This window comes from Zootoca vivipara, chromosome 12, assembly GCF_965207765.1.
Source record: "Zootoca vivipara chromosome 12, rZooViv2.hap1.1, whole genome shotgun sequence".
NCBI lineage: Eukaryota > Metazoa > Chordata > Lepidosauria > Squamata > Lacertidae > Zootoca > Zootoca vivipara.
Window position 1 is genome coordinate 48873844 of NC_142595.1, and position 113509 is coordinate 48987352.

Sequence of the window (113509 nt, forward strand, 5' to 3'; positions counted from 1 at the left end):
GATCATTCAGGAACTGTTGGGCTTTTGCGGCTGGCCGTTGTGAGAACAGTCTTCTGATATTATTTCTGAGGCTACACACATTTTATCAGCTGCATTCGATATGCGTTTGTGGTGTGCGTGAGAGGGGTGCAGCTGCAGGAACGGGGAACATTCCTGGGATACCCCCGCCCCCAATTCTGCTGACATCGGTAGCGACTCACAGCAACAATTCACCTTTTTTATTTCATCAGTTCCTCATGCCAATAAATTAAAAGGGGGTCAGTGGGTGTGTGTGTGTGTGGAGGAATAGTGGGGGGTGACAGGGTGTGTGTGCGTGTGTCGAGCAGGGTCTCCTGCAAAACCCATCAGGTCAGGATGGTGCCCACATTGGGCAGCAAGGCGGCAAGCTCCGACTGGACGCTGGGGATTTGGCAGAGAGGGTTGCCTTGCAGGTTGAGGTGGGCGAGCTTGGGGAAGGAGGCGAGGGCGCGGAGCCCAGAAGGCTGCTGGATGCCTGAGGGAGGGGGCAGCGGAGTCAAGGAGAATTGTGGCTAGAGAGAGGGAGTGGGGAGAGGGGTTCCCCTTTCCCAAAGAGAGAGCATCCCTTCCCCACCCCGAGTGAACCCCACCAGCCCCAGAACCCGCACAGCGCCAAGGATACGGTTGTTGCAGAGGGAGAGTTCCTCCAGGAGAGGGAGCGGGGGCAGGCCTTCGAGGGTCTCGATCTGGTTGCCGTCGGCCTCCAGCACCTGAGGCAAAACAGAGGAGGAGCGTCAAGAGGAGCAAGGGAACAGGGAACCCCATCCACGCCCCCCCCACAAGTCAGCCCGCAACCCACAGCCCCAACTTTGAAATGTGGCCGTGGAAATTCAGGGGCCCATAAATAATACCCAAGGCCCACTTGGCCTGGTGTTAAGAGCGGAAGAAGGGCCCTGAAGTGGCGGTGGACCCCGGTCGGTGGGTGGGTGGGTGGGTGGGGGGTTCCTCAAATTTCAGCGCTGCCATGCGCAACACCAAAATCGGTCCCCTTCCATTCGATGTAACAGTTGTGGCTTCCCCGAGGTTCCACGCCCGGTGTGCCCTCTGCCTGAAGGCGTTATTGAGCCAAGGGGGTGGTGGGGGAGACAGGGCTTCTAAGGAAGGCCGGGGGTCTTAAGAGACGGGCACCCGTCGCTGGGCACTTGGGGGGGGGGTGAAGCCTCACCTCAAGGCAGCGCATCATGGCCAGTGTGGGCGGCAAGCAGTGGAGGAGGTTGTCCGAGATGTTCATGTGAGTGACCAGAAGTAGGTGCTCCAGGTGGCACAGAATGGTGAGGCCCTGGGGAGACGAAAATAAAACAGGGGTGGTGGTGGTGAAAGGAACATTTATGGGGAGTCCTCACACATCTGAGCTAATTCTCCCACCCACCCCCTGCCCAGCAGACACTCCTCTCGCGCCTTTCAGGGCCATCAAGCTCAGTCAAGTAAAGCACGATACTCTTAATCTTGGGGTCGTGGGTTCGAGCCCCACGTCGGGCAAGAAGGTGCCTGTGTTGCAAGGGGTTGGGCTAGATGACCCTCGGGGTCCCAACTATGATCTCTTGCCACTTAGAGAAGAGGAGCTCTGCTGAACTCTGTTTCCAACATCCTGTGTGTCCCCCCCCCCCCCCCGTGGCCAAACAGATGCCTGCCGGACCTTAATCCGTCCCACTGGCCGACTGACTCCAAGTCTTGGAGGAACCAACAGGCCAGCTCAAGGCGTGTCAGAAGCCAGCCAGCCGTAAATCACCACTCGCTGTAAGTGGAGTTAACTCTTTATTTGTAAAAAACAGGCCTAGTGAGCACTGCCATTCCTCTCCAGCAGGTCTTGCCCCCATGAAGTAGTTGCTGAGACTGAAGGTCCCTGCCTCCCCCTCCTCTCCAGGGTTTCCCCCAAGCAATCTGAGACTGTGCCTGCCTGCAGCCAACCTCTCCTCTGCCCTTTTCATGCCTCTTCTGGTCCTGGGAGACCAGGCGAGAGAGGAGACACCTGTGACTCTTCACCAGCCGGGCCCTCCTCTGCCTCCCTCCTCTCTCCTGCTTCATCTTCTGCCTCCGATTCTGGACTTCTCTCTGCCACAGACTCTCCCCGCTCACTAAACCCTGTTGCCTCCCCAGCTTTCAACATCACCTCCTCCCAGTCTTCTTCCTCTCTCTGCTCATTGTCGTCCCACCATCGATCCCCGGGCTCTGAGCGTTCTTCCCCTGGGGGTTCCCCGGCTGGTTCCTTCCACCATTCCTCCGCATCCAACTAGTCCCCGACAATGGGATGTAGCAGGACCTTGCCCCAAATCTCCCCGTTATTCCCTGGCACTCTCCCCTCCTCAGAATCCGCTCCCCTCCTCAGGCTCCTTCCTTCTCTGCTTTCCATCTGTCAGCCCCCACCCTCCCAGGCCTCCTACCCTCTGGGACAAGTCCACGACGCGGGCCTCGGCGTATTCCATCTTGAGGATGCTGTTTTCAATCAGGAATTTGCTGCGGAGGTCATCCAGGTAGGCCGAGCGCGTGGGGTCAGCTGCCTGGGGAGGGAAAGTGAGTAAAGCAGAACGGAAGCAGAGGTCAGCGGGCATTCTCAAACGATAGGCTTACAGGGCCTCCTAAGCCACCTGCCTTGTCTGCCCTGTGTGTGTGTGTGTGTGTGTCAAATTAGAATCGTAGAGTTGGAAGAGACCACAAGGGCCATCCAGTCCAACCCCCTGCCAAGCAGGAAACACCATCAAAGCATTCTTGACATATGCCTGTCAAGCCTCTGCTTAAAGACCTCCAAAGAAGGAGACTCCACCACACTCCTTGGTAGCAAATTCCACTGCCGAACAGCTCTTACTGTCAGGAAGTTCTTTCTAATGTTTAGGTGGAATCTTCTTTCTTGAAGTTTGAATCCATTGCTCCGTGTCCGCTTCTCTGGAGCAGCAGAAAACAATCTTTCTCCCTCCTCTATATGACATCCTTTTATATATTTGAACATGGCTATCATATCACCCCTTAACCTTCTCTTCTCCAGGCTAAACATACCCAGCTCCCTAAGCCGTTCCTCATAAGGCATTTAAATTAGGGGAGGACTGCTGAGGAACAAAGGACACTTCTACACAAGCTCAGAGACACCATTGTCACCAGATAACCTTCAACCAGGAGGTGGGAGGCAGTAAATGTGGAGAAGTGGGGCCAGCAACAAAATGATGCAGTGTGGTTCTGTGGGGTGTGCCTGTTCAGGGTTCCAGCCAGCCATGCCCTCTGTAAGGACACTCCATTCCGGCCCCATCTTCCGCCCCGCCCCCCACTCCAAATAAGTCTGTGAGAATGTGGGGCGTTTTCCCCCCTAAATGTTATTTTTTAATCACTTCTGCAAACCGACTCTGCTGATACAGAAGGGGTACAGGATATCTGGGGTGCAGCTGAATTAATTCCACTCTGCTCTCCCCCCCCCCCGGCTCACCTTCAGAGTCGTAAAGTAGCTGAGGGTCTCGTGCTCATAAACCAAGGGGTCTAAGGCCCTCATGAGGAGGATGATGGTCAAGAGGCACCCTAGAGAGTGAGAGAGTGCACAAAAAAGAAAAATTGGAACTGGTTCCCCGCCTTAACTGAAGAGAAGAATTCTGCACAGAGGCAAAGCTGAATTCTGCGACCTGCGTTCACTTTCGTTTATTTATTTATTTATTTATTCTGCATAATTCATTAAATTTCCACCTCGCCCCTTCTCCCAATGGAACTGAGGATGGCAAACAAAAACAATACACGTTAGGGGACAAAAACGGTAAGTTAATTTTTAAAAAAGCCCATCGCTAACTGGCTTAATATAATACCTACAGCTGTTTAAAATAAGAAAGGGATACGTTAGAGAGTAAATAATGGAAAAAGATATAGAAACTAAAAAGAACGAGCGGAAGAAAGAGAAGAAAATAGAAAACCAACTGTTAAAGAAGGAGGAAGCTGAAGTTGACAGAATTTATAGAAAATGGAGATAAAGTGTAATAATAGATAAAGGGTGGAGAGGGGTAAGAGGGGTTGTATTGGGCGGATATATATATTGTAATACTGTATGCAGAACAAATAACGCTGTACGAAGTTGTATAAATATTTTGATTTGATTATTATTTTTCTTTACATACCTGAAAACTCAATAAAAATTATATGGATTTTTTTTTAAAAAAACCCATTTAAAGAACTACCATGCTTTTGCTAATCATAGGATGATTTCCACCCCTCTATACCTGACTGGTTCCCAAATTCAGCTGCTGGGGTTTCAGCTACCTCCTGCCGCGGCCGGCATTGCTGCTGCGCCTATCACTATGTCTGATTTTCGAGGTATGGCTTATATTCCTTGAATGCTTAAAAACCTGCTATGGCTTATTTTATGGGTATGTCTTAAAATATGAGAAACAGGGTAGGTGTTGCCCGACACTTCCAAGTGTTAAGGACTAGCAACGTGGTGGTGGTTGTTGTTGTTTTTTAAAAGCTCATAACGTCGCTGAGGCATAGAATGCTGAATTCTGTTCCAGTTCTGCATGCATTCAGTGTGATCGCAGAATATAGACACAGCGCTGGGACAGCTGCCCAAGGACATCCGTCTCGAAATCCTGGTTCTCAACCCCCCCCCCGCCAGAGCTGGGGATAAAAAAAACCCCATTGAATTATGGGCTGGTTTAGCGTGACACAAATAAGGGACACAAACATGCATGAGAGACTTACACTTGTTCTCTGGCTCCAAGGCCTGCAATTCCTTGCAGGATTCAAGTTCGGACTGCAGTACTGTGGATTTCTCAATGGACAGCTCACACCTGGGTCGGGAGAAGGAAAGTGAGGAGCTGGGAGGTCAGGGCCAACTCTTGAAAGGTGTGTGTGTGTGAGAGAGGGGTGTGTGTGTCCCCTCAGCCCCCATCTTTGAACGAAGGCCCATAAGACATGGCAGGGGAGTTGAACGAGATGATTCTTTGCGTCCCCTTCCAACTCTACAGTTCTACGACTAAGACAGAAGTCCCTGCCAGTAGGAAAACCAAAAATTACCAATACTACTTGCAGTTCCTGGCACGACTAACGCTGCTCATTCCCCTGCCTCTGATCCTAGTTCTCAGAAAGAGGAAAGGAGGTCGCCTCTGGGACAGAATCGTAGAATCGCAAGGGTTCCCGGGGGGGGGGGGGGTGTCATCTAGTGCAGCCCCCAGCAATGCAGGAATTGAAACGAAAGCATCCAGGACAGATCACCTCCCAACTGCTGCTTAAAAAGGAAAGAGAGTCCCAAGAGACAATGGAGTGTGCCTTTGGGGGTGAAGTCAAACCATTGTTTTTGCAACCCCAAAGAGATCTCCCCGGGGCACAAGCCTGGGCAGTGTGTCTGGAGGTCCTGGGCTGCCTGGAGAAGACCCCCCTCTTGGCCTCGATGGTGGAGTCCAAAGGAAAGCAGAGCAAGCTGTTTGGCACCAGCTTGGCTGCGGGAGTTGCCGAAAGGAGGCATACAAGGAACCATCCAACCGCCTTAGGGACTCCACTCCAGATTTGTGTAGGGTTTGCTCCTGAGCCTTCTCTTCTCCCAAAGATGTCCCACAAGGCAGCAGAGGTTTAGGATCAGAGCTTTCCTTCTCCTGGACAGACTCCCTTCCCAGGTGGACGAGCCCCACCTGCCCCTCACTTTCCTCTAAATGCAGACACCGCCATCTTAACTATTGGACCCACTCTTGGTCTCGCCCGCTCCATCTGCCACAAACTGCCGTCACATGCACAGGAATCCTTAACTGCCTGAAGGTTTGAGACCCATCGGCTCCCCACACCTGGCTTTGCTGTCGCATCCTGACAGCTTCTAGGAGCCACAGGTGAGAGCTAAGTGGGGGTGCGGGGTGGACGACCAAAGGTGGACAAAGCACCCCAGAAGGAGCAGGACGTGTGTCCCCACCACCCGAGGTACCACCCCTCACCTAACATTTATGTGTCCAGGGCAGCTGCCTACCAGCTCCATCTGGTACGCAGGCTGAGACCCTACTTGCCTGCAGACTGTCTCGCCAGAGTGGTGCATGCTCTGGTTATCTCCCGCTTGGACTACTGCAATGCGCTCTACGTGGGGCTACCTTTGAAGGTGACCCAGAAACTACAACTAATCCAGAATGCAGCAGCTAGACTGGTGACAGAGTGGCCGCCGAGACCATATAACACCGGTCCCGAAAGACCTACATTGGCTCCCAGTACGTTTCCGAGCACAATTCAAAGTGTTGGTGCTGACCTTTAAAGCCCTAAGTGGCCTCGGTCCAGTATACCTGAAGGAGCGTCTCCACCTCCATCATTCTGCCCGGACACTGAGGTCCAGTACCGAGGGCCTTCTGGCGGTTTCCTCGTTGCGAGAAGCCAAATTGCAGGGAACCAGGCAGAGGGCCTTCTCGGTGGTGGCGCCCGCCCTGTGGAACGCCCTCCCATCAGATGTCAAAGAGAGAAACAGCTACCAGATTTTTAGAAGACATCTGAAGGCAGCCCTGTTTAGGGAGGCTTTTAATGTTTAATAGATCATTTTATTTCATTTTTCTGTTGGAAGCTGCCCAGAGTGGCTGGGGAAACCCAGCCAGATGGGCGGGGTATAAATAAATTAATAATAATAATAATAATAATAATAATAATAATAATAATAATAACAACAACAACAACAATTATGTATAAAGGAAGATGTATGGCATGGGTGGGGAAAGCTTTTGCACCCCGTGGGCTCCACTTCCTTCTGTGGAATGCCCTCCTGTCAGATGTCGAGGAAATTAACATCTACAGTGGTACCTTGCTTCTCAAACTTAAAGCCGTTCCGGAGGTCCGTTCCAAAACCAAAGCGTTCCAAAACCAAGGCGCGCTTTTCCCATAGAAAGTAATGCAAAACGGATTAATCCGTTCCAGACTTTTAAAAACAACCCCTAAAACAGAAATTTAACATGAATTTTACTATCTAACGAGACCACGGATCCATAAAGTGAAAGCAATAAACCATGTACTGCAATCACACCATCAATCAATCAATCAGTAGCTGAACTGGGTTCCACACAGTCACAAAAACAAAACAAAACAGAACCGCAGAAGCAAAAACGCGAAATAAATAGCCGAAACAGACACTCAGCGTAACACTCAAATGGAAGTGCGGCAGTCAAATTGGAAGCGTAACACTCAAAACAGAGCACATTTGACTTCCGAAAAATGTTCGCAAACCGGAACACTTACTTCCGGGTTTGCAGTGTTTGGATTCCAAGTTGTTTGAGTACCAAGGCGTTTGAGAACCAAGGTGCTACTGTACCTGACTTTTTGAAGACATCTGAAGGCAGCCCTGTTTGGGGAAGTTTGTAATGCTTGACGTTTGACTGTGGTTTTATAACCTGTCGGTAGCTGCCCAAAACGGCTGGAGAAACCCTTGGGATGCAATGCAGGAACCATGAGTTTTGGGAAGGGGTTGTGGCCTGGTGACAGTTTTAAGGGCCAGGTAAAGAGGGACGCGGGTGGCGCTGTGGGTCAAACCACAGAGCCTAGGGCTTGCCGATCCGAAGGTTGGCGGTTCGAATCCCTGCGACGGGGTGAGCTCCCGTTGCTCGGTCCCAGCTCCTGCCAACCTAGCAGTTCGAAAGCACGTCAAAGTGCAAGTAGATAAATAGGTACCATTCTGGCGGGAAGGTAAACGGCATTTCCGTGCGCTGCTCTGGTTCGCCAGAAGCGGCTTAGTCATGCTGGCCACATGACCTGGAAGCTGTACGCTGGCTCCCTCGGCCAGTAAAGCGAGATGAGCGCCGCAACCCTAGAGTCGTCCGCGGCTGGACCTAAAGGTCAGGGGTCCCTTTACCTTTACCTAAAGAGGTATAGGGAGTTGCGCTTATTCTCCAGGCTCAACCATCCCTGCTATGTGGTATCAGGTGCTCAGATCCCCCTTTCTTGAACCCTCAGGGAGGGCACAACAACCTCCGTGGCGTGGGGTGACGAAACCGCAGTCTGAAAAGGGTGTCACACGAAGGGTTGTTTTCAGCAACCACATGTGACAGCCCCGTTAACCCCAGAGCTGTGTCTCCCTTTCACTTGGGTGAGTCAACGGAAACACACCACTTCCTGGAGTCGCGCTTATGAAACATCCTTCCCCCATCTGACCGACCGGCCCTGTTTTGAAGGACTCTTCCAAACCACTTCCCCTCTCAGCAACCTATCCCTCACTTCAGTTGAAAAGGGCATTGCTGGGTCAACCCCAGCTGCACGAGGCGATTGCTGGTTTGCCAGAGAAGGGTGTCTTATAACAGACTCCCGGACGCGCTTACTCAGAAGTAAGTCCCACGCGCAGCCTTAAGGCATGCAACTTCTTCTTCCTGCCACGGCATTTGATCTATGCAACGGATATCTGCGCAGCCAGCAATTACAAAATGCCCCCCCCCATAAGCTAAAAGCAGGCCAGCTAGCAGGATCTGCACCCCGGAGCCATAATCTACACGGTTTGGCAGAATTAGGAGCTGGGCTATGATTAATAATAACCACCGTTTATGTCAAGCGCTCCTGATTTGCAAAGTGCTTTGTAATTTACCGTATTTTTTCGCTCCATAGGACTCACCTGACCATAGGACGCACCTCATTTTTTAGAGGCAGAAAACAAGGCAGGAAGTGCGTCGACGCAACTTCCGGTGCGCTCTGCCCATCTATGGGCACAAAAAATGGCCGCCGCCGACACCGGAAGTCGCGTCTATGCACTTCCGGACATGCGTGGATGCGACTTTCGAAGCCGGTGGTTGCCATTTTTGGTGCCCATAGAAGGGCAAATCGGAAAGAAAAAAATGGCTGCTGGCAGGAGAAAATAACGGAGAAAAACGGGAGACGAAGTGATACGGGGGACCACCGGGAAAAGGTAAGTAAAAACGGGGGTTTCCCGGGGAAAACGGGGTACTTGGCAGCTATGGTACTCAGTAACTAGCAACAGTATCAAACTTCCCCTAGCTACCCAATCCGTGAACAGCACTCTCAATCCTTCATTTGCATGTGGTGGACCTGAGTGAGAACTGCAGCCACAGTGGGCAGGGTAAGAACTGCAGCCACGGTGGCCAGGAGTACTGCAGTTAACTTATTACATAACACCCATTGTGGACCTGAGTGAGAACTACAGCCACGGTGGCCAGAAGGAGTACTGCAGTTAACTGAATACATAACAGGCAGGGCACCATTTTGTCCAGTAGCCTCCAATCTTTTCAGGCCCAGGACTCACCTTGAACCCAGGAATGCATTCGGGGACCCATTTCTTAATATTTTAGCATATATTTGTGTGGTGACATTGCTCCAGCTGCGGCACACCTGGGATCAGGCCTCGGGCCCAGTAGTAGGTCCTGACCCACCAACTGAGGATGAGCGATGGAGGCTGTTTGTAATGTTCCCCTTCAGATGTTGCTGGGACTCCAAAACCCATCAGCCCCGGCTACCCTCGCCAACACTCAGGAATGATGGGAGCTGGAGTCCAGAAACTTCTAGAGGACGGCCATAGTTGGCTACCTTAATGGGACATAAATATAAAAATGAAAGAGGAGTACCCTGCGGCTCATCTCCACAAATTTCCCCTCAATATGGAGGGTTTGTCCCAAGCTATTGCAGCAAGAAGCCATTTTAAGGCCTGTCCTGCCCGCTGTGATTGTGTTCTTATTTTCAAAAAAAGGAACTGGCCATCGTCAAGATGGGGCTCGTCCGCCTGGCAAGGCAGCTTTGCAGAATAACTTCAGGGGAAGCAAATCCTGCACAAATCCAGAGCAGGGTCTCTAATAAGTCAGTTTGATGGCTCCTTGTGTGCATCCTTCCGGCAACCCCTGCAGCCAAGCTGCCACCAGGGTGGATAGAAATCAATGATATTTTTTTAAAAAAATTAAATCAGATTTTAAAAATAAAATGCCTTTGGAGGAAAAATATTTCTAAAGATAGTTTTCTATTTAAGTTACATTATAGTCCATCAGGAAATAAGGGTTTGTTTTAAGTTTTTCATGTGTGCTAAAACTCAGTCTATGTTTTTAGAAAACAAAAATAAAAACGTTTTACCACATCAGTTAACAAACATGGATATGTATGCTACAATGTTATTGCTTTAGTTAAATAAATTGTTTAAACTGTTATTAAGGAAATGATTATTTTTCTCCTTCCAATAAAGTACAGCAGAAATGTTGTCCACATATAAACAGTTAACTACAGTAATCAAACCTCACAATAATTTCATAATTATCTGTCTATGTATTTCTAATTGTACAACCAAATTTCTGATATTATTATTCCAAAAACGAAACCTTCCTCTGGTTGTAAATAATAAGATGATACCAGCAAGAATGAGTCTTTCTGTATATATAAAAAAATGATTTAAATCAAGTCTTACTGACTAGTGATTTAAATCATGATTTATATCAATTTAAATCAAATCCACCCCGGCTGGCGCCAAACGTCTTGCTCTGATTTCCGTTGGACCACATCAGCGAGACCGAGATGGGGGTCTTGTTGCCTAGGGAGGCAGCCCAAGACCTCCATATAAACCACCCAGGCTTGTGCCCCAGGGAGGTCACTTTGGTGCTGCTAAGACAGCGGGTTCGACTTCACCCCTGGAGGCACACTCCGTTGTCTCTCGAGACGGACAGATGCCAACAGTGAGGTGCTCATTGCCACATATGATGGATCTTGGAAGAATGTTCTTTCAAGGTTCCTGTCTGTAGGAGCCAGCCATTTACCCCCATGGCTTCAGCCCTCTCCCCCTGGCTACTTACCTGAAAATTTGCTCCTCAGTGATTGAATCTTGGCTCCAGCAATCCCTGTGTCCTGTGGGGGGCAGAGAGGGGAAAGCGGTTAAATCGAGGAGGTGAGTAAGTGGGGGGGGGAACCACTGGGGAAAGGAAGCGAGTGGGGTCGCTGGCAGGAAGCCCCCCACCTGAGAAGGGGGGGAGTCTCTGGGGAGAGCGCTCCAGTTGGAGAACAGCCTTTACCAAAGATGTCACGGCCTTTGAAGACACTCAAACTCAGGACGCAAGGGAGAAACGCGCTAAGAGGAAGGCACGCTTGGCAAATCCACACCGCGATCAACTCCCGCCCGGAAACCAATGTCCCCACTGTGGAAGGACGTGTGGATCCAGAATTGGCCTCCACAGTCACTTACAGTCTCATTGTTAAAACCGTGTTTATGGAAGGCAATCTTACTCGGCTACAAGTGATCACCAAAGAAGAAAAAGAGGACAAAAGGTGGGGGGACCCTCTCAGCCCCTCTGGGACTCCCAGGAAGGGCGAAAGCTCAGTGGTAGAGCCCCTCCTTTGCAAACAGAAGGTCCCGTGTTCAATTCCTGGCATCTCCAGGTAGGGTTGGGAGAAATTCCTGCCTCAAATCCTGGACAGCCATTGCTGCCAGTCAGTGAAGAAAATTATCTCAACAGTCCGATTCGGCAGAAAGTCAACTTCCCATGTTCCTCTTGGCGCTTAAAGCCCTGAACCGTTCTTGCCCCCCAAACACCTCTTGCCCACCTCTATTCCTGTTGATCTTCTCCGGGGTTAAGAATGGGGTAATAGTTCTGCCACTTACAGCAGCCCCGGATTCTCTGTGTCGGCCCCTAAATTGGGAAATCCTCTCTCCCCATACAGGTGCATCTGCCATCTTCAAACTACACATTTCACCGAAACTGCATCTCTTTAATCAGTCAGTTAAAAATACCCCCCCCTCCTAAATCTGGATCTCTAATTGTGGGTTGTTTCCCAGTGTTAGTCCTATTCAAACCCATGGATATGAATGAATATTTGTTTTTTAAAAAAAACCTCTTAAGGCAGGGCGGTCCAACCTCTCAGACCAAGTGGGCCGCAAGAGCATTTCTGACACAGAACCCGAGGGACACACACACACACACTGAATTAAACTTCCCCATCTCAAACTAAATATACACAATACATTTGATTAAATATATAAAATACACAGTTATTAAATGTAATGTATTTAATAATTAAAGAAATTTAATACACAAACCGATGTATGCGCTTTCAAAAGCAACGGACGCATGACACAAAAAATAAAATTTTAAGGCTTTAAGGTGTTGTTTTCCTTGGTTGCTGCAGAGGGCTGCCAAAAAAGGACTCGTGAGCCGAAAGGTTAGACCGCCCTGCTCTAAAGTGTATCAGTTAGTCTAATACAGGCATCCCCAAACTTCGGCCCTCCAGATGTTTTGGACTACAATTCCCATCATCCCTGACCACTGGTCCTGTTAGGTAGGGATCATGGGAGTTGTAGGCCAAAATATCTGGAGGGCCGCAGTTTGGGGATGCCTGGTCTAATACATGTTAGTGCTGTCACAGAATCATCGAATAGTAGAGTTGGAAGGGGCCCTCCAGGGTCACCTAGTCCAACCCCCAACCACAGCTAAATGTCAATTATGCTGAGTAGCTCCAGTGGGTCTACTCTCAAGTCTTTTATTCAATCAATCAATCAATCAATCAATCAATCAATCTGTATACTGCCCTTCATCCGCTGACCTCAGGGTGGTTCACAAAAGCATTGGATACAACCCATAATGCTTTGTGGTTGTAAACAGCCCTGGGAACTTACGGTGCAGAGTGCAAAAGACGTCTATTGAGTAAATACATACATACCTTTAAAAAGGACACACTCCTTCTGGGACTGGCCCTCTGCCCATAAGACCCGGAAAGTGTGCTGCGGCCAGTGGTCATTCAGGGCAGAAGCTGGCAAGTCGCAGAGCTGGGAGACGTCATGATTTAAGGAAAACCGAAACCACTGGCAGAGAAACTGCTTTCCCCTCACCCCACAGATCAAGAGCTCCTAGCCTAGCCCCTTCCCTCAAATTTAGCCAATGGATTATTCATAGAATCATAGAGTTGGAAGAGACCACAAGGGTCATCCAGTCCAACCCCCTGCCAAGCAGGAAACACCATCAAAGCATTCTTGACATATGCCTGTCAAGCCTCTGCTTAAAGCCCTCCAAAGAAGGAGACTCCACCACACTCCTTGGTAGCAAATTCCACTGCCGAACAGCTCTTACTGTCAGGAAGTTCTTCCTAATGTTTAGGTGGAATCTTCTTTCTTGTAGTTTGAATCCATTGCTCCGTGTCCGCTTCTCTGGAGCAGCAGAAAACAATCTTTCTCCCTCCTCCATATGACATCCTTTCATATATTTGAACATATACTCCACTGCCTCCATCACATCAAAACAGCCCTGGCTCTCACCCTCCTCAGACTTCAGAACCTGCTTTTAACTACTAAGGTTCATCGCCAAATAGCGAACACGTACAGAGTGCTTTGACCTTGACACCAAGCAGGGCCCTATCTGCACTGAAAGCAGCAACACACCACTTTTTAAACTGTCAAATTTTGGAAGACCAAAATTTTAATAAGGAATGGGGTAAATTTATTAACTTCTCTTTAAAAACCATCGCAAACAGCTAAAATCCTTAGTAGGATTGGAATATCCTTGTAGTTTAATGGCAAATTTTGGACATGGCGGAGAGGTAAAAGATTTGGATTATCGTAAAAGATGCAGGAGGAAATGATTAGCAATGGGACCCACAAAGCGGAGGAGATTCCTTGGAATCTTGTTTTTATGTTGTAAGCTGGATATGTGACTGTAAAACTTAATTTGAAAAACCAAATAAATAAAATTCACGCGCAAACACAAATAAATAAAAATATAAAAACTGCCATGGCTTCCCCCAAAGAATTCTGGGAACTGTGGCTTGTTAAGGGAGCCGACCCGGGTCAAATAAAACTCATTTTCAAATTCTAGTTACAGGTAGGTAGCTGTGTTGGTCTGAGCCGAAGCAAAATTAAAAAATTCCTTCAGTAGCACCTTAAAGACCAACTAAGTTTTTATTTTGGTATGAGCTTTCGTGTGCATGCACACTTCATCACCCCCACCCTCTGAATATACATAAGGGTCTGGTGGCTTCTGTTTCAGTGTATCTGATGAAGTGTGCATGCACACGAAAGCTCATACCAAAATAAAAACTTAGTTGGTCTTTAAGGTGCTACTGAAGGAATTTTTTCATTTTCAAATCTCCACATTTGCCTGTTCCCCCCAAAGTGGAGGATGTTTCTGGTCCCCGACTCTTGCTGCCGAGCCCACGTACAGGGAGGCTGTAGGATACCCACATAAACCCAGGCCTGTTCCTCCTATCAGGGGTGTGCCAGCGTACGACAAGGGGCGATTCGTCTCCAAACACAATCAGGTCGTGAGATGCTGGTGCTACCTAAAAAACGAGAGAGAGAGAGAGAGAGAGAGAGAGAGAGAGAGAGAGAGAGAGAGAGAGAGAGATTGAGGAAGACCCTTGGCTCTCAAGGATGCTAGGCGGGCGGCACCGGGGCCCCAATTTCCTCCCATCCTTCCGAAACTTACTGCCACAGGGTGGGAGAAGGTGACTGCTAAGGAGGTGTCCTCTCGGCTGACGTAGACACAGCGAATTGTCGGTTCTGGGTCAGCTGTGGGGGCGACAGGAGAGACATCCAATTGGCAAGAACGACTGGGAGACTTAGAGGAGACTCAGGGCAGAAGGTGAATAAAGAATGGATAGTGTTTAAAAGATATTTGAAAAATTACTATGAGAGCAAAAATCTCCTGGCAGACCTTGAATGATTCTTGTAATGTATAGACAACAAACTAAAAGAATTTTTTTTCCTGAAAGGGGAAAACAAAGTACAATATTATGACACTGTGTAAAAAATAACAAATGAGATTCAGTTTCGCCATTTCTGCACATTCCAGAAGTTTTTTGTTTTTTTTGTATCCGTTCTTCCTTTGCTGGGACTTCTGCTTCTTCCCACTTTGGGGCAAGTAGCATTCTTGCCGCTGTAGTGGCACACATAAATAAATTTCTATACAATTTAGGTAGTTCTGTCCCTATAATTCCCAAAAGAAAAGCTTCCAACTGCAAACAAAGCAGTTTCACGACACTTTAAACCGTCACGGCTTCCCCCAAAGCATTCTGGGAAGTGTCGTCTATTGGGGTTGTCTCTCAGCTTCACTTGTCTACACGCAGTCTAATAGCAATGTCCATGGAGCTAATAATAATAATAATAATAATAATAATAATAATAATAATAATAATAATTTATTTCTCTTCCCCCCCCCCCCACCCTGCCCATCTGACTGGGTTGGCCCAGCCACTCTGGGAGGATTCCGCAAAAATACAGAGGGAAAGACAAATAAATAAACCAAGCATTAAAAGCTTCCTGAAAGAGGGCTGGTTTCAGATGTCTACAAAGAGTTATATAGCTGTTTAACTCTTTGACATCTGACGGGAGGGTGTTCCAAAGGGCAGGTGCCACCACCGAGAAGGCCCTCTGCCTGCTTCCCTGAAACCTCACTTCTCGCAGAGAGGGAACCGCCAGAAGGCCCTCGGAGCTGGACCTCAGTGTCTAGGCAGAACGATGGGAGTGGAGACGCTCCTTCAGGTATACAGGACCGAGGCCGTTTAGGGCTTTAAAAGCCAGCACCAACACTTTGAATTGTGCCCGGAAACGTACTGGGAGCCAATGTAGGTCTTTCAGGTGTTATGTGATCTCGGCGGCCGCTCCCAGTCCCCAGTCTAGCTGCCGCATTCTGGATTAATTGTAGTTTCTGAGTCACCTTACTAAAGCTAAGCAAAGATGGTTCCAGGCGAGGCTCCCCGGTCCCCTGTTCTTTCACTTCTTGTAGTGGGGCAGCTCTGCAAAGGGGAAGAGGGACAAGGGAAGGCGCATCTATTTCGTACCTCTGCCCAGGAGCCAGCGATGATAGAACCAGGCGCTCTGGTCATTCGGATCGGTGAAGAAGGCATTCTGCACCAGCTCCAGCTCTGGGAAGGAGAAAGAAAAGTCAGGAGAAAAGAAACAGTAGGGGAAGCAAGGGCCCTGGTGAACAAATGGGCCTCCACTGAAGAAGTAGCAATATTTCAATATGGTACATTCAGGTCGGTGTATGTCAACTTGATGGCCTTTGGCCAGTTTAGAAGACATTCCATCTTTTCAGGGAATTCTGGTACCAATTTTTTTGGGGTGGAGAGAGATTAGATTAAGGATCTCCTTCTGTCAACGCCCAACATCTTACTCAAACTACAGTGGTTAAAGAGTGCTGGATTTGAGAGGCGCGGGTTCAAATACTGTGCAGAATAGCTCAGTCGGTAGAGCACGATGCTCTCAGTCTCAGGGTGGTGGGTTCGAGGCCCACGTTGGGCAAGCAGGTTCCTGGATTGCAGGGGGGTTGGACTAGATGACCCGCATGGTCCCTTCCAACTCTACAATTCTCTATCCTTGCTCGGCCACAGACTTTGGGCTGGTCTCAGTCTCTTGGCCTAACTTACCTCAGAGGGGGATAAAGGAAATGGAGACAGATATTAAGATATAGAGAGAGAGAGACTCTGAATCTGTCAGGCTGGAGGGGTTTAGGATTTGGTACATCTGCCCCCAACAACACCTTCAAATCCTGCTCAGGATCCAACCCCCCTCCAAGCTGCTATACTGTCAAGGAGGCTTTGAATAGCGCCATTTTTTAAGCCTGCGGCTGCTAAAGATTTAAGAAGCTTCATGGTTTTGATTTCTCTGCTTGAGACTCATGGTATTATGACGAGCTCCCTGCTAATTCTGTAGGCAGTTAGGCTACCCTATGGCTTCCTAATTACTGTCCTTATTTGGATAAGGAATTAAGAACTAAAAAGGATTTCACGGTCTTGACTTTGGATAAATTTTACATCTACTCGACTTACGAGTTTTTATACTGAAGCTGACAACCTTACAAAGGTTTGGCCTCTAAGGCGGACCTCATGTTGAAATGTGTCTGGGTATAAATAATAAAATAAAATGTATTATTATTATTATTTACGGGGTGATTACTTTCGGTGGAAATTTGTTCTCTGAGGAGAATACAGGAGAGCATTCTCCACATTTGTCTGCAGCCTACATTTCATCTTAGGGAATATTCAAAGGTTATTTTTGTGTTTGTGTAACCTACGATGGAGTTGTTTTACCTTAACTCGGTCTTTTTGAAGTTGTATTTTGAGTAGAATGGAGCTTATTTCTATTTTTATATAGTGGACGCCACAGCACTATCTCCAAATTGGGGTCCAGGTTCAAGGTTCTAGTATTGGTTTACAATGCCCTTAACAATTTGGGTCCAGGGACACGGGTGGCGTTGTGGTCTAAACCAGTGGTCCTCAACCTTGGGCCTCCAGATGTTTTTGGCCTACAACTCCCATGATCCCTAGCTAGCAGGATCAGTGGTCAGGGATGATGGGAATTGTAGTCTCAAAACATCTGGAGGCCCAAGGTTGAGGACCACTGGTCTAAACCACTGAGCCTCTTGGGCTTGCCAATCGGAAAGTTGGCGGTTTGAATCCCTGCGACGGGGTGAGCTCCCGTTGCTCTGTCCCAGATCCTGCCAACCTAGCAGTTCGAAAGCACACCAGCGCAAGTAGATAATAGGTACCGCTGCGGCGGGAAGGTAAACGGCGTTTCCGTGCGCTCTGGTTTCTGTCACGGTGTCCCGTTGCGCCGGAAGTCCTGCTGGCCACATGACCTGGAAAGCTGTCTGTGGACAAACGCTGGCTCCCTCAGCCTGAAAGCGAGATGAGCGCCGCAACCCCATAGTTGCCTTAACCGTACAGGGGTCCTTCACCTTTTTTTACCCAAGGACCACATGAAGCCCGTTCATGAAGATGAACAGCGAGTGAAGTCCGTCCCTGGAGGGGATTTGCAAGGATTATTTACCCTCAATCACCCTTGTTTTTCCCCCGCCATACATCTTCTGCTGTCGTGGGAGCTGCCTCCATTAAGGCAGAGCGCAACCAGAAGCCTGGGGGAGCCACTTTTTGTGGTCCTATGACTTGGCTGCATGGATTCCTGTCGAACCTACAGAATACATTTTTTTATATATTCCAGCAAGCATTTCTCAACCTAAGTTTTACAGCCTTAGTTTTACAGTTTAGCCTGCGTTTACCTTTTCTATATTGCATTTCTTGTACACGAGCTGCATATAAATAGTTTGATCTATTTAAAAGCCCCCGGTGGAGACAGCGCTGGCTCCATGCTTGTTCGACAAAAGTTATTACTCACGTTCCAGGTATGCCGGGGACTAATCCTGGGATTAATTCTCCAACACAGAACAGGAGGGAACACTCAAGAGTAGCTTGAGAAACAACAACACGAAACCTATTTACTGGAAAATTTGGTGTATTAAAAGAAAATGAAGAAAATCTTCTCTGACAGGAGATGAGAAAGGACTGCCATGCATGAGGACAGTCCTTATCTCTCTCTCTCTTTTTTTTAAAAAAGGTTGTGTACACAGCATGCATTTAAAGCACCCACCCAAGGAATCCTGAGAACTGTAGTTTGTTAAGACTGCTGGGAATTGCAGCTCTGTTGGGTGTGTGTGTGTGTGAAAACTACACTTCCCAGAATTCTTTGTGGCGGAAGACATGTGCTTTAAATACAAGGTGTGACTGGAAAGTTCGGTAAACAGTCACAGAAATCGGACAGCGAGAAATATTCGAAGATACAATCGGCATCGGAAACCCACGAAATGCTCACAATTGTGCACGGAGATGAAGCTGTAACTCGAAAGACAGTGTATGAGTGGTTTAAGTGTTTCCGTCAAGGGCGGCAAATGTCGACAGAGTTTGTGACTTATTGATGCGGGATTGGTGTTTGTGCGCCCGAACGATGGCGGAAGAATGGCATATTCCGCGTGAAATCGTTCCCGAGGTTCCTGAGTTCTCCCACCCTCCATATTCTCCTGATCTGGCCCCACAGGATTTCTTTCTTTTCCCAAAACTGAAATCTGCACCGAAAGGGCAGAGATTTCCCAACATATTCACACACCCAAGCAGCTGTGATGAGGGAACTGAAAGCACTACGAAAAGAGGACTTCTCCAGAAGTTTCCACCAGTTCTACGAACGTTGTCAATGGTGCATTGTATCAGAGGGGGCTACTTTGAAGACCTATAAGGCATGTATGTTCGAATATTTCTCGTTGTCAGGTTTTAGTGACCATTCACCAAACTTTCCGGTCACACCTTGTATATGGTGGCTAACAACCTTGAAAGCCAATAAAGGTAAAGGGACCCCTGACCATTAGGTCCAGTCGTGACCGACTCTGGGGTTGCAGCGCTCATCTCGTGTTATTGGCCGAGGGAGCCAGCATACAGCTTCCAGGTCATGTGGCCAGCATTACTAAGCCGCTTCTGGCGAACCAGAGCAGCGCACGGAAACGCCGTTTACCTTCCCGCTGTAGCGGTACCTATTTATTAAAAAAAACCTCATAAACATGCTTGAGACGCAGCTGACTTTTCCATTGACTTTTCACCTTACGGTATTGGGGTTGGAAGTTCGTGTTGGCCTCCTCGCCCCCCCCCCCCAGTCCTGCCCCACACCAAAAGAGCCCGATTATTTGCCTTCCCTCATAAACCGAAACTTCCAAGTTGTAGAAACCACCCAGAAGTTTCTGGCTGGCTCATGACAAAGTGGAAACCGCAAAGACGCAGCGGTTTGGCTATTGTTCATCTCTTGATCCTTTCTTTAAGCTCCGAAGCCGAAAAGAGAAGACGGTGGAGAAGGAGGGGCGGAATCAAGAGAAGATTGCATGGGAAAGCGACCAGCCTCTCTGCACGGGATTGTATTTTAATCTTGCCCTGACTCAAAAGCAGCTCGGGGCTATAGGTGGGGTTCTCCCCCCCTTCCTTGCTTCAACCTCACAATAACCCTGCAAGGTTGAAAGTGAGGTACCCAGCGAGCTTTGAACGTGGGTCTTTCCATTCCTAGTTTGATACTCTTAACCACTACACTGGGTTTTGGATAACTTCCACCTATGGGGCCAGATCGTCCCCTGCCCTGTCCTGCCACATACCCAAGCAATTTTTTTCTGGCCTCTCCAAGACTCCACAGATTTTGGTGGAGGCTCCCCAATTTTATGATTATTAAATTAAAAGCAGGCTGCAGTTGGTTTTCACTTGGCGCACCAGGTGCTGGCGGCAAAGGTTTCATTCGCGATAAATGGCAGGTGATTTAAAAAATAAATAAATCCCAATGCTGATCGAGGAGATTCTACACTGACAAAGCCTTACAGAAAGTTGTACGGTACAACCTAATGAAGATATATGATTGTATGGCTTCTTGCTTATTACGTCTTTTTAAAATACGAATTCTTTCTTGCGAAGGTTTTTTTTTCTCTTTCTTATGATGGCTGTGGATCCATGTAATTCATCTGCTCACAATTTTGGTTTGCACAGCTTTGAAACATTTCTACATCAACTACGTCCGAGGAAAAAATGATGGGAAAACCCAAAATAACTGTAGCTCAACATACTATACTCTCTTTTAGCTGAATTCTCACTTTATTTTCTCGCATACAGAAGGGAGTGGAAATTGTTCATTTGTTACAAAAGCTTTGCAAACGGGAGAGAATTTCATTTGAAATATTTAATCGTACCCTAAATGTCTGTGCATTTGTCTGCCTGCCTTCTGAATCACTTAGTTTTATCGCTTTTTTATTTTTTTTATCGCTTTATTATTATTAATATTCTGTTGGGAACCACCCAGAGTGGCTGGGGAAACCCAGTCAGATGAATGGGTATTTTATTATTATTATTAGCTGGCCTTTAAACCAGTCCTGGGTGATTTACTGATGCATTGCCATGAAAGGCAAGAAGAGGAGAGGATAGGAGAAAACCACTTAGCACAGAGATCGGCATCTGTCCAGGTGGCCCCTTGTTCGTGACCGCTCCGTTTCCAAATCCTTCCTTGCGAGCCGCAGGGAGTTACCCACCCTCGTCTCTCTTGGCTGAGCTGGCTCCAGGCAAGGCTCCCACGCCCCAGCCCTGTCTCTCAGGCCAAACAAAAGCACCTGCGGGAGACTGAAGGCCGTGAGTGGCAAAGAGGGGCCACGCCTCCATCTGATCCGCTTGGAATTTCACCTGCCCAGGTGAGGGCCGGGCCTCCGGGGAGCCGAGAGAAGAATCCCTGTGTACACTTTTTACTCATGCCGAAGTCATCGCCGTGCACCCAGGACTGCGCCCAGGACTGTCGAGAGGGGACGGCCGCCGTGATTCACTGACTCGCACTCACCGCCGGCGCTTGGGGAGGGGGGGGGGAAGAGTTCTGGAGCCCTTGGTGAAAGGGCTGCACCTGCTTTCAAAGCCTCCTCTTCCAAAACTGGGAACAGAGCCCAAGAGTCTTGGGTGCCCTGGCTCCTAAAGCAGGTTTTGCTCAAGCTGGCGGGCTCATGGGCGTTGTAGGACTACAACTCCCACCAGCCCCAGAGAGAAATCTCAGCCCGAGAGCTGCCAGCTGTCATAAGAAGAGGCTTGCTGGATGAGGCCTGCCAGGAAACCAGGAAGCAGGAGCGCTTTGCAGTGGACGAGGCAGGCTGATGTTTTGAGCAGAGGATGTAGCTCAGTGACAGAGGGACTGTTCTGCATGCAGGTCTTAATTTCAATAGCCAGTTAAAAACATTGGAGGCAGCAGAAAAGGCCTAGAATCATAGAGTTGGAAGAGACCACGAGGGCCATCCAGTCCAACCCCCTGCCAAGCAGGAAACACCATCAAAGCATTCTTGACATATGTCTGTCAAGCCTCTGCTTAAAGACCTCCAAAGAAGGAGACTCCACCACACTCCTTGGCAGCAAATTCCACTGTCGAACAGCTCTTACTGTCAGGAAGTTCTTCCTAATGTTTAGGTGGAATCTTCTTTCTTTTAGTTTGAATCCATTGCTCCGTGTCCACTTCTCTGGAGCAGCAGAAAACAACCTTTCTCCCTCCTCTAGATGACATCCTTTTATATATTTGAACATGGCTATCATATCACCCCTTAACCTTCTCTTCTCCAGGCTAAACATACCCAGCTCCCTAAGCCGTTCCTCATAAGGCATCGTTTCCAGGCCTTTGACCATTTTGGTTGCCCTCTTCTGGACACGTTCCAGCTTGTCAGTATCCTTCTTGAACTGTGGTGCCCAGAACTGGACACAGTACTCCAGGTGAGGTCTGACCAGAGCAGAATACAGTGGTACTATTACTTCCCTAGATCTAGATGCTATACTCCTATTCATGCAGCCCAGAATTGCATTGGCTTTTTTAGCTGCTGCATCACACTGCTGACTCATGTCAAGTGCCTATTTCAGACTGCAAGCGTCTCGGAACGGGGCCTTGCCTCCTGTCCTTTGTGAAGTGCCACACACACTGACTGCACCAGTAAATTGGTAAGAAATTGGTATTTTAGGGTGGCAGCACTCACACTTCGGAACTCCCTGCCTATTGACATCAGGCGGGTGCCTTCGCTGTAGGCTTTTTGGAGCCTATTTTTGTTTAGCCAAGCCTATCCAGTCTAAAACAAAACAAAACAGGTAAAGGCAAAGGCAAAGGACCCCTGGATGGATAAACTTGACAATGGGCTATGATGCCCATCTTCGCTTTCAGGCAGAGGGATCCGGCGTTTGTCCACAGACAGCTTTCTGGGTCGTGTGACCAGCAGGACTAAACCGCTTCTGGCGCAATGGGACACCGTGATGGAAACTAGAACAAGAAACACCATTTACCTTCCCGCCGCAGTGGTACCTATTTATCTGCTTGCGCTGGCATGCTTTCGAACTGCTGGGTTGGCAGGAGCTGGGAGAGAGCAACCGGAATAGAACGCTGATGTGTGCTTTTACGCTGTTGCTTTTTAGAAGGTTTTAAATCGTTGCTTCCAAGTGTTGTTGTTTTTTAACTGATTATTTCATTTTTATATCATTGGTGTAAACTGCTTTGAGTTTGCTTTTGCTTTACAGTCAAGTGGTATATAATTTTAATGAACTAAATAAATGAAATAAAACAACACCACCATTCAGAGCCTCTCAATACCTCTCTCTCAATTTCCAAAGATCCCAGGAGCACTGTAATCCACACTTTCATTCAATCATAGAATTGTAGAGTTGGAAAGGGCCGTGAGGGACATCTAGTCCAACCCCCAGCAAAGCTGGAATCTTTTGCCCAAAGTGGGGCTCGAACCCATGACCCTGAGATTTAACAGCCTCATGCTCTACCGACTGAGCTATCCCAGCTATCATCCAATGTGGCACAGCAGTTTAGGAGCCCATGATCAATAATCGACAAGATCTCTAGTCGGTGGGAACCAGTGCCCAAGCTTGCTTGCTTTCCTCCTCCCTCCCAGTTCCTTTTTCCTCTTGTGTGGTGTCTCTTAAGATTGCAAACAGGACTTACCACCAATATTGTGCAAGACACCCTGGGAGCCTTTCCCCCCCAGCTGGAGAGCGGGATAAAAATGCTTTTCAAACCAACAACAGCATGCCTCCCTAGGGGGACCCCTCCCATCGACTCCTGCCATGCCAACCCAACAATAGGAGGTACACCGAATCATTTCCATGTAGCCCGGTTAAGGAGCTCGGGATTTCCTTCCATGCCCACAGAATCCGCACCGTCCACCCTTCCCCAGGATGTCAACCTTTCAGCAGGATGTCCTCCGTGATCCGGCCTTGCTGTTGGGCATCGGGGTAAAGCTGCGGGAGGAGGTGGCTGCGATAGTGCCAAGAGGAGTAGTTGGAGAAGTTCCGGGTGATGAGGCTGTCGCTGAACGCCAACTCGTCCTGGGGGGCGACCTGAGACTGCCGCACCACGAAGCGCCGGTAGTCCCAGCAGTGAACTGCAGGGGGCAGGAAAGAGAAATAGGGAAGAGTGGCGGGGAGGTCAGAGGTCAGCCTGCCCAATTACCCTCCTCCCCAAAGCATACCTGCCAAGTTCCTCTCTGAAAAATAAGGGACCGGACCGAAAGTAGCATACCGGAAGTCGCGCTGCAGCCATTTTGGAACTGGGCAGAGCAGCATCAAAAGTCGCTTCTGAGCATGCTCCGCCCAGTTCCAAAATGGCCGCCGCGCCAGAATAAACCGGGAAAAAACAAAAAAACCTGTTTTTTCGGCTGGGGACAGCTGGAAAAACGGGGGTTTCCCGGGGAAAACGGGAGACTTGGCAGCTATGCCCCAAAGGCACTTTGGCTTGGGAAACCCAGCCGGATGGGTGGGGTATAAATAATAAAAAGTTAAATATTATTGTTATCATTATTATTGGCTGGTTTTCTGATCACACAGACCCTGGGACTCTTAAGAGCACGAGAAGAGCCTGCTGAATATACGTCCCAAGGAGATTTAGAGACATAACCTTCGAGACAGCTACGGTTTTTGGAAAAACGAGAGCACCCAAACAAGAGTGAAGAGCAACACAAAAGGAACACTTAAGAGCAGAGGCGCTTTTCTCTGGCTTAAAATGTATTCAGTTGCTCCAGAAAGCAGAGAGCAGGCGCTTGTCATGTTTGGACTGTTCTACTGTGGAGCGAGCGTCTGACATTGGGGCGACTTTTAAAGGAGGGAAAATCTCCTGCGGAACAATGTGACCGGCTGGGTATATGAAGGATTATGAGGCTGTCTCTTGGGCAACCTTGTTCTCAGCTGTACAAGCATCTTAAGGGGGCAGGTGATCAGCATTAAAGGATTTGACACCTCTCTCCCATCCTGCCATGGCGATTGTTGGCTGGATGGAAGACAGTGCTAGAAACTGAGATACGGCATATAGCTATGAATGATAAATCAACACGTGCCATTAAGGTAAGATGGGGAATATGCAGGAGAAATGATTTTGAGGAGGTATGGAGGGTGCTTGTAGAATTTGCACCGTTGAAATGGAAAGGGGCCAAACCATTGCAAGAGGCGCTGGAATTTTGGGAGGCTGGATTAGTTACAATGGAATGGTCTCGGTGGTGGAGTGCACATTTTTATTCTTATTCATGGTTATTACTTTGTCAAAACAAAACAAAAACAATTTAAAAAGAGAACCAAAAAAGAAGAAATAATGAAAGAAAAGGGGGGTGGAGGACTGGGGGGTGAAAGCTAGGAGCCAAATGGGGAATGGCGGGTGAATTGTGGCTTCGTTTGGGGGACAAAAAGTATTCAGAGTTACTCAGAGGCAATCTTACAGGGCTGCGGAAAGTCAGGGGCAGGGATGAGCAATCATGGGATGGTAAGAGTTGAGAGGTACCCCCAGGGACCATCTAGTCTGACCCCCCCTTCGATGCGGGAATCTCAACTAAAGCACCCATGGCAGATATATGGCGTTAGGAACGGAATGAGGCGAGGAGGAAGGAAAAGGCCTACAGTTGCGTTCGTCGCTCTCCAGGAACTTGCTGCACAGCTCCAGCTCACGGGCCCAATCCGGCTCCGGGGTGTGCTCCATCACCCAGCAGCGATGGTGCCACGTCCCATAGGATTTGGGGTTGACCCGCAGGCAGGACTCCAGGAAGGGCAGCTCTGCCTTGCAGAGGGCTTGCATCTCCTCCGGGGTCCTGGCACGGAGGAGATAATAATAATAATATAATAATAATTTATTACTTATACCCCGCCCATCTGGCCGAGCCTCCCCAGCCACTCTGGCGGCTCCCAACAGAATATTAAAAACACGATAAAATATCAAACATTTAATACTTCCCTAAACAAGGCTGCCTTCAGATGTCTTCTAAAACTCTGGTGGGAGAGCGTTCTACAGGGCGGGCGCCACCACCGAGAAGGCCCTCTGCCTGGTTCCCTTTAACCCCGCTTGTTGCAGGGAGGGAACCGCCAGAAGACCCTCGGAGCTGGACCTCAGTGTCCGGGAGGGACAATGGGGGAGGAGACGCTCCTTCAGGTATACTGCGCCGAGGCTGTTTAGGGCTTTCAAGGTCAGCACCAACACTTTGAACTGTGCTCAGAAACGTCCTGGGAGCCAATGTAGGTCTTTTTGGACCAGTGTTATGTGGTCTTGACGGCCGCTCCCAGTCACCAGTCTACCTGTTGCATTCTGGGTTAATGAGGAGTATGTAGTCACACCTTGATTACAAAGCACCTGCCGCCCTATTTTACCCCCTCCTCTCACTCTCCCCCCTCCTACTCCCGACTCCACTCACTCCTCCTGCAGGTGAAGGAAGATCTCTCGGCGGAAGTTCCAGAGGGTGGCAAAGTCTGGGTTGGCGCCCAAGATCTGGCTGGTCAGCTCCAAGGCTTCCTTGTCCAGCTGCCCCAATTTCCTCTGAAGGAGAAGAAAGAACACACACGTCTGCTTTTCAAAGTTGGAGTCTAACAACGGAAAAAGGAGTCTTTATTTAGTGTCATTTGCCCAAATGCAGCAGGTGTCTTCTATGCCAACTTTTAAACGCCGGATGAAAACTTTTCTATTCTGCCTGGCCTATGCAGGCAATTAAGAGCATCATCCTTCGATTTGGGGCTTTTTCCTATGGTGTTTCTCTCTCTCTCTCTCTCTCTCTCTCTCTCTCTCTGTTTTATTCAATCAATCAAATCTTTATTACGGTCACCGACCAGCACAGTAAATTATTGCATTACATCATTAAAATTGATTTTTTAAAAAAATATCTAGGACTCCTGTTGGGTTACGACGGGCGCTTCGTTCCCTGGCTGATTATTGTCAAGAGAACCATCTTATTATCAACTACCAAAAGACTAACGCAGGCACGTCCAACAGGTAGATCGTGATCTACTGGTAGATCACTGGATGTCTGCAGTAGATCACTGGTAGATCACTGGTTCCCCCCAAAGAAGCTGAACAACTGTGACTCCCCTAAAAAAAGTTCAATATTTTAGCTCCTCCCTGAAAAACTCAACAACTTTGACCTGAACCCCAAAAAGGGGGTAGATCACTGCCAGTTTTTAACTCTGTGAGTAGATTGCAGTCTCTTGGGAGTTGGTCACCCCTGGACTAAAGTAATGTCCTTTGCTAAATGTCCCAAAATTCGAACGTGGAGTATATGGTCGAAGAACTGAACAAGTGCATAGTTTTAAGTACTGTACTTAGGAATAGTTTTCCACGATAAAGGGCTAAAGGAAGCCCATATAACCGAAGTTCATAAGACCTCTGCTGCAATTCTAAGCTTCTTAAGAACAAAAGGCGCTCACTATATACCGGCGGCACTAAATATGAGGCGAAGGCACAGGCTCAACTGCTCTATGGGGCTCAACTCTGTGCCCCTCCCCCTAATCTAAGTCTACTAGAAACAGTCCAGACTAGGTTAATCAGAGCAGCTCTCCAGACACCTCCTTGCTTGTCAAATTCAGCTCTGCGGTTAGAAACAGGAGTGATACGCGTGGAAGCCAGACTCTGGATACAAGCCTGTCATCTACGGCTGAAATTACACCTTAACCCTCAGGGCCTGGCCCTGCTGATACTGAAAGAAAAGTACCGATCTTCTTGGAGCGGAGCCATTGAAAATAAGTTGTTAAACACAGGCCTCCAGCCAACTTACCTCATTTCCTGTGGCTATAATACAGCTAAGGAATATAGACAAACAGAGGATAATTGATATTGAGAGGCAAAACGACCTAAATAAGGTCCCCCTTTTTCTGACTCCGGAAGAATGAAGATAACTTGTCGCTTCCAGCTGAATATCTAACTCAAGTAGAAATACCATCTCATAGAAGGGCGTTCACTCTGGCCAGGCATCACATTCTGCCTTCAGCTGTTTTATACGGGAAGTTCAGACGGGTCCTCTTAGAAGACAGACTCTGCCCGTGCAATTCTGGAGAAGTTGAGACCATTGACCATGTGTTCTTCCGTTGCTTTCTTTATAGAGACTGTTTTATTTGTTTTATTGAGATTAGCTTCTTTTATCTTACTCCTGCAGCTGGTTGCAAGGCGCACCTTGGTTTTCGAATGGTTTCGGGAGTCAAACGGACTCCCGGAACGGATTAAGTTCGAGAACCAAGGTACCACCTGTATTCCACAAGGGTGAATGGAGTTTGTTTATAGCCCCCTGCAATGCAGGAATCCCAACTAAAGCATCCATTCTGCTTAAAAACCTCCACCTGAAGGTCCACCACCTTCCACTGTTCAACAACTCTTACCCTCAGAAAGTTTCCCTGACGTTTAGTCGGAATCTCCTCTCTTGTCATTTTAAACCATTGGTTCAGGTCTTACCCTCCAGAGCAGGAGAAGACAAGCTTGCTCCATCCTTCCAGGTGATAGCCCCTGAGATGGCTACCATATCTCCTCCCAGTCCTCCTCTTTTCCAGGCTGAACATACCCAACTCCCTCGACCGTTCCTCATCAGGCTTGGGTTCTTAGACCCTCGATCACCCTGGTTGCCCTCCTGCTTGGTGGTGGCACCCTGGGAGGTTGCCTTTGTGGAACTGATCCACGACAGGGTGAAAGCTGCCTTTGTTTGAGAAGGACGGAGAATGGAGAGAAGGTCCTTACACCTTCTATGCCCCCTACAACTCTGCCCAGCCCTTTTACCTTCTCAAAGATGGCTTTTGTGGCCGTCACATATTGGCGCAGCTTCTTCTCCCGCTCAATGCGCTTGGCTTCGGCCTGCTCCTCTGTCGTTTTAACCTTCAACCTGCCGTGCTGTTGAGAAAACAGGAGCCAATCTTTAAGTGAGGCAGTTCCTACATTGGGCAACTCCCTGGCCATTAACATTTAAGTACTGTGGTACCTCTACTTACGAATGACTCGACTTACGAATGTGTCTACATACGAATGGAGCTCCGTCCGCCATCTTGGATGCTGTTTAGATAGGATTTTTTCTACTTACGGATTTTTAGATAGGGTTGCTTCGACTTGCGAATTTTTTCTCCCAATGCATTCCTATGGGATTCGACTTGCAATTTTTTTCGACTTACGAATGTGTGTTCGGAACGCATTAAATTCATAAGTAGAGGGACCACTGTAGGTGCCTCCCCTTTTTGGAGCCTGCTAAATTTTTTCTTCTTTAGGCAAGTCTACTCAGTTGACATGTAGTTTTCAGTTCTATTATGTATTTTGGATCTCTTGATTTTGTTCATATTTTGATTTATTTATTTTTGAAGAAAAAAATCCTTGCTTTTAACTTTGGACTTTTCTCGACAAATTTCTGCTCTTTGTGAACAGAAACTCTTATTTACACTTAGGCAACCTCCAAATTCTGTTCAATAAATAAGCACAGCAAATAATAAAATAAAATAACGACACAGACTATAGAAAATGCCCGGGAGAGACCACAGAAAGAACAACACTCGCCAACCTCTGGCGGCTACTCACCATATTCACTGCACAGCAAAAATGACTCCCAGAGGCAAAATGAGGAATTAATTATGTATTCTGGGGGGAAACAAATGAAGATGAGTAAGATATGGACCCCACCTTCAGATGCTATTTCTTTCCCCCTTTATTACAATTTGAAGCCCCACTCTTCTTCCAATGAGCTTAAAGCATGCATGATTCTCAATGCCACCCCATCTCTTTCCACCCTCACAACAACCCTGTGAGGTAGGTTAGGCTAAGAGCGACTGGTGGCCCAAGGGTGCCCTGTAAGCTTCGTAGCTGACCAGGAATTTAAACCTGGCCCTTCCCAGTCCTAGACCACGCCCCCTTCCTAACCACTGCACCACCACTTTTAATCTCGGGACTCGCTCCTGCCCTTTTTTTTTTTTTAAAGAGATTTTTATTAATTTTTCAAACAAGAAATACACAAACAAGACATATAATATAACACTGTCCCTTCATTTTCCCTCCACCCACCGGTCCACTTCTGCCACCAGTAGGGCCCGTGTGCTTTAGGAAACAAAGGGGTCCAATTGTGAGTTGAGTTCTGCTTCCCCCCTCCCTCCTCCCTCCATATCCCCCCCCTGCCACTGAGAGAACAGGGAGGAAGGAGTTATGGGGATCTGCATCCCCCAACTCTTTCATAATCATATTAATAAACCTAGAAAAAAAGAGAAAGAAAGAAAGGAAAGAAGGGAAGAAAAAAAACCAAAAAGAAAAAGAAAATTGGGAAGAGTTCAAACTTCCCAGTTCTTATTATTTTGACATCTTAATTGCGACTCCCTCGGTTGTCTTCCTCATGGTTTTCCTTGCAAATTCTAATTACTTGTGGCGAATTTTCCAACTCAGCTTCAAATCTTAATCTTATAATATTAACTCAATCCTCCTCCTTTTTCATGCTGCCCTCCCACAGGTCCCCTCCTGCCACAAGAGGTGCCTGCAGGGTACAGTACTTCCAAGGTTCCATTTCCTCCTCACCCCTCTGGGCACCCCCTGCCACTGAGTGCCTCAGAGTAAGGAGAGGGGGGCAGGCAGCTTTCTGCCTAAACACCTCACTTAACCTGCAATAATTTACAGTAACTTAAAACTTCTTTCCAAGCCATTCTTATACTCCCTTAAGGAAACATAACACTTTTTTCCCTTTCTTTTTTACATTCCATCTCCTCTCCCTAAGTCTTTTTTCCCCCAATTGGTTCAGCATTTCCATTGTCATGCCAAGATTTCGAAGACCGTCTTTCAGAAACCAAAACAATACCTTTTAACTAAAGTTTTTACCCCACACCCATTCTTTCCCAAGTCCATCTCCAGGCCTTTGCCCCCCCCTGCCCCTGTCCTTCCCATCCCTCAAACACCCCACTCCACATTTTAACCCCTCCAGGATCTTCAAATCCATTAAACTTTAAGTCCCTTAGTCTCTCATCTTCTTGTTCTGGTTGTTTTTCTTCCTTTTGGAAGTCATATTTTGCTTCATCCCAAACAAAATTGTCACAGTCCAAGTCCTCTTCCGATTGTTTCTCCTCACACACAGTCTCAGAATCAGCAGTCTCCAAATTTAAATTTAAATTATCCTCTAAGTCCTGGACTTGGACTTCAATCTCAACTGGTGGTAAGTTGGGATGATGCCATTCCTTGTAGAAATCTTCCCATGACAGCAAGTAGTTCAGTACAGTCTCCTGGAAGGCTCGAGACAGCTTTGTTTTCATACCTCTCGTAACCGCAGATAAACAGGGGGTAGGGAACAATGGGTACTGGAAAATTCCTCTCTCAGACGATCGACTCCATTTTGGCTGTTCTTTTTCTTGATTCTTAACTCAGTCCCAAATCCATTCTTACTTCCAATTTAAATAGTTCTTTCACTTTTACCAACAATTTTTCCTGTTCACAGCAATACAATCAATCCACCCGGTCTTTTGACAGTTTGACAGCTTTTGACAGCTGTCAAAACACTCTTCCCCTTAATGCCGCTGTACCTCAAGGGGTGCCGGACTCGGGGGCTGAGATGGTTCCAAAAAGTCTTTTTTCCCTCTCGGGACCACAGTTTCAAATTCTTTCGTTATTCAGCTTTGGATTTTTTTTTCCAAACGCCTCCCAGTTTCCCATTAGGAAGAGACCGGCTTCCGTTTCTTTAAGTCTCTCCTATTTTCCAATCAGCAAATTTAGGATCCCGATCAAAGTTCCACTTACTTCTTTAGGAATCTTTAGTATCAAATTGGAAGAATCCGCCGCTTGCCGGGTCAGGACTCGGAGCTTCGCTTCCCGGAGGTAAGATGTGGCCCAAAATGGCTCCCGCGGTTCAACCCCACCGGCTCACGATCGCTCTATTGAGCTCTCGGGCGGCGGGGGATCCGCCAAACGGAGCAGCCGCTGGACGCCTAAGTCATCGGAACTCTCGATCCGATGCTTTTACGGGGAGTCCGCTCGCTCTGCGGACTTCCCCCCCCCCTCCGAGAAGCCAGGGACCTCGGCACGCGAAGTCCCTGCGTCCTTCTCACCGCCGCGACGAACCGGAAGAACCTGCCCTTTTAAGTGTGCAACCACACAATGGCACCTTGCGCTTTCCTTACAACAGGCCTGTGAGGGAAGAATAGCCAGGAATCACAGAACTGCAGAGTTGGAAGGGACCCTGAGGATCATTCTAGGCAAACCCCCTGCAATGCGATAATACGTAGCTGGGATTGACCCTGCAACCTTATCAGCATCGCGCTCTAACAAAACGAAGAAAGCAGTTTTCCAGTTATGGGAGGATCTGAGCATCCTTGTCGGCTGCGATTGAATGACGCACACATCGTTCGGAAGGGCAGTCCCCATGTAGAAACTTCTGGCCAACCTGTTGCCTTCCAGAGGTGTTGGACTACAAGCTCCCATCAGCCCCAGCCAGCAACACCTGGAAGGTACCAGGTGGGCAAAGGCTGCCTTGCAGTGTACCAAAGCCATCGCCGGCACCTAGCACCTGTGGGCAGCTTCTGCGGCCACAACTGCTGGTGCTCCCTGGCCCCATAAGTTTTTCTTTTTGTGCCGCTCCAAGCAGCGTCATGCAACGGGGGCTAGCTACTGTTCCAGTTGCCCACAATGCCCTGCCATCCCTCTGGGCATTATGGGAAATCAGAAGAGCTGGGTGGGCTCAGCCACCCAGCAGGTGGTAGGAGGCAGCGATGATGCTTCTGAATACGAGTTGCTGGAGACCGCAGCAGGAGGCGAGAGGGCTCTTGGGCTCAGGTCCGGCTTGCGGGTTTCCAGAGCCAGCAGCCCACCTAGTCCAGCATCCTGTTCTCACAGCGGCCAACCAGCCTTCTCCTCTGTGGATTTGTGCAATCCGCTTTAAGGCCATCCCGCTGCCTCCTGTGGCAGGCAGTTCCACAGGTTAACTCTGCAGGGCGCTAGCTAGACCCTTTGCCTGATTGGAAGCCCAGTGCCCAAGGCAAAATGGCATTATTTCAACAGCATGGCACCCCTTTGCCTAGGCCAAAAAAGCCAGCCCACGTGATGGCCACATGCAGCCACCCTCTCTGGCCTGCCCGTTTTAAATCGCAACATGGGAACGAGCAGGAGGGGTCGCCTGGGAAAGGCTTCTGTGCACCCGCCACCCCTTCAGCCTTCCCTCCTGGGTGTACAAATCATCCCTCTGCCTTCCTGAGCGATGCACTGAAAATGCAATTAAGGCAAGCAAAAAACGAAACAAAACCACCAGCACTTTTGCTCCTCCTGCTCCCCACCCCTTGGCAGGGGTGAAAATGGTCTCTTCCGAGGAAACCTGGCCAAGCTCCCAAGGGGCGAGACCATCCCGAAAAGGCCCGCGGGGGTGGGCAGGGTGGGTTTCAGGAAAAGGCGCCGCTGGGCTAATCCGAGAAGCCTCTAGGGGGCGATACCAACCCGCACGGAGGAGAGGGGTGGATATGGAAGCGTCCCGGGCCGCGTGGTCTCGTCCGCAGCGACACAGCAAAGCAAGGCTCGGCACCTGAGGGCGATTCCAACTGGGGCGGAGCGAGGAGGGCGGGGGTGTTGCGGTGTGTAAATAGAACGTACCATTGCCGCTCGAGGAGCATCGAGTTGAATCCTCCTGAGCGGAGGGAGCGCCTCTATTCTTAAAGGGGAAGCGCTCTCTCAGTCTCGCTCTTGCTCTTAAAGGGAAGGCAGTGGGAAAATCCCTTGCGCAGGCAATTAAGAGTATACATCACCCACGATGGTCTATTGATGTTTGTTTACAATTTCTTTTTGCTTTTAATTTCTTCTTTTACTTTTATGATGTTATTATTGGGTTCTGTGTTTTTATATTGTTGTAAGCCTCTATGATACATTTTAATGATGCAGCGGTATATAAATTTAAAAATAAATAATCATTTATAGGAATCAGAATTGTTTTATGTGGCTCCTAATAGCAGTTTGGGACCCAGGTGGCGCTGTGGTTAAACCACTGAGCCTAGGGCTTGCTGATCAGAAGGTCGGCGGTTCGAATCCCTGTGACGGGGTGAGCTCCCGTTGCTTGGTCCCAGCTCCTGCCAACCTAGCAGTTCGAAAGCACGTCAAAATGCAAGTAGATAAATAGGAACCGCTACAGCGGGAAGGTAAACGGCATTTCCATGTGCTGCTCTGGTTTGCTAGAAGCGGCTTTGTCATGCTGGCCACATGACCTGGAAGCTGTACGCCGGCTCCCTCGGCCAATAATGCGAGATGAGTGCGCAACCCCAGAGTCGGTCACGACTGGACCTAATGGTCAGGGGTCCCTTTACCTTACCTTTAATAGCAGTTTAGAGAAGGGAGTCTCTGCCCCAGGCTGGTTGCAAGCAGAGGAGTAGCACTGAGGTTTTCAAAAGAAACTACCGGTACTGTACTCTATTCCGAACTTTAAAAGGGGAAGCATAATGCTGGTGGTCAACAAAAGAGGTTTAAAGACTCAAGGCAAATCCCAAAAAATGCAGTATAAACACCGACAACTGGGAAACACTGGCCTGTGAGTGCTCCAGTTGGAGAACAGCCTTTACCAAAAGTGTCATGGTCTTTGAAGATGCTCAAACTGAGGTCAAAAGTGAGAAATGAGCCAAGAGGAAGGCACATTTGGCAAACCCTCACTGTTATGTACTGAGCTGAATCATAGAACAATAGGAACCAGAATCAGCAGTCTATGATTCTATGATTCAGCTCAGTACATACCACTCACCATGATCACCTCTTAACTGGAAACCTATGCCCCCACTATGGAAGGACGTGTGGATCCAGAATTGGCCTTTACAGTCACTTACAGACACACCAGACCATATGCAGGGCAGAGAATCTTCCTTGGCTACGATATCTCCGAAGAAAGAAGAAGGAACAGGAGAAGAAGGGAGAAACGGAACCAGGCAGAGGGCCTTCACAGCAGTGGCACCCTCCTTATGGAATGCCCTCCCATCAGATGTCAGGGAGATAAAGAATTACAGTACACAACTTTTAGAAATGAAGTTTGTTATTTTATTTATTTTTTATATTTTGCTGGAAACCACCCAGAGTGGCTGGAGAAACCCAGTCATTTGGGCTGGGTATTAACAATAAAATTATTATTATTAGGGAGAGTGTAGGGGCAGGGGTTCCTGGATTCTTTCCAGGGAAGTAGTACCACTGAATTTTTTCCAGGACATTCCAGGCTCCACAAGTCAGCCCTACCACTGAAATAAAGTTATTGGATCACATTCTGGTGAGGAAGGTTTAAATGCAACAGGATCCTACAGGTGTTTTCTGAAACCCAACAGTTCTCTGGAAAAGAATGAGTTTCTGTTGTCCCAGTTTTCACCCGAAATCCTCCCTCCCTGCTGTGACACAGCATGAGCGTGACATTGTCAAGGGTGAATAATTGTTCATAATTGCTGCTTTTGGTGGGTGGGTGCTGATGTCATGCTGACAGTAAAATTGTTGCAGCAACTAAAAGAGACTCTATTTTAGGCATATTTAAAAAAAGTTTCCCTTTCCTTGATCGCTTTAGAGAAGAAACCACAAGATATACCAAAATCCATGGCAAAACCTGCTTCACCCCTACTTATTTTCCGGCCTCTCCTTAGATCATCATTCCCCAGAGCTTAGCCTCAGAATAGCTTTTCAATGACAGAACGTGGTTTGGGAATATGTAATGTGCTGAAAAATGCAATGCCTCTGAGCATGCACGGAGTTAATTTTGACGGAGAATTACTATTACAGTACTTCAAATATTATACAGTATACCACTTCTAATCAGAAAAGATTACAAAGCGGTTTATCTATATATATATAAAAATGTAAAAATCGTGAAACTGCATTCTACACTTTTCTCCGTAACCGCTTGACCGATCGTCCTGAAATTTTGACACAATGATCCAGGCCACTCCCCGAGCGTTGTTGGGGGCAAAAATCCCTCAAATCACACACCTGGGCAGGTGTAGACCTGGTTTTACACTAAGTCAAACAGCGCCCTCAAGTGGCGTAGTACCCTCCTCCACCCCCTCCCTTCCTGTGAAATCTAAGCCACACCCACAAACCAAATGGCATCATCAACCAAGCAACTGAAACCACCAAGGCGGCCATTATCAGACAGACTAGGCCGCTTTCCAGACTAGGCCAAGTGGAGGTGGGGGGGGGGGCGAATAGAGGGCAGGGATAAGTAATGGGTCAGAACAGGGTGGGGGGAGACACAGGGATGAAACCTGCCCTCTCCACAGTATCTCACCTCGGCTTTGCAGACTAGGCCGCTTTCCAGACTAGGCCAAGTGGAGGTAGGGGCCTGCCGGGGGGGGGAGGGGTGTCCGAATAGAGGGCAGGGATACGTAATGGGTCAGAACAGGGGGGGGGGGACACAGAGATGAAACCTGCCCTCTCCACAGTATCTCACCTCAACTCAGGGGGACTCTGAGGCTCAGGGGTATCTGAAGGGGGGCTATTACCCTCCATTTCACAGACTAACGCACAGCAACGCGTGCAGGGCCAGCTAGTGAAGGAAATAAAATTAAATCCTGTATATAAAACAATTACAAACTAAATACAGGCTAAAACTGACAACCCAACCCAGTAAAGTGGACGTGTTACAAATAATAAAATTATCACCATCATCATTAAAAGATCAAAATCCACAAAATTACCTTAGATTCTGTTTATTCAGTATATTTCCAGTCTTTCAATAGCCACACAAATAACACATCCGTAAACTCATTCTTACCTGAGTCAGCCTACATCTTTAAACATTGGCCCAAGCTTACACTCTCAAACACGTTTTCAACAATTTGATTGTGCTGTGAATCTATTTGGCCAGACCTTGTTTGGCGACCGGATTTCCCACCCTGGGGAAATCTGGGTCAGAACTAGGTCAAGATAAGTGAAAACAAAAGAGTTGAACTAGGATGATGAGTTATTATATCCCTTAGACTGGGAACACCCAGGGGCTAAATCTGTCTGAGTCCTAGAGAATCCCGACACCCTGTAATTATAATTAATATGATTTCATCCGGGCCACAAAATTAATGGCTTCTTTTGGGAAGAGAATATGAGACACCTAGATCTGCTGTTTCTGAGCCTGGGAGGAACTACAAGGTGTACCTGTGTCCAGTGACATATCTAGGTCTCTGCCCCAGAGATTCGGTGCTGGATCCTGGTTGAAGGAAACAGGGAGCAAGCGGGGATACGACGCTGTATGGCTCTGTTTCAGATCCATAAATCACGTTTTCTCATACCTGCTATCATTCGCATGCCAGGATGAGGGTGGCCACAGCAACGCAGGAAAAGCTTAACCTTGCACACTAAAGGAACTGGCCCACAATTCAACAAGTTGCACAGGGGTACTAGAAAATGTGGCAGTGAGTCACAGCGAAAAACACAAGGAGTCCTGTGTAACCTTAAGGACTAACTGATTTGTGGCAGCCCTGGCTTTTGAAGACAAAGAACCCACCGCTTGCCTGAAGCATCATTCTCAACAGACTTTATAAAAAACAATGTTTTTTTATTTACTATGTTTTAAAGACTTTTTAAAACTATGTTTTTCTATTTACTACACAGTACTTTAAAGACTTTTAAAAACTATGTTTTACTATTTACTATGTTTTAAAGACTTAAAACCTATGTTTTTCTATTTACTATGTTTTAAAGACTTTACTATGTTTTAAAGACTTTTAAAAACCATGTTTTGCTATTTACGTCTTAAACGTTTTAAAACTATGTATTGCTATTTACCATACAGTATTTTAAATACTTTTAAAAACAATGTTTTGCTATTTACTATGCCCTAAATACTTTAAAAAACTGTTTTTCTATTTACTATTTCAAATAGTAAATAGTTAAGTTTGAAAGACTTTTTAAAACAATGTTTTGCTATTTACTCTACAGTATTTTAAATACCCCCTCTCCCTTTGTATTTATGCTGGCTCTAAGGTCCGTGTTGTTTATTTACTGCTATGAAGGTTGTTTTGAGTTACTTATACCGGGTATGAGGCGATAAGTTTTGACAGGTTCATTTCGCTTTGGGATTATGTCTGGTGGCGCGTGTGCTTGAGAAAATCCTTCTATTTGGTTGTTGTTTTTTGGGTTTGTTTGTTTTTAAACGTATTTTTTTATTAAAGATGTCTTGGTTTATTTTGTCACGTCAATCAACACAGGAGGGCGGGGAAAAGGAAAAGAAAGCGCCTGGGAATCCCTTCACGGGGTTAAAGAAACGACCAGCGGGGCATTCTGGGATGGGAGGCGCGCTCCCTCGCGCGGAGCATGCTGGGACGGAGCAGCCCTCCTTCCCTCCCTTCCGGCTTCTTGCCCGCGTTGCATTGTGGGGACGCGAGCTGGGGGCGGCCGGGGTGGGGCGGCGCGCGGTGCATGCTGGGAGGCAGCTGGCAGGCGCCATGCGTCGTTTTTTGCCAGGCTCCGGTGGCCTCCAAGGAAGGAGGGTCGGCGGCGGGTGCTTGTTCCCCGCCGAGCCGCTTCCCACCTTTGCTGCTTAAAAACCCGATTGCAGCAGCAGGAGAAGGCGAGTCCTTGATCCCTTGTTTTTCCAATTATATCAATGCTTAATTTTTATTTTTTATTAATTTTAATTTTTAAGTGATGGTTTTCTCCCTGAGTTTTCAGCTGCGTTGCAGTCAGAAGCTCAACAGGTGATGTTTATTGTGCTCCTAGGGTGGGATAGGGCGGTGGACTTCCGTGGAGGTTTCTTCTTCTTCTAAATCAGTTTTTATTAAGTTTCTTTATATATAAAAAATTACTTCCCAGGCAGTAACATTGGAGGTCTTTAAACAGAGGCTGGGTGGCCGCCTGTCATGTATGATCTAGTTGAGATTCCTGCATTGCGGGGGTGGGGTTGGACTGGATGACCCTCGGGGTCCCCTTCCAACTCTCCAGTTCTGTGATTCTGCGATAGTCGAGCCATATCCACACCAGGCATTTAACCCTGAAACACTCATGGCTTCACCTGCCCAAAGCATTCTGGGAGGTGTAGTTTGTCCAGGGAGCTGAAGGTGGTTAGGAGGCCACTCTGTTGCTACAGCTTTCAGCACCCTCAACAGACTGCAGCTCCCAGGATCCTTTGGGAGAAGCCATGGCTGCCTAAAGGGGTATCATAGTGCCTTAAATGTGTGATGCGAATGTGCCCCTAAAGGGACCCTGCGATGCAACAAGAGCACATGCCATTTTATTTCTTCTCTTCACCCTTACCAAATGTCTTTAGATCTGGTTTTTTAATTGAAACTTCTGAGATTTTAAAATCCGATGTTATCTTTGCCGTTACGCTACCTCTAAGAAACCCAAGAGCCGAATATGTGCTCTTTTTCTTCCTCCCACCCCATCTTCATGACAGCCCTGCGAGGTAGGATATAGGCTAAGGCGAGAGATGGCCACATAGCGAACGTTTTCATTTCCCCTAGCCTTGGGTCTGACAGTTCACCACTATGCCACACTTGCAATTCTGCTCTTTACCTTAACCGGCGTTTTTATTTGCACCTGATCTCCGAGCGTAGTAGATAAAACCTCCCCAGTTAAATAACTGTTGATTTCCTGACTGCAGACAGATTTGTGTGTTGAGGCGCCCCTGCCCACCTGCAGCTATGGGGGTCCCTCCCCAACCACAAAAAGGAGCCCAGAAGAAGGATGAGAGGAAACGAACCTTGTCTGCCTCCTCAACCCAGGAGGGGGAGCCCAAGGAAAACGAGAGTGAGCCTGCCTCCTCGACCCAGGAGGGGCAGCCCAAGGAAAACGAGAGAGAACCTGCCTCCTCGACCCAGGAGGGGCGGCCCAAGGAAAACAAGAGAGAGCCTGCCTCCTCGACCCAGGAGGGGCGGCCCAAGGAAAACAAGAGAGAGCCTGCCCCCTCGACCCAGGAGGGAGGGCCCAAGGAAAGCAAGAGGGAACCGCTGCCCAAACTGGAGCCTGCGGCAGCTGAGTATTTTCGTCGTGCTCACGAGACGTTGAAATCCGGGTTTGACTCTGATGAGGAGAAAGGTAAGATGTTTGGGGAGATGTGCGTTGGGTGTGATGATGGGGAAGCAGGTGGAGACACGGTTTGGGTGTACGTATACGAAAAGGTAAAAGTAAAAGGTAAAGGACCCCTGGATGGTCTAGTCCAGGCACGTCCAACAGGTAGATCGTGATCTACTGGTAGATCATGGGGTGTTCCTGGTAGATCTCTGGCCACTCAGTGATCTACTCCCCCCCCTCAAAAAAAGCTCTACAACTTTGGCTTTCCCAAGAAAACTCAAGAACGTTGCCTTTCCTAAAAAAGCTCTACAACTATGGCTTTCCTAAAAAAGCTCAGCAACTTTTGCTTCCTAGCAAAAAAGTGGGCCATCAGATTAAGTTCCACTATCAGACTGGGGATTCAGGACCCTCAACTGTGTTTTATATAATCAACTTTTGATTATGTTCTGTGTATATCACAATGCTCATTCAGTTCCATTCCTTCATATATTCAGTTCCATTCATTCATTTGCTTCCTAAAAAAAAGCTCAACCACCTTGGCTTCCCAATAAAAGCTCAACAACTTTGATCCATCCAACGACAATGGGTAGATCACTGCCAGTTTTTTTTACACTGTGGGTAGATCACAGTCTATTGGGAGTTGTACGTCCCTGGAGTCGAATTCGACTATGTGGTGTGGCACTCATCTCCGCTTTCAGGCCAAGGGAGCCGGCGTTTGCCTGCATACAGCTTTTCTGGGCCATGTGGCTAGTCTGACTGAACCGCTTCTGGTGTGCGTTAGGTCTTACAAAGAGGTAATAATAATAATAATAATAATAATAATAATAATAAAATTTTATTTATACCCCACCCTCCCCAGTCAAAACCGGGCTCAGGGCGGCTAACACCAATAAAATTACAATAAAACATAAAAAGCAATTAATTAGAATACAGATTAAAATACAATATTAAAATTTAAAATGCAGCCTCATTTTAAGTAGTCCATAAATCCAAACCGTGAGGGAGGAAAAACACAGGGGTCAGACTAAGTCCAGCCCAAAGGCCAGGCGGAACAGCTCTGTCTTGCAGGCCTTGTGGAAAGATGACAAATCCCGCAGGGCCCTGGTCTCCTGTGAAAGCGTTCCACCAAGTTGGGGCCAATACTGAAAAGGCCCTGGCCCTAGTAGAGTAGAGGCCAATCTAGCCACCTTATGGCTCGGGATCTCCAGAATATTGTTGTTTGTGGACCTTAAGATCCTCCGCGGGGCATACCAGGAGAGGCGGTCCCGTAGGTACAAGGGTCCCAAGCCGCATAGGGCTTTAAAGGTCAAAGCCAGCACCTTAAACCTGATCCTGTCCTCCACTGGGAGCCAGTGCAGCTGGTAAAGCACTGGATGAATGGGATCCTGCGGCCGGGACCCCATAAGGACCTGGGTGGGTGTTCCCAAAGCTGCAGGTGTTCATTGGGTTATGTGAGCTAAGAGCAGGAGGCGTTGGTGGGCAGCCATGCAAATAAGCCCACACAAGTTGCTAGTCCTCAATGTTTATTTTGCTAGCCTGCTAAAATTCTAGTATTCTTTCATTCTGCCTGCAGCAGGGGGGGGGGTTCCTTTCCTCTGTGGCTAGCATGGAAATCTTAGCCTCTTAGAAGTCTTGTTAAAAACACTACTATTATTATTGCCATTGATTCATTCATCACTACCTAAACTACCACCTCAAGACGGCTTATATATAAGATAACTAACAAATGAGAATAAAACCACTCGTGGGGAAGACCAAATTATCCACCTGAGCTGGGTTGAAATAATAATGAAGGCTGGGTTGAAATAGTTTTCTGAAGGTTGGAGTAGCAGAACAGACTCCTTTAGAAGTCTTGACGGAGGTTGGGCGGCCAGGCATTTAGGGTCTCAGCCTGCGTACCAGGGGGAGCTGGCAGACAGCTGCCCTGGACACAGAACTGACATAACGTTGTCTTGCTTTTCTTCCCACCCCAAGCCCTTTTTGTCAGCAACGTCCTAGTGGAGGCGGAAGCCGTGGCCCTCCCCCTGGCCCTGGACAAAGCCGGCTCTCTGCTCCTCCAGGCCCTCCTTCCTTCTGCCTCTGCGCCCAGCCTGAGCCGCCTCCTGCGGGCCTTCCTCCCCGCTCTGCGCCTGGCCGCCTGCCACCCCTGCGGGGCTCACATCCTGGAGGCGGCCCTGCTCAGAGCCCTGGTCCTGATTTCGGAGGGAGCAGAGGATGCTGAAGCACTGGAGGACCAGGTTCTGGAGCTGGCGAGGGCCGTGCAGGAAGAGCTGCCAACATTTGCCCTGGACATCCACGCCAGCTTCGTGGTGCGGACACTGCTGCAGGTGCTCGGAGGGGTCCGGGTCAGGTCGGACGTGATAAGGGGGCTCCCGGGGTCAGGTGAGTGCAGCTTGCTTTTTATTTTATTTTATCTGTTAAATTTATATCCCACCCTTCACCCGAAGGTTGCGGGGCGGTTTGCAACATAAAATATGCAAAATACGTAACGTAATAACAAAACAAAACAAACCCACCGAGGAACCAATGCCATTTTTAAAATTTTGTTTTATAATGTATATAAAATGGATAGAGAAATTAAAGCAACAGATGGAAATGAAAACTTTTTTAAAAAAAACCCTACTCTTTTGGCACATTTTTGTTTCAGCAAGCCTACCCAGTTGAAGTGAGCTTTTATCTGTTACTTATTATTGTTATTTTAGCTTTTCAAAAGTATTAAATTATTTTTTAAAATTTCATTGTTTTATCTTTCTTAAGACGACTGTGAGGTTGGTTGTTGGTTTCTTTCAATCAAGCGGTGTGTAAGTTTTATGAGATGAATAAAAATAACTAAAACTAGCATAGGCATATAAAACAAGTACAGTTACATACGGGGTAAATAGTAAATCATTAAATAATGAAAAAAGTGAAACTTGAAGAAAGAATATTAATATTATTTTATTGTCAAGCATGGTTCAAAGTTTGCCAGCCTTGTGACGCTGGTTGACTTAAAAATGATGGTTCAGATATATTTGTTATGCCAAATCATGTAAAATTATGTGTAATTTTTGACCATTATAGCTATATCCCAGGGTGAGTGGCGCCAAACACGCGGTGTAAGATTTTTGGGCTGTTTTCCGCTGAGTTGCAATAATTATTTGAGCTACCAAGAATGTGCGCAAGGCTGGTTCTTTTGACACTATATCAACATTTGTATCATCAAAAATATTCATTCATTCATTAGCATTTGATTTTGGACGGCAAACAGTCGTTTCTTTAGAGGCGTGCGTCATTTCTGTCAACATTAAATTCCCAAAAAAGTGCATTTCCACCATAAATGACAATATGTGCTAAGTTTATCACAATCCTTCTAACAATGATATAGGGGAGAACATTTTGCACATTTTGCACATTTGCAAAGGAGTGCTGTGAGGGTGTTTTAATATTCAGCTATCTTCCTTCCCCTGCCAGTTTTTTCTCTCTCTCATGAACATTTCTCTCTTTCTCTCTCATCCCTCCAGGGTCTTCTTTCTCCAGGGCCAAAAAGGCTAAACTGGAGAGCGATGGGCCTTCGGAATTTGAGGTCCCAGACACCTTCCATTCCCTCCTGGGCGAATTCAAAGGGAGCTTTCAGGAGCACATTCCAAGTGAGGCTGCGCCGCCTGCTGCGAATGCGAATCCAGCTCAACCTGGGGACTCCTGGAGGGAGGAGGGGCTGTTGGATCTGACGGACACTTCCACCAGCTTTAGGAAACGGGGGTGGGGGGGAGGGTCTTGGAGAGATGCAGTGGACTGTACCATGCTGTGGATGGGGGCTGTGTGCAATTCTCTCTTTTTCAAAAAAAAAATTATTATAGATTTTCTTGTGTTACGAAACAAATAAGTGAAGGAAAGTACAATTGGGGCAAATGAGAGGGGAGAGAGAGAGAGAGATGAGGGGCTGTCGTTCTTTCATTGCCTGTCGTCTAGAACCTGACCGTCAAGTTGGAAGGGACCCCCGAGGGTCATAAAGTCCAACCCCCTGCAATGCAGGAATCTTGGCTAGATCATACATGACAAGCGGCCACAAAACCCCCAGCCTGTGCCTTGTTTCTGTTTGTGGGATTGAAAATGCAAAGGGGCGTTCCAAAATGTGACCCCTCCCCCCCACCTTCTCGCCTCCTGTCCCCAACTTGCTTTGTGAATTCATTAAGTCTGTTCCACTGCTACGGGCATCTTTTTGCCTTATTATGGTCTGCATGCATAGACCAGAGTGCAAAACCTTAAGACAAGAGTCTTAAGGATGTCAGGTGTGGGTGACGGGTGGCGCCCCCACCTGCGGTATCTCCTTGCTAAAGTTTAGCAGCTAAACAGTCTCCCTTCAAAATCTTTTTTTCCTCCTTCCAGGTTTCATCACCAACAAGTATTTCAGCCTCTGCCTCCAGGTGGCGCTGGAGGTCTTGCACAGGAAGCTGCCAGAGGACTGCTCAGAGCTGTGCCACTCGATGATTGGCTATTTGAGCTCCCGCAATGTGTCTCCTGGGCAGAGGTAAGCGCTCTGATTTGCCGGGGGCAGTGGGGGCGGTGATGGTGGGAGGAGACTTGGAAGCTGCTGCTGCTGTTCCTGTTCCTTTTTAAAGAGATTGCTATTAGATTTTCATAACTTTAACCAATTAATTTCAAATCTGTTATACATTTCTCTTATAATTGGACTTCCCACCTTTCCATCCATGCTGCTTTTATATCCATCCCTTTGGTATACCATATAATATTCTACATTTCATCTAATATATGTTCCTCTATTTCATATATGTGACGCAGGTGGCTCTGTGGTCTAAACCACAGAGCCCAGGGCTTGCCGATCAGAAGGTCGGCGGCGGTTCGAATCCCTGCGACAGGGTGAGCTCCCATTGCTCAGTCCCAGTTCCTGCCAACTTAGCAGTTCAAAAGCACATCAAAGTGCAAGTAGATAAATAGGTACCGCTCCAGTGGGAAGGTAAACGGCGTTTCCGTGCACTGCTCTGGTTCGCCAGAAGCGGCTTAGTCATGACCTGGAAGCTGTACGCCGGCTCCCTCGGCCAGTAAAGCGAGATGAGCGCCACAACCCCAGAGTCGTCCGCGACTGGACCTAACGGTCAGGGGTACCTGTACCTTTACCTTTTATTTCATATATCTTCCCGTTGTTCAAATTTCAAATCCTGCCTGTGATTTCATTTGGAAGCTGCTGCTGCTGTTCTGGGTGGATTTAGAACACAGGATAATAGAATTACAGAATCGTAGACTTGGAAGGGGCGCAAGGGTCATCTATTCCAACGCCCCGCAATGCAGGCAGTGTGGTATAGTCGTTAGAGGACCTTGCCGAGGGCAAGGCGATGTATCGATATATCTTCCAAAACTGGTTTTGAAGTCCACATTGTGATAATGGTTTCATGATATTGGACCTGGCGATATATCGCCAATCACGATGTGTGTGTGCTATGCAAAGATCACGATGCGGGGAAAGGCAGCCAACGCTTCTGTCGGTTCCTGCAGCCCCTGTTAACTCTTCCGGCTCTGCTCTCCCCTGCCTCCTGCAGGGGACAGTGAACTACAAGAGCAGGCGCTGACAAAAGCAGCCAGCGAAGCAGCTGCCGAGAGCTCGCCTCGGACACCATGCAGTTCTTGCTTTAAGTACAGTGGTACCTTGGTTCTCAAGCTTAATCCGTTCCGGAAGTCCATTCCAAAACCAAAGCATTCCAAAACCAAGGCGCGCTTTCCCATAGAAAGTAATGCAAAACGGATTCATCCGTTCCAGACTTTTAAAAACCACCCCTAAAACAGCCATTTAACATGAATTTTACAATCTAACGAGACCATTGTTCCATAAAAGGAAAGCAATAAACAATGTGCTGCCGTCACACAATCAATCAATCAATCAATCAATCAGTAGCTGAACTGGGTTCCACACAGTCACACAAAAAAGAGAGCCACGAAAACGCAAAATAAATAGCAAAAACAGACAGACCTCAGCGTAACTCTTAAAACGGAAGCACGGCACTCAAAACGGAGCATGTTCGACTTCCGAAAAAGGTTCGCAAACCGGAACACTTCCTTCCGGGTTTGCAGTGTTTGGGCTCCAAGTTGTTTGAGAACCAAGACGTTTGAGAACCAAGGGACCACTGTATAGGATAGGCGACAATTTGGTAGGTGGTTGAGGGAGATGCCAGTTGATTTGGCTCCAGGCTTCTTGCTGGGGTTCCCATTCCCCCTTCCTTTCTCCCGTGAAAAAAATAAACGGGGGCTATCTGCTTCTGAGTTAAACAAAAACCCATGCCCTGTTGTTTAAGCCTCTTTCCTCCCTTCTCCCCTCTTGCACATGTGTGTCTTTGTCTCATTGTGTTGACGCTTTCCCCTTCTGCATTTTTTTTGTGTGTGCACATTTGGCTATGCATTGGTTTCTCTCCTTTCTGAGCATGTGTGGAATTGCCTCTCCCCCCCTGTTATGCTCCGTTTTCTCCTCCTTGCCAATCATCTCTCCTCAATTTTCCCCTCACCCCTTTGCTTTCTCACACATTTGTTCCCACAGTCTTATACAATGGTACCTTGCTTCTCAAAGTTGATCCATTCCGGAAGTCCGCTCCAAAACCAAGGCGCTCTTTCCCATAGAAAGTAACGCAAAGCGGATTCATCCGCTGCACACTTTGGAAAAAAGCACCTAAAACAGCCATTTAACATGAATTTTACTGTCTAACAAGATCATTGACCCATAAAATGAAAGCAATAAACCGTGTACTGCAGTCACACAACCAATCAGTAGCTGAACTGGGTTCCACACAGTCACAAAACAAATGAACTGGGAAAACCTCAAAAACAAAAACGCAAAATAAATAGCAAAAACAAAAGCGCCAAACTCAATCCATTGTGGAAGTCCATTTGACTTCCGAAATGTTCGCAAACCAAGGCGCCGCTTCTGATTGGTGCAGGAGCCCCGAAAACAATAGCCAAAGCCGCATCGGACATTTGGCTTCCGAAAAACGTTCAAAAACCGGAACATTTCTGGGTTTTCAGCGTTTGGGAACCAAGGCGTTTGAATACCAAAGTGTTTGAGAACCAAGGTACCAAAAGGGGGGGAAGTGCTCTTATTTTTATTTTCTGGTGGTTGTTACGTTGTTGGTTCCCCTTAAATAGCTTCCCCCCATATTAAAAGGGCAGGTTTTATCATTATTCTTATTTAAAGGAGGCTATATCTTGGCTTCCTTGCCCTCCCTCCTTCTTCCCCTTTGATAAAAAGGGAGAGATGGGTGGGGCGAGGGCTTTTGCGGGGGCCTTCTGGGTCACGAAAGGGAGAAATGGAGGGGGGGGGGAAAGAAGGTTAAACTGGCTGCCTTATGCTGAAATGGGAGAACGATATGGAAGGTGTTTGTCAGTAAGCAGTGGGAGCAAATGCATGTCTTCTCAGAAGCAAAATTCAATTACAGTGGTACATCTACTTACGAATTTAATGCGTTCCGAACACACATTTCTAAGTCGAAAAAAATTGTAAGTCGAATCCCATAGGAATGCAGTGGGAGAAAAAATTCGTAAGTCGAAGCAACCGTATCTAAAAATTCGTAAGTAGAAAAAATCCTATCTAAACCGCATCCAAGATGGCGGACAGAGCTCCATTCGTAAGTAGAGTTATTTGTAAGTAGAGGTACCACTAATGAATTTTAAATTCATGCTAAATTCAATGGCGCTTACTCCGGGGAAAGTAGAAGTAGACTTAGTTGAACTTAGTGGGACTTACTCACTTTGCCCTCGTGAGTGGGGAACAGGGTGGATTTGATTTAAACCAAATCAATTTAAATCACTCGTCAGTAAGACTTGATTTAAATCATTTTTTATTTTATTTTTACTGAAAGACTCATTCTTGCTGGTATCTTAATATTTACAACCAGAGATAGGAAGGTTTCATTTTTGGAATAATAAATTTTCAGAGTAGTTTTTACAGTCATATAAAAAAAATCACTGATCTGGTTATACTATCAGAAATACACAGACCGATAATTATGAGATTGTGAGGTTTGATAAGTTAGCTGTTTATATTTGGACAACTTTTCTGCTGTACTTTATTGGAAGGAGAAAAATAAATAGATAATCATTTCCTTAATAACAGTTTAAACCATTTACTTAACTAAAACAATAACGTTATAGCATGTGTATCCATGTTTGTTAACTGATGTGGTTAATCAGTGTTTTGTTTTTTGTTTTTGTTTTAAATTGGACTGATTTTTAGCACACGTGAAAAACTTTTTAAAATCCTTATTTCCTGATGAGTAGCCTTTGGACTATAATGTAACTTAAATAGAAAACTTATCTTTAGAAAGATTTTTCCTCAAAAAGCATTTTATTTTAAAAAATCCAATTTAAATTTTTAAAAAATCTGATTTAATTTTTTTTAAAATTGGTTTTTTTATATAAAAAAAATCATTGATTTTTATCCACCCTAGTGGGGAAGTAGCTGCAACTTGACACTAGCAAATGACTAATCGTTAATCATATGCAAGTTTAACATTTTTACTAAATCGACCACTTTCGTAAATTTTAAATTTGCCCCCCAAACCTCACAGAACATTAATATATTCTCCATAAATCTTCCATGGTGCTGTTGAAGGGTGCTATCGTTGAGTTAATTTTCATGGAGTGATGTGCGTCAAGTTTAGATTTTTTACATTTGTTCAATATTTTCCCAGATTAATTGCATTCACTATGAGTCATCGCCGCACTTTGGAACGCCCCGAATACCACCACCTGGTAGGCAAGCCCAAAACCAAAAGTCCCGTTTGGATGCATTTTGGCTTGCCTGCTGACGAAAGTGACTGCGTGGTGGTTGATAATATCGCCATTTGTAAAATATGTTTGCATTCCGTATCGGTGAAGGGCGGAAACACTACCAATCTCATGAGCCACCTCAAGCTTCACCACCCCCAGAAATTTAAGGAGCTGCCTTCTTCATCGGCCGGCATTTCCGGTTATTCATGTAACAGTGCAGACGACCCTCCGGCTGCAGCAACAGCGGTCAGTGCTGACGAGCCTGCCAGAACCGCCGTGGAAATTCCTAGGAAGCGGCAAAAAACGCTGCTGGATTTTCAGCCGCTCAATTTCGAGGCCCCGAGATCTTGTAGCCAGGCCATAACGGAGTACCTGGCCACGTGCATGCAGTCTTACAACATAGTAGACCACCCGAAATTTATCCAAATGGTCAACACCCTGAACCCACGGTACCAATTGCCCAGCAGGAAGTACTTTGCAACCAAAGGCGTTCCGACGCTGTACAACGACACGGTGGAGAAAATGAGGAGAGAGATAGGTCGGGTGAAGGAGAGCGAGCTGGTCATCACTACCGATTGCTGGACATCGGTAGGAGGCACCCCGTTTTTGGCCGTGACGGTACATTTCATTTCGGACGAGTGGAAGCTGATCGACGCTTTCTTGGGCTGCAAGCACTTTCTGAAGGACCACACCTCCGACAACCTCTGCGAGATGCTCGCCGACACGTTGTCGGAGTGGGACATAGACGTGAAGAACATATTTTGCAGCACGACGGACGATAACGGCGCCATTCTGAAGGCGGTCCGGCAGCTGGGCTTAGAGTACATCTCTTGCTTTGCCCAGAACATCAACATTGGTGTCGGCCGAGCTTTGAACCTGACGCCGCTGAGGAGGGCGATCGTCCGGCTGAAAAGCCTGCAGAACACCATTTGCCACAGTTGGAAGATGAGGCGAGACCTCGGCAAAGCCCAGGAGCTGCTTCAGATGGAGAAAGAGAGCTTGCCGAGCGCTTGCCCCACCAAATGGTGGAGCGTACTCAAGCTCTGCCGGAGGTTTCTCGAAAACCAGCTCCCGGTTTGCAAGATGCTGATGGATTACCCGTCGAAAAAGCACTTGATGTTGGAGGGGTGCGACGTCTCGGCTGTGCAAGACTTTGTCTCTGCGGCTACCCTGCTAGAGGACATCACCACGACTCTCAGCGGGAGCACTTGCGTCCCGGCCTCGTCCGTTCTGCCTCTCTATCGGCAAATTAAGAAGCGCCTCCAGCCCGAGGAGGGAGATAGCACGCTCTTGCAGGACATTAAACATGAAATTTTGGGTGCGCTGTCAGAAAAGTACGAAAACGGGCCTATGGTAACCACTCTGGGCCTAGCCTCCTTGTGCGACCCGAGGTTTCGCCTGCGTTTCTTGGAGGCTCCCGAGGCTGTCAGGCAGGAGGCCATACAAAAGATGGCCGACTTGCATGCTGGCGGCCTGTCTGCGGAGCCAGACGATCAGCCTGATACGCCAAAAAAGGAAGGGTTGGCCAAAATTTTCGATTTGGAGGAAGAAGAGGACCTTTCGGGGGATGGATTTGAACCGCTGTCTGTCTTGAAAGCAGAAAAAGAGCTCAAAGGCTACATGGCTATGCCCAGAGTGAACTATGATGATTCCCCACTGACGTGGTGGAAGACGAACGAGGCGTTCTTCCCAATGTTGAAGGTGCTCGCAAAGAGGTTTTTGGCCATCCCGGGAACGAGCGTGTCTTCCGAAAGTGTGTTCAGCACGGCTGGCAACGTTCTCCAGAAACAAAAAACATCCCTCTTGCCGGAGAACGCCGAAATGCAAATCTTCCTGGCCAAAAATATAAATTTCGTTTGACGGGGTTTTTTTGCTCGTGTTAAAGTTCATCCAGGTTTAACAAAGGAAAACGAACAAAACAGTCAAATAACTGGTGTTGTGGGCTGTATATGCACATTCAGCTAAAGCTATACTTGAAATACCTAAAAGTGTGACGCAGAATTGGCTCCCCCCCCCCCTGTTCAGCAATGTAATTGAATCGTTTGGGGGGGGCATTCTCTCACCTTGCCTTTGATATCTATGCTGCTAATTCTTTAATTTTTGAGAAAATGTGCCGATTAAGAAAATGATCAGTGCTGTGAAATAACTGTTGTAACAATATGCTAAGGGTAAGTAAAAATGTATGCATTTTAGACCCCTGAGTAGCAGCAGTTGCCAGAACGTTCCCCCCGTTTGCCTCGACAAAGCGCCACCCTTATTTCAGCCATCATGATATATTGGTATATTGCGATGTTTCGCTGGTGATATGTCACAGTGTTGAAAAGGAGATATTGCCCAGCCCAGCCTAGCAGCTCATCACTGTCCCTTAGCCTAACCCAGTGTTTCTCAACCAGTGTGCCTCCAGATGTTTTGGGACTACAACTCCCATCATCCCTAGCTAGCAAGACCAGTGGTCAGGAATGATGGGAGTTGTAGTCCCAAAACATCTGGAGGCACACTGGTTGAGAAACACTGGCCTAACCTACCTCATGCGATATTGTGATTATAACATGGGAGAAAGGGCGAAAGAAGCAGGTTGCAGCCCAGCAGAAATGGTTTGGTTTCTTTCGAGTGAAAATGACAGCTTCCTAACACACACACGCACACACACACACAGTGGCGCTCTATGCACCGACTGCAAAAAAATATATTCAGGAAAAGAGTTAGAAAAAAACTTTAAATTGTTTTGGAGGTTAATCTGAAATTAAGATGGATTTAAGCGGGTTGGGGTCTCTGAGATCTTCTCTCTTACATTGTGGATGTCAGCTTCCATATGCATGTTGTTGGTTATTAATGCTGTTGCTGCTGTTGTCACGGCCTTCTGCTAGAACAATGAACTTAAAAACTCAACGGTGTACCTTTTTCAGGGACTGCTAAAAGCGTGTCTTGTTCAGGCAACCCTGCCCAGATAATGTAGGATGCCGACACTGTGTTTCAATCTGGTTCTTCAGCTTGTGGTTGACTTCCAGTTACTTTTGAAAGTTTTGTAGCTCTTAAATTTCCTTGTGTCCCCCCCCCCCCCTGTAAACCACTATGAGTTTTGTTTGTTTGTTTTTTAAAAAAACAACCAAGCTGTATATATATATATATAGAATTTTATCAAATAAATAAATAAATACCAATGGGGAAGAAATAAAAACAAATAAATTGACCCCTTCTCCTGTCTGCTGCCTCTTTACTGGCTCTTGGGGGGGGGCCTTAAGGGTGGGCTTTGGGACTTTCCAAGATTGGGGGTGGGGTGGGGACGTGGTTAGGGAAGCAGCATGAATTGGCCTGGGACTTCTCTGACCGGGGGCCATCTTTCTCTCTCAGCCCCCTCCTGGTGTTTCTGAAGGACGCCACTTGCAGCCGGGTGCTGGACAAGGTCCTGGAAGTCTCTGACCGGAAAGCCTTGCTCTCCTTCTATAAGTCCCACATGAAAGGGCAGCTTCTCGTCCTGGCAGCCCACAAGGTGGCGAACTTCACCTTGCAGCGGCTCATCCAGGCAGCCTCCAGGAAATTGGTGAGTGACAGCCCTTGCGGCCACCATTGGGGGGGGGGTTGGGGGCGGCGGATCGAAACCGTTCCAGCCGTCAACATGCAAGATTTGCCCTTGTGTGTGTGTGTGTGTGTGTGTGTGTGTGTGTGTGTGTGGTTGGTGATATTTGCAACATCCTGTTGGGAGTTTTTCTAGGCAACCCAAAACCCTTCCAAGTACAGTGGTGCCTCGCTTAACGAATGCCCTGCTTAACGAAATTTCCGCTTAACGAAAGGTTTTTTCTAGCGGAGGTTGCCTCGCTAGACGAATTCGTTTTACGAAAAATTCGTCTAGCGAATCGCGTTTTCCCATAGGAATGCATTGAAATTCAATTAATGTGTTCCTATGGGCAAAATTTTTTTTTAAAAAATTCAATGCATTCCTATGGGATTCGCTAGACGAATTTTTCGTTATAAGAAAAGACTCGTGGAATGAATTAAATTCGTCTAGCGAGGCACCACTGTGGTACCTTGGTTCTCGAACGGCTCGGCTCCCGAACAAATCGGCTCCTGAACGCCACAACCCCGGAAGTGAGTGTTCTCATTTGCGAGCGTTTTCCAGGAAGCCGAACATCCGACGCAGCTTTCGATTGAGTGCAGGAAGCTCCTGCATGCAATCGGAAGCAGCGCCTTGGTTTTTGAACCGTTTTGGGAGTCAAACAGACTCCCGGACCGGAGTAATAGTACCACTGTATTCTGCTCTGGTCAGACCTCGCCTGGAGTACTGTGTCCAGTTCTGGGCACCACAGTTCAAGAAGGATACTGACAAGCTGGAACGTGTCCAGAGGAGGGCAACCAAAATGGTGAAAGGCCTGGAAACGATGCCTTATGAGGAACGGCTTAGGGAGCTGGGTATGTTTAGCCTGGAGAAGAGAAGGTTAAGGGGTGATATGATAGCCATGTTCAATTTATATAAAAGGATGTCATATGGAGGAGGGAGAAAGGTGGTTTTCTGCTGCTCCAGAGAAGCGGACACAGAGCAATGGATTCAAACTACAAGAAAGAAGATTCCACCTAAACATTAGGACAAATTTCCTGACAGTAAGAGCTGTTCGGCAGTGGAATTTGCTACCAAGGAGTGTGGTGAAGTCTCCTTCTTTGGAGGTCTTTCAGCAGAGGCTTGACAGGCATATGTCAAGAATGCTTTGATGGTGTTTCCTGCTTGGCAGGGGGTTGGAATGGATGGCCCTTACGGTCTCTTCCAACTCTATGATTCTAAGTTTGAGAACCAAAGGTACTACTGTACCAGGCCCCGGTGTAGCAAAGTAAACACACAGCTTCCAAGGGCTTAGGGGTTCCCAAGTCTAGCACAGAGTGTAAGAAACAAATTGCAGGAAACGTTTGAATACAGACAAGTATTTCCCCGTTCTTAAGCGTAGGTTACAAATTGAACATAAATCTATCCGGAGTCCTGATAAGAGGTTCAGCTCCAAAGCTTCGGGCCGGGCCCTAAAAGCTGCCAGACCCCCCCTCTCCATATCTTCGCAGTACGATAGCAGAGTTCAGACTAAACATCTCTCTCTCTGTCCAGTTTGGAAACGCTGCATGTTTAGAAAGCATTCTTCAGAGTGTCCTTGCACCTGTCGTAAGCAAACCAGCTTGACGCTGCTTCTGGAAACCTCACACAGTTTAATGTACACAGGCTGTCATTTCTGAGAATGAATGACTCATCCCAACATGTTTCCCACACAGAAAACCGCAAACGTGCAAGGTTACATTGGGGGCTTACTAGTTTAGGGCCGCAGTTTTCAACCTTTCTGAGTGCACGGCTCCCTTGACCACCGACCACATTGTTTCTGCGGCTCCCCTGCGGAAGCCATTTACGCTGGGGTCAAGTTACACGTAAGTGGAGTGTTTCCCTGTTCTGCCCCATCCCTTTTCGACTGGAACCCGAGCGATGCTGCTGCTGTGCGGGGCTGAGCCGACAAACTCCACATTTCAGTCTGCCTTTGCTGAAATTGGTGTGCACTTGGGGCAGGGGGCGGAGAGGGCAAAACAAGATTAAGAAGCAGAAATACATCTTGGGGGTAGAAGGCGAGAAACACAGAAGACTTCTCACTTTCAGGGTTATTTTTAAATCCCTCCTCCTAGAGCACACACACATCCATCAAGCTACTTTGCTATTGTCATGCAATTCTCAAGCCCTCTGTGTAACACTAAAGGTAAAGGGACCCCTGACCATTAGGTCCAGTCGTGATCGACTCTGGGGTTGCGCGCTCATCTCGCATTATTGGCCCAGGGAGCCGGCGTACAGCTTCCAGGTCATGTGGCCAGCATGACAAAGCCGCTTCTGGCAAACCAGAGCAGCACACGGAAACGCTGTTTACCTTCCCGCTGGAGCGGTACCTATTTATCTACTTGCACGTTGACGTGCTTTCGAACTGCTAGGTTGGCAGGAGCTGGGACCGAGCAACGGGAGCTCACCCCGTCACAGGGATTCGAACCGCCGACCTTCTGATCAGCAAGCCCTAAGCTCTGTGGTTTAACCCACAGTGCCACCTGCATCCCTGTGTAACACTAAGGAACTGTTAATAACTGAAGCTGGGGAGGATTTTTGGCGGTGGTGGGAAGATTTTAAGATGATGAACCAGTCACGCAAAAGTGTTTCCCCACTGTTTTTTTTGCCACTGTTAACGAAAGGACAGCCCCCCCCCCCGGGCTCCTTTGAATGTTCCTCAAGTCACCTCGGGGTGCCACAGCACACTGGTTGAAAACCAATGGTTTTGGGGAAATGTGAGAAAAAAGGCAACACAAGTAAGAGGACAAGCGACGGAATCTCCTCAATTTTGTGGGTACCACGTCCCCGGGGTGCTGCACGCATGGGAGGATCAGGCAAATCGGCAGAGAAGAAGGCTTAAACCATGGCTACTAATCAGGGTTTGAAATCTCCTGGGCGCATTTTGCTACTGGTGTGGGTCCAGTTGCGGCTACGTGGAGATTCTGGTTGGCGACGGACGTTTCCATCAGACCAGCCGACTGTTGTTGTTGTTTAGTCGTGTCCGACTCTTCGTGACCCCCTGGACCAGAGCACGCCAGGCACTCCTGTCTTGCACTGCCTCCCGCAGTTTGGTCAGACTCATGTTCGTAGCTTCGAGAACACTGTCCAACCATCTCGTCCTCTGTCGTCCCCTTCTCTTTGTGCCCGCAATCTTTCCCAACATCAGGGTCTTTCCCAAGGATTCTTCTCTTCTCATGAGGTGGCCAAAGTATTGGAGCCTCAGCTTCAGGATCTGTCCTTCCAGTGAGCACTCAGGGCTGATTTCCTGCAGAATGGATAGGTTTGATCTTCTTGCAGTCCGTGGGACTCTCAAGAGTCTCCTCCAGCACCATAATTCAAAAGCATCCATTCTTCGGCGATCAGCCTTCTTTATGGTCCAGCTCTCACTTCCATACATCACTACTGGGAAAACCATAGCTTTAACTATACGGACCTTTGTAGGCAAGGTGATGTCTCTGCTTTTTAAGATGCTGGGGCACAGCAAAAGACACGTGCCTTTTATTTCTGCGCAGTTGCACGAATCATGGGCCCCCTTGCAGGGCGCCTTAGTTTTTCACCATCACATTGAGGAAAGCAAGTGCGGGGCTGAGTACAGGGATATTTGACTTGTGTTTACAGCCTTTCCAGAACACACGGACCACACTTAAAAAACCTCTGCCTTCACACCAATCCCATTTCCACTGCGTGTGGTTTTCCTCCTCGCATACTGGGAAACAGGAAATGGTTGCAAGAGCAAGCTACAGTCAAGCAACGGAGGTCGTAGAAGTGTGGCGTTGGAAGGGGGACCCCGAGGGTCATCTAGACCAACCCCCTGGCACATAGGCATTCCGTTGTGCTCCTGCTCGCGGGCTTCCCCCGTGCATCTGGTTGGGCTTGTTGGGCCACTGGCCTGATCCAGCAGATTCCTCTTAGATGTGGTCCATTCCGCTGCAAACCACCTGTTTGGATTATGGACCCTGGTGCCCAGGAACTGAGCGATGCTGGCATTTCGTAAGATGGAGTCATTTAAAAAAGACATCCACGCTGTAGCCACTCCTGTGAAAATGCTTTGCTGCGTCTCTGTTGCCTTTGGACTCGCAGGGCGGCGGCTTCCACCCCAAGCAAAATCTTCCATATTAATCTAAGGCAGGCACCCCCAAACCTCGGCCCTCCAGATGTTTTGGACTACAATTCCCATCATCCCTGACCACTGGTCCTGATAGCTAGGGATCATGGGAGTTGTAGGCCAAAACATCTGGAGGGCCGCAGTTTGGGGATGCCTGATCTAAGGTCTGCTTGTGAATTTAGACCTGAGCTATCTAGCCTCTTTGGTGTGGCATACATCGCAGATACAGTCTTGGAAATCTTGATGAGGAATTGAGATTCCTTCCCAAGTGCTTTTGGTTTTGCCGGGAAGGGAGGTGGTCCGCACTCTTAATAATAATAATAATAAATAATTTTTATTATTTATACCCCTCCCATCTGGCTGGGTTTACCCACCCACTCTGGGCAGCTCCCAACAGAATATAAAAAACACACGACAAAACATGAAACATTAAAAACTTCCCTAAACAGAGCTGCCTTCAGATATCTTCAGATTTCCTTGACATCTCGATGTTCCATAGGGCATGCGCCACCACCGAGAAGGCCCTCTGCCTAGTTCTCTGTAACTTCGCTTCTCGCAGGGAGGGAACCGCCAGAAGGCCCCCGGAGCTGGACCTCAGTGTCCAGGCAGAACGATGGGGGTGGAGACGCTCCTTCAGGTATACTGGACCGAGGCCATTTAGGGCTTTCAAGGTCAGCACCAACACTTTGAATTGTGCTCAGAAACATACTGGGAGCCAATGTAGGTCTCTTAGGACCGGTGTTATGTGGTCTCGGCGGCCGCTCCCAGTCACCACTCTAGCTGCCGCCTTCTGGATTAGTTGTAGTTTCCAGGTCACCTTCAAAGGCAGCCCCACATAGAGCGCATTGCAGTAGCTTGCTTCAAATCCCTCTGACGTCGTCGAGAGGCATTGCTACGATGCTGAAACTGGATGAGAAATGAAGATTAAAAATTGGGAGATCGAGAGGGGAAGGGCGGTCAGCTTCTAAAATAAAAGTATGTCTTCCCTATGCAAAAGGGACGCGGGTGGTGCTGTGGGTTAAACCATTGTGCTGCTTGGGCTCGCCGATCGGAAGGTTGGTGGTTTGAATCCCCACGATGGGGTGAGCTCCTGTTGCTCTGTCCCAGCTTCTGCTAACCTAGCAGTTCGAAAGTACACAGTGCAAGTAGATAAATAAAAAAACCGCTCCGGCGGGAAGGTAAACGGCGTTTCCGTGCGCTGCTCTGGTTTCACCAGAAGTGGCTTAGTCATGCTGGCCACATGACCCGGAAAAACTTTCTGAGGACAAACTTGGCCTGTAAAGTGAGATGAGCACTGCAACCCCAGAGTCGTTTGCGACTGGACTTAACTGTCGGGTGCCTTTAACTTTACCTTATGCGAAAGGCGTTGGGGAGAATGCTGTCCACAACTGCCAGCCCTCCCTTCCCAATCTCCTTCATTGGACTCCCTTTCTTTGGAGGTTTTACAGCAGAGGTTGGATGGCTGCCCGTTAGGGATTCTTTAGCTGAAATTCCTGCATTGCAGGGGGTTGGACTAGATGACCCTTGGGGTTCCCTTCCAACACTACAATTCTGCGATTTCTGTGGGGAAAGCGCCCTTGTAGGTTGACCCTAACCCAGATTACTGGGCGGATTGCCCCAGTAAAACCTGCAGTTGAAGGCCTGTATCAGAAACGTGGCTGAACTCACTCCCGTTGGCTCTGCCAGGAATGATGGGAGTTTTAGTTGAACCCAACATCTGCAGGGCCAAAGGTTCCTTCCCTAGCCTAGATGGGGACGAGTGGAATGCAACACCAGAAGAGTCTGGCTCCTGGATCAGGCCAAAGGTCCATCTAGTTTAGCATCCTGTTCTCGCAGCGGCCAGCCAGATGCCCCCAAAGAGAAGCCCAGAGGGCAACAGCAATCTCCCCAGTTTCCATTCCCAGCAGGCGCACTGTCTCCATAGCTGTTGTGGCTACCAGCCACAGGTAGCCTTATTCCCCCATGAATTCCTCCGATCTTGTGGCCGTGAGTTCCACAGCCGGCAGCTATGCACCCTTCGAAGAAGCACTTGACATTCAGCTTCACAGGATGTTTGCGGCTCCCCACGTTATGAGAGATCAGGAAAAACCTCTTCAGTGGTACCTTGGTTCTCAAACTTAATCCGTTCCGGAAGTCCGTTCCCAAAACCAAAGCGTTGCAAAACCAAGGCGTGATTTCCCATAGAAAGTAATGCAAAACGGATTCATCCGTTCCAGACTTTTAAAAACAACCCCTAAAACAGCAATTTGACGTGAGTTTTACTATCTAGAGTAGGGGCCCCCAGACTACGGCCCGGGGGCCGGATGTAGCCCAATTAGCCCGCCAATCCGGCCCGCGACGACCCCCGCCACCCGCCACCCGCTCTTACGGCGCGCAGCGCGGCAGCGCTCTTCCGGGTTGGGAAAAAAGTGCCGAAAATCCTTTGTGCGCATGCGTATGGGCCTCTCCCGACCCGGAAGAAGTCATTTCTGGTGCACTTCCGGGTCGGGGGAGGCCCACGCGCATGCGCACAACGGATTTTCGGCGCTTTTCCCACCCTGGAAGCGCGCCGCCACGCCAGTAAGCGCCCGTGCGCATGCGCATGGGCGCGCACTCCCCCGCCCTCCGGCCCGCTGCGTGATCGGCGCGGTGGGAACCGGCCCAAACGCCGGTAAGTCTGGGGACCCCTGATCTAGAGGGACCCAGGCGGCGCTGTGGTTAAACCACTGAGCCTAGGGCTTGCTGATCAGAAGGTCGGCGGTTCGAATCCCTGTGACGGGGTGAGCTTCCGTTGCTTGGTCCCAGCTCCTGCCCACCTAGCAGTTTGAAAGCACCTCAAAATGCAAGTAGATAAATAGGAACCGCTACAGCGGGAAGGTAAACGGCGTTTCCGTGCGCTGCTCTGGTTCGCCAGAAGTGGCTTTTTCATGCTGGCCACATGACCTGGAAGCTGTACACCGGCTCCCTCGGCCAATAATGTGAGATGAGCGCCACAACCCCAGAGTCGGTCACGACTGGACCTAATGGTCACGGGTCCCTTTACCTTTACCTTTTACTATCTAACCAGACCACTGAGCCATAAAATGAAAGCAATAATCAATGTACTGTACTATAAAATAAATAAGACAGTATTGTAGATGATAAAAAAAATTTTTTCTTACCTGCACTGATGATAGTCCTTGTTTGGATGGGGGGCTTTTATCCATTTCCGCAGTCACACAATCAATCAGTAGCTGAACTGGGTTCCACACAGTCACAAAAACGAACCGAAAAAGCCTCAGAAACAAAAATGCAAAATAAATAGCAAAAACAATAGCGGCAAACTTAATCCATTCCAAGAGTCGGTTTGACTTCTGAAATGCTCGAAAACCAAGGCGCAGCTTCTGAATGTTCGAAAACTGGATCACTTAACTTCCGGGTTTTCGGCGTTTGGGAACCAAGGCGTTTGAGTACCAAGATACCACTGTATCAACTTCCTTGGCGCCATGCATAATTTTTATATGCTTTGATTTAGTCTCTTGTTTCTCGCCTTCCCTCTAAAGCCCCAAACTTTGCTACCGTTTCTTGGAAATGATTCTGCTGTCCCCGCCCTGAAGATGCCTGCCTCTCTCCCCCCCCCCCCGCCCCATCTCTCTTCCAGCTGGGAAAACTCATTGAGGAGCTGGGCCCCGGCGTGGAAAACATCTTGGCCTGTGAGCACTTGGGCTTGATCACAGCGCTACTGGGAGCCTGCAGAAAACACGGCTCTCACCAGCAGGAGGTGCTGCAACTTCTCATGGAGGTAAGAATCCCTCCTCCCCTCCATCCGAAACCCGCATCTATGCGGCTTGGGACCCTCGTACCTACGGGACCACCTCTCCTGGTATGCCCCACGGAGGAGCTTAAGATCCACAAATAACAATATTTTGGAGATCCCGAGCCATAAAGTGGCTAGATTGGCCTCAACTAGGGCCAGGGCCTTTTCAGTATTGGCCCCGACTTGGTGGAACACTCTGTCACAAGAGACCAGGGCCCTGCGGGATTTGGCATCTTTCCGCAGCGCCTGAAAGTCGGAGCTGTTCCGCCTGGCCTTTGGGCTGGACTCAGTCTGACCACTATGTTTTCCCTCCCTTATGGTTTTGATTTGGGCCAAAATATTTTTTAAAATCTGGATAGTATTTTAATCTGCATTTTAATTGATTGTTTTTCTTTCTTTTATGTTTTGTTGTGTTCTTGTTGATGTCAGCCACCCTGAGCCTGGCTCTCACTGGGGAGGGCGAAGTATAAATAAAAAATGATTATTATTACAGTGGTGCCTCGCAAGACGAATTTAATTGAATTTAATTGAATTTAATTGAATTTAATTGCATTGAAATTTCTTTTTTTTGCCCATAGGAACGCATTAATTAAATTTCAATGCATTCCTATGGGAAACTGCGATTCGCAAGATGAATTCTTTGCAAAATGAATTCGTCTTGCGAGTCACCATCAGATCGCAAGACGCATCCGTCTTGCGAAAAATTCATCTTGCAGGGCATTCGTCTTGTGAGGTGCCACTGTATTATTATTATTATTATTATTATTATTATTATTATTATTATTATTATTATTATCTTCTTGCTAAGTCTGATATGGCTGCTGTTTCCTCCTCTGCTCCTCTCAGGCCTTCCACTGCTGGGAGCCGCCGTCCCGCCAGCTGGCCTGCGTCCCTCTCATTGCTTCCGTCTTGGCCTACGAGGTGTATTACGGCGAGGAGGAGGACGTGGAGAACACCCCGCAGGAGGAGGAAGAGGATCCGTCTCAGCAACAGGTGGGGAATAGGAGATCTCAAACCGAGACCCACAAATCGTTAAGCTGTTCCTTGTAAGAACTGTTACATAATACGATGACTTCCCCGGGAGGCAATGGAGTGCGCTTTCGGGGGCGAAGTCAAACCGCTGGAGGATCACAGCGCCCGCTGTGGCTGTAGAGACCTGTCACTCGTAGCTGCTGCCTCCTGTGTTTTTTTTGCTGCACTAGCAGCACCAAATTGACCTCCCCGGGGCTCAAGGCTGGGCGGTGTGTCTGGAGGTCCTGGGCTGCCCAGATGACAAGACTCAGCCTGGCCGTGCTCCAAAGGAAAGCAGAGCAAGACGTTTGGCACTAGCTTGGCTGCAGGAGTTGCCGGGAGGAGGCGTACAGGGCACGATCCGGCTGCCCACTCCAGATCTGTGTAGGGTTTACACCTGAGCCTTTTCTTCTCCCAAAGATATCCCGCAAAGCAGCCTGAGGTTTAGGATCGGAGTGTTCCTTCTCCTTCCCAGATTGGGGCTCCCTTCCCAGATTGACAAATGCAGAATCTGCCTGTTTTCACAAGCAGGGGAACTCCCTGAGGGTTTGAGACCCACCGGCTCCCCTCACCTGGTTTAGCCGGCCAGTCAAAGACGCTGTCCCATGCTCAGTTTCCAGGAGCCACAGGTGAGAGCTGATTTCAGGGTGGGGACCAAAGGTGGACAAACTACCCCAGAAGGAGCAGGATATGTCCTTCATCAGAGGTACTACCCCTCCCTTAACACCCTACACACCCCAAGAACTGCTATAGAACTCTTTTAAGAACTGGTGTCGTGAGTTTTGCTTACCTCTTCCCTCCTCAGCCTTTTTTCCTTTTGTGTTGTGTCTCTCTAGACTGCAAGCCTAAAGAGGGCAAGGGCTAGCTTGCCTGGTGCACCTACCTTAGCCAGTCTCTCGTAAGACTAGAACTCCAGCGAAGCTGAATGCTGGAAGGGAACTCCCTTTTCAGGCAGCACACATAAGTTAGACTGCGGAACTCACTGCCACAAGGAGGCAGTGGCGGCCACCGACCTGGATGGCTTGAAAAAGAGGATTGGGCAGATTCCTGGAGGAGAGGACCATCGATGGTTATTAGCCCAAGGTGGCTCTGTTCCGCTTGCACAGAGAGAGGCAACGATGCTACCGAATGCCAGTGGCTGGAAACCACAGGAGGAGAGGGCGCTCTTGTGTTCGAATCCTGCTTGCAGGTTTTCCCGCAGGCACCTGGTTGGCCAGGATGCTGGACTAGGTGGGCCATTGGCCTGACCCAGCAGCCTCTTCTCATGTCCCTATAGGGGCTGACTCCTCTTTGCGGTGCCTCATCTTACTCTTCTCTTCCCTGCTAGGCTGGCCCACCCCGCCCCTTGACTTCCATCTCCTACCACGGCTCCCTGATGCTCCAGCACCTGCTCCACTTTGCCGACCCCTCTCCTATGCTGCGCAGCCTGGCTGCCATGACCCCCGAGGATCTGGTCATCCTGGCCTGCGACCCGGCAGGAAGCCACGTCTTCGACGCCCTCCTGGCCAGCCCCTCCGTCCCCGAGAAGAAGAGGCGCAAGGTGCTGCGTCGGCTCAAGGTGAGCGCTGGGTGGGCTGGTCCAAGGCAGGTTGTGTGTGTGTGTGTGTGTGTGTGTGAATCCTCTTTTGGTCTGAGGGCCGCATTCCTTGCTGAGCAACCTTCCGAGGTCCACATGGTGGTAGGTTGTTTTTTTCTTTTCTTTTCAGTTTTCCCTAATATAGTCGTAGCTTGGTTTTCGAACAACAACAAAGAAACAGAAAATAGAACTATACCAGTAAAGCAGTAAGGTAAAGATAAAAGGACCCCTGACCATTAGGTCCAGTCGTGACCGACTCTGGGGTTGCGCGCTCATCTTGCATTATTGGCCGAGGGAGCCAGTGTACAGCTTCCAGGTCATGTGGCCGGCATGACAAAGCCACTTGTGGCAAACCAGAGCAGCACATGGAAATGGCATTTACCTTCCCGCTGTAGCGGTTCCTATTTATCTACTTGCATTTTGACGTGCTTTCGAACTGCTAGGTTGGCAGGAGCTGGGACCAAACAATGGGAGCTCACCCCGTCGCGGGGATTTGAACCGCCGACCTTCTGATCAGCAAGCCCTAGGCTCAGTGGTTTAACCACAGCGCCACCTGAGTCCCTAGTAAAGCAGTAATTAGGGGTTATTTCATTAAACAAAATACCATATTGAAAAAGGAGAAAGAAAAAGAGAAGAAAATTATAGAGGAATTAGGAAAAAAGAAAAAGATTTGAATAAAAACCCAAAAGATGAAAACTTAAGGAAAGAGATTAATATGTTAAAAACAGAGGACAAAATTAAAATAGAACAAGAAATGGAGTGGAGGTTAAGAATATGGAGACAGAATAACTTTGAGTTTGCGAATAAACCAAGGAAATACCTAGCCTGGCAATTAAAGAAAAGAAAAAGTGAGAAAATGATAAATAGACTAAGGGAAGAAGGGAAAGTAATAGACAAGCCCCAGATGATAATGAAATTTTTTGTCAAATACTATGGAGAATTATATAAGAGAAAGGAGGAAAATAAAGAGGAAATAAAACAATACTTAGAGAAACACTGTCTGAAAATAAATATTGAAGAAATAGAGATAGAAACACCAATCACGATACAAGAGACAAGAAATGTAATGAGAAAAAGCAAGCCAGGTTTCCGAACAGCTTAGTTCTTGAACATTTTGGCTCCCGAACACCGCAAATCTGGAAGTGACTGTTCCGGTTTGCGAACTATTTTTGGAAGTCAAACATCCAATGGGGCTTCCTGCAGCCAATCGCAAGCTGCACTTTGGTTTTCGAACGTTTTAGAAGTCGAACGGATTCTGTTATATGCATTTCATTTCATTTTGACAAAGTAATAATCATAAGTAAGAATAAAAATATGCACCCCATCCCCGAAAACATTCCATTGTAACTATCCAACCTCCCAAAATTTCAACGCCCCTTGCGATGGTTTGACCCCTTTCCGTTTTAGTAGTACAAATTCTGCAAACACCTTCCATATCTTCTCAAAATCATTTCTCCTGCAGATTCCCCGTCTTACCTTAATGGCACATGTTAATCATTAATAGCTATTTCCCACACCTCTTTATACCATTCTTCCATTTTATATTCTGCTTGCCCCTTCCACTTCCAAGCTATCGTAATTTGTGCGGCTGCCAATAAATTTGTGAGCAAAGCCTGTGAACCTTCCACCCCATCGTACATCGATAACAATGCCACCTCTGGACTTTGGGTCAGCTTTAACCCAGTGATTTCTGTTATTTCCTTAAACGCCCTTTGCCAGAAAAATTGTACATATTTACAATGTGGTGGTAGTTTAATGGTAAAGGATGACCATTGTACAGGAGACTAGCTTCCCTCTCTTATCCTCGGCAAGGAAGAGGCAACCCCCGAGTTCAAGGCAAGGCAATTCCAGCCAGGCAAAGGCACTCAATGAGGATAGCTCAGTTGGTTAGAGCATGGTGCCAAAAACAACAACAAAACAACAACAACAACAACAACAGCAACAATAATTTATTTATACCCCGCCCATCTGGCTGGGTTTCCCCAGCCACTCTGGGCAGCTTCCAACAGAAAAATAAAACACAATAATCTATTAAACATTAAAAGCCTCCCTTCAGATGTCTTCTAAAAGTCTGGTAATTTTTTTCCTCTTTGACATCTGTTGGGAGGGGGTTCCACAGGGCAGGCGCCACCACCGAGAAGGCCCTCTGCCTAGTTCCCTGCAACTTGGCTTCTCACAACGAGGGAACTGCCAGAAGGCCCTCGGTGCTGGACCTCAGTGTCTGGGCAGAATGATGGAGGTGGAGACGCTCCTTCAGGTATACTGGACCGAGGACATTTAGGGCTTTAAAGGTCAGCACCAACACTTTGAATTGTGCTCGGAAACGTACTGGGAGCCAATGTAGATCTTTCAAGACCGGTGTTATGTGGTCTCAGCGGCCAATCCCAGTCACCAGTCTAGCTGCCGCATTCTGGATTAGTTGTAGTTTCCAAGTCACCTTCAATGGTAGCCCCACCTTTGCAATAGGTTGCAGGTTCAATCCCCGTAAGAGACAGCTGCTTCTCCCTGCATTGCAGGAAGTTGGACTAGATAATAATAATAATAATAATAATAATAATAATAATAATAATAATAATTTATTCATACCCCGCCCATCTGGCTGGGTTTCCCCAGCCACTCTGGGTGGCTCACAATAGAATATTAAAAACATGATAATACATCAAACATTAAAAACTTCCCTAAACAGGGCTGCCTTCAGATGTCTTCTAAAAGTCAGAGAGTTGTTTATTTCCTTGACATTTGATGGGAGGGCATTCCACAGGGCGGGCGCCACCACCGAGAAGGCCCTCTGCCTGGTTCCCTGCAACCTTACTTCTCGCAGAGAGGGAACCGCCAGAAGGCCCTCGGAGCTGGACCTCAGTGTTCGGACAGAACGATGAGGGTGGAGATGCTCCTTCAGGTATACCGGGCCGAGGCCGTTTAGGGCTTTCAAGGTCAGCACCAACACTTTGAATTGTGCTCGGAAACGTACATGTCCCACAATGCCACTCGCTTTCAGGCTGGGCAAGCCCTGCATCATCTTGAGCGCTATTCTTTGTGCAGGGCTGTGGCAGAAATGTATGGTGCTGGAAGAAAGGTCGCCATCAGCTGATGATTTTCAAGCTTCTAGTCCTCAAGATACAGAAGGGCAGGGCCTTGGTGACCTGGGACTAACCGGGGCAGTTGAAATTTGGCAGAATCTGCAAAAAAACACCCTCTCTCTCCTTCCTCTCTTACGTCGCCAGGGCTGCTATGTGTCTCTGGCTTGCAGCAAGCACGGGAGCCGAATCCTCGATGCCATTTGGAGCAAGGCCACCCTGCCAGCCAAGCGAGAGATGGCGCAGGAACTGGGTATGACTCTTTGTCTCCTCTCCCGCAAGAAAATGTGTGAAATGCAACAGCTTTATTCATGAGCGGCTCTGAATTTTGCAGTTTGCTCTGTGGGCGATTTTCCCCTTCTCTCTCCCCCCCCCCCAAGCTTTTGTTGTCTCTGGTGGAAATGTCCCTCGTTCTCCCCTGTTCCCTGCCTGCCCCACCCCTGAAAGGGCTGAATCCTGGCACAGAGACTCATGGCACAAAGGGTGCCAGGCTCTCCTTGCATTCACACCCACCCACCCTGGCAGAATTCCTTTTTCGGATATTGCAGGGAACTTGGGTGCGTTTTTGCGGATATTTGAAGCGGCCCCTGGCCATAGGCAGCGTTCCTCCCCCAGTTGCCTTCCTGCCCAGGCTGTTGATCTGCCTGTGATTAGCTATGATTGCAGGGGTTGGACTAGATGACCGCTGGTGGTCCCTTCCGACTCTACGTTTCTATGAATCTGTGATCGCTGCCAGTATTATCCTGGGGACCCCAGTGTGGCATCCATGTGCAAAGTAGCATCTTCCGACACCCACCAGGGCACCCACCAAGGTCTCCTGCCCGCCCTGGTTTTTTATTTGATCTTTCTTTGAGGGGAGGGGCCCTGAGTGTTGCCAGTTTTTCTTCTGTGAAATGGGCATCACTGATTTGCATTGACACCAGACCTCTGGGTAGCTTGGGGAGAAAAAAAAACACGGCGGAGGGGGATTGTTGCTTTGATGTGAATGAATTTTGAACTAGGGGGAGGCTGAAGTTTTGTTTATTTTTGTTCATTTGATAATTAATGGATCGGATTATTGCTTTGTTTATTAGTCGAGTACAGTATGCTCTTTTTAAATTGATGTTATGTTATATGAAATATTCCCTCCCCTAAGGTATTATGTATTATACAGTGGTGCCTCGGTTTTCGAACACCGAAAACCCGGAAGCATTTGCTTTCGTTTTCGAATGCTTTTCGGAGGTCGAACGGCTTCTACTGAGTCCCACTGAGTGAACGGTCTTTGGCAACCGAGGTAACCACTGTATATTTTTCTTTGCTGTGAATCGCTTAGATATCTCCGGGTGACAAATGATTAACAAGCCTAATAAACGAAATGAAATGTATTCCATACATTTCTCAACATGTGGCAACCCCCCTGCCGCCCCCCCCCAACTTCCAGGCAGACGTTCTTCAGGGTTTTAGGCCTTTCATGCAACCCTAACGCTGGAGATCAGCCCCACTGTGCTATTTAGGTCTTAAAGACTGCTTCTCTTCTTCTCCCCCCCCCCAATTCCAGCGGAGCAAGAACCACGGCTGCAGAACGACCCCTTCGGGCGCTACGTGGTCCGCAACTTCTCCCTGACCCACTTCCTCAAGCGCCGCCAGGACTGGGAGCGCCACCAAAAGGGGGAAAAGAAACGGCGGGAGCTGTTCTCTGAGATCCTGGAGGACTGAATCGGGAAGATGTCCTTGGCGGGTGGTCGGGGATGAATGAAAACAGGGGACTGTGAGCCTCTCCCAAACCACAGAGAACCCGGAGGATTGTTCAGAGCAGGGGAAATGCCGCCACTCTGCACTTTCCTCCTCTTGTCTGCTCCCAAATGGATCTTTTGTTGTTTTGTGTATTCTAAGATATATCATTTGTGACAGTTCAATAAAGTTTACTCTATTTTCTTGCATAAAAGATATATTGAGAGAGCCATTTCTTTCTTGGCACTGCCGTGCCCTTTCCTTTTAAGCATCAATGGAATGCAAGCCTTGCAATGCAAGATTAGCAATCTAAGGTTTGTGGGTTCGAGCCCCATGTTGGGCAAAAGGGGGTTGGACTAGATGACCCTCGTTTTCCCTTCCGACTCCACAAATCTATGATTCTAAGGTCTCTTGTCAGACTCTCTAAGACCTTTTATTTGTGTAAATGCTTTTTTAAAAAAAGTTTTTTCTTTTGTTTGCTGCAATCGGTTCTAGCGCTCGTGTTGTGAGTCGCTTTGGGTCGGTTTTGTGAGGGAAGCACTGGAGAAATAATAATAATAACCAGCCACGGGCAAACCAGCAGGAGTCTTCCGGATGCTGCTCTCTCCACCGGCTCAGGGATGATGGAAATTGTAGTCCAGCAATATCTAGCAGGCAACAGAGGAAATCTGTTGGTGTGGCTGCATCTCTGTTAAGCTGGCAGAACCTGCCAAACGACAGCTATTCACCACCTCCCCAACCATCTCCTTTGTGCCAAAAGGAAGGTCTGGTTCAAGGTTTCCTGTGTGTTTGTTTATTAAATACAGTGGTACCTTGGTTCTCAAACACCGGAAACCCGGAAGTAAGTGTTCCGGTTTTTGAATGTTTTTTCGGAACATCCGATGCAGCTGTTGGCTATTGTTTCCGGGGCGCTTGCACTAATCAGAAGCTGCGCCTTGGTTTCCGAACATTTCGGAAGTCAAACAGACTTCTGGAACGGATTAAGTTTGCCGCTTTTGTTTTTGCTATTTATTTTGCGTTTTTGTTTCTGAGGCTTTTTCGGTTCATTTGTTTTTGTGACTGGGACCCAGTTCAGCTACTGATTGATTGATTGTGTGACTGCGGAAATGGATAAAAGCTGACTATCATCAGTGCAGGTAAGAAGAAAAAAACAATTTTAATTTTTATCATCTACAATACTGTTATTTATTTTATAGTACAGTACATTGATTATTGCTTTCGTTTTATGGATCAGTGGTCTCGTTAGATAGTAAAACTCATGTTAAATTGCTGTTTTAGGGGGTTTTAAAAGTCTGGAACGGATGAATCCGTTTTGCATTACTTTCTATGGGAAAGCGCGCCTTGGCTTTGGAACGCTTTCGTTTTTGGAACAGACTTCCAGAATGGATTAAGTTTGAGAACCAAGGTACTGTACCCTTTTTAATTAACATCCCCAACCAACACGGAGATCTGGGATTTCTTTGGAGCCGAAAGAGCAGGTGCCGGGAAGGAATCTTGTCTCAGGAGAGGGAGGAGGAGGAGGATGCTGTGTTTCAGCGTTCGTAGCTCACGCGGGCATGCGGGTGCCAGTTCTCGCCCCCATCCAGGATCCGGCGGATGTAGTGGGATGCCCCCAGAAGAATGTGCCCGATGCCTTGCATGACGGTGGATGCCACACGCAAGATCTCCCTTGGGGGAAAGGAAAGAGGAACAAATTATATTCATGCACACACACAATCGGAACAAAAATTGGCAGGAACGCCCAGGAGGGTCCTGTCTCCCCATGAGCCATGCAGACAAGAGGTGATTTGGTAGGACAGCTGCTGGCCAATACTGCATCAGAGGAAGATGATCTCCACCAAATGTTGACAATTAAGGACGGGTCAGATCATCCGCCTATTGGGTGCAGTGTTTCATTCCAGGGGCTGCTACCAAAGAGGCCCTGCCTTGACTTAATACCAGGAGCCACACTTCTTGGGAGCAGCTGGGACAAGAAGTGGAGAATTAAGAAGGACCAAAGTCTACCCCAGCAAGATGGAAGTGCTGATTGAGCTGCAATTCCTGCATTTCAGGGGGTTGGACTAGATGACCGCTGCGGGTCCCTTCTGACTCTACAACTCTGCGATTCTGTAATCTATGGGTGGGGAATTTGTGGCCCTCCAGATGTTGTTGGGCTCCCAGCATCCCTGCCCACTGCCAAAATAGGCTGGTGTTGGGGATGTGAGCAGGTAATCTGGAGCAGGTACCCCCAAACTCGACCCATAATCTGGAGCAGGTACCCCCAAACTCGACCCTCCAGATGTTTTGGGACTACAGCTCCCATCATCCCCGATCCTGTTAGCTAGGGATGATGGGAGTTCTAGCCCGAAAACATCTGGAGGGCCGATTTGGGGGTGCCTGATCTGGAGGGTTCAGAGGTTTCCCAGCTCATCAAAGGACTCAAGAAAGGAGATAGGATAGCCATCTTCAAATATCTGAAGGCCTGTCGCGTGGAAGATGGAGCAAACTTGTTTCCTCCTGCTCTGGATGGTAGGACCTGCACCCATGGCTTCAAGTTACAAGGAAGGAGATTCCGACTGAACATCAGGAAGAACATTCTGACAGTGGAACGGACTCCCTCGGGAGGTGGTGGATTCTTCTTCCTTGGAGGGTTTTAAGCAGAGTTCGGATGGCCGCCTGTCATGGGAGATGTGGGGGAAGCTGGTTTCCAGACCCACCTTAGCACCTTCTTGGGCCCCAGACACTTGAAGTCACAGCTCATGGAGTAGAGTCCGTAAAAAGTGGCCGAGATGTTCAGGCTGCCAAAGAGGTCGCGGGGGTTGAGCTTGTAGACGTCAAAGGTGATGCGGGCAATGTCGCGGCTGTTCCTCGGTTTCTCCCCGCTGAGCGCATATGACCGGCTGCTGCCCTGTATGACACAGACAGAATCATAGAATCGTAGAGCTGGAAGGGACCCCGAGGGTCATCCAGTCCAACCCTCTACAATGCAGGAATCTCAGCTAACTGACGGATGACCATTTGGCCTCTGCTTAAAAACCTCCAAGGGAGTCCACCACCTCCCAAGAGAGAGACAGAGAGAGGTTTATTAAATTTATACCACACCTTTCCCCCCAAAGTTGCCCAGGGTGGCTAGCAAATGATCAATCAATCAATCAATCAATCAATCAATGCATCTTAAAAACAGTTCCATACAGATGTAGATGGGGAAAGATCTCAATTTACAAGGCAACCTGAAAGAGGAAGGTGCTGCCATAAAGGCAACAGGAGTTGGCGCCTGTCTAATTTTCGGCGAGAGGGCATTCCAAAAGCTGGGGCCACTACACTAAAGGCCCAATTTCTGCGTTGTGTGAAACTGACTTCTGGATAAGACGGTATCTGCAAGAGCCCCTTGGCTGCAGAGTGCAGTGATTTGGGTGTTGAGGGGTGTGTGTGTGTGTTATGTATTCAGTGGTCTGTGTTTGCCTGAGCTTGAGTCTGGACTAAGGATTCTGAGCCCCTATATTCTGATTTGATACATGATGTCCAATCACAGAACATTTCAGGATTTGGGCCTCTGCCATTGGCCCTTGAACTCTTGAGTCGTGATTCGCAGTGTGGAGGTTTAGACAGCCAATCACGTTGGGAGGGGGAGTGGCCCAGGCTTTCAGAAATGCATATAAGCAGTTGCTTTGCCCCTGTTGTCCAGTTCTGTTAGTTCAATAAAGGTTCTTGCTGTTATCACTGTGATTTGCCTCATGGGAACCCACCTACACTCCAGGGGGAACCTCCTAAACCCTAGAAATTAATAAATGGTAGGATTTTGATTCTTTGGGGTAATTAGTCTAGGCCATTCTTTTGAAACAGTAAATACCTTAGTTATTGAATCCAAGTCACAGGCCTACCCTAGTCATACACAAAACATGCCCTTATGATGACAGGATTTGAAGGATTTGTAAGTGAAAACCATTGGGTGAGGTTTTTCCAAGATACTTCTTTCTGCAGAGGAAGTATTTAAATCTCTTAAATCTGAACCAGTGAAGGCGGTGAAGGACCTATGTGAATGCCTGGAGGCGGTTGGAGGATGGATGGTGGCTAACGGATTGAGGTTGAACCCTGACAAGGCAGAAGTACTGTTCTGGGGGGACGGGGTGGGCAGATGAGGGGGACTCTCTGTTCTTGAATGGGGCAACTGTGCCCCTGAAGGATCAGGTGCGCAGCCTGGGAGTCATTTTGGACTCACAGCTGTCCATGGAGGTGCAGGTCATTTGTGTGTCCAGGGCAGTGTTGGTGCTGACCTTTAAAGCCCTAAATGGCCTCAGCCCAATATACATGAAGGAGCATCTCCATCCTCATAGTTCAGCCTGGACACTGAGGTCCAGCTCTGAGGGCCTTTTGGTGGTTCCCTCCCTGTGAGAAGTGAAGTTGCAGGGAACCAGGCAGAGGGCCTTCTCGGTGGTGGCGCCTGCCCTGTGGAATGCCCACCCATCAGATGTCAAGGAAATGAACAACTATTTGACCTTTAGAAGACATCTGAAAGCAGCCCTGTTTTAGGGGAGATTTTAATGTTTTATATTTTATCGTGCTTTTAATATTCTGTTGGGAGCCGCCCAGAGTGGCTGGGGAAACCCAGCCAGATGGGAGGGGGATGAATGAATGAATGAATTAATGATTATTAAGAATGACTCTTAATAATAAGAGCCAAAGTGGCTTCAGGATTGCTCTCCTGTACGCTTTCAGACATACAGTACTTATGTGTATTTATCTTGTGCCACTTAGGAACATTCATTTTATTTATGATGTCTTAGAATTCTTATGAATTCTAAGACATCATAAATAAAAAAAAAAGTCACGAAATTAAAAGACGCCTGCTTCTTGGGAGAAAAGCAATGACAAACCTAGACAGCATCTTAAAAAGCAGAGACATCACCTTGCCGACAAAGGTCCGTATAGTTAAAGCTATGGTTTTCCCAGTAGTGATGTATGGAAGTGAGAGCTGGACCATAAAGAAGGCTGATCGCCGAAGAATTGATGCTTTTGAATTATGGTGCTGGAGGAGACTCTTGAGAGTCCCATGGACTGCTAGAAGATCAAACCTATCCATTCTGAAGGAAATCAGCCCTGAGTGCTCCCTGGAAGGACAGATCGTGAAGCTGAGGCTCCAATACTTTGGCCACCTCATGAGAAGAGAAGAATCCTTGGAAAAGACCCTGATGTTGGGAAAGATTGAGGGCACTAGGAGAAGGGGACGACAGAGGACAAGATGGTTGGACAGTGTTCTCGAAGCTACGAACATGAGTTTGACCAAACTGCGGGAGGCAGTGCAAGACAGGAGTGCCTGGCGTGCTCTGGTCCATGGGGTCACGAAGAGTCGGACACGACTAAACGACTAAACAACAACAACAACAGAATTCTTATAGAAAGGAAGCCTAGCCTGTAATTTTCCGTTGGCCTTCCATTCAACACCCTTTCCGCTTACCCTGGCGTGGCTCCATTTCTGCCCTTTCTCCAGCACCATCAAGGCCGTGTTATCGTCTAGGACGTCAAAGAATTCCTCTGTGTCCACAACGGTGCCATCTTCTTCCAGCACCAAGGAAACGATGCTCGAGATCAGCAGGGTCTCCCTTGCCTGTGGGGAGACAAGAAAACAAACAAGCGGAGACCTTCATGTCAAGCAAAGCACTGCAATGTGGGCCACTGATTCCATTTCGCAGATGAGAAAAGGGAGGCCAAAGCAGAGCGGCTTTACCCAAGGGCTTGATGGCCAAGGGGGGGGGGGTGGGCTGGCAGCGCCTCGGCGTCAGAAGTGGAGGCTGGAAAATTGGCCGGAGGGAAGGGGTGCTCACCTTGACCAACAGCTCCTGCAAGGTCCCTGCAGTCAGACCTTTGCGGACGTTGCGCTTGTGGTCACAGACCCGGAATGGCCTCTGGGTTGGGGGGCTCGGAGCCCAAACACGCCGGGTGAGTTCTGAGCTTGCACTCGACACTGACCTGGGAGAAAGAGAGAGACAGAGAGGTTGCTCAGAGGGTCCTGACCTGGCTGCCATAGCATGCCTCTGAGCATGTGCAAAGTGTCCTGGGAAAAGGCCAACACCCTAACAGAACTTTTGGTAATGACCTGGGTTCCTCCAGGTGCCCTTTCGGTTGTGACGATTTGCACTTGTGATGTTAACAGGATAGTTATACACGGCCCTATGCTGTTTCTGTCTGAAATGCTGTTTCTGCCTGCTTTCTTTCCTTTTGGGGATCTCTTTGGGAATGTGGAGAGCCAGGGCAGGCTGAAGTCACCTGTGAGTGTGGACCATGAATGTTTCATGAGTGTGCAACTTATTCCCAAGTAAGTGTGCCTTAGCAAATAAGACAATAGCCTTCTGGAATGCTAAGAATGTGTACCTTTTCCTCAAGGGTAGACAGTCATTTTGGCATTTTGCTGATATGATAACACTGGAACGACGTGGAAAGATGGCCACCGCATAAGGTTTTCTCTAAAGTTCTCTTCAACTCCTTGCTTCAAATTAGGTCTTAAACTGCCAAAAAAGCCTTACTTCAGCCTCGCAATTTGCTAGAATAGGAACAGTTGGACTATTTACTGGCTTGTTGCCAGTAATCAAAGCCAACTTTTGATTAAGCCCGACAGAGAGAAGAAGGTGGCGCAGCGTTCTAAGCGGCCTCTCAGCAAACACAGTGAGTAGGAGTTATCAAATAATTAAGAGACTCTAGTTAGCATAGAGAAAGATCACAGTCGGAATAGTCTGATAAGCGTCGGAGAACACAGAGAGCTCAAGGTGGTTTTTCAACCCTCCTAGTAACTCCAAGGCTTTATATATCTTTTAAAATAGTTTTAATATCTATTACACCCCACCAAGGGGCTATGTAATTTTTAATTGCTGGAACCCAGACTGCCTTAAATAAATCCTACTCTAGTGACTAGGAAGCATCGTAAACGTAACCTAGGAGATGGTTCTCACAAGACAGAATTATAAAAAATTGGTTCTCCTCCCAACATTTGCGATGGAGACACCCCCAAAAGATACACAGACCAAAATACTGCACTATTTTAAACCCAAAGATAAGGTCACCAGAACAACAAAGAGCTTGCATCCCCATGAACGGTCTATTGACCACAACTGGAATGGGAAGAAATGGGAAATAAGTGGAGAAGGGGAGGGAGTTGATTTGGCAACCGAGCTAATACAGGCATCCATGCAAAATGAGACTACTGAAGCCTTCATGGAGCAGGAACAGCAGATGACCACCTCAGAAACCAGCCCAGGCGGACCTGACGAGCTGACTAGGTGTAGAGAAGGATGGGAGTCCCCCAGCCAGGCGGAGTCCGGGAGGTGGTTGTGCGACCCCAAAGACCGGTGATGGGACCCAGATAGGTATACTCTGCTAGGGCTTTTTAAAGATACGCTGAGAGAATACCAAATACAACTAAGTAAAGAACTGGGGCCAATTAAAAACCTCCTGACGGAATGCCTAGGTTTGCTCACATCTCTGACAGAGGCAATTAGGGCTGGTGAATATTGCCACACCCATAATGCCAGCGACAATAGGATAGCAGGAACTTACATGCAATCTAACACGTCAAACAGAGTTTCAACCAGTACAAAAAAACTCAGTTAAAAAACACACACCCAAGGACAGAACCCTCCAGCCATAAAGAAAAACGCTCGGCACTTGGGAAGAAGTCTAAGAATGTTAAAACAGGGTGGAAGGCAACGAGTTGTAAGCAAGCCAGGAAAATGAACTTCTCCAAACTATTCAAGCTGCTGGAGAATCTTGCTACAAAGAACTCTAAAACAGCAGCCCAAAGCAAGAACAAAAGTACAAAACTATCAATAGAGCAACCAGTGGTTATCCCCCCCCACTCCTCTAGACCCCAAGGCTCTACCCCAGGCATCCCCAAACTTCGGCCCTCCAGATGTTTTGGACTACAATTCCCATCTTCTCCGACCACTGGTCCTGTTAGCTAGGGATCATGGGAATTGTAGGTCAAAACATCTGGAGGGCCACAGTTTGAGGATGCCTGCTCTACCCTGTGATGACACAAGATCATCATGTCACAGCCCAGAGACCAGGCAAACTACCCGTAATGGGATAACTCGGGAAAGCCAAACATTAATGCTTAATAAAAGCAAATTAATCATCTTCCCTCTCTACAAACGTACAGACCTTCATACGATAGCTCAACAGAGAGTTGCACATGCACATGCGCAGATGGTATTTCTGGCAAATTTCGGGTCCGAAAAGATTTGGAAATAGCTTGCGCGCATGCGCTATCAATACGTCATGGATCGGGACAGGGTGGGGGGATTCATAGGGATGACCCATAGCAATGCGTGGCCGGGCCAGCTAGTTTTTCATAAAATTGTAGAGTTGGAAGGGAGTCCCAAGAGTCATCTAGTTCAACCCCCTGCAACAGACTGTCATCATCTTAGGTCCCCGCTAAGCCACCGAGCCTCTTGGGCCTGCTGATCATAGCTGGCAGTTTGAATCCCTGCGACGGGGTGAGCACCCATTGCTCTGTCCCAGCTCCTGTCACCCTAGCAGTTCAAAAGCATACCAGCGCAAGTAGATAATTAGGGACCGCTGCGGCAGGGAAATAATTGGCGTTTTCATGTGCTCTGGTTTCTATCACGGTGTCCCATTGTGCCAGAAGCCGTTTAGTCCTGCTGGTCACAACATGACCCGGAAAGCTGTCTGTGGACAAACGCCGGCTCCCTCAGTCTGAAGGCGAGATGAGCGCCGCAACCCCATAGTCAAATTCGACAGGACTTAACCACCCAGGGGTCTTTTACCTTTACCTTAGGTCCCTCCTAAGATGTTTTGTACTCGTACAAAGCTTGGGGTTCCTCCAAGCATTCCAATCCCCCCCCACATGTTTCCCATTGGCCCCATATTGGCTATATTTGCTCTCCCCAGCTGAGTTTGCTGTTAGAAGGCAAAAGATCCTTCAGACCTTAGCAGATGGGTTTGGCTAAACGATTGTAAGGAAGGGGGAAAGGATGGTAGGAAGTACTGCATGCCCGAGGTATACCGTAAACCCAGAAGCCTCCATCCAGCCCCCCCCCCCAATGCATCCTTTCCAAGTGTCCCTATTTTTTAGGGACAATCTTGGATTTACAGAAGCCGCCCCAGTTTTTTATTTGATCCCGGAATGCCCCGCTTTTCCTTAGGACATCGCTATTTTCATGGGAGAAATGATGGAGGGTCTGGAGTTATGCGACCCCCGAGTCAAGGAGATAAGTAACTATACAATCTTTAGAAGACATCTGAAGGCAGCCCTGTATAGGGAAGTATTTTTTAAAAGACATTTAATGGTTTATTATGTTTTTATATTTGTTGGAAACTGCCCAGAGTAGCTGGGGCAACCCAGTCAGATGGGTGGGGTATAGATAATGCAATTATTATTATTACTATTGTGGAAGACAGGAGTGCCTGGCATGCTCTGGTCTATGGGGGTCACAAAGAGTTGGACATGACTAAATGACTAAACAACAACAACAACATTATTATTATTATTATTATTATTATTATTATTATTATTATTATTATTGAACTGGACAACCATATTTTCATCAGAGAATGTTGGAGGGTATGCCAATAGCCTGTAGCGGTTAAGAGTGTTGGACTCTCAGACTAACCTACCTCGCAGGGTTGTTTTTGCGGGGATTAAATGAGGAGGGAGGTAGTCATGTACACCCCCCCCCGGATCTCCTTGGAGAAGGAAGGTAGGAGAGATAAATAAATCAATCTGTACTCACTTTAACAATGTCGATGGCACCAGGGCGTTTATGTACTCCATTTTGTCCCAGGAGGGCGTTGTGTAGATCTGTAGGGAACAGAGGCCCTATTGCCAGTAGCTCAGCTGCGAAGGGGGAATCTGGGTTGTTTTTGTCTGCCTGGACTCTGGACCATGTGGCTCATGCGCTGTGAGTTGTCGGCCGGTGGGAGCAAACTCCAAAGTGAGCAATTGGAGGCACAGCCAGGGAGCGCCAGTGAATAACTTCTAGGGTTGTCGCAGGTGAACTGTGCGGCTCGTAGCTGATTTGAGTTCACAAAGGGGAAGCACTCTTGCTTACGTATCCGGAGGGCTGAAGAAACTCACAGACAGCCTTTTGTTTTATTGACAATGGTGTTCATTAAATCACAAGCTGGCTTTTCTATGGAAAAAAGATTGCCCAAACAGGTACAGTCGTAATTTGGATCTCAAACGCCTTGGCTCCCGAACAAATCGGCTCCCGAACGATCAAAACCCGGAAGTGAGTGTTCCGGTTTGCGAACTATCTTTGGAAGCCGAACAGTCCAACGGGTCTTCCGCAGCTTCCAATTGGAAGCCGCGCTTTGGTTTCTGAACATTTGGAAGTCAAATGGCAGATTCCGTTCGACTTCCGAGGTATGACTGTATTGGGAGGGTTAGGAATGGGGGGCAGGAAGAAGGCTGACAGCACATTTTAAGCCAAGCATCCCCAACCTGAGGCCTTTCAGATGTTTTGGCCTATAACTCCCATGATCCCTAGCTAACAGGACCAGTGGTCAGGGATGATGGGAATTGTAGTTCAAAACATCTGGAGGACCGAAGGTTGGGGATGCCTCTTTTAAGCACCACACTGACATGAGAAATGACAGGAGAAAGGCCAGTTTTTATTCATCCCATTGGTTTCGTATGTGAATAATTGCAATAGGGGAATGGGTGGGACTTCTAGATTCTTTCAAAAGTCGGAACATGTCAAAAAAAGAGTTCGCTCGCTTATTTTAGTTTTATGGGCTTATGTGTCATATACTACCTACAGAGCATATGGAAGGTACAAATTCCGACACACTCTCGGATTGGATACCCAAGTCCTGACAATGTTCCTTGTTCCCTAATCTGATCAGCATCTGGACCAATAACCAAGGCGTTTTGGTTTTGAGGCAGAATAATTAAAAGGGGGCATAATTCACCATGCAAGGCCCAAGGCGCTGGTAATAATAATAATATAATAATAAATTTATAATTTATACCCCTCCCATCTGGCTGGGTAGCCCCAGCCACTCTGGGCGGCTTCCAACACACAATGGATGTATTATTATTTTTTAATAAAACATCAAACATTAATAGTAACAATCAGATCCTATATAAGAAGCCACAATAGCTTTAAAATAAACAACATATCAAATAAAACAATACTCAACAATCCACTAGGATCCAATACTAAACAGTAAAATTAAACACCAGCAAATAATAAACTAGCAGTTCACAGTTATCAATTACAATAAAGAATTACTAATCTATAATCAATAAAATAACAGCGAATCACAGTGCATAAATACCACAAAACCATGTAAAAGGGTCAAGTTGAGCAACAAGGACACACAATTTACAAAATTATTTTTTAAATCTATTGGAAGTCAAAGTCCTTTGTCTGTAAGACAGGAATTCTCCTCCCTGAGGTCCAGGAACTTGAGACAGCAACCCAGGTGGAATTTCCTTTACCTGGTTGAACTGTGTCTGTCCCACACCCACTCATTTCGATGGAGCAGAAGAACATTCGTGGGCTGGGGTGCAAGCTCCCCATTCATTTCAGTGGAGCCTGTGAAAGTGGCTTTTCATCAGTGGATCAGGCCTTCGTGGTTCACACCTCCACTGGGGAACTGTCCTATCCTTTTGGGCTCCTAAAAATGGCCGCCTTGTTTCATTTCATGGTGAGGGTTTGGGTTTTCAGTATCTGAGGGTCTGTTGTTTTCTTCCAGGAAGAATGTGGAGCAGGGGAAGCCGAGAAGCGAGTACGTTGCATCAATTTCCTGGAAATAAACAATTATAATTACAATTATAATTAACTGCCCATCTCAAAATAACCGCCAATAACCGCCCAGTCTCAAATCTACCATTCTTGGGCAAGGTGATTGAACGAGTGGTTGCTGAACAACTCCAAGCACGCCTGGAGGATGTGGACCATTTGTATCCCTTCCAATCAGGATTCAGGCCTCATCATGGGACTGAAACTGCCTTGGTCGCGCTGGTTGATGATCTCCGGTGGGATAGGGACAAAGGTGAGAGCTGTTTCCTACCGGTAGTTCTGCTGGATCTCTCAGCGGCCTTTGATACAATCGACCATAACATCCTTCTGGACTGTCTAGAGGGGTTGGGAGCTGGGGGGACTGTCATACAGTGATTCTGCTCCTTCCTCCTGGGCCGTGTTCAGAAAGTGGTGGGGGGGGATGAGTGTTCAGACCCCTGGGCTCTCATTTGTGGGGTGCCTCAGGGTTCTGTCTTCTACCCCATGCTTTTTAACATCTATATGAAGCCGCTGGGAGAGATCATCAGGAGGTTTGGGCTGGGTGTCCATCAGTATGCTGATGATACCCAACTCTATCTCTCTTTTAAATCAGAACCAGTGAAGGCGGTGAAGGTCCTATGTGAGTGCCTGGAGGCGGTTGGAGGATGGATGGCGGCTAACAAATTGAGGTTGAATCCTGACAAGACAGAAGTACTGTTTTTGGGGGACAGGGGCGGGTGGGTGTGGGGAATTCCCTGGTCCTGAATGGGGTCACTGTGCCCCTGAAGGACCAGGTGTGCAGCCTGGGAGTAATTTTGGACTCACAGCTGTCCATGGAGCCACAGGTTAATTCTGTGTCCAGGGCGGCTGTCTATCAGCTCCATCTGGTACGCAGGCTGAGACCCTACCTGCCCGCAGACTGTCTCACCAGAGTGGTGCATGCTCTGGTTATCTCCCGCTTGGACTACTGCAATGCGCTCTATGTGGGGCTTCCTTTGAAGGTGACCCGGAAACTGCAATTAATCCAGAATGTGGCAGCTAGACTGGTGACTGGGAGTGGCCACCAAGACCACATAACACCGGTCCTAAGAGACCTACATTGGCTCCCTGTACGTTTCAAACACAATTCAAAGTGTTGGTGCTGACCTTTAAAGCCCTAAACGGCCTTGGTCCTGTATACTTGAAGGAGCGTCTCCACCCCCATCGTTCAGCCCAGACACTGAGGTCCAGCGCCGAGGGCCTTCTGGCGGTTCCCTCATTGCGAGAAGCAAAGCTACAGGGAACCAGGCAGAGGGCCTTTTCAGTAGTGGCGCCTGCTCTGTGGAACACCTCCCATCAGAGGTCAAGGAGATAAACAACTACCTGACATTTAGAAAACACCTAAAGGCAGCCCTGTTTAGGGAAGCTTTTAATCTGTGATATTTTAATGTACTTTGGTATTTGCTGGAAGCCGCCCAGAGTGGCGGGGGAAACCCAGCCAGATGGGCAGGGTATGTATAAATAAATAAATAAATAAATAAATAAATAAATAAATAATCTGACCGGGTTGTGCCAGGCACTCTGGAAATGCAAGGAAAGAGCTATAAGGGAGAAGGATGAGAAGCCCATGGAGACGGAGTGTGTATAGTGGATTTGAACTTCTTGGATCATTCTTTGTCTAGCTCCTTCCCTTTGACCTTACCGCCTTGGGTGACCCTGCTGGGAGTACGAGTTTCCCGACGGCTTCGCTCACAAGGGTCATAGGAATGCGTAAGCCTACTCACCACGACAAGGTGATGATCCAGCGAGTGAGTGTTGAAGCAATGATTCTTCAACACCAACTTTGTTGGACTGGTCATGCCTGATGATTGTCTTCCAAAGCAACTACTCTATTCCAAACTTAAAAATGGAAAGCGTAATGCTGGCGGTCAACAAAAGAGGTTTAAAGACTGTCTCAAGGCAAATCCAATTTTTTTTTAGTATAAACACAGACAACTGGGAAACACTGGCCTGCGAGTGCTCCAGTTGGAGAACAGCCTTTATGGAAGACCCTCTTACTTGGCTATGAGTGATCGCCAAAGAAGAAGAAGTGGATTTGAAACTTACGGGGAATTCGAATTCGGCTCCAGAATCGGCGTCTTCATCTGCCTTCTTTTCTTCTAATGGATGCCTGGCTTTTGACATGGGGCTTTTGCCTTTTGGCAAGATCCCCCAGTCTTCGCTTGCCGGCTGCATCCAGCCAGCCATGTTCCTTTCTTCGAGATCTAAGCATTAAAACCAGCGTGGTTAACATCTACTTCCTCCGATCTTTAACCCAACGCAACTTCCTTTTACCTGAAAGTCTTTGGTTGGCCTGTAGGCAGAGCTCCTTTTCGCCAAGTGAAGGTGATTTTTTGAGCAGTTTTCTGCTTGACCCATGCTTTCTAGGCACGTGTCCGAGTGCTTTCCCCCTTTCTTTGCTCCTTTCCCAGGGAAAACCCTCTCTTTTGCTCTAAAGTGAGGAGCAAACATCACTCAAGAGATAACCTGAATTGCCGTTTGCTCCGATTAAGCACTAAAGAGCAGTTCCCCCCCCCCCGGGGGGGGGAGCACCAGGACAATAGAAGGTGTGGATAAGCCCTCCTCAGCAGTAAACAACGAGTTTTCCTCTTTTTAAAAAACTAAACGTTATTAAGGTTTATAGAGGAAAATAAAAAAACTTAATACATTTCCCCTTTTCTAAACCAAACCAAAACTTTTATCCAGAAACAATGAAAACACAGAAAAGCAGGGGGAGGGGGAGAAATAAATAGAGAAAGAAAAAGAAAGAAAGAACAAAAAAATCTTAAGAATTCCCAGTTGCTGCAACTGTTCCTCATCGGGGAGTTGCAATTCACCTGGTGCATCCAGGGCTACAGGTATAGCGGCAGGGCTGCCCCTTTTCCTTCAACAGCTGCATGACAGGCAGAAATTCAACAGGTGCATTTCCTCCCAACATGAAGGGGTTGCGGGAAATGCTTCACCACTTTAATGTCTGCCTGCCACCACATGGCTCTTAAAGACACAGGGGACCTGCCAGAAAAAAGAAGCACTGATCCTTCTCTGGAGCCCTAATAAAGAAAGAAAAGTTTAATGTCTTACTTACCGGTACTTACAGAGACTCCAATGGGGTCTTTGCATCTGCAAGACAGAACAAAGGTTTTAGCAGGGGGTGGAAGCTGCAGGAAATCCAAAGGAGGTGTGGGCTACTGGGGCTGCCAACTTAAAAAATTGGCCCTGCTCCTCTGCCTTCAGGAGTAGGTTAAACAAACTGAAGGATGTTGTCCTCTTTCTATGCTTTTCCTGATGGAAACATGCAGGTGGGGACAGATATACCCCTGATTTAAGTCATTCACATACTGTCTTCTGTTGTTCAGTGGTACCTCGGTTTATGAACACAATTGGTTCCGGAAGTCTGTTCATAAACTGAAGCGAACTTTCCCATTGAAAGTAATGGAAAGTGGATTAATCCGTTCCAGACGGGTCCGCGGAGTACTCAACCTGAAGCGTACTTAACCCAAAGCATGGGTGTAATTGGTTCCGGAAGTCTGTTCATAAACTGAAGCGAACTTTCCCATTGAAAGTAATGGAAAGTGAATTAATCTGTTCCAGATGGGTCCACGGTGTTCGTAAACTGAAAATTCACAAACCGAGGTGTTCATAAACCGAGGTTCCACTGTATATTATTTACTACAAAGCTCAATGACTAAACTCTTTAGTGACAAAACGTCGGATTACCGGAAGGACGTCTGAGCACTGAACCATATATATCACAAGTGGGCTCTTTATTACTGCGTTTGTAATAGTTCAAGATAAAATCTACTTTGGGAAGAGAATAAATGAGCACTGAACCACTGATATATTATAAGTGAACTCCTTATTTACTGTGTTTGCTGTTGTTTAAGATAAAACCTATTTGGGAAAGAAACTACTTTTTGCCATTTTTAGGTATAGTTTCAGCTTATAAAACACACCAAGCTGAAATGCAGCCTTTGAATTAAAACTACCATGCAAAGAAGTGTTACTATATTCAAACTCCTGGCTTTGAACGACAAACACCGTCAGAGAAAAGGAAAGAACCATCCTCTTTAATAAAATATTCTGGCACTCCAGCAAATGATTTAATTGTTCCTGCTTTGGGGGGGGGGGGGAGAAAGGCTTGAAACTGTGCCCTCCCTCCACTGATGTTGAGTTTTGCTGAATGTTTTGGGATTAGAGATACATACGAAGGCCTGGGGAAAAAAACAAATAACACCCCCCATTTGTTTCCCAAACATTAAGAATCCAAAAAGCAAAAATGGGAAAAAGCTGGGTGTCCTTGCAATTTTTCCAGTCCCCTCTCCCCAGGTCTACCCAAGTCTAGTTGAGATTTTGGTTTGCAGTCCAGGTTAGCTGTGTCTACCCTCTCTGTCCTCCCCCCTGCAAGATGATGGAAGATAAGAGAGGCATGCTAGAGGGGAATACTCGGCTCCTTCCTACCGTCGTCTTTTCAGGGACTGCCGGATGTCCAGTGTTTTCCAGTAGCTGCTGGAAAGCAATGGGGAGAGGAAGCAACTAAACACACAAAAAGCAGCTGAAAATGAAGCAGGATGTTGGGGGCAGGGAGGACTGATATGGTAATATACTGAAGAAGTGTACGAAAGCTCATACCAAAATAAAAACTTAGTTGGTCTTTAAGGTGCTACTGAAGGAATTTTTTTATTTTACTTCGATCCAGACCAACACGGCTACCTACCTGTAACCATGGTAATATACTGTCCTATCTCAAAGCAAATCCATTGGGGGACAGACCATGGCTTAGTGACAGAGCACATGCCTTGCACACCAAAGCCCCCAGGTTCTAGTCCCGGCATCATCAGGTAAAAATATCCAGGACACAGGACTGGAGAAGAGAGAAAGGCCCCTGAGAGCCTGCTGTCAGTCAAAACAGGTAATAGTAGAACAGGTGGCTTTTTAAAAATCATTACTGGGAATTGGCTTGGAATTTGAACACGTGAAGCTTGATAAGCAACAAGAATTTCTGCCCTGCTAAAAGCCCACCAGGAAAGAAAAGCGTCAGCTCTCCTGGGATGGCCAGGTGAGACACTGGACAAGGCCTTCGTAGTTGTGGAGAAGAGGGCAGACTAAAGGAATGACATCTCTACCTAGCACATCGCCTGACTTGCGGGTCTTGCTGTCACAGGATGTGGGGCTGCTGCTTATAGAAAGTCACAGGAGAGGTTTATCAGTGACTGTTAAGGATCATGGCAGCGGCAGCGAAATGATACCTCCAAGGTCAGAGGCAGTATGGATAGCTCAGCTGGTTAGAGCATGGTGCTGATGATGCCAAGGTTGCAGGTTCGATCCCCGTATGGGGCAGCTGAATATTCCTGCATTGCAGGGGGTTGGACTAGATCAGGCACCCCCAAACTTGTTTTTATGGAGGTTATAGAGAATGCTAAAGAGGTTTTCTCTGCATTCTCACAAAACTTCAATTCCCCATGTTCTTCAGGGAGGATCTATACCAGGCATAGGCAACCTTGGCCTTCCAGATGTTTTGGGACTACAATTCCCATCATCCCTGACCACTGGTCCTGTTAGCTAGGGATGATGGGAGTTGTAGTCCCAAAACATCTGGAGGGCTGAGTTTGGGGGTGCCTGAACTAGATGATCCTCAGGGTCCCTTCCAACTCTAGAATTCTATGATTCTATCTCTGAAAACCAGGAGAACAGGAATTAGGAATGGCCTTCTGGTAGGCTTCCCAGAGGCATCTGGCTGGCTATAGTTGAAAAATGGAGGCTGGGCCAAATGGATCCCCTTTGCCTTGTGCTAAAGAGCTCTTTTTATCTTCTTGCAAAGAGGTGGCTTTTTTTGGCAGCCACAACCTTTCAGCCTCTTGTCACTCCTGACTGCATGTCCCCGCTTCTGTTTTTAAGCGCACAACAGCCCTGACTGCTCCGGTGACGGGCCACACAAACCGCAGGCTCATGTCCAACAACTTGGAGGAAGCTGCGACTGCCGGCCCCCAAGTTTTCATACTCACCTCACTGTGGTCACTCTCTTATCTGAGAAAAGAAAAAAAAAGTTTGTGAATGTGTGTGACTCTTAAGTGAAGAAGGATACACATAGACAGGGCACCAGGGGGGTTCCCACACTTAGAGCATGTAAGGCGCAATATCCTCCAGAATGCCACATTTTACATCGCTTGGCTGTGAAACAGTGCTGCAACACTCAAAGAAGTGGGTGAAATTTCAAGGATGGCTGTTGTTTAGGGCTCTGAAAGCCAAGAGGCCATCATTTCAAATCGTGCCTGGAAACAAACTGAGAGTCTGCGGAGGTCTTACAAACGCTACAGGACGTGCTCTTTATAAGGCACTGTCTTTTAAAACCACAGAATGTTTGAACAGTTTTCAACAGCAGCCCCATGGAGAGGGCATTGCATAGGATTCCAGATCTCTGTCCTGGACAAATAGATGGGGCTGCTAGCTTTTATAACCCCGCTGCTGTGCTTCTAACAGCAACCTGACACACAAAAATGGAACAGGCGAGGTTTCTCCTGAGACAAAATACTGATGGAAATAGCTTCTCCTGCAAATGCAGGTTTTGGTGTGTCAGGCTGTTGTTGAAGACATGAGGACAAATATGAAGAAGGCAGAAGTAAAGAACAAATAAGAGAAGCTCTAACAGGAAGTAAAATAACTTGGTTTAACTGTATACAACTGGAGCGACGGACAAAGAAGAGGTTAAGGGAAAACAAGAACTGCAAAGAATATCCAAAATTAAAAAAAAAATTATAAAAAGGGGAGATAAAGAAGAAAATACAGTTATAAAAAGGGAAACCAGTTAAATTTATAAAATATTAGTAGAAATGGAGGATGAAGAAGATCAATTAAAAGAGGTGTGGGGAAAAGGGCAGATAGATAGTGAAAGCTGGGGGGGGGATATGGGAGAAACATTGAAAATGTTGTCTGTAGAAATGAAAGAAAATTATTATAAATTAGTTTGGAGGTGGTATTTAGCACCAGTCAGATTAAATCAAATAAACAAGGAATATTCAGTGCTCCATATCTTGGAGATATGGAGGTCTCGTACACCCCAGATAGTGTGGTTGCTGACCTTGAGCCACACTGCAAGAAGATCAAACCTATCCATTCTGAAGGAAATCAGCCCTGAGTGCTCACTGGAAGGACAGATCGTGAAGCTGAGGCTCCAATACTTTGGCCACCTCTTGAGAAGAGAAGACTCCCTGGAAAAGACTCTGATGTTGGGAAAGATTGAGGGCACCAGGAGAAGGGGACGACAGAGGATGAGATGGTTGGACAGTGTTCTCGAAGCTACGAGCATGAGTTTGACCAAACTGCGGGAGGCAGTGGAAGACAGGAGTGCCTGGCGTGCTATGGTCCATGGGGTCACGAAGAGTCGGACATGACTAAACAACAATTCAGTGCTATGTTGGAAGGGAAGGCCAGGAAACCGGGAATCATGTTCACATGTGGTGGGGGTGTAAATATGAACAATTTTTCTGGCAAAGGGCGTTTAAGGAGATAACAGAAATCACTGGGTTAAAGATGACCGAAAGTCCAGAGGTGGCATTATTATCAATTTACGATGGGGTGGAAGGTTCACAGGCTATGAAGGACTTGCTCACAAATTTATTGACAGCTGCACGAATTATGATCACTAGGAAGTGGAAGGGGCAAGCAGAATATAAAATGGAAGAATGGTATAAAGAGGTGTGGGATATAGCTATGAATGATAAATTAATGTGCTATTAAGGTAAGAAGGGGAATACGCAGGGGGGATGCTTTTGAGGAGATATTGAAGGTGTTTGTAGAATTTGTACTGTTAAAATGGAAAGGGGTCAAACCATTGCAAGAAGTGTTGAAATTTTGGGAGGTTGGATAGTTAAAATGGAATGATATCGGTGGTGGGGTGCACATTTTCATTCTTATTTATTTATGATTATTACTTTGTCAAAAAATAAATAAATGAAGAAGGCATGCTCTGCATAAACAGTTAGTGATAATTCTGGCTGTGACGATTCTACCAGGGGTTACTTCCACCCACATCTGCATTCCTCCTGGGATGTCCATCTCCCCAGGCTCAGCTTCCCCTGCCTTGCCAAATACCTTTGTACTTCCTCCTATAAATGCAGACAACAAACACCAGGAGGAAGAGACATCCGCCGGTGCCACATCCAATGGCCAGTGGGAGAAGAAAAGGATATGGACCTGCAAGAGAATTGCTATTGATCAGAACGGGTTATTGATCAGAGAACTAGTCAACTGTTACAAAACAAAGACTTGAACTTTGCTGCCTAACATATTCCCCTGTTTGGTAATTCTATCTTCCACCCTTCCTCTTCCCTCCCTGGTCTCTGAAGGTCCATTGATTGTCCCTTTCTAATATTATTCTTTCCAACCATCCATATTCTGTAGTTATAGGCTGCCTTTCAGGTCGATCCTCTCAAATGGAAGCATGGCAACATCATAAAAATCCTGTTTTATCACTTAAAACATAGCCATACATGATAAAATAACAGTACAGTACCATCAGATTAAAAAACAATACCATCAAACAAAAATAATAATGGTACAAAAGCAAACAAACCAGGCAGCAGTAGCACTGTTTCCATTTATTTCTGTAGGGTAAAAATAATATTCCACACTGTGCTGAGAGAATCAGATGGGTCAGAATTATTTACAGTGCAACCCTTATTTATTTATTTAGGCATTTTGCTCCTTTCTAGCGCAACTGCAGCACTCAGGGTGGCTAATAACCTATAAAATCATAATTTTATAAAAATATAAAACAATGAATGCAGAAAGAAAGAAAGAAAGAAAGAAAGAAAGAAAGACGGACAAAAGGACAAAGGAGCAAAAGAGACAGGGTCCCCTTCTTAAAAATATCAACTTCATGAGAGGAGTGTACCTTTTTCCAGGTCGTCCTTCTTTTGGTCTGTGGTTGATTTGGGATCACAGCAAGCGGATGATTTTCTGCTCTCCTGAGCATCTGTGCTGCTGGTTGTGGTGCTATAACGCAGACTGAACTGCAAAGAGCTGGACCAGGAGGGGCTTGATGCAAGGAGCTTCGTGTGTGTTGAGGGTGTTCTGGTGATGTAGCGCGAAGAGCTGGATGATGAAGCTGTGAGTGTTGACTTTCTAGAAAGCCTGGTTGTGGTGGCAAAACTCGGAACAGCCTGGTCAGGGGTGGAAACTGTAGGCATTGTGGAAAGTGGTTCATCTGCAGAGAGTATCAAAGAGAATCCCAAGGTCAGAAGAGATCCCCATGTGACAATGCCCCTTGTATGCTCCTTGGGGCAGGCACCCTGCCTTTGTTTCTCAATCTTGTTCTGGAAGGGGTGATGCGTTTCAAAGGGGTGATGCGTTCCAGAGCAGAATACAGTGGTACTATTACTTCCCTAGATCTAGATACTATACTCCTATTGATGCAGCCCAGAATTGCATTGGCTTTTTTAGCTGCTGCATCACACTGCTGACTCATGTCAAGTTTGTGGTCTACCAAGACTCCTAGATCCTTTTCACATGTACTGCTCTCAAGCCAGGTGTCACCCATCCTGTATTTGTGCCTTTCATTTTTTCTGCCCAAGTGTAGTACCTTACATTTCTCCCTGTTAAAATTCATCTTGTTTGCTTTGGCCCAGTTGTCTAATCTGTTAAAGTCATTTTGAAGTGTGATCCTGTCCTCTGGGGTATTAGCCACCGCTCCCAATTTGGTGTCGTCTGCAAATAGAGATGAATTCTTTTAGGACTCTCATGAATGGAGTGGAACAGCAGGTTGAGTTCAGCAGAAACATTTTCTTTTGAAATCCTCCCGAGAGATCTGGGCACCCTAATGATATTGCACAACCTTCAGGGGATTAAATAAAAAAACAACACCCTGTTTAAATAGCATAGATCCGGCATAGGCAACCTCGGCCCTCCAGATGTTTTGGGACTACAACTTCCATCATCCCTAGCTAACAGGACCAGTGGTCAGGGATGATGGGAATTGTAGTCCCAAAACATCTGGAGGGCTGAGGTTGCCTATGCCTGGCAAAGATCCTCCCTGAAGAATGCGGGGAATTAAAGTTTTGTGAGAATGCAGAGAAAACCTCTTTAGCATTCTCTATAACCTCCATAAAATCAATATTGCCAACATTTCTTGCGAGAAAACAGTGGCAGACAACTGGCTTAAGTTTAGAAACAGACAGAAATCCTTTCCCCTCATTAAGATAAAAAAAACAATTTTATCTATGTTTTATTGTTAACTTCACTATCTACATTCCTTAGAATTTCTTTGGAATAAGTGCTATATGATTTCTTTCCACAAGTTACAACAACCCACATACATATGCCAGAATTTCTGAAATGCCCTTAGGAAGACAAAGACAACTTTTTGAGTCTTCAGTTAATGAAATAGCCAAACTTAACTCACCAGTGATGGAAACCTCAATGCTGTTACTCTGTTCAGACTGTCGTCCTGCACTGCTTTCTTCCATGTAGGCACAGACAAATGTTTTCTTTATTTCCTGAAATTCTGCAGTGATTTCCAGGGTATTTTTGATCTGTTCTTGGAGTTCAGTCCACCCACCATCTGCCTTCCTTTCATAAAATAAGAACTTGGATGCCAGCTGCCCTTCTGGGTGGGAGCATTTCAGCTTGATCTGTTGTCCTTGGAGAAAGGTCTGTCTTGGAGAGATAATGGACAGCTCTGGAGCTGGTGGAGGTGGATCTGCATTGGGGAAAGGGAAGTGCAAGGGGAAAAGGCAGTGCCAGATTTACATATACCTAAACAAGTTATAGCTTAGGGCCCCCAGAAAAAATAGCGACAATTTGTTGTTGACATAGGACAGCTGGAAAAAAAAAGGGCCCAACTACCTTCAGTAGCTTAGGGCCTCATCAAACCTAAATCCGGCCCTGGGAAAATGCCATCCAACCCCCTTCCTTAAGCTATTCTCCTGTAGTCTCTCATCCACGAATTCTTTAAATGAGCTGTTGGTTCAAAGTATGCTTGTTTAGTGCCAGGAATGCCTTGGTCCTTCTCAGTCCTACACTAAACAAATGCTACACACAGATTTCCACAATCTACTTACTTGGGGTCCTCATCATAAACAAGCATGTTTGAACCATAGGTTGCCGTATGTTGTTGGACTGCAACACCCATCAAGCTGGTTGGTGGATGACTGATGAGAGTTGTAGACCAACCATCTCTCTCCCCCTCCAAGAATGAAGGACACACCTATAAACTTGTCTTGAGTCTTTGCTGTATCCCTGTTCCACAGGGAGGGTGCCACTACCAAGAAGGCCCTCTGCCTTATGATGATATTTGAATTTTGTACATATTCAAATTCAATTAATAAAATTCTCCCCCTGTTCCTTTGACCAGCTAAACTGCCCAGACTCAATTGTGGCCTTCCAGATGTTTTGGCCTACAACTCCCATGATCCCTAGCTAACAGGACCAGTGGTCAGGGAAGATGGGAATTGTAGTCCAAAACATCTGGAGGGCCGAAGTTTGGGGATTCCTGCTCTAAAGGGTTAAAAACATTCTGAAGATGGAAATAACACTTGCAATGTGAAAAGAACTATAGGAGAAAATAGAGATTTGTGGACAAATGGAGGATAATATGATATGCAGTGAAAATGGTTATTTGTGGACTCCACAAAAGGGAGGATGGAAGTCCGAGAATTCTGTATTTTTATTTGATTTTTTTTCCTGTGAATGTAAAACCAAATTGTAAAACCAATTAAAATTATTTTTAAAAAAGGTAAATGGTATGAGGGTGATGTGTCAGAGCTTTCCAGCATGCCCCCAGGCCCCTTGTATGGTTTCTTACTCATGAGAAGTATTAATGCTGGAATAAGGGTTACAGAAACATTGTCCAAGAAACAAAGACAGACCCACATTGCAGTCTGAGCCAATATCAACAAAGGTTTCCACTTCCGAGGTAACCCTGGCATCTAAGAACGTCAGCCGCTGCCTTATCACCACGTCATACCAGTGGTCCAGCTATCTCTGCATTGTCTACACTGCCTGGAAGCATTTCTCTCCAGGTCCTCAGGCAGGAGAGTTCCCCAGACCTACCAGGAGACAATGGGGATTGAAGTGGGGACATTCTAGGGCAGCCTTCCCCTTTGCCTTCCAAGAGAACGACACATTTTTAAGGCCTCACCTCTCACTGAAATCCTGATCCTGCTGCTTTCTGGGGATGAGATGTTCTGGCTAAATTCCGCAGCTTTGTATGTGCAAAGATAATCCGCGCTGTCTTGAGGAAACAACAAGCGCCTCGTGTACGTGAAGGAGGCCAGAGGAGAAGGGGGCCTGTAGTCATACAACAGCCATCGGTCCTTCCGAAAGAGAACCCTTGACATGAGAAGGTTTTCAGGAGCAGAGCAGGTGAGGTTCACCAACTCCCCACTGCTGTAGGTGTAAGGCTTTGGGGACACAGAGAAGAACGGAGGGGGGAGGTGGCCTGAGAAGCAAATAAATAGATAAGGAATAAGAAGCGAGCCTTATTTGGGGGTGTCCCATTTCCCTTCAAACTGCAAAATGTAAGACCGCCCAAAACGTAAGATCAGGGTGGCCTGCAACAAAATGTTGCAGTGTATGCCTAGGAGTGAATAGTTGTGCTCTTCCCGCAACAGGAGCCTCCATGTCCTGTTCAGGATTGGTAGGGAAGGGAGAAGTTTCAGAGTGGGGAAAAGGATGAAACATCCCCCCCCCGGGCATCTCTTTCTCCTATTGTGCCAGGAGACAAGGAGCAGACAAGTGGTCTCTACAGGCGGACATGTGTTCAGGAGCCCCTCTGAAGCAGCTCCAGGTTCATTTCAAGGCATGATTTCAAAATAAATTCACGTCCCCTGCAGGAGAAGCTTTGGAACAATATACATGAAATATGGATTGTTCTATTTTTCTCCCAAAACTGCAGTGTTACTGCTGCTAAGATGCCTATATGAAGTCTCTGCAGGGACCATAATCTGGGTCTGAAATTGTCCCCTTAATCCAGCCCATAACATCCCCATAGTTCATGTCTCCAGTGCCTCTTTCTTCCAGGAGGTACTCTTTGCCACAGTTAAGGGATATAATAGTAGTAGTAGTAGTAATAATAATAATAATAATAATTTATTATCTGTACCCCGCCCATCTGGCTGGGTTTCCCCAGCTACTCTGCGTGGCTCACAAAATAATATTAAAAATAATATTAAATAATAATATTAAATAATATTAAAAACACGAGAAAACATTAAACATTATAAACTTCCCGAAGCAGGGCTGCCTTCAGATGTCTTCAAAAGTCAGGTACAGTAGTTGTTTATTTCCTAGAGATCCACAGGGCGGGTGCCACCACCGAGAAGGTCCTCTGCCTTTTGATGATATGAACTAGCCAAACTTAACTCACCAGTGATGGAAACCTCAATGCTGTTACTCGGTTCAGACTGTCGTCCTGCACTGCTTTCTTCCATGTAGGCACAGACAAATGTTTTCTTTATTTCCTGAAATTCTGCTGTGATTTCCAGGGTATTTTTGATCTGTTCTTGGAGTCTAGTGTATTTACCATCTGCTTTAATTTCATAAAATAAGAACTTGGCTGCTGGCTGCCCTTCTGGGTGGGAGCATTTCAGCTTGATCTGTTGTCCCTGGAGAAAGGACTCTCTTGGAGAGATAATGGACAGCTCTGGAGCTGGTGGAGGTGGACCTGCATTGGGGAAAGGGAAGAAGTGCAAGGGGAAAATGCCATCCAACCCCTTCCTTAAGCTATTCTCCTGTAGTCTCTCATCCACGAATTCTTTAAATGAGCTGTTGGTTCAAGGTATGCTTCTTTTGTGCCAAGAATGCCTTGGTCCTTCTCAGTCTTGCACTAAACAAATGCTACACACAGATTTCCACAATCTACTTACTTGGGGTCACTATCATAATCACCTAAGATGCCATTAACTGGTGGAATTTTTCAGCAAAACCATTTTTGACAAACATGATTTTCTCAAGAAAAGCTCATCTAAAGAAGCATGTTTGAACCATGGGTTTCCAGATGTTGTTGGACTGCAACACCTATCAAGCTGGTTGGTGGATGGATGATGGAAGTTGTAGACCAACAATATCTCCCCCCTTCAAGAAGCAAGCAGATAAATGAGAAAAGGAAATAGGACTCTGGGAGGATTACAGAATTTCTGATGATATTTGAATTTTGTACATACTCAAATTCAATTAATAAAATTCTCCTTTGACCAGCTAAACTGTTCCTTTGACCAGCTAAACTGCCCAGACTCAATACAGCTTCCCACTTCAACTTCCAAGAGATCCGTATTGCAAAGAAAGGCCTCCTTACCCAACACCAAAATCCTGATGGAGTTGCTCTCTCTGGATGCGATCTCTCGCCCAGATTCCACTATGTGGTACCTGCAGGAATAATCTCCACCATCTTGAGGAAGGAGGTGCAGGGTGTGTGTGATGTTGCCCAGAGAGGAGGAGGAGGAGGAGGAGGAGGAGGAGGAGGAGGAGGAGGAGGGCATGATTGAATGCAGATCCTGTTGGTCCCTGAAAAACTGAGTCCTTGATACATGGCTGGTTTCGGAAGATGAGCACTTGAGTTCTACAGATTCCCCACTTGTATAGACATCCTTCTTTGGAGAAACAGAGAAAACTGGAGCACAAGGAAGGTCTGAAAGAGAAGTTGAAGGAACAGAGGTTTTTGTGGCTAGCTTCTTAAGCACTTTTGTCTCCCTGGAATTCAGAGCATAGCAATGCTACAGACTTAAATGGAAGTAAGACTAGTTCCTATTCCCAGCTAACAGTTGGGATTTGTGTTCTGGTTGGGGTCCAGGAATCTTTGACAGAGAATTCCCCATATATGAGATCAGGGCTACAGTCTGAGACTGTGCAACTTCTAGACCAATTCCAACAGCACCTCTCCTTCAAATTCAGCTATATTAGAAACATAAATCAATGTTATAGCAATTGTGCTCTCTCGCCTTCCCTAAGGAACAAGGAGGATGTTGACTTTGTGGCTATATTCAGGGACCTTGCTTTTTGTTCCTTGGACCTGGCAAATTGAAAACAACAGAATGGCTTGGGCAGAATCACCCAGATGGTTTATACTTTGTGTGTATCATTCATTCACAAAGGGAATGTTCCTCACCAGCGACCGACAGCACCACCTCGGTGAAGACCAGAATATTCCTCAATCACTGTTTCTCACCACGTAAGCAAAGGCTTACACAGTTCTTCAACCTTGGGTCACCAGATGTTGTTGAACTGCAGCTTCCATCAAGCTGGCAAGGGATGTTGGGAGCTGTAGAGCAGCAACAATATCTGTGTCCCCCAAGACTGAAGAACTGCTTAAAATAAACCTGCCCCTTTGCTACACCACATTAAAGCCCATCTTCACTACTGACTTGAATCTTCAGTATTGTACTCTGTTGGCTTCCCCAAGGAACTATGATGGTGGCAGTTTTGTGAATATGCTGAGGGATCTTGGACAGAGCTCCTTTGATCTCTCTCACAGATACAACTACCAAAATGGCTTGGGCAGAGTAGGAGCCATGATTCCCACGCTGGCTTAGCTTTTGTGCATGCAATTCTGTCACAAAGAGTACGTTTCTCACCAGTGATGGACAGCACAACCTCGTTACTCAGTGAAGACAGGAAGAGTCTCTTTCCCTCCAGGTAAGCACAGACAAATGTTTTGTTTGTTTCCAGGTATTCTGTGGAAACCTCAAAGATATTTTGTGCCTGCTGTCCATACACGACCGGTAGACCATTTCTCTTTTCATAGAAATAGAACAGCGTTGGCCTCTGTCCTTCTGGGGGGGAGCATATCAATGAAACCTTTTCTCCTCGAGCAAAGGTGCTGTGTGGAGGTGAAAGAGACAGCCAAAGGCCTGATGGATGTGCAGCCACAGTATCTGAGAAACAGAGGGAGATACAATAAAAAGACAGTTCGGCCACTCCCTTAGGATCTCCCCATTGCATTAGGTGATTCATGAATCCCTATAACCTTCCACAATTCTTCAATTTCTGTTTGGGATTGACTGTCCCAACCCTTCCCATTCCACCTTTTACTCCAATGCCTCTTAAACTCAAAATCAGATTTTGAAAATCTCTCTCTCCTCCCTTCTCCCCTTCCCCCCAAAAAAACTATTTGGACCTGGAAATCCCGGATCTGTGCTTAGAAAGCAGAGCATGAAAGGAAGCGTAGGTGATCCCTTTGAATCACCATTCATACCCTTCAGCTCTGGGACTTCAAGATAAGGGACAGGATAAGGAACAAAGTGCCACAACAATATATCCACATCTAAATTTTACAATGTGTTCACACAGACAGTATCTCCCTACCACTCAGTACTTGAGGTTATATTAATTGGATTACCTGCAAGGGCCGTCATCCAGGAAAGAGCCGAAAATGAGGCTGAAAGAGAACAGAGGAGGAAAATGTTGTGCTTATATTATGTAAAAAAAGAAAGAAAAAGGCATCGTTTCAAGTTTCATAATCTGTACTCCTAAATAGCCTCATACACATTTTGTTTTGCACAGCAATCTCCTCTAATTTGACACATTTCTGAATGTTATGTTCACCAATATATGGATTTATAAGCACACTTTACCCCAGAATATTGTTTATTTTAAAATAATAAAAGTATCAATGACAAAAGCAATAATGATGATGATGTAAAAGGAACTGTACAAATCTACTTGATCAGTGGTCTTGGTGGAAATAAAAACCCCAGAAAAATTGTGAGCCCAGGCAAGGGCTTCAGATTGTCAACCAGTTCTTCAGGTATGGTGTACAAGCCATCAGCAACAGGTTTTTATTAGATTTTTTTCTCCAGGAAAGCTAAAACACACACACACACACCCAACTTTCTCATGCCAATGACATTGTGTGAATGCTGCAAAGGATTTGCCTGAGATGTGCTCATCCCACCCTAAAGACCCACCTGGAAACAGAGAACAGAGGCAGAAGTTTTGAGTAAACGCAGACAGTGGAAACTGGGAAAGGAAATGTAGATAGGAGGCTCCAGAAGAAGGAAAAGAGTGGGGTTGGAGGAGAGAAGAAAATGGTCTTACCCAGGAGGACAAAGAGACAGCCAATTTGCTCCATGCTTCAAAGGCTGAGTTTAGAAGAAGCAGCTGCAGCAGCAGCAGCACTGAGCTGATGCATCTGCAATAGTAATCTTCTTTCCAAACACACTGAGAAGAAACACAGTGGCATTGCTGAGCATTATGGGTGCACCATTGGTGTCAAACGGCGCTGACCACCAGGGCGGCCTCAAGAAGAGTTCCCAGCATGCCTTGCAGCACTGAGCTGCTCTGCAGAAGCTGTCATGGCCACTCCCAAAAGCAGATGTGGAAGCTGAGAGAAATTGGGTAACTGATAAAATGCTGAGCACCTTAGCACCTACCTTAGGGAACACAGGGAAGCTGGGGCTTTTTAAAGTCAATGGGGAATGACAAAAGATCTTTGAAAAACACAAACGCTCATTTACAGTTATCAAGCACAGTACACACAGCTTCACACCGGATGGAGGCACAGCTATTCACAGCTTCACACAGAATGGAACAGTCCTCATGCTGTTTTGTGGTCCTCACTTTCTCTTTTGTGCTTATTTTTGGAAGCTGGTTTTTTTTTGGGGGGGGGGCAGCTCTGTGACACGCAAAGAGCAAGAAGTGGTGATGTGGAGGAGACGCAGATGGAGGGGTTGAAAAAAGTGTCCTTGAAGCCAATGCCTTTTTCGTGGGAAAAGAGGCAAGGCTGGCAATCTTTCTCCACTTCCTAATTTCACTTCTCATTTCATTCCTCTCTTCCCATTAACCATGGCTTGCATGTCCCTGACCAAGAAATCCCAGACAATCTGCCTCAAATTATTCCATTCACCTCTCACAGAGTCACAAACCTTAGGAAAACCTTAGCAAACTACAGCGCCCTGAATTCTTGCAAGGAAGGAATGTTCTTCAAATGAAGTCTGTACCCAGCCTAAGTTCCTGGAATAAGAAAGCTTCAAACATTTGCCTCTCACATTGTGATTATACACCCACCCACCCCAAAAGTCTGTAAGCAAGTCCTCCACCCTCTTCAAACCCCCAAATGTCAGCTTATTTGATGCAAAGCATGCTGTAAATGCTTGTGGTCTGGCCTGTGGCCAACAGCTCTTGACCACCATCACATGTCTTGTCTTATTCATAGCCTTTCTCCCACTTCCTCTGAACTCTGGGGCTGTGAAAAGTAGATTTTGTACATGCATCTCTGCTACACCCAGTCACTGAAGGCTCAGCCTGTTTAGTGTGGCCCATAGAATCCAAAATTCTAGAACTTTCCACCCCAGTAGGGCAGACGGTTCACAGGGTATGAAGAAGGGCTTGCTCACAAATTTATTGACAGCTGCATGAATTACTATAGCTAGGAAGTGGAAGGAGCAAGCAGAATATAAAATTGAACAATGGTATAAAGGAGTGTGGGATATAGCTACGAATGATAAATTAACATGTGCTATTAAGGTACGACAGGGAATATGCAGGGGAAATGATTTTGAGGAGGTATGGAGGGTGTTTATAGAATTTGTACGTAAGCCAAACTGAGGGAAAAGAGAGGCAAATGCGATGTTTTCCAAGCTGAGGGAGCGAGACCAGGAAAAACGGATTCTTCTGCTTGAGGCAGGAGGGTAACCCCCAAGCCATCTTCTGGCCAGGGACCCCCTAAAACCCCTCATGGGCGCCTGAGGGAATGACATGAATTAATGGATTTCAAACTGTGGCTGTTTAGGAGGCCTCCAGATATGAGGACCAACCCTTCTTTTTCCAAACTGCTTCTCTCCCCCCTCCTCACGATCAAGAGCATATAAATTTATGAAATAAATAAGTTGCCCCTGGGAAGAGGACAAGAAGGAACCTTTTGAATCCCCAAGAAAGAAAAGGCTCACGAGGGAGCAAGCGATTGCCGCCTCCCTTGCCTTGCCAAGGCTCCCCTGACTCTCCCTGAGGAGAGAGGGGGAGGGGCAGCTCTTCTAGCACTTTCTAGAGCAGGCTACCTCAACCTTGGCCCTCTAGACATTTTGAGACTACAATTCCCATCGTCCCTGACCACTGCTCCTGCTAGCTGGGGATCATGGGAGTTGTAGTCCCAAAACATCTGGAGGGCCGAGGTTGAGGACACCTGTTCTAGGAGGAGGGAAAAGGTGGGAAAACACCTCAGGCGGAGGGAGGCTTGTTCAGTTTCTTCATATCCTGGCCTCTTCTGAGGAGAAAAAATGGTCCCCCTTCTGAGGAAAGTGTCTCATTTCCGAGGAGAAAAAGCATCTCCTCAGGAATAACCCATTTATTTTATTTATTTATAGCTATATGCTTCTTTTTTGCCAATTTTTAAAAAATGGCAAAAAAGAACTTAAGAGAGGGAACAGTATTTTAAAAAAAAACAATTAAACATTCTGTGACTTTCCAGGAAGAGCAAAGCAGCACCAGGTGGCTTGGTTATTATGTCTTCCTGTCTTTCTTTTGCACAAGTCTGGTGACTTCTGTTTCAGTGTGTTTGAAGAAGTGTGCATGCACACAAAAGCTTATACCCAGAACAAACTTAGTTGGTTTCTAAGGTGCTACTGGACAATTTTTTATTTTCCCCCTTTATTTCCTTTGCATGTACATTTTGTACATGCATCTCTGCTACACCCAGTCACGGAAGGCTCAGCCTGTTTAGTGTGGCCCATAGAATCTTAGAATTCTAGAACTTTCCACCCCAGTGGGGCATAAGGTTCACAGACTAGGATGGACTACCTCAAAATTTATTGACAGCTGCACGAATTATGATAGCTAGGAAGTGCAAGGGGCAAGCAGAATATAAAATGGAAGAATGGTATAAAGAGGTGTGGGATATAGCTATGCATGATAAATTAACATGTGCTATTAAGGTAAGATGGGGAATATGCAGGAGAAATGATTTCGAGGAGATACGGAAGGTGTTTGTGGAATTTGTACTGTTTAAACGGAAAGGTGTCAAACCATCGCAAGAGGTGTTGAAATTTTGAGAGGCTGGATAGTTACAATGGAATGATCTCAGTGGTGGGGTGCACATTTTTATTCTGATTTATTTATGATTATTACTTTGTCCAAAAAAGAAAAGAATTCTAGAACTGAGTCCAGCCCCCTGCAATACAGGAAACTTAACTAAAGCATCCGTGACAGATGGCCACCCAACCTCTACTTAAAAACCCCCAGTGAAGGAGAGTCCACCACCACCCAAGGGAGTCTGTTCCACTGTCAAACAGCTCTTATCCTCAATTGTTATTCCTGATGTTGTGTCAGAATCTCCTTTCTTGTAACTTGAAGCAGTTGCTTTGGGTCCTACCCTCCAGAGCAGGAGAAAACAAGCTTGCTCCATCTTCCATGTGACAGCACTTTAGATATTTGAAGATAATCTCTCTTCTCAGTCTCCTCTTTCCCAGGCTAAGGACACACAACTCCCTCAAAACGATTTCTCCTAAGCCTTGGTTTCCAGACCCTTGATCATCTTGGTTGCCCTCCTTTGGCCACTTTCCAGCTTGTTGTTATCCTTCTTAAACTGTGGTGCCCAGAACTGGACACAATACTGCAGGTGGGGTGTGACCCGGGCAGAAGAGGGTGCTACTATTAGCTCCCTTGATATGGACACTGTACTTATGTTGATGCAGCCTAGAATAGCATTTCCTCCTCCTCCTCCTCCTCCTCCTCCTCCTCCTCCTCCTCCTCCTCCTCCTCCTCCTCCTCCTCCTCCTCCTCCTCCTCCTCTTCTTCTTCTTCTTCTTCTTCTTCTTCTTCTTCTTCTTCTTCTTCTTCTTCTTCTTCTTCTTCTTCTTCTTCTTCTTCTTCCCTCCTCCTCCTCCTCCTCCCTGTTGACTCATGTTTAGCTTGTGGTCAACTAAGCCCCAGATTCTTTTCACATGTACCCCTGGCAAGCCAGATGTCCCTCATCTTATACTGATGCAGTTGGTTATTTCTACCTAAGGTCAGAGCCTGATATTTGTCCCTATTGAATTTCTAGCAAAGCACACACCCACACCCACAAACAAACTCACAATTAAGGCTCCAAACAGCTCAGACAAGCAACCAGCCTTAAACCAAAAGACACAAGCTCACTCTCTTCAGTCTTATACGCCAATCCCTCACAAATGCCCCTGTTTACAAGCCTTCCACCCTGCTTGTGTTTCTGACTAGCTGATGCTTCAGACACCAGAAGGATCTACTGTACTGGAGACTCTTTGCTGTCATCGGCTGGTTGGCTGAAGTATTGAGAGCATATTTTAAATTTGTCGCTGCTGCCACCTGTTGCAAAGTTTATGTTGCAACACTCTCACATCTATGTTGGAACATGCAATCTCTCAGATTGTATCCTTGGATTAACCTCGAGCAAGGCCAAAGGACATAAACTTCCAATGGCACATCTAGCTATTACAATTCCAACAACAACAACAATAATAATAATACCCCATCCATCTAGCTGGGTTTCCCCAGCCACTCTGGGCAGCTTACAGCATATCTAAAAACATCAAGTCTTAAACACTTCCCTAAACAGGACTGCCTTCAAATGTCTTCTAAAAGTCAGATAGTTGTTTCCTTGACATCTGAAGGGAGGGAGTTCCACAGGGAGGGCCCCACCACCGAGAAGGCCCTCTGTGCTCTACCTAGAACAAGAGTAGGGGAACCTGTAGCCTTGTTGTTGGACCCAAAATGTATCAGTCCAAGCCAGCAGGGTCAACGGTCAGGGGATGATTGGGTGGGCTGTATGTCAGAAGATTACCATGAGAATGGAAAAGGAAGTGGAAATTGCTGCAGTATGAATGTTCATCTGTGGTCTGGAACATATGAGCGAATATGTTTGGTATTCATTCCCATCATTTTTTATTAGTCCAATATATCATCATCATCATCATCATTTTATATACTGCCCTATACCTGGAGGTCTCAGGATGGTTCACAGTGCAATGTGGGTCTTGAACTCATGTTCCTGGCATTAAAGAGTCTCACGCTCTCCCGTTATTGACTGATAAAAGTATTGTTTTGGCATTTCCTTTACATTGATATGAATGTAAGTTATGTAACTAGCCAACAGCAAGATGAATAATGTAGTATTTGGCATAGCTGCAGCAGCATGAAAATAGCACTGAATAAGATGAATACATGTCAGAATAAAAAAATTCCTTCAGTAGCACCTTAAAGACCAACTAAGTTTTTATTTTGGTATGAGCTTTCATGTGCATGCACACTTCGTCAGATACACTGAAACAGAATCCACCAGACCCTTATGTATATTCAGAGGGTGGGGGTGGGGGTGATGGGAATGGGTGATGGGCTGATGGGAGTGGTAAACCTGTAGATGGCTGTTAACGACTGCTGATGACTGCAATTGGTCCTGGGGAAAAAAAAACAAGGGCTGAGGCGCTAAAGAAAGCTTGATCATGCATAATGAGATAAGAATCCAATGTCTTTGTTCATCCCAGGTGGCTTCATGGTTTTAAGCTTGATAATGAGTTCCAATTCAGCAACTTCTCTTTCCAGTCTGTTCCTGAAAATTTTCTGTATTAAAACAGCTACTTTGAGATCTTGTATAGAATGTCCTGGGAGATTGAAGTGTTCTCCTACTGGTTTCTCTGTCTTGTGGTTCCTGATGTCGGATTTATGTCCATTTATCCTTTGGCGTAGGGTTAGGCCTGTTTGTCCAATATAGAGAGCTGAAGGGCACTGTTGGCATTTGATGGCATACACAATGTTAGAAGATGAGCAATTAAATAGTCCTGAGATGGTATCTTGGATGTTGTTGGGGCCAGTAATGATGTTGTCCGGGTGTATGTGGCAGCAAAGTTGGCATCTGGGTTTATTGCAGGCTCTGGTACCAGTGTCCATGTTAAGTCTGGTGGTTGTATTATTATGGGTGAGGAGTTGTTTAAGATTGGGTGGCTGTCTGTAGGCAATGAAAGGTCTTCCTCCCAGAGCTTGAGAAAGGGAGCTGTCATTGTCCAGGAGAGGCTGTAGATATCTGATAATGCGTTGTACTGTTTTAACTTGGGAGCTGTATGTGATGACTAGTGGTGTTCCCATTATTTTCTTTTTTGGGTCTGTCTTGCAGCAGGTTCTCTCTAGGTATCAGTCTGGCTCTGTTGATCTGTTGTTTAACTTCATCAGGTGGATATTTTAGTTCTAGAAAGGTTTGCTGTAAATCTCTTAGGTGAGATTCTCTGTCTGTAGAGTTGGAACAGATGCGGTTGTAACGCAGGGCCTGGCTGTATACGATGGATTGTTTGGTATGGTAGCTAGAAGCATGTAGATATGTTTGTTGGTCAGTTGGTTTTCTGTATAAGGTGGTGTCTATACGTCCATCCTGTATTTTTATAGTAGTGTCCAAAAATGTATTTCTTGCATCATTGTTAGGTTGATGGTGGGGTGAAAGTCATTGAATGTCTGGTGGAAGGTTTCCAGGGTCTGTTGTCCATGTGTCCAGATAATAAAAATATCGTCAATGTATCGTAGGTACAAGAGAGGTTTGAGTGGGTAGGAGTCTAGGAAACGTTGTTCTAAATCTGCCATAAAGATGTTGGCATACTGTGGGGCCATGTGGTTGCCCATGGCTGTGCCGCTGATCTGGAGAAACAGGTCATCACCAAATTTGAAGTGGTTGTGGGTAAGGACAAAGTGGCAGAGTTTGGTAGCAAAGTCCGCTGTGGTTTTATCTGAAATGGTGTTCCTTATGGCTTGTAAACCATCATTGTGTGGGATGTTGGTGTATAGAGATTCCACATCCATAGTGGCTAGTATAGTATTGTTAGGAAGATTGTTCAAATATTGTATTTTCCTCAGAAAATCTGTGGTGTCACGTACGTAGCTGGGAGCACTGATAGCATATGGTTTCAGAACAGAGTCCATATAGCCGGAAACACCCACTGTAATGGTGCCAATATCTGAGATGATGGGGCGTCCTGGATTTCCTGGTTTGTGTATTTTAGGTAGAAGATAGAAAGTTCCTGGTCGAGGTTCCCCTGGTGTGTTTGTGAGGATCTGTTCTTGGATGTGTAGGGGTAGCTCCTTGACAATCTTGTTCAGTTCTTTTTTGTATGCTTGTGTGGGGTCTGAGTCCAATTTCATGTAAAAGGCGGTATTGGAAAGTTGTCTGTGGGCCTCTTGGATGTAATCAGTTTTGTTCATGATGACGTCAGCTCCATCCTTGTCCGCCTCTTTAATTATAATGTCTGGGTTGTTCCTGAGATTTTCTATGGCTCTCCTTTCAGCATGGTTTAGATTTTGTTGTAAGTGATGGTGTTTTCTGGTCACATCCGTTTGGATTCTGTGGCGGAAGCAGTCGATGTACAGATCTAGTGTGGTATTGCGTCCATCTTAAACAACTCCTCACCCATAATAATACAACCACTAGACTTAACATGGACACTGGTACCAGAGCCTGCAATAAACCCAGATGCCAACTTTGCTGCCACATACACCCGGACAACATCATTACTGGCCCCAACAACATCCAACATACCATCTCAGGACTATTTAATTGCTCACCTTCTAACATTGTGTAGGCCATCAAATGCCAATAGTTCCCTTCAGCTCTCTATATTGGACAAACAGGCCAAACCCTACGCCAAAGGATAAATGGACATAAATCTGACATCAGGAACCACAAGACAGAGAAACCAGTAGGAGAACACTTCAATCTCCCAGGACATTCTATACAAGATCTCAAAGCAGCTGTTTTATTACAGAAAATTTTCAGGAACAGACTGGAAAGAGAAGTTGCTGAATTGGAACTCATTACCAAGCTTAAAACCATGGAGCCACCTGGGATGAACAAAGACATTGGATTCTTATCTCATTATGCATGATCAAGCTTTCTTTAGCGCCTCAGCCCTTGTTTTTTCCCCCAGGACCAATTGCAGTCATCAGCAGTCGTTAACAGCCATCTACAGGTTTACCACTCCCATCAGCCCATCACCCATTCCCATCACCCCACCCCCACCCTCTCAATATACATAAGGGTCTGGTTGATTCTGTTTCAGTGTATCTGATGAAGTGTGCATGCACACGAAAGCTCATACCAAAATAAAAACTTAGTTGGTCTTTAAGGTGCTACTGAAGGAATTTTTTTTATTTTGCTTCGACTCAGACCAACACGGCTACCTACCTGTAACATGTCAGAATGAAAACTGCTGCCTTCTGGTATCCCTGGTTGTAGTCTGGCAACATCTGGAGAGCCACATCCCCACCTCTGGTTTAGAAGACAAGAAGGAATTCATATGTGGGGAACCCCCACCCCCCTGCTTGATAAACAGGGGATTCCTCCAGAGGCATCCAATGCAGAAATCTATCCAGACTTTCTTTAAGAAGGCTCTATGCCTCCACCTTGACTAGGGATGCTTGGGAGATTTAGTCTTTGTGAATTCCAGTATAAGCTGATTGGATCTGTATTTCCTGGACTAATATATGAGTTGGGCCTGGTGGAAGTTTTTGCGGATGCTGGTTTATGTTTATTCAGTATTGCTATGTTCTTGCAAAGCAAACTGTTTTGGTATGTTCTTTCTAAATGAAAAATGGTATAGACCTCTGTTAAATAATACTTTTTTTTTTTAAAAAAAAGATGTTTAGCTTTTCAAGCTTGCAAACAGGATTTTTAATTGGCTAAACTTTGGAGTGCAGGGAGAGGTTACGAGGAAGCTGGTGCAGGAAGTGGTTTTGAGCTGATGTATTCACTGAACAGACTCTGGTTCCACACTCCAAGCTAAGTGGTGAGCCAGAGAAGGAGGAAAGTAAGAGACAAGCAGTTCAGCACCTTGGACAGAGCCGAGGGAGCAGGCAACTTGCCCCACACATTCCTAGCTTGCCAGGGTGGCAATGATGAGAATTCAGTGAAACTGGGGGGGGGGGGGAGAGAATGGAGAACTTCAGACAAGTAGTTTTGTGGGCTTTGTTGCCTCCTTGTTAATTCCTACACTTACAAGAGGTACACCTGAACCCATACATGTGTACAGCACTGTGTAGATCCATTGTGCACTCTTGAGAAGATTAGAAGCTCTGTAAAAAAAATAAAAAAATGCATGTATGCCCTTATCCCATAGGTCTCTAATAAAGATCTTGTCACAGCAGTAAGTGGAACAAAAATTGGTTTATTACACAAAGATGAAGGAGACAGAGTACAGTATATGGGTGCTGCTTTAGACACTGAGGTTATGACTATGTGGGCAGCAAATAATCATTCCATACATACACACACCTTAGTCCTCAAGAATGAAAGACTCCCTAGCTCCCTCAAAGCCTGGACAGTAAGCATAGCCATGTGGCAGCTCCCTCCCCCCAGAAGTGCATCTGGGGCCTTCAATATGCAGCTTTCGGCATATGCGAAAGACACACCTTCTTTGACTTGCTTTTGACACTTGAGGTGTATATTTTTAGGGCCTGTCTTATGTCTATGATTGGGACATGGGTGGCGCTGTGGTCTAAACCACTGAGCCTCTTGGGCTTGCCAATCAGAAGGTCGGCGGTTTGAATCCCTGGGATGGGGTGAGCTGCCGTTGCTCGGTCCCAGCTCCTGCCAACCTAGCAGTTCGAAAGCACACCAGTGCAAGTAGATAAATAGGTACCGCTCCAGCGGAAAGATATACGGGGTTTCCATGCGCTGCTCTGGTTTCGGTGTTCTATTGCACCAGAAGCGGCTTAGTCATGCTGGCCACATGACCTAGAAATACTGCCTGCGGACAAACGCTGGCTCCCTCAGCCTGTAAAGCACCCCAACCCCAGTCGTCTGTGACTGGACTTAAATGTCAGGGGTCCTTTACCTTGACTTTTTCATGTCTATGATTGTAAGTTGTTCCAGTGTATTGTTATTATTATTATTCATTTCTAGATGCCGTCCATGTACATGGCACAGAGCAGAGAAGCAGAATGTGACACATGAATTCAACGTCCCTCCTCCCCAGCACCGTGATTGGAGATTCCTGCCGATATCACTCTATCCCATTAGAAGTTAGACCTGCCAGTCGCAAAAGAGCTCCCCCCCCTCCTTCTCACTGCCTTTCGCTCATTTTGCAAACTTCATTTTGCTCCCAGCAGATGCACACTTCAGATTAAAATAGGGAACAGGCTTCAATAAAGTATATTTAATAAAAAAAAAGGGAACAGGAGCAGAGGCATGCATGCCAGCCCAGTGCCCAGTGCCAGACATCCCTTTGCAAGGTTGCTTCACCCAACCAGCCTCTTCCTTCCTTGTTGAGTCCAGATGGGGCTTCTACTTATGGCCACTTGAATGAGAATAAGACCCCCGTGTTTCTGTGTTTCCCATAGGGCTGTCTGGTTGGCCACAGCAAGAGCAGGATACTGGACGAGATGAACTCCCTGGCCTGCTCCAATGGGACTCTTTTTAATTTGTGCGGCCCTGCTTTCTCTTCTTGAGTTTGCTGCCTGCAACTGCTGCCTGCTTCTGCTATCTCTCTTCTAAGCCCCATGTTGCTGCTTTATAGGTTCTTCAAGCTCTTTGGTTGCAAGAGAGACCAGGCGAAAGCACAGCCAGGACGGATGTGGTGAGCTGCCCTATATAGCGTTATAATAAAGCCTTTGGTGTTGCCAAGGCCTATGAGCTGAGCTACATGCCTGGCTGGGGGTATGGCTGCAATGCTTGGGGTGGGAGAAGGTGAGGACGATGACATCATTCCTGCTTTGAGTCATACAGAGAAGCGGTAAAGTCAGTGTCGGCAGTTCACCCTATTTTGGGGGAAGAGGAGGCAGAACAGCGGAGGGGCAGAGGTACCCGAGGGAAGCTGATGGAGGATGGAGTTTGCTGCTTTAGTGACAGGTTTGGGACCTCACTTTTCTCTTTCTGCCCACCTCAAAACTGAATTCCAATGTCCGTGTTTTCTCATGTCCTCCATTTGTCACTGTGCTGCTTCTTCTTCTTCCTCTAGTTTCTCTCCAGATTTTTCTCCCACGATCAGCTTGTGCAAATCAGCTTGGCTTCTGTCCATGCCAAAATGGTTTTGACCGGCCTCCTCTGGAGTACATCCAAGAGAAGGTGTTGGTTTTAAAATCATTATTTGCTGCCGCTCTTCTTTAAATAGCCCCCGGATAACAGGCAAAAATGGGAAGGATGAATCTTTCTGCAGCTCAGTAACCTTCCCTTCCTCAGTTTCTGTTTGTTTTTCAGCTGCTGAAGATGCAGACTGGGACCATTCCTTAAAATGTTGCCCATGTTCTTTTGTCCCTCCTCATCCCTCTGGCTTTGTTACTTGTGTGGAGATGAAGCGCTGAATTGTAACTGCACAGAGTAGATTGACTGGAAACGCTGCTTCATTTGCTTTCATAGACAACATACACTCCCTTTTCATTTTTGCCCTCTTAAATACTACTATTAATATTTATTTATATAACAGGATTTAGATACTGCTTAGCCACCGAAGCCTCTTAAGTAGTTTACATGAAACAGCATAAAATGTACATTTAAAATACTGAAAAACTCAGTCAACATTTAAACATTGCAAAGCAAATACAGTGTTACAGGGATGTTTGGGTATAACGCTAAGGTTCTGTTTGAAATCAAAATTTCAAATATAGCCAGTAGTTTGGAAAAAACAAACCTATACCTAATCAATTAAAATCAGTTGTTAAAAGTGCTAGTTCTTAAAATTGGCTAGTTGCTATGCCTGACAACAAACCTTAACTACAGTATTGGATTATTTTGCCTCATCTTTTTGTGCCTGCCAAACATCCGTGTCATGCTTATGATAATATTTCATTCTCTTTTTAATTGTGCTGTTTTAAATGTGTATTTTATATTTGACTTCACAGCAATGTTGGTGGTTTTTTTTGTTAACTCTGTGTTAAATATACATTCTGTAGTTGACCTCCGTTGTAATGTTTTATTTTGAAATCTTTAAGATAATATTTTAGTTTTCTGTTAATTATGTTGTTTTGACTGTATACTCTATATTTGACTTTCTTCAGATTGTTTTATTGATGTTTTAATATTCTGTAAACCGATTTGAAATTTTTCTTTAAAATATAAAGCAGTATAGAAATGAAACAAACAAACAAACAAACAAATAATAGGGTTTCAACAAAGCAGGTACAATGAACAACAAAGAACTCCCAGTTTTTGTTGGGAGAAATAGAAAGTCTATTTCTAGTGATAATATGCCGCAGAGTTTTCAATATTTTAGTTATCTCAAGCTATCCTGCCATAATGCTTGATGTGCATCTGGCGGTTGATAGCTGCGTTCTTTTGTAGCTGTAAACATAATTAAAATGTTCCATTCCACATCAAAGTTGTTCGTCCCACTGTTGTTGATGTGTTCATTCTTCTTTGCAGTCAAACTTTCCACTAGTGCTAGAAACCAAAGCTGTTGCTACCAAATTTAACACATAGCAGCAGCAGCACAAGTTTTCCAAAACATTGCAATAGCCAATCTAGCATTTATAAATATAAATGAAAGTAGTTCCTCATAAACTTCATAATGTCATTCATAATTAAAAATGGATAGTAGAGCAATCTGAGGTTGTATTGGGATATCTTGGGATGTTATTGCACCAGCTTCTCCAAAGCTTCCCCCCTTCCAGAATGGTTTAATATTGAGACAGTCCCACTACATATGCAAATATGTTCCTGCCTCCCCTTAATCCAGCAAAGGGGACAGTTTGGCATGAGTGTGGGGAGACAAATATCAGCAGTGTAGCGGTGATAGCGGTTTCTGCTGCCAGTTTTGTAGAGTATCCTCCGTAATAGCTCTGGCCACGACTTGAAAAAATATATAAACCTTTTGGCAAGGCATTCCTTTGGACTGTAGCAATTCTATCTAACCACAATAAGAGGAGCTTGGTCCACTCCTTCAATTTCATTTTTATATCTTTTATCTCTCTGTGTGAAGATAAGTAAGTTTTTCCAAACACTTACTGGCTGACACATTGTCATTAGAAAGCATCCCAGACCCTCCATCTCCCAGAACCCGGCAAGCCAGATGGGCTGGGTATAAATAACATTATTATTATTATTATTATTATTATTATTATTATTATTATTAACAGTAAGAGAGCAAAAAACTTGAAGACAGAGGGCACTTAGCAGCAGTCATAGAGGAGGTGATGAAAATGACGAATTAGGAAGTGGGAGAGGTCGGGGTGGGGTGGAGATTCACTTGGGACAACGCCATGATCCAAGAGGCTGAGTTCCATTGCCTCTCTCTGTAAAGATTGAAATAAAAAAGGAGTGTAAGAAACTTTTCCTTGTCTTTATGCTTTCCTGGGCAACCAGCCGGGAGCCGCTGATGGCATCCTGACATAATGTGACTTTTACAGTTTTGCAGCCCTGTATTTTGTTTGTGTGTGCGTGTCTGCAACTGGAGGCTCTGTCTTTAAATGGGTTCATAGCAGGTTATTTGCTAAGCCATGTTTTTCTTTGGGGGAGCATTCCTGTAAATCAAAGCACGCTTTTCCTTGGACAGGCTCATCCTCTGCCCCACAGCTAACTGGCAGCTTAGGGGCTTCTACACTCCACCTTCTGCACACACACCCAACAATTGGGCTCTTTCCCACCCTGGCAGGTACCAGAAGTAATGCAGCAACAGATTGGGGCTGCAGGCTAAGGGACCTGGAAGGCAGTGCACAGCATATCCTCACCCTGCTCCTTGCTTCATTGCGCCTTCTTCATTCTTCATTACTTTCCTTTTCTCATCCAGTCTTTCTCTCTGCCTCCATGTGTTTTGCTGTTCAGTCTCAGTCATTTAAGGCCTTCCCATTACGATAATTTTCATGCCTGCCTGCCTGTGGGTGAAACTGCTTTGACCATCTTTTACAGGCATCTGAGCTTTTATTTGGAATATATTATCATCATCCTTAATCTCTTTCCTTTTCGATTTCAGCCTCATTCTCAGTTCTTTCCTGGATGGTGCCCATTGGAGGTAAGAAGAAAATTAATTCATCCTTGTAGCCCGGTGTCACTAACTTTTTAAAGCTCCATGGCCACCCTACACCCCCCTGACCCCGTGTATCCTTTCATTCCATCACTGCCCTCTGAGGGTCTTCAGGACAGATGAAATAAAGTGAGGAGAGCTTATTTTTCCATCTCACATGGATATTTCTGAGCAAAAGCACTGCCCCCTTTAACAACAGCTGTAGCACTCTTGTTGTGTTTTAACAATGAGCACTAGCATATACCTGTATACCTGAAAGTGCATCTCCACCCCCATCGTTCAGCCTGGACACTGAGGTCCAGCTCCGAGGGCATTCTGGCGGTTCCCTCCCTGTGAGAAGCATAGCTACAGGGAACCAGGCAGAGGGCCTTTTTGGTAGTGGCACCCACCTTGTGGAACGCCCTCCCATCAGATGTCAAGGAAATAAACAACTATCTGACTTTTAGAAGACATCTGAAGGTAGCCCTGTTTTAGGGAAACTTTTAATGTTTGATGTTTTATCGTGGTTTTTAATATTCTGTTGGGAGCTGCTCAGAGTGGCTGGGATATCTGCTCAGCCAGATGGGTGGGGTATAAATAATTATTATTTTTATTACAAAGACTAAGGGTAGTGATCAGACCACACAAAAGAATTAAAGTCATGGCATGACTGAAACTGATCTGCAAAAATGTTACAAGAGACATTGCACATATTTCTGTAAATCAAGAAAATCCTTAATAATAAGAATAAGAATAATGAGTCTTGCTTCCTTGCAGAGAGGTGAGGAGAGGAGAATCGACTTCTGTCTCTGCTCATGTTTTAGAGAGCAAAATCTGCCCAATAGCAAACCATGACAAGTGGATGCGTGGTTTGAGGAGGGGGAAGATCTGCATTTATGGGATGGGGGCAGATAGAAATGCTCTGTGAAATTTAAGCAAGGCACTGTTACTTTGTAAGCACCTTAACTTGCCCTTTCTAAAATGCAGGTATTTCCAGGCTCCATACAAGTCTATTGTAGAGAGAGAACTCAGACAATGGACAACAGGGGGAAATGAGGGTCAACAGATTAAACCAGGATGTGGCTGAAGATCCTCATATCAAGGATCTCCCCCAAACCCACTTTCCCACCCAGGCTCCAAATATCCTATCACTGACAATGCCTTGTGCTGGATTCTGACCCAGAATACTTCTCTGCTTCTCTCTGATACCAGAACTAAAAACCGCACACAGCTAGGTCCGGTGCTCGGCTGCAAATATTTGGGGTTTAGAGTTCAGGAGCAGAAAGAGTTCAATGAAAAACTGACTGGAGGAGGAGGTCCAAGGGAAAGATACAAATTGGCCTCTCCTTTCCTTCCTCAGGTTACCGGACGGTTCCACCTCCACCAGCGCCCAGGCTGACCACTTCTCCTCCATACGCCACCTTTGTCAGAGGAGAGAAAGTCCAGTTTATTTGCCACCAACCAGAAGGGCATAAGGGAGAGTGGTTCTATTTCTTTAAAGCCACCAGACATGGTCAGTGGTCTGAATATAGAATAATAAAAAGCAATATCTTGGAAGTCTCCACAATGCATCTGGAGTCAAGGGAAAAGTTTGTGTGTTCTTACTGGAGGAAAAACAGGGAAGGAAGAGAGTCTGCAAAGAGTAACCAGGTTGTGCTCTCTGTTGCTGGTAAGGAGCTTTCTTCTTGTGAATAAATTTCTCTCTCTGCAACGCCAAAGGCCAGCCCAATCTGGATGTTATGAATGTGTGGAAAGGACACAAATCAGAATGTTGTACTGTAGCTTCCTAGCAGCTCAGGGAGTCAGATCTTGAGAAAACTGGGAGTTTGGCATCCCAGATGCCATGTTAAGTTCTCCTCTATGCAATGTGTGGCTTCTCAGCATGTAAATAATTCTAAATGTAAACTTTCTGTTGGTTTTTTGTATTTGGTTTTGAAGGAAAAAATACTAGCTAAAACAAAAGAATTCCCTGGATGCCTAGATCCAGGTTTAGGGCAAATACTCTTTGGTGAGAGAGTCCTGGCAGAGATTTAAAATCACAAAATATGTAGCAAAGTAAAGCATGGAAATATAGGTTCCCCTTCTAAGATGCTTCCAAAGTTACCCATTTTACTTAGCATAGAAAGAAGCCACAGACTTGGCAAGTTAAAAATGGTTTACTTACAAGCTCTTTGAAGGTCATGTTAATGTGCTTTTCCATACAGCAGTATGAAAACACAGGCCATAAGACTTAGATTTCAAAGTGGGGAAAGTTTTGCAATTATTTGTATAGAAGCACAAATATAGCTTACTTAAGCAATATGGTCTAGGCTTGGAGCATCTAGCTTAGACCTTATTACTGGTACAGTTCACATGGTGGAATGGGAAGAAAAAGTATTTCCTCCTAAGGTGAGGGGGAGTGACGTAGCGAAGCCTGGGAGTACAGCTTAGGGGTCTTAACCCCTTCATGCATTAGAGTTAAGCGTGTTGGTTATATGAGGCTGATTGTCCCACACTTTGACCAGTTTATCAAGGCTTTTGGAATTGCTTTTGGACGACTTTCATTTCTATGATAACAGGGCATTTCATCTTTCTTTCTTTCTTTCTTTCTTTCTTTCTTTCTTTCTTTCTTTCTTTCTTTCTTTCTTTCTTTCTTTCTTTGCCAATAACTCGTAGCTGAGTAAGATTGTCTTCCATGAACACGCTCTTAACAGTGAGTCCATTAGTGGCTGTGGAGGCCAATTCTGGATCCACATGTCCTTCCACAGTGGGGACATAGGTTTCTGGATGGGAGTTGATCATGGCTAGAGTTTGCCAAGTGTGCCTTCCTCTTAGCTCGTTTCTCCCTTTCGTCCTGAGTTTGAGTGTCTTCAAAGCCCACAACACCTTTGGTAAAGGCTGTTCTCCAACTCGAGCTCTCGCAGGCCAGGGTTTCCCAATTGTTGGTGTTTATACTACATTTTTAAAAAAATTCCTTGAGAGAGTCTTTAAACCTCTTTTGTTGACCACCAGCATTACACTTCCCCTTTTAAAGTTAGGAGTAGAGTAGTTGCTTTGGAAGATGATAATCAGGCATCCGCACAACACGACCAGTCCAACAAAGTGGATGTTGAAGAATCATTGCTTCGACACACTTGATCTTTTCTTCTTCCAGTACACCGGCATTAGTTCGCCTGTCTTCTCAAGTGATGTGTAATTTTTTCCGGAGATACCGTTGATGGAATCTTTCGAGGAGATGGAGATGGTGTTTATAAGTGCTCCATATTTCACAAGCATACAGCAAGGTTGGTAGTACAATAGCTTTGTAAACAAGCATTTTGCGAATGTCGTGGTCCTCAAACACTCTGCACTTCAATCGGGAGAAAGCTGCGCTTGCAGAACTGAGGCAAAGCTGGGTTTCAGCATCAATGTCGGCCCTTGTGGAAAGATAACTGCCCAGGTGAGAAAAGTGATCAACATTTCCCAACATTACACCATTTAGTTGGATTTGTGGTGCTACAGAGGGGTTGTTTTGTGCTTGTGGGAGCAGCACTTTGGTTTTTTGGATGTTGAGCAATAGGCCAAGCTTTTCGCAAGCTTCTGCGAAGATATTTAGGATGGTTTGGAGGTCATCCTCTGAGTGTGCACACACAACGTTGTCATCAGCATACTGAAGCTTCATGACGGGGGTTATGGCAGAGCATTTCATCCATTTATTCCCCCAACTGATTGATTTGTTTTATCTCTTCCTTCCATCCCCAGATTTCCCACTCCCTGCCACCCTTTCCCTGAACCCCCTGAGCCCTGTTCACACCCACGGAGAACAGATTACCCTGCTCTGCTCAGTTCCTGATGGGCGTGAAGTGGCAGGACACACATTTTACAAGGAGCTACAAGGTCAGACATCTGAGGAGCTTCCCAACAAAGCTTTGCGTGTTGGAGAAGATACAGCCGGGAACTACAGCTGTGCATATTCGATCAGATTAGGAGAGAAGGAAATCCATTCTCCACCTAGCAACATCATCTCTGTA

The 113509-nt window shown here is 46.6% G+C and overlaps 4 protein-coding genes and 1 non-coding gene across 17 annotated transcripts; 1 reads left to right on the forward strand and 4 right to left on the reverse strand.

Annotated features, from left to right (window-relative positions):
* Positions 1 to 203: 203 nt before the first annotated feature.
* On the reverse strand, positions 204 to 33040 carry RABGGTA (Rab geranylgeranyltransferase subunit alpha). 6 transcript variants are annotated; one of them, XM_035135853.3, is made up of 17 exons: positions 32867 to 33040; positions 28994 to 29053; positions 28211 to 28321; positions 25872 to 25993; positions 25087 to 25274; positions 23388 to 23585; positions 15676 to 15759; positions 14322 to 14404; positions 14074 to 14175; positions 12565 to 12670; positions 10707 to 10758; positions 4684 to 4772; positions 3431 to 3519; positions 2400 to 2516; positions 1184 to 1297; positions 641 to 728; positions 204 to 493 (listed from the first exon to the last, which is right to left on the reverse strand). In XM_035135853.3, the coding sequence occupies exons 2-17, from the start codon at positions 28994 to 28996 to the stop codon at positions 345 to 347; spliced, it is 1695 nt and encodes a 564-aa protein (XP_034991744.3). In that variant the 5' UTR covers positions 28997 to 29053; positions 32867 to 33040; the 3' UTR covers positions 204 to 344. The 6 variants fall into 6 exon arrangements, with proteins under 6 accessions (XP_034991744.3, XP_034991747.3, XP_088512025.1 ...); XM_035135856.3 differs by having other exon boundaries at positions 32688 to 32875; XM_088655899.1 differs by lacking the exon at positions 32867 to 33040 and adding an exon at positions 32748 to 32836.
* Positions 22913 to 22986, reverse strand: TRNAN-GUU (transfer RNA asparagine (anticodon GUU)). Its single transcript has one exon. It is a non-coding gene; the product is annotated as a tRNA-Asn (tRNA).
* A 4697-nt stretch (positions 33041 to 37737) lies between the features above and the next one.
* On the forward strand, positions 37738 to 67158 carry NOP9 (NOP9 nucleolar protein). 5 transcript variants are annotated; one of them, XM_035135750.3, is made up of 11 exons: positions 37738 to 38070; positions 38976 to 39409; positions 41360 to 41767; positions 42886 to 43011; positions 43751 to 43892; positions 51485 to 51674; positions 59411 to 59551; positions 60413 to 60559; positions 61905 to 62135; positions 65378 to 65483; positions 66768 to 67158. In XM_035135750.3, the coding sequence occupies exons 1-11, from the start codon at positions 38021 to 38023 to the stop codon at positions 66923 to 66925; spliced, it is 2133 nt and encodes a 710-aa protein (XP_034991641.1). In that variant the 5' UTR covers positions 37738 to 38020; the 3' UTR covers positions 66926 to 67158. The 5 variants fall into 5 exon arrangements, with proteins under 5 accessions (XP_034991641.1, XP_034991638.1, XP_088512026.1 ...); XM_088655900.1 differs by having other exon boundaries at positions 37776 to 38070; positions 38980 to 39409; XM_035135747.3 differs by lacking the exons at positions 51485 to 51674; positions 59411 to 59551; positions 60413 to 60559; ... (1 more) ...; positions 65378 to 65483; positions 66768 to 67158 and adding an exon at positions 48055 to 51323 and having other exon boundaries at positions 37740 to 38070.
* Positions 67147 to 76774, reverse strand: CIDEB (cell death inducing DFFA like effector b). Its single transcript, XM_035137130.3, has 5 exons — positions 76663 to 76774; positions 72742 to 72886; positions 72375 to 72524; positions 69637 to 69827; positions 67147 to 68608 (listed from the first exon to the last, which is right to left on the reverse strand). Exons 1-5 carry the CDS (start codon positions 76701 to 76703, stop codon positions 68473 to 68475), a joined length of 663 nt encoding a protein of 220 aa, XP_034993021.1. The 5' UTR covers positions 76704 to 76774; the 3' UTR covers positions 67147 to 68472.
* Positions 76775 to 77960: 1186 nt separating this feature from the next.
* LOC118095755 (uncharacterized) lies at positions 77961 to 95848 on the reverse strand. 4 transcript variants are annotated; one of them, XM_088655903.1, is made up of 15 exons: positions 95701 to 95848; positions 95003 to 95041; positions 94239 to 94538; positions 92963 to 93295; positions 92036 to 92332; positions 90809 to 91108; positions 89072 to 89368; positions 88258 to 88377; positions 87566 to 87877; positions 86764 to 86865; positions 84678 to 84699; positions 83134 to 83178; positions 81761 to 81795; positions 80743 to 80900; positions 77961 to 78682 (listed from the first exon to the last, which is right to left on the reverse strand). In XM_088655903.1, exons 1-15 carry the CDS (start codon positions 95732 to 95734, stop codon positions 78554 to 78556), a joined length of 2523 nt encoding a protein of 840 aa, XP_088512029.1. In that variant the 5' UTR covers positions 95735 to 95848; the 3' UTR covers positions 77961 to 78553. The 4 variants fall into 4 exon arrangements, with proteins under 4 accessions (XP_088512029.1, XP_088512028.1, XP_088512031.1 ...); XM_088655902.1 differs by having other exon boundaries at positions 83134 to 83181; XM_088655905.1 differs by lacking the exon at positions 88258 to 88377.
* Between the last annotated feature and the right edge of the window lie 17661 nt (positions 95849 to 113509).

Excerpts from the sequence above, each read along its gene's own strand:
- RABGGTA (XM_088655897.1), bottom strand. The coding sequence starts at position 28,393 with ATGTTAATGGCCAGGGAGTTGCCCAATGTAGGAACTGCCTCACTTAAA. Across the intron at positions 25,994-28,210 it reads CAAAAGCCATCTTTGAGAAG|AGGAAATTGGGGCAGCTGGA; the intron begins GTAAAAGGGCTG and ends CTTCTCCTTCAG. Across the intron at positions 2,517-3,430 it reads GCTACTTTACGACTCTGAAG|GCAGCTGACCCCACGCGCTC; the intron begins GTGAGCCGGGGG and ends TTCCCTCCCCAG.
- NOP9 (XM_035135747.3), top strand. The coding sequence starts at position 38,021 with ATGGTTTTCTCCCTGAGTTTTCAGCTGCGTTGCAGTCAGAAGCTCAAC. Across the intron at positions 39,410-41,359 it reads TGACTCTGATGAGGAGAAAG|CCCTTTTTGTCAGCAACGTC; the intron begins GTAAGATGTTTG and ends TCCCACCCCAAG. Across the intron at positions 43,012-43,750 it reads CTTTCAGGAGCACATTCCAA|GTTTCATCACCAACAAGTAT; the intron begins GTGAGGCTGCGC and ends TCCTCCTTCCAG.
- CIDEB (XM_035137130.3), bottom strand. The coding sequence starts at position 76,703 with ATGGAGTACATAAACGCCCTGGTGCCATCGACATTGTTAAA. Across the intron at positions 72,887-76,662 it reads GTGCCATCGACATTGTTAAA|GTCAGTGTCGAGTGCAAGCT; the intron begins GTGAGTACAGAT and ends TCTTTCTCCCAG. Across the intron at positions 72,525-72,741 it reads TGCAGGAGCTGTTGGTCAAG|GCAAGGGAGACCCTGCTGAT; the intron begins GTGAGCACCCCT and ends GTCTCCCCACAG.
- LOC118095755 (XM_088655902.1), bottom strand. The coding sequence starts at position 95,734 with ATGGAGCAAATTGGCTGTCTCTTTGTCCTCCTGG. Across the intron at positions 88,378-89,071 it reads CATTGAGGTTTCCATCACTG|ACGACACCAAATTGGGAGCG; the intron begins GTGAGTTAAGTT and ends CTCTATTTGCAG. Across the intron at positions 81,796-83,133 it reads CAGTCCCTGAAAAGACGACG|ATGCAAAGACCCCATTGGAG; the intron begins GTAGGAAGGAGC and ends TCTGTCTTGCAG.